The sequence below is a fragment of the Schistocerca americana genome, chromosome 1 (assembly GCF_021461395.2).
Source record: "Schistocerca americana isolate TAMUIC-IGC-003095 chromosome 1, iqSchAmer2.1, whole genome shotgun sequence".
NCBI lineage: Eukaryota > Metazoa > Arthropoda > Insecta > Orthoptera > Acrididae > Schistocerca > Schistocerca americana.
Genome location: NC_060119.1, coordinates 938,338,556 through 938,482,734, shown reverse-complemented (window position 1 = coordinate 938,482,734; position 144,179 = coordinate 938,338,556). Strand labels below are relative to the sequence as shown.

Genomic DNA, 144,179 nt, shown 5'->3' with positions numbered 1-144,179 from the left:
GTTTTTTTCCCTTTTGTATTCCCTCAGTGGCAAAATTGTGTTGGCGGGAAGAAAACATCTTGTCACTGGGGGATGGGCGGTGATGTAGGTCTTATGTCGCAGTTTATGAGAGGAAAACACGCTAAAGGAGTGAACTGGACGAGGCATTATTACGGAGCTGAAGCAAGGAGGAAGTGTATACAACTGGAAAATGCTGACGGCAAGGTGGGTGATTGGACATAAGTTGCAAGTAGAGCGAAAAGCTGGGAACAGAGCAGAAGGTGGACGCAGAAGACAAACAGTCCGGACTCGGAGTTTAGGGATTCGCGAATCTATTCGAGAGCTAGGATAGGCGCCGCCCGTGGACACGGGAATGAGCAGTAGCAGTATCACTGAAATGGAAAAAGCGAGTAGGTGAGAATAGCATTCGGACGGAAAGAATGCTAATAAGTAGAACATATACATGACGTCAGTGACGAAGATATACAACTCGACGGAAGAACGTAGCTCACGTAAGAACACAATGTGGCAACGTTATACAAGGGGTAGACAGGTGAAATAATGTTAGTTCGCAGCTAAGCGGCAGCTTCTCTAATGGTCGTTCTGCCTAGCAATAACATTATCTTCGCTCATCGTCAGTTCAACGCCGTGCAATCGCTACTCACCTACGATATAACTCTGTATATCTCTGGATGGTGGGTTCACAGCGCATCCTCCTTAATATGCCTTCTCGTCATCAAACGTTATCTACACGTTGTGGTTAGTACTTATGTGAACTTCTGACTAGTAATTGATATTCTAAAATTGCTAATCATAGCAAACTATAAAGTTATTAATGTAAGAAATTCTGTATAATGTCATTGATGAGTTTAACTTCATACCTGTTAGATCCTCTGTCATAATTATGAGTTAGAGAAGAGTTAAAGAGACCACACTCAAGACACACTGCTCAGCTCCGTTATCACTAGGTCGCGTTATGCAAAAATCTATTGTGTTTATGCATTAACGAGCGTTGCGACCTGAGGAGAGACCTGTTGTGGGTTCAAACCCTTCAGATTCGACTTTGGAAACACCTCTGAGGTAGAAGTTACTCTGTCGACAGGTCGGGTGACACCTACTGAAATAAACGCAAAACTGCTTTTGTTGCTTCGTCGTCACCAGTGAGCGGGGTGCTGCATTGTTTAGTTCAGTGGATTCGCGTTCTGAAAGATGATGTTTCAAATTACCGTCTGCTCATTCTGACTTCGGTTTTCCGTTATTTCCCTAAATCGTGCCATGAAAATGCTGAGAAGGTTCCATTGAAAAGACAATGGCCAATTTCCTTCCAGCTCCTCTCATAATAAGAGCTTGCGTTCCCTTTCTAATGACCACACTGTCCACAGGACGGTTCACTCAAATGATCCTTCCTTCCTTCTTTCGTTGTCGCCATCTCAACTCAGCGTCTGATGAGTAATGAAGTACTAGGTGAGTGAGTTGCCTGCACGAGAGAGACACGTACCAGCAACCACATGAAACGGCAACTTACGTCAAGGTTCAAATGGCTCTGAACACTATGGGACTTAACATCTGAGGTCATCAGTCCCCTAGAACTTAGAACTACTTAAACCTAACTAACCTAAGGACGTCACACACATCCATGCCCGAGGCAGGATTCCAAACTGCGGCCGTACGTCAAAGCTTTTAATTTAGAACCATAAGTCAAATCTACCACCAGTTTCTAACTTTATTCATATAGTGAATAAATGGATGAGTCTTTCTGAATTTCCCAGCACACTATTGACTTACCCCGACTTGAGAACCACATAATGCATTTAAGTAGAGAAGGGGCTACAGTTCAAGATACAGTCTGAATCACAGTGCTGGGTGGTTTTCTCCATTAATCAAAGAACATACAGGGTCAATTACCTAATAATACTGCCTCAAATACAATCTAAGATAAAAAACGACGCACCGCGCAGTAATTATCGGCAGATGTAAATTACATGCACAGACAAACAAACGTTTACAACTTCAAAAAAATTGGATGATTTCTTCAAGAGAAAGAGTTACTTCAGAATAAAAACAGTCTTGGTTGGAACCAAGATTGTTTTCTTTTTTTCTCAAGTAATTCAAAACCGTTCGCTGTACTACCCTGCCACAACGGAATGGAAAAAAGTTTTTACAAGAGAATGAGCTTTACAAATTGAGCAAGTCAATAAGGTGTTGTTCATTGGGGCTCAGTTCGAAGTGGGACTCATTACTGAAGACAATTCTACTCCACTCAATAAGATTCCAGGATGAAGACGTGTCTGGAGACGCTCTGGACAGCTGTGGAATTTTAACCTGTCTTCCGACCGCCATACAGCCTGACAGCTGGCAGTGATGATCTGAGGTGATGTTTCTTTTCATAGCAGCATCCCTTTGGCTGTCATCCACAGCACCCTTACAGCACAGCGATACGCCGACGGTATTTCATTCTTCGTTTTGTTGCCCATCTTGGTAAGCCACCCTAGGCTTAGATTTCTAGAAGAAAATGTTTGACTGGACGGGGCGAGAGTTTCTACTGCTTGTCTTGGTGCCTACCAAACCCTGCCTTGGCCGGCAAGGTCGCCGGATCTCTCCCAAATTGAGGACGTTTGGAGCAATATGGGCAGGGAACTCCAACCATAACGGCATTTTGACAATCTAAAGTGCCAGTTGGACAGAATTTGTAACGATATCCTTCAGGAGGACATCCAACAATTCCATAAATCAATGTCAAGTCGAACGACTACATGCATAAGGACCATAGGTGGACCAGTGCGTTATTGGTTCATATGGCTCTGAGCACTATGGGACCTAACTTCAGTGGTCATCAGTCCCCTAGAACTTAGAACTACTTAAACCTAACTAACCTAAGGACATCACACACATCCATGCCCGAGGTAGGATTCGAGCCTGCGACTATAGCGGTCGCGCGGTTCCACACTGTAGCGCCTTTAACCGCTTGGCCATCCCGGGCGGCAATGCGTTATTGACTTACTCTATTTGTGAAGCGTTTTCTCTTGAATCAATCATCCAATTTTCCTGAAATTGAAATCACTTGTTTGTCTGTATATGTACGTCACATCTACGTATATCCAACCCTTTCGGATAATTCCTTCATGGTGAGTTGATTTTTTGTCTTAGAGTGTAGTTCTGGAATGATATGTCCGCATGAAGAACGAAGTTAACACATCTAAATTTTCATCTGAACCCCACAGGTCACGTTAAAATGTGTGGCAGAGGGTAACTGTGGTATCACTATCATTTTTTACTATTATTTAGCGTATGATACATAAGAATCACAATAATACATAAAATACAGTACCACAGACACATTAAAATACAGTTTAGATCTTTATGTCTAAGCCATTCATCCAATCCACCACTTCGGAAGTAAGCATGTTCGAATCCACTAGATTTCCAGGGAAGGCACGGAGGGGGCTGTCCACTGCTATATGCTTCATTGTTTGTGGAACGTCAGCACAGTCACAGTGTGGGGTGTCCACTCAACCCCATTTATGAAGAATCGAAGTGCGAGTACTTCTTCCCACAATACATCTGAAACGGCTAAGCCTGCTCCAAGTGTATCTTTATAAGCTGAAACCATTGAGCCTTACTGTTGGATCTTCAACTTCCAAGATGCCCTGTGGAGTAGAAGATGTCCATTCATTCCGCCAGGTGTCTTTGGAGTTGAAATGGTTGCTTAACAATTCCATGGCGGTTTCACATGCCGGTTTACGGGACTTCAACCTAGATGCTTCTAGCTGTCTCACATCTTCGTGAATTGGGAGTGACGAGTTATTCAGTATTCTTGACCACAGATAACCAAGATATTTTGTCTTCTGATGTGAGGAGGTGGTATGTTATACAACACCTGCAGCCATTGGACTGGAGTAGCAAGTAATGTTCCAGATATGATACGCACTAATGTGACGAAGTTGAATGTCCACAAGGAGAGTATGGCAGCTATTAAGCCATACTGCAGAGCAGTACTCTGCTGAGGAATAGACGAGTGCTAGAGCAGATGTTCTCAATGTGTTAGTGTCAACTCCCCATGATGTACCAGGTAGACGCTGAACAAGGTTATTACGGCTCTTCAGTTTTGCAGCAGATTTACGTAATTGGGCTTTATATGTTAGGGTCCTTTCCACAGTCATACGCAGATATGCAGGCGTGCCATTGAACCGTAATGCTTATCCTCTAAAATTGGCTCTTGGTTGGTAATTTGAGAGCCTATTGTCTAGGTGAGAAGTAGATACCTGACTTTTGTGAGGGTTCGGTTTCAAACGCCATTTCTTGAAGTATTCATCCAGGAGTGCAAGGTCTTGATCGAGGACATTTTCTGCTTCTGCAAAATTTGTACGTTGAACAGTGAGGTTCATGTCATCCACATATATATGAATTTGCGGGAGAGGGAGAGTGTGTTAGGCAGATCATGAGTGTATAAATTAAAAAGTGCTGGAGAGAGGACCGAACCTTGTGGTAGCCCATTACTCAATTTGCGGAATCGGCTTCTGCTGTTTTCAGAGTAAACTTGAATTAGTCTGCTACTTAGCATATTTTCGATTAAAGTTGATATCTTCACACAGGGGACCACCTTGATCTACATCTACATCTACATTTATACTCCGCAAGCCACCCAACGGTGTGTGGCGGAGGGCACTTTACGTGCCACTGTCATTACCTCCCTTTCCTTGATCAGTGTTAATAAAAGATCTTCCTTCCAAATGGTGTCGTATGCTACCGTGAGATCAAGGAAGACAGAAACGCTCTTCAACTTCTTCTCAAAACCAACTTCCACAGAAGTGGTCAGTGAAAGGACTTGATCACTGCAATCACGACCGGGGCGGAATCCCGCTTGTTCAACTAGAATTAACTCTTCGATTGCCTGTGCTATTCTATTCAATATCAGCCTTTCCAAAAGCTTGTACATGACAGAAAGCAAGGCCACCGGTCGATAACTTTGAGTTAAGTTTGGATCTTTTCCTGGCTTAAAGATAGCAATGATTTTGGTCTTCTTGAATATTACGGGTAACTTCCCTGAATCTAATATGATACTAAAAACAATGCCAACCATTGTTTTGTAGCCGGGACGCAGTTCTTTAGTAGTTGCGGATAAATCCCGTCTAATCCTGATGCTTTTCCATTCTGAAGAGAGTGTAAACCTTGTTCAACTTCTTGTATGGAGAAAGGTCGTGAATATACGTCTGGAGGTTGAGTTCTCTGCTTGGCTTGCCTGAGTTTGGGTTTTACTTGTCTGCTGAACTTCTTATCGTTTGGAGTTCTAAAGGGATCAAAAAGGTGGTTAGTTACTGCATTGACATTGACAGGTGTGGTCTTCTTCGATGGTATGGAAGCAGAACCTAGTTTCCGTATCAGTGACCAGGCCTTCCTGCTGGAATGACTGAAGTTTAAATTTTCAGCAGTAGTTATCCACCAGTCTCTCCTAGCGTCGTCTAGAGATTTTAATAGTTCAGATTCTTTCTCTTTGCTGCTGTTTTCATGAAACTCTTCTCTTAAACTGTGTGTCTCCTCATTCAACCTGGTGTGTATTCCTTGCGGAAACCTCTTGGGATAGTCCATGCCACTATCATAGCATGATATCACTATTCTGATGTTACTGTCACAAAGTAGCATCACTGTCACATAGTATTAGGTGATATTATATTGTCTTCTATGGCTATTTAACGGTTATCTAGTGAATATACAGCAGCAGTGTGTTTGAGAGGGAACACCTGCGCTCGACATTATGGTTGGTGTGCCACCGGAAGCGTCTCTATGCCCTCCTTAGTCGGCAGAAAGACGGTCGCTGAATCTCATTAGATCGAGCGGGCGTAAGTAGCCTATTCACCGGCCGATCAGACAGCCAACACCCACCCTCCTACCGAGCGGGTCTCGCCGACGCGTTTACCTTTACGTGGGCGATTTAATAGCTGTCGGATCCGTGGTGCGAGTGTATCGGCTCCACCGGCACATTCCCACCTGCTACCCCTGACTACCTGCCCTCCCACACTCCGCTCTTTTCACTTCTCTTTTGGCATGGCGAAAACTGCCACGTGACTGGGCGCAGATACGGTGCACGAAGCTGTCGCAGTACGTCCACACACAGTCATATGGGTCAGTGACCTGCTCAGTGGAGGAAGGAGTGGGGAATGTTTAGATGTTTTAATTAGGCATGTTAAAAATACTCTGACTGTACATTGTGTACAGCTTATTTTCAGAAAATGGTAATTCAGAAAACAGTTTTACTACACAGGGATGAATATGGCTTGAAAGTTTCATGTCGTAAAAAAAGCTCTCATTATTCAAAATTAATTAACAGTGGTGGGTATTTCGCGAAATTTCAGATTATTACGAAAGTTTATTATCAGTTTTCAAGAACATTAATTACGTATCAACTTTTACATGAGAAACATTTTTTATATTTCAACGTTTTAAAGATAGTCTCTCTAAACCTAAAATGCCAAATTACTTTTTGGGGTGTGTTTTACCCCTTAAAAGTGGAATTGCGCACAAACAAAAAAATACGTATTGCACTATTTTTCCGTCTCTAGACACACCCGTCAAGTTTCATGGAGCGCGGTTACTGACGTCTGGATATGTTCCCTTGTCAGTGACATCGAACGTGAACTAGTCATTGGATGTCACCTTATTAAAAAATCCATCAGCGTCATTTCAACCTTTCCAAAGCTCCTCAGGACGACTGTTGGTGATATGATTGTTAACTGGTAACATGCAGGAAGAACCGCGGTTAAATAGAGACCAGGCAGGCCTTGTCTACTGACGGACACGTACTGGCAAGCATTGCGGAGGCTGGCTCTAAAGTATCGAGTGAAATCAGCAGAAGGAATCACTTGTGAGTTCCAGATTGCTATCAGTCTAGAATAATTACTGTGCGTAGGAACTTAAAAAGCATAGGATACAAACGCCTAGCAGCTCCTTATTAGTCACATATTTCTGTAGTCAACACTTGAGGTGATGTGATGAACGACGCCATTTCGCAGTGCATGACTGGAAAAAGAATGATTAGGAGTGATGACTCACGGTAAACGCGGAAGGAAGTAAACACAATTTACAGCTTTCTGTACACAGTGCAATGGAGGAGTATTTTGGAGTCATTATTGATTGTGTCAACATGGCAATGAACCGTATCATAAGCATCTATGAGCCAATGACTTGTAGGAAATAAACATTCCAGAAATGGCCTGGACTGACCTGAGTTTCGATATGAACCTAATGAACACCTTTAGGATGTGAAAGAAAGTAGACCTCACCCCGACAGTAGATGTTTCTGGTACTGCACAACCAATGCTTGCTGGCGCAGCATTCAGAGCACTGAATTCTCAGTTGAGAGCAATGGGGTCCAAATCACTGTCCAGCTGTCCGGATTTGGGTTTTCACTAGCTACATGTAATCAGCTAAGGCGAATGTCAGCTTGGCTCCATTAAAAAGAACGCACGAGATTTCCCCTTCATTTTCCGGTTCACGCTCGCAGTCTATCAGTAAATGATCTCATGGTTGACAGGGTCTTAAACCATAATCTACATGCAATGTAGACGTAACAGTTGACTCACAGTGTACAGCATTTGAGTCTAAATGCCTCTAGGTATAGATATTCAGCTCATAATCATGTTAAAAATCCTCACAGAGTGTAATGACGAAACCAGCTGTTCACCACTTCCAGTGGTGTTTCACCCGGGAACGGAAGTGGAACATTCAGTAATTCGTACTCAGTAGTAAGGCCTCCCATAGAGTTACCTATGGTAAGGACGTAAGAAGTTGGCGAGATACATTAACAGTGATAATCCTTGGCAGATTTCATTGCAATCTCAACTTAGACCTGAGCGATACTGAATTTTAAGTGGCGGGATTATCACGACAAGTTTTCTGGTCAATATCATCATTTAATGGTCAGGGAGTAGTAATGTCATACATTTGGCCGAGAGGGTTTCGGACTCAGACTCACCCTTCTGTCAGTATGTTTTGGGAGCAGCTCATGGATTCACATTTGTTCTTCGTAACCGTTGTTGTTTGTTTGTTGTGGTCTTCAGTCCTGAGACTGGTTTGATGCAGCTCTCCATGCTAATCTATCCTGTAAAAGCTCCTTCATCTCCCAGTACCTACTGCAACCTACATCCTTCTGAATCTGCTTTGTGTATTCATCTCTTGGTCTCCCTCTACGATTTTTACCCTCCACGCTGCCCTCCAATGCTAAATTTGTGATCCCTTGATGCCTCAGGACACGTCCTACCAACCGATCCTTTCTTCTAGTCAAGTTGTGCCACAAACTTCTCTTCTCCCCAATCCTATTCAATACCTCCTCATTAGTTACGTGATCTACCCACCTAATCTTCAACATTCTTCTGTAGCACCACATTTCGAAAGCTTCTATTCTCTTCTTGTCCAAACTATTTATTGTCCATGTTTCACTTACATACATGGCTACACTCCATACAAATACTTTCAGAAACGACTTCCTGACACTTAAATCTATATCCGATGTTAACAAATTTCTCTTCTTCAGAAACGCTTTCCTTGCCATTGCCAGTCTACATTTTATATCCTCACTACTTCGACCATCATCAGTTATTTTGCTCCCCAAATAGCAAAACTCCTTTACTACTTTAAGTGTCTCATTTCCTAATCTAATTCCCTCAGCATCAGCCGACTTAATTCGACTACATTCCATTATCCTCGTTTTACTTGTGTTGATGTTCATCTTATATCCCCCTTTCAAGACACTGTCCATTCCGTTTAACTGCTCTTCCAAGTCCTTTCCTGTCCCTGACAGAATTACAATGTCATCGGCGAACCTCAAAGTTTTTATTTCTTCTCCATGGATTTTAATACCTACTCCAAATTTTTCTTTTGTTCCCTTTACTGCTTGCTCAATATACAGATTGAATAACATCGGGGAGAGGCTACAACCCTGTCTCACTCCCTTCCCAACCACTGCTTCCCTTTCATGTCTCTCGGCTCTTATAACTACCATCTGGTTTCTGTACAAACTGTAAATAGCCTTTCGCTCCCTGTATTTTACACCTGCCACCTTTAGAATTTGAAAGAGAGTATTGCAGTCAACATTGTCAAAAGCTTTCTCTAAGTCTACAAATGCTAGAAACGTAGGTTTGCCTTTCCTTAATCTATTTTCTAAGATAAGTCGTAGGGTCAGTATTGCCTCACGTGTTCCAACATTTCTACGGAATCCAAACTGATCTTCTTCGTAACGGAACCGTCAAGAATGTTCCCGTTTGGGTACTGATAGCTGCAGGGCCTGATGCCTAGATTGATAATTGAAAACTACTGTGCTTGGTTCACTTAATTTGCACTTGACGTGCGTAATTAAGACTGTCGCTCTAGTTCATACTACAGTTGCCATTTGTAGTCTGAGTCGTCCAATACAATAAAGAGCACTGGGCTAAATTTCAATAATCCCATAAGACTGCATATTTCAGGATTCTATTACCTTTACTCCACTGAATCTCTTAACAGCAAACTACGGAATTTATCCCTACTACGTCTGGCAAGAGCGTTGTATATTTTTAATATTATATGACCATTATACAAAAATTCATACATTTTACTTCTGTGTCTTTAATGCCGTTGAAATTAAGATTGACGAGAAGTGTATCATAAATAGTAGGGATGTGCTACTGCTTCATCTCTCGACAGTTTTTACAGTGAAAGATAATACTTCGCAGTAATCACGTTGCTTTTATGTCCGCAGCTTTCGTTTCAAACTTGATGGATCTAAAAAATACTTTCGTTTCTTTGTAATATGCTGCTTTTGCCACAGAATAATTTCATGATTCACATTTACAATATTGTTCTTTTTATTCTTTTTAGACACAGACACAATAAAGTAACACTTTTGTCTTGACTACAGTCTTTTTTGACTTTGTTAGACGCAACTTGACTAGAAGAAGGGATCGGTTGGTAGGACATGTTTTGAGGCATCAAGGGATCACAAATTTAGCATTGGAGGGCAGCGTGGAGGGTAAAAATCGTAGAGGGAGACCAAGAGATGAATACACTAAGCAGATTCAGAAGGATGTAGGTTGCAGTAGGTACTGGGAGATGAAGAACCTTGCACAGGATAGAGTAGCATGGAGAGCTGCATCAAACCAGTCTCAGGACTGAAGACCACAACAACAACAATAGACGCAACGTGTTTCGGCGTTACGCTATTTTCAAAGGATCAAATTTATGACGCGCAATCTCTTATGGACCAACACATAATAAAAATGAACACGTCCAAAAAAGAGATACACTGTATCTCATCAGTCTGAATGTCGTTAGTTTTAACTGCAAACTCGAAAACAGAAACATGCTTTTAATCGTGACCCTACATTGGCCACCATCAGAAACTATAAATCTTAACCACCACAAGCAGAATAAAATGTAAATTACGTGAGTGACCACGCATACTGTTCACTACATATTGTGTCGGAAGGTGGCCGATGAAAGGTAAAACTTTTCAGAATTTAAATCGTGTCACAGTAAGTGTGCTAAAAGAAACAAAATTAATTTACATTTAATTCTCTGTCAGTCTGTCGCTCTGTAAATCACAGTAAAAAAGCAAAATCGCATTATTGTGGTTGTGGTAAAAGAAATAAAAATAACTGATTCTTAATTCTCTGTCGTTCTGTAGGTCGCAGTAATTACTTACTTCCTTCCAGCAATGGAAAGTTCTCCTTCTTCAATCGCAATAGAGGAGAGGTTCCTTCAGTGCGTTTAAAGAGTTAAGATATTAATTTTTATGATTCTACTGAAGAAAAATGAAACTTATTCATTTCTCAGCATAAATCCTCAGTAACTGTCTATTCCTTTACTGCAGTTCCATAACCCGTGTTTTAGAAATAGTATTAGTAGTGTGTTGGGGAGGGGGGGGGGGGGGGGGGGGGGAGGGTATTCCACGTACGCACACATCACATAAAAGTTGGTGCATAAGAATATACCTAGCAACAATATGTCTTTCATGAAAGGCAGACGGAAAAGCTATTTTTCTAAAAGTATACATTCCATTAACGATGCGTTTGTTGAAACTGATAATTATTACGAACTCTGCTCATTGGCAAAACTCTATTTTGATGATTTGCTGAATGGTAATAACTGTACGAGTGAAAAAAGTGAACAATAAAGTTACTTACAGGCTCGCTGGTTTGTTGTTTCCTCTGGACATCGAAGTCTGAAAAGTAGAAGAGCGTGGAGACAAGATGAGAAAAAAAATTATATGCAGTTTTCAAAAGTAGGCAGTGATCCAAGCAATCGGTATTAGAATACGCAAAGACTGGATGACAGAAACAGGAACATCCGTTGTAGTACAAATGGGTTCAAAGAAGGAAGAGTACTGGTGTCTGGCTATCTACCATAAAAGAGGAAAGTTTTTGCCGCGCGGGACTAGCCGAGCGGTCTTAGGCGGTGCAGTTATGGACTGTGCGGCTGGTTCCGGCGGAGGTTCGAGTCCTCTCTCGGGCATGGGCGTGTGTGTGTGTCCTTAGGATAATTTAGGCTAAGTAGTGTGTAAGCTTAGGGACTGATGACCTTAGCAGTTAAGTCTCATAAGATTTCACACACATTTGAACATTTTTGAACAAAAACTTCTAGTTTAATTAGTTTTAGCTCTCAATATGAAAGTGAATGTGTAACATGGATAAAACATGGAATAAATCTCCACTGTAAGTTATAAATTGTGAATTTACTGGACGTATTTAATACTTTTAGAGGACTGTGAGGTCATTGCAAAGTGCTCGAGACAATGCTACGACGGAGTTATCACTATTCTAGTAAGGGTAAACACTGCAACATCCAGTATGAGACTTGCACAACGCATATGAGTTTTGTGCAAATTCTATCGCTGTGTACTTAACGTACTTTTACAGCGTGCCCAAAAGAAAACTGGGTCGAAAAGAAGAACTTCGGGGAAACGTAAAGTAAACTGCAAACACATTTAGCACCGTCAAGAAAAGGTTTTATTTTCAGCACCGTATTTGAAGGCTAGTTCTTTTATTTATTAAATCTGTTAGCTTAATCAGTGCCAGACATACAATCGTTTTCCGGGCCAACTTAACTTTGATCACCCTACATATTATGTAAACAACAGATGTAACAAGAAAGTAGTGATACTAAAGTGAAATTAAGCGTCTGGAGATGAGTCCACGCAGCTCTAAATGCTGTGTTTGTCTTCAATTATCTCACGATTTATGAGTAGACGAGGGCGCATTTTGTCATTCTACGTCGTTAACAGACATTCTTCCATAGTTAAACATAGATCAGACGAAAACTTAATTGCAATCTGATACATGAAACGGTGGAAATCCATTACAATATTCTACTTTAATATTAAAATTAGAACTATGCAGTTGCACGTTTCCTATTTTGACGTTTTGGTGGTGTATATCTCTACAATAGTTCGATCAGCCCCGTATACACTCATATTAAACGTTACGATAGGAATGATTAAATTATTTATTCATATCTTTATGCACGGTATGTATGACAAGCCGAATATCTATGATAGCACAGAGGATCGAATAAGCGTAACAGACTGTGGCGTAACACGTAGTAAGTATACTCTTTGATCAAAGATTAAAATTGTTCGACAGAGGGAGTATCAACATGCGTGGTGCAGTTACTCTGTGCGATGGCGGGTGCTCGCCGTGGTTTGTGGGGGTGCCTCGTGCCTGAAGTACACCGTACGCGCGATGAATACGTCGCCGGAGTGTGTGGCTCAGGCACCGCAGACGGAGGAGACGCAGAAGGGAACTTCACCGCCCTCACAGTTTCACGTCAACATAGGTGCGTTTTTTATTTTGTGTTGTGAACGCTGTTGTTGATAATGGTTTAGTTTGTAGTGGACTGCTTTGACGTTTAAAGAGCACTATACAGACTTGGTACGGTCAGTGACAAGCGTTTATAACTAAACAGACAGTATCAATTTTGGCGATTTATGTCGAATTTTAAATACCTTTTTTTACTACGTCTTTTACACCCTCAGTAAGAGACAAAGCAATGGTTCTGCTACTCAGAAAAATCGTGATTGTGTGGTTGGTAGTTCACAACAACATTTATAAGCTATTGCACAATATTTTATGCACTATAAATCTAAAACCAGTTTATATGTGTCCATATTTTTCATTTGCTTCAGTGATTCCAATCCAAATAACACACATAGATTTTACCGTATGGAGGCCACTGCAACAGCATGTCCCCCCGTACATCTGGTTGCTAATCGTTGCTCAGGTACCTTCACTGCTGGGCGTTGATGTGTGCTAGCCATTAACGAAACCTGCAGTTAAGAAAAATCTCATTAGTCAATGAATGCATTACTCCACTCTCATGTATAATTTCGCTGTTTGTGGAAGAGATAAGAAAGATGGAAAGATGACAGTGTTGTGGTCTCCAGCATGGGTAAGTCAAGGGTGAATGATTGCTACATCAGAACTAGTAGCAGGGTCATACGAGGTGTATATTTTGAATGGATGTCTCCAGCTTCATTGACAGTACCACAATTCTTTCTCCTTGATATGGTTTACGAAAAATACATAAAACATGAAACAGGGTGATTAAGTATTATGCTTCCGAAAAATAATCTCCTAGATAGCGATCCGATTCAATTTTTGGTGAATCACATTGCTCTTCTCTCGTCCTACCGATATAAACTGTTTAGACTTTATTGAAAAGCAGTGTTTGTATGCAGCAATGTATCGTTGTGTTAGTTTTATTTCCTATAGTTTTTTAATTCCATGGATAGAAACTTCCCAGTGGTATGCCGGTAATGAAAAAGAATATCTATACATATTAAAGTGATTAATTAAATATTACATTATAACAACTGTATTGGCAGAACCTGACAATGAGTCGTGCTAAAGGCCTGCAACACAGTTTTGATGGTCTGGAAATAAACACGTAATGTCAACAATTTCATGTAAAAGCCAATTCACAGTTTACATGTAGCTTACTTTTCTTCAGAGCATTTGTTTCCAGAAAATGAGACTAGTAAGATTATTTTAAGGTTACCACTAAAATGTGAATGTTTGCAAATATCCTATAGCGCTGTAAGAATGAGTGATCTGCTCCTTGCGGAAATAATTATTGAAAGTGGTATTCCTGTACGTCTTTTTTCTGGGGTATGAGACACTAGTAATTACGGGTTTAAACAGTTTTTCCCATCTTTATACTTAAGTTCTGTCTGGTTGTAATCTCTGGCTCATTAACTCAGTATTGATACATATAACGGCGATAAGTATTAAACAAAATTTAGGCTATACCATTCCTATAGGCTGCGTACGCGTTTTTTAACCAACTTAGCAACCTGGCGAGACGGAATATAGACAAGATATTGTAAAAGGACTGAAAAATCTGAAATAATTCGAACCAATAAAGTTTTTTTCTTTTACTAATATTCTTAAATTTGTTGCGTTCACCTTATGCCAATTAAGGCAAGAAAATGAAACTTTCAAAACTGAACCATGTCAAGGTGCCAAATAGTGTATCGACATTGATTTGTAGTCTTATGCCCCTATCTAATATTAAGCTGTACTTAAATTCTGTATCTGAAGTTCCGTAATAAGTACTACAAAAATAAATTTTCTATATTTTGTTCGGCCATTCAAATGGATAGCAACTTTGTAGGCTAAAAACGAAGATTTAAGTTTCTCGTGGTTTCCCTAAATCAGATAAGGTGAATGCTGGAATAGTTCCTTTGAAAGCTACACCGCTGCTTCCATCTTTTCCCATTTCGAGCTTGTGCTCAATTTCTAAGCTCTTGTTGTTAACACGGTAAACCTTACCCTTATTTATTTCAAACGTACAATATTTTTCTCTTTTTCAAACTTGTGTGACTTTACTACCAATAACGAAAATCCTACTTTTCTAAGCTCTTGTTGTTAACACGGTAAACCTTACCCTTATTTATTTCAAACGTACAATATTTTTCTCTTTTTCAAGCTTGTGTGACTTTACTACCAATAACGAAAATCCTACTTTCCAACCGGAGGGAAGATTTTTAAGAAAGAAAACTTAATTCGTAAGTGATCTTCGCAAAGGAATCGCCATCATTTTCTAGATTGGCTGTTATTAGTCCGGTTGGCAAATTTGTAGCACTTTGCTCGGAAACGTTGTAGGGAGACAGCAGGCAACCAGCTGCAGCTTCTCTTGTAGCTGATGATCAACACCAGCAGCGTTGGTAGTGAGGATCCTTTCGATGCTGTGGCTGCAAATGATCCGGCTTGAGTGTGTCGATAGGGTTTATCCCGTTTATGATACCACGTAATATAATTCTGGAAAAAAACCTGTAAAGTTACGTACTGAACACGATCGTCGTCTGATTAAATTGTACAGTAGCTATCGCCCCATTACGTCAGAGTCTCCTTATTGGTTGAGTCCCAAACTTTCACGAGAGAATTCTGGTTTTTCTTAGAACTCGCTATTAGGAAACAAGAATTCTCTAAGTTTGTTCACAGAGACGATTTCGGTTCACCCTTACTTTCAGTATACAGAAGCCCTGAGACAAAGCTATTTCCCTAAGTGTACTGTTCGCTTTAACATTTTAGTACTCCAGTACTTCAACTTCCAAAGACCGTTAAACAAAATGGCATTTGGTCGTGGCACCAAGTGCTCCTACAGATACTGAAGTACAAAGTTATAATGCTTCTATCATAGCATTCTACAGGTGCCGATTGCCTTTGGTTTCTTTTGCATCAAATGTGTTAGGACAATGCCACTATCAGTGTCTAAACTGGCACATAGTCTTAGGAAGTTGAGGGTGGCAGTACACCGTAGGCAACTGTTTTCTTAGCAAGCATCCAAAGCCTTGATGACCCTCTAAAATGTGCCTGTCAAATGTAACTTTACTGTTTGCACCATCCTTATACAGCCTATCGTTCCCTGGTACACAAGCATCACTTCAACTTTGGCTCACGGAATTTAAACAGAATTATCCAAATAGCCAGAGATGTATTTTGTAATGTTCAAATGGTTAAAATGGCTCTGAGCACTATGGGACTTAACATCTGTGGTCATCAGTCTCCTAGAACTTAGAACTACTTAAACCTAACTAACTTATGGACATCACACACATCCATGCCCGAGGCAGGATTCGAACCTGCGACCGTAGCGGTCGCGCTGTTCTAGACTGAAGCGCCTAGAACCGCTCGGCCACCGCGGCCGGCCTATTTCGTAAGGCTTTCAGAAAAAGTGATCAAGAGAAAAGACGGAACACTAAGTGTAAAAACACTGTTTTCTGAATGGATTTTCTTGTACAACCTTTAATCAAATAATTACGAGGTACTTTTATACAGCAGAGTAAAAGATCAAGATTCAAAATGCTTTATGGACAATGATCAGAAGAAAAAGAACACCAAATCATTCCTTTAAGAATCCTACAAGATGAAATGCCTTTTTCCCCAGGTTTCTTTAAAGTCATAGTATCTAAAGCCAATTATCTGAAGTGAATGCCAGAAGACAGCATCCAGAAACACGCTGGAAAATAACGCGTTAATTTGTCTTGTGTAAATCAAAGAGATCTCACTGACATACTCCTACGACAAGTACATGACCTCCACTAACACTTAATAACAAAGAAAAGGTAGAAACAAGAAAATTACGACAGTAATGGAACGAAATCCGTTCCATAATCGATGAAGGAAACCTACTATCCTGCGGTTGTAATCGATGCGAAGATTAGATAGAGTTGTTCTATGGCATCCCCCCTCCCCCCCCCCCCTCTCGCCCCTCGTTACCTTTTACCTTTTCGTGCTCCACTTTTGATTTCATCGCTTGCTAAATATGAGTGTGCGATACCTTTACGGAATTGTGAAGTATCTTCTTTCATTTTCTGCAATAACGTACTATGGTTCAAAATTGGACGACATCTGCTAAAATATTGATGGGATAGTGTCTTTTCGTCAGCATTTTCTATTAAGAGTTACACTTAAGAGCAACAGAAGCCAGGAAATATTGTTGTATAACGATTCCCGTCCGTAGTTTACATAATGGCCTTCTGTAATTACACTCCTGGAAATGGAAAAAAGAACACATTGACACCGGTGTGTCAAACCCACCATACTTGCTCCGGACACTGCGAGAGGGCTGTACAAGCAATGATCACACGCACGGCACAGCGGACACACCAGGAACCGCGGTGTTGGCCGTCGAATGGCGCTAGCTGCGCAGCATTTGTGCACCGCCGCCGTCAGTGTCAGCCAGTTTGCCGTGGCATACGGAGCTCCATCGCAGTCTTTAACACTGGTAGCATGCCGCGACAGCGTGGACGTGAACCGTATGTGCAGTTGACGGACTTTGAGCGAGGGCGTGTAGTGGGCATGCGGGAGGCCGGGTGGACGTACCGCCGAATTGCTCAACACGTGGAGCGTGAGGTCTCCATAGTACATCGATGTTGTCGCCAGTGGTCGACCTGGGACCGGACCGCAGCGACGCACGGATGCACGCCAAGACCGTAGGATCCTAAGCAGTGCCGTAGGGGACCGCACCGCCACTTCCCAGCAAATTAGGGACACTGTTGCTCCTGGGGTATCGGCGAGGACCATTCGCAACCGTCTCCATGAAGCTGGGCTACGGTCCCGCACACCGTCAGGCCGTCTTCCGCTCACGCCCCAATATCGTGCAGCCCGCCTCCAGTGGTGTCGCGACAGGCGTGAATGGAGGGACGAATGGAGACGTGTCGTCTTCAGCGATGAGAGTCGCTTCTGCCTTGGTACCAATGATGGTCGTATGCGTGTTTGGCGCCGTGCAGGTGAGCGCCACAATCAGGACTGCATACGACCGAGGCACAGGGCCAACACCCGGCATCATGGTGTGGGGAGCGATCTCCTACACTGGCCGTACACCACTGGTGATCGTCGAGGGGACACTGAATAGTGCACAGTAAATCCAAACCGTCATCGAACCCATCGTTCTACCATTCCTAGACCGGCAAGGGAACTTGCTGTTCCAACAGGACAATGCACGTCCGCATGTATCCCGTGCCACCCAACGTGCTCTAGAAGGTGTAAGTCAACTATCCTGGCCAGCAAGATCTCCGGATCTGTCCCCCATTGAGCATGTTTGGGACTGGATGAAGCATCGTCTCACACGGTCTGCACGTCCAGCACGAACGCTGGTCCAACTGAGGTGCCAGGTGGAAATGGCATGGCAAGCCGTTCCACAGGACTACATCCAGCATCTCTACGATCGTCTCCATGGGAGAATAGCAGCCTGCATTGCTGCGAAAGGTGGATATACACTGTACTAGTGCCGACATTGTGCATGCTCTGTTGCCTGTGTCTATGTGCCTGTGGTTCTGTCAGTGTGATCATGTGATGTATCTGACCCCAGGAATGTGTCAATAAAGTTTCCCCTTCCTGGGACAATGAATTCACGGTGTTCTTATTTCAATTTCCAGGAGTGTATGTGATGTAAATGTCATGTTTTGAGGATGAAGACTTAGAAGCTTAATTAGTAGTGTTTGAGAACATTTCTCTTGGAGAACATCGGTCAAGCAAAAAGTAATTTAAGAATGGACACAGTCTCGACTGCAAAAACAGTTATTTTGATGGTAAGCGCTTTCTGTCGGTTTTTGACCATCCTCAGACTTTCATACCATGAAGGGAGGCCGTGGGAGAGAATGGTGCGGGCGTTATTAATCCACGAACGTCAGCCACCACGGCCTACCATCATGGTATGAAAGTCTGAGGATGGTAAAAATTGGTCGAAACTGATTAGCATCAAAATAACTTTTACACAACTCCAAGGGAATGTAGACAGTATATGACATTATCAGCTCCTGAGAAAGTGGGGTCTTGACAGACAGACGAACAGCCAAATGATCCTGTTCAGTATTTATCGATTGACGTACGGAACCCTAAAAACGAGAATAAACCAGAGGCATCTTACTTGAATTAGTGTAGGCATTGATGTTTATGAACCAAATGTTAGGTGCAAGACGTTAATTTAATTACTTTTCCTAGTCTTAAAATATTGTGTAACAGTATACTGAGTAGACAATCCAACATTTTTCTCTGAACTTAGAACATGTCTTCAGAGGATGAATATCTTTAAACATCTTATCGTTAATTGCCGGGAGTGAATGGAAGATCTTGTTAGCATCGTTCGGAGATGTCACTACTCAGAGGTTGACCTTGGCGATATTAGCGTGACGGGAATACACAGCTGGATGATACATCCTCACGTTTCTCGTTTCAGCTGTAGTCTTACAGTTACATATTATGTAAAGTCAAATATGGGAAGGGGGAGAAAGGAAAGGAAAGGTGATAACTGATATCAACTGCTTCAGGACTTTGTGCAGCATCGACGGCGATGAGTGAAAATGCATGTCTGACCGGAATTCGAACCCGGGATGTCCTGCTTAATCACTGCACCACTCGGACACAGTGTTTATCGTAACTGCGCGGACTATCTGGTACGCCTCTCGGCCGACCCACATTCCCATCCAGCGCCACCTATCTGCAGTTCTGTCCATGTCCTCCACACTCACTACTCAGAATTTCCTGCAGCAGGGCGGACGTAATCGTGCCTCCGCACCGAATGTGGCGGATTCATTGCCAGCCGACGCGTATCAATATACACTCCTGGAAATGGAAAAAAGAACACATTGACACCGGTGTGTCAGACCCACCATACTTGCTCCGGACACTGCGAGAGGGCTGTACAAGCAATGATCACACGCACGGCACAGCGGACACACCAGGAACCGCGGTGTTGGCCGTCGAATGGCGCTAGCTGCGCAGCATTTGTGCACCGCCGCCGTCAGTGTCAGCCAGTTTGCCGTGGCATACGGAGCTCCATCGCAGTCTTTAACACTGGTAGCATGCCGCGACAGCGTGGACGTGAACCGTATGTGCAGTTGACGGACTTTGAGCGAGGGCGTATAGTGGGCATGCGGGAGGCCGGGTGGACGTACCGCCGAATTGCTCAACACGTGGAGCGTGAGGTCTCCATAGTACATCGATGTTGTCGCCAGTGGTCGACCTGGGACCGGACCGCAGCGACGCACGGATGCACGCCAAGACCGTAGGATCCTAAGCAGTGCCGTAGGGGACCGCACCGCCACTTCCCAGCAAATTAGGGACACTGTTGCTCCTGGGGTATCGGCGAGGACCATTCGCAACCGTCTCCATGAAGCTGGGCTACGGTCCCGCACACCGTCAGGCCGTCTTCCGCTCACGCCCCAATATCGTGCAGCCCGCCTCCAGTGGTGTCGCGACAGGCGTGAATGGAGGGACGAATGGAGACGTGTCGTCTTCAGCGATGAGAGTCGCTTCTGCCTTGGTACCAATGATGGTCGTATGCGTGTTTGGCGCCGTGCAGGTGAGCGCCACAATCAGGACTGCATACGACCGAGGCACAGGGCCAACACCCGGCATCATGGTGTGGGGAGCGATCTCCTACACTGGCCGTACACCACTGGTGATCGTCGAGGGGACACTGAATAGTGCACAGTAAATCCAAACCGTCATCGAACCCATCGTTCTACCATTCCTAGACCGGCAAGGGAACTTGCTGTTCCAACAGGACAATGCACGTCCGCATGTATCCCGTGCCACCCAACGTGCTCTAGAAGGTGTAAGTCACCTACCCTGGCCAGCAAGATCTCCGGATCTGTCCCCCATTGAGCATGTTTGGGACTGGATGAAGCGTCGTCTCACGCGGTCTGCACGTCCAGCACGAACGCTGGTCCAACTGAGGCGCCAGGTGGAAATGGCATGGCAAGCCGTTCCACAGGACTACATCCAGCATCTCTACGATCGTCTCCATGGGAGAATATCAGCCTGCATTGCTGTGAAAGGTGGATATACACTGTACTAGTGCCGACATTGTGCATGCTCTGTTGCCTGTGTCTATGTGCCTGCGGTTCTGTCAGTGTGATCATGTGATGTATCTGACCCCAGGAATGTGTCAATAAAGTTTCCCCTTCCTGGGACAATGAATTCACGGTGTTCTTATTTCAATTTTCAGGAGTGTATATGAATGCGTGGTGTCTTACTTGGGATCCACAGCTATGATACATATTATGTAAACTGAAGGAGGAGGACATCTTGCGGTGTTTGAAAATCCCTTGACCGCTGTTTTGACTCTTGGAAATAGCAGAAAGTCGCATGTAGCGATATCTCGCGAATAAGGTGGCTGTGGTAGTACTGAAATTTGGTTGAGGTTAAAAATTGCTGTACTGACAGAGCAGTATGGGATGGCGCATTATCGTGATGCAGAAACCAATTATCAGTAATGTTGGCACGGACCCGCAGAACTCTTTTACGAAGTCTGTCTAAAATTTCTTTGTAGTAATATTGGTCAACTGTTTGTCCAGGAGGCACCCACTCTCTTTGAACAATTCCCTTGGAATCAAAACCGAGCGAGGTGGCGCAGTGGTTAGCACACTGGACTCGCATTCGGGAGGACGACGGTTCAATCCCGTCTCCGTCCATCCTGATTTAGGTTTTCCGTGATTTCCCTAAATCGTTTCAGGCAAATGCTGGGATGGTTCCTTTGAAAGGGCACGGCCGATTTCCTTCCCAATCCTTCCCTAACCCGAGCTTGCGCTCCGTCTCTAATGACCTCGTTGTCGACGGGACGTTAAACACTAACCACCACCACCTTGGAATCAAAGAAGCACAGAAGCATGTATTTCGCTTTTGATTTTGACATGCGAGATTTTTTTGTCTGGGTGATCCCTTTGAGCACCACTGCGAACTTTGGCGTTTTGTCTCTGGACCGTACTGGAAAAAAAACAACTTTTATCACCAGTGATAACACGTCTCAACAATTCTGGATTGATTTCCGTTTGCTCTAACAGATCGGCTGCCACATTTTTGCGTCTTTCTCGCTGTTGCGGTGTGAGATTTCTGGGGACCATTTTTGCACAAATCTTTCTCATAGCAAGATCTTCAGTTATTATTAGACGAACCGTTTCTCAATTGATATCCAGCTCTTCTGCAATCATTGTCACGGATCAGATCGTACGAGTTCACGCACCCTGGCCAAGCTGACATCTGTCCGTGAGGTTGATGGTCGTCCACTGCGGTCTTCATCTTCAGCATTCGTTCTGCCTCCGCTAAACATTTTATGCCAACGAAAAACTTGAGATTTTGACGTAACCTCCTCTCCAAAAGCCTTCTGAAGCTTACCGTAAGTTGTCGTCGCGTTTTCACCCAATTTATCGCATAAAGAAATAGCATACCGTTGTGCAATATTATGCGATTCCATTTCTGTGACAAGAGACACAAACACGTGTTAACTTATTACAGCACAACTCACGACTGAGCAGTTGCACCGACGTGTCACTTGGACAAGAAGAAGCTTATAGACCAAGGTCAAAGATATTGTGCCTATGCAAGCCTGCAGGGTTGCCACATCTTGCAAAGAAAATCAGTCTCATTACTTTATTGTTGCACCTCGTGTGAGGACAGGCATGCAGGTAATGACGCTAAGCTGTGTCCGTCGATTGCGGAAGTGACCAACTTGATAACTCCCTCAAAATCCCCTCATGTCGTACGTCTTACTTCCAGCTTCCACGATGGACCAACTCTGGGAAAGTTAAGCGTATACTCTTGAGGAAAAAGACTGTTCACAACAGAAGCAAGAAATTTTCAAAGCTAAAAATTTTAAGCTGACGAATAAAATGAAATTACGGAACATTCAACCAACTGGAATTTTCCTTACATCATTCTCAGATATCTTAACTATAGTTGGAAAAAGCCGACGGTTGCAGAACAGAACATCTTGTCAAGTTACGACGGATAGCGAAAGTACAATAAGAAATCCTACTAAGGCGAGGAGAGAAAGTAATTCATCCTTGTAGCTGATTTGCAATGACCTGTTTCATTGCTAGAAGAAGGCCTATTAATTTAAGCAAAGCAGGTCAAAACAGGTCAGTGGATTACTGGATGATTGGCAGTAGGTTGGAACAACTCGTGGCAATAATCTGGATGATGTTATCACTGTGACTTGCGACAATGTCTTACTGTACTGCGGATAGATAGAAATTGATACACGTCCACGTATTGTTCAGTATGCATAAGTTTCCATTTCGCTGTGTTTCAATCACTTTATTAAAATTCCATATTAGAACTTCGATGGGGAATAAGGAACATAACAGTATCTATTTTAGGAAATATGACTTTGCTTAAGTTAATATATATTGTTTGAAGTTAAGCTACTTGTCAAATAATGCCACATTCATCACTCCTCTGAATCTGACGGCCATAATTGTCTGTTACTCGGTATTGGTTTCTGAGTCGCTATTGATTTTGTAGTCTTTAGACCTGAATTTCTAAAATTACAGTACTTTATTTCTATGTTATATGCAATTCTGCGACGTTGTTTCTTCATATTGTTTCACAACTCACGGGGTACTCACGTTAGTAGGCATCCGTGCTCTCTTTTCTTCTGCTGAAGTTGTTACATGTCTATCACCATAGACACAGATAAGCACAGCACTCAAAATCCGTACTCCTTTTCCATCATAAATGGAAAAAAATAATTTGCACTTATTCAGTTGTACGCAGATGTAACTTCAAAATCGTTAGTACAGTATTTCGATAGAACTGAGAATCTCTAGGTCAACAGAATTAAAACATTAAATTTCAATGTAGACTGTACCAGAACCTGAAGTAACCTTGATGTGAGATACAAATTATTTGTAGGAAGTCCCCTGTTACGAGCATTCTCAATACATGGTATCGCGAGACAGGAGGGTAGCCGAAGATAGAAATGAAAAATGGGTTTTCGGCTATTTTACTCACAAAACGAGGCTTAAAACAACGAAAAAACACAGAAACAATACTGTTGTTTGGTGTGCGCATTTGTTGCAACACGTGGGAGTAAATGGTTACTATGTTAGTGGCAGGCTTCCTGTTCTCACCCAAGCTGCAATATTATATGCCTTCAACGTTGTCTCAGGGACGCCTCTCTCACATCCGTATTAGTGTCCCCTAAGAGTACAGTATTTAGTTGCTGTTTAATGACACAGCCCACTGAGTGTTATTTACAGAGGATTCTTTTGATCCGCTCTTGGATTAAAAGCTCGAGAAATCCTGGGATCTTGAGATTTGTATTTTAAAGACCATGCGGACAATATTAATAGTAATCTCAGACTTTTTGCAGATGATGCAGTTATCTGTACTGTATGAAAGAAGCTGCAGAAATATTCAGTCAGACCTTGCTGAGATTTGAAAGTGGTGCGAGGATTGGCAGCTGGCTTAATGTTCATAAATTTAAAATTGTGCGCTACACAAAACGAGAGCCGGCCCCTGTGGCCGAGCGTTTCTAGGCGCTTCAGTCCAGAACCACGCTGCTGCTACGGTCGCAGGTTCGAACCCTGCCTCGAGTATCGATGTGTGTGATGTCCTTAGGTTAGTTAGGTTTAAGTAGTTCTAAGTCTAGGGGACTGGTGACCTCAGAAGTTAAGTCCCATAGTGCTTGGAGACATTAGAACAAAACGAGTAAAGGTAGTATCCTGTCACAATAATATCAGGGAGTCAAAGTTGGAACCCGTTAGCTCATACAAATACCTCGGTGTAACATTTTGTATTGATAAGAAATGGAACAACGACACAGGCTCGATCTTTGGTAAAGTAAGTGGTGGACTTCAGCTTGTTGGTAGAATACTAGGGAAATGCAATCAGTCTGCAAAGGACATTGCTTACGAATGACTCGTGCGACCCATCCACGAACATTGCTCAACTGAGTTGTATCCACATCAAACAGGACCAACAAGGTATATTGATTATATACAGAGAAGGGCACCGCGAATGGTCACAGGTTTGTTTAATCCGTGTGAGAGTGTCACAGAGCTGAACTGACAGACTGTTGAAGACAGACGTAAACTATCCTGAGAAAGCCTTCTTACAGAGTTTTAAGAACCGGCTTTAAATTACGGCTTTAGGAATATACTACAACCCCCTACGTATCGCAGCCGTAGGAACTGTGAGGAAAAGATTAGATTAATTATAGCATGTGAGGTGATATTTAAACAATTATTCTTCTCGTGTTCCATTCATTGGGACTTACCCTGTGCCATCCTCTTCTTACGGTTTGCAGAGTATAGATGTAGATGGAGATGTAGATTTACTTAACTGAAAAACACACGGACACAAGTGGAAGGAAAAAAACTACAAAAATTACGATGAAATTAAGTAAACCAACATGAAATTTTATGATTTTCACCTCGATCGCTTCTGTGTTTCTTTTGAATCAAAATTATTCAGAGCTTAAGCTATAAATTTCTACTCCACTTTAATAAAGGAAATATTTTATTTTGGGAACTTAGAAGTTTGGAAACACCTAAAACAGATATTTAATGTACTCCTGTCCCCTTAGCTGTCAAAACACATGCCTTATTTCATCTTTAGACCTGCTAAAAATCAAGCTACCAGATTTTTCACACATATTCACAACGGCTGTGGACCAGTACACTTAGTCCATAATTTTTGTGGCTCGTAGATCCCATCACGGAAATGTTCAAATAGGCTGTCTGCAAAATACGAAACTATGATTAATACAACTTCCTCATTGGACTCGGAACGTCTTTAGGTTGACAGTATGGCTGTTCCAACAACTCGTATTCGATATCCCATGTTTACCCACTGCCAAAGCACGATTGCGGGGTAATTTCACTATAGTGTTCAAACATGATTTCGTTTCGCTTTTCAATAATGGCCTCTTTGTCCATAAAGCTTCGGTAAAACTCGCTAGTCACTATTTTACCCTTTAAAAGCTCACAAACAACAAGAATCATTTTTTCAACCCAGAAAATAGAATTCACCTGTTTTGCTTCATAGCCACTGGCCTTCACTCACTGTTTTCTTGTAATTTCGTTTCTGATGTTTGTTTCCACGTCTCTTCCACGGTAACAAATCGTGAGAAAAGCAGTTGGATTTTTTGTTGCGACCAAAATTTAATTAGAAATACTTTTTCTCAAGTGCTTTTAGTCAGTAGTATTAATAAGAAACCGCCACAGTTATACTGAGGTACATTTATTATGTCATGACTGGTTTGGTCCGACAGAGAATCATCAGGTTACTGCCCACAGTCTCCATAACAAATCCCCACAAAGTAGTGCCAATATCATAACTTAAGAAGTCTAATTACCCTAAGCAAAATTAAGGTCAAATTCTGGACAATGACGATTATATAAACAGTCTAGTGTACACAGTATGCCAAGCTGCTAGCACTTACTTTTCGCCTTGCTTGTGTCAGGTGTTCGTTGATTCTGATGTTCCAGAATTTGCCTTTGAGGTTACGTAAGATAACTAGACTTCTTGAGGGGAAACTCCACCCTAAAGCATCATTCTTTTAAAAATTCAGTGACTATTTCACATCTTTGGTGTGTTTATTCTTAGATCCGAAAACAATTTCGCTCTATTCGAATTAAAAGTACTTGTAAGACATGTGTGAAATAAGGACTATGCGAGAAACTGTGGCGCACTGACGGCTGCCATTGTAGTCAAGATATTTTCTGTCCATCAGAGACTTTCATTTGGTTCTCTACTGGCAAAATATATTGACAGCAAGACACAAAATGGAAATGAAACTTTGTATAGTGTCATTTGGTCTTTATCAAGAGATTAACGATGGATCAAACAGTCAACAAGATGCTGCCTGGAGCAGGAAAAATTCAAGAAAAAGGCTACCCTTGTCTTTAAATTAACAACGAGAAAAAGCAGCAGAGGAGTGGAAGGGAAAACTTGTAGTGATGGTGAATTTTAATAGTTGTATGTCTCGTACTAGCATTCATTTTGTAATAAAATTTTGAAGTCTGTTTTTCCATAAGTTTCTTTTTCTAAGTTCAGTGACAACTTTTTTTTGTTCGAAATACTAACCAATCTGAATGAAATTTTTGCAGGAAGTAATCTTGTGGTATGTGCGTACTTCTCTGCATTAACGTTATTGAAAATGTAGTTTATGTTATCACATTTGTGTACCGGTAGTTCAAGAAAAAGTAAGTATGAAATATGAAAAAAATACTGAAAGTAAATTAATACCATTTCTGTTAAAATAGATTCAATGGAACTCTTGAACAGTGTCTTGCGAATGTACCTAGTACCATAATTTCGTTTTCTAAAGTATCATTAAAATCATATAAAAAAATTCGAAACTCAGAAGCTAACAAGGCCTCAGCGTAAAAGCTTCGGTATTGCTACACCTTTTCGTGATAGATATGGCTTCCAAATTCCGCTGAAATCGGAAAAGTAGAACAAAAGTTAAATTTTGGGGTCTAGTCTCCCCGAAGTCCTGATACTGACACAGTATGATGAGACTCGAATGTTTCGAGGAAAATTTAATTATATCAGATTTATGGATGACCTATGCATGAGGTACAGGCAAGATTTCCCCATTACGTTCAACGCTGTGGACTGTTCCAGTACCGGAGAGCCTCGGCAATAGTGACGATCTAAGAAGGGGAAAATAAGCTGAAGATGTGAATTGAAATTTGTGTTATGGAGGGCATTGGACTAGGGTAGTCCGTGTAGCTATCTTAGCTATAATGCAGTGGTGGTGTAATGGCTAGCACTCCTGCCTAGTAAACAAGAAGACCTGGCTTCAAGGCCTGGCCATGTCACAGAATTTAATTCATAATTATTGTAGATGTTGACAAAACTTGTAGAGCTGGGTTATGAAGACTGTTGGCAGTGAGCTGATGATATTCTGTTCAACGAAAGCAGCAGTTACATAATAAATGTGTATCCTGGCTTCAAGGCCTGGCCATGTCACAGAATTTAATTCATAATTATTGTAGATGTTGACAAAACTTGTAGAGCTGGGTTATGAAGACTGTTGGCAGTGAGCTGATGATATTCTGTTCAACGAAAGCAGCAGTTACATAATAAATGTGCATCACTACAGCTGTGGTGGTTTGTTATCAATAGTAACAAGAATCTGCTTTTGAGCTGAAAATTGACAAAGATTATTTGATTATTGTCAGTATTCAACAAATCTTACACCCATTTCTCATAAACGTCTATCATGGTTCATTATTCATGTAAATTGTTCACGCAGAGTTTTTTCTGATATGCTTAATGCTTTCAGCTGTTTTATACGTCTTTATTCGTCGAGTTTCCATCGCTATATTCCATATCTTGATCATAAACGCGTTCATTTTTGGCTATAGTTTGGGTTGTCCTACACTTTTATCATCTTCAAGAGGAGTGTGACTACTACTGAATTAAACTGTGATTTCCTTACGTGCGGCTCTACGCAACCCCGAAGATTGATTTGAATACCGCAGTGCTGTACGGGAAATGCTCCTGTTGGTCGTGGTATACCTTAACGTCCCCTGACATTTGAACGACTAAACCTGCCAGTTATAGACAGACCTACATTTTAACGTGGACTCCATACGACTTTACCACTCGCCGTTTCTCTCATTACCGTATAATCCCGCAAAGGTAATGAAGCGATAAATGATCGACTGGGGATCAACCGAAGATCTTTGAATTTGTAGTCTGGATTTATTCACCAAGCTACCGACATACCTTTTAACTGCTCTCAGTGAGGGAGCAGACGTCTCATGAACCGTCACGAACTTTTGAGTAATTTCGTTGGCAACAGAGCGACCTAACTGAGAGTATGATGATGGAACGGTCTTCCAGAATGTCCATTTAGCTGATGTTTTATACAGGGTGTTCGGAAATTCGCGTTAAAAAAATTCTATGACTTGTAGAGGGGAGTGAGTACATATTATTTTAAATAGGATCCCAAGGGCCTCCACATCTGTTTGAGGAACTGAATTAGGCATGACGCAGTACAATTATTAGGTAACAGTTCGAAAGGAAACGTAACGAAACTTCCGTTTATCACTTAAGCACTTTTGTTTGTATTAACACTTAAACATTACATGTTTACGTTATTCCAAAACAGAAAAGAACCCAGCATACTGTACGTACAAAACAATACCGACGCTTTACAACTGCGGCTCATTGTGGCGAATACCAACGTTGTTACATACATTGTACGTACGCAGCATGTTCTGGTACACACTTTACATTCCACCCGGTGTCTCTTCAGTTTCTAGTGCAGCGGCCAGAAACTGTGCCAGCAGATCTTCCTCAGCCCCTATAGGAGTCTCGTAAACTGAACTTCGCATACGACGTGGTACACGTCATTCTTTATACCCTATTGTGTACCCGGACAAGCAACTCTGAGACTTTTCTCTTTCCCTCAACAGAATGGACGCGTTACACATCTAAACTGAAACCATCGTAGAACAGAAATGGAATGTTTACGGACATCGGTTCCTAGTCAAAATATTACATACTCAGTCCCCTCTAAAAATCCTAGGAGTTTGTAACAGGAATTTCCAAACATCATGTAGATCACCTGCTTTACTAGTATGTGCGCAACATAGCTACGCAATTTGCGCGAGGGATGGTGGCGACGAAAATACGCGATCGGCGCCTTGGACACGGATTACTGAGGGTGGAAGGAGGGGTGTGGGAGAAAAATTCCCGCTTCCTTACGGCAGGGCAACAAGCACGCTGGTGTCGACATTGCAGTGTTATTTGCTATGGTGCGCTTTATTGATTACAAGCTAAAGATGGGAACTAGCGAAAAAATTCTGCATCGTAGGAAATCATTCGACTTCCATCGACTTCTCTATTCTTGGAAAAGTGCCAAGTTGTATTGCACGTATAGTGTATAATTGCACGATATGTATGATTATAATAAAAAGAAATGAAACGATCGTACGGCATTGTTGACCGCGAGACCCCATGCGGGGTGTTCGGCCGCCGAAATTGCAAGTCCTTTTTAGCTGACGCCACTTCGGCGACTTGCGAGTCAATGATGACGAAATGATGATCAAAGACACACAACACCGAGTCATCACGAGGCAGAGAAAATCCCTGATCCCGCAGGGAATCGAACCCGAGACCCTATGCTCGGGAAGCCAGAACGCTACCGCAAGACTACGAGCTGCGGACTACAATGAAAAGAAAATGTAATTAATAAAGACAGCTCCTCTGTGCCACGCTGAGGGCTTTCCTAGTTGTCCTGCGACAAGTTGCTACTGCACCAGTATTAAATACTGCCTGTTTCTGCACTGACCGTCAGCTGCTTTGTAGACAAAGCTGTCTGTGCCTCATGACACACGGTCCGCGTAATGGCAGACTTGTCACCTCTGACACGTGCAGCACAAGTGGTGCCCGGCGTTGTTCCGATTTTAACGACTCCACCGCCTGTTCAACCACTAGACAGGAACTCGGGAGGGCCTGTCCCCTCCCCCTCTTGCCCCCCCTCCCCAGAAAGCCGTAACCCGATTTTGCGGCTCCGCTGGCAGTTACGGCCGAAAGAAAGGTCGCGCTATCGATCCACGGAGGCGCCCAAATTCCAACGAAGCTGGCGACTGCGTCTAGTCGTCGCTACTATTACTACAATTGTAAATCACAGGGCGCACGTCGATATTCCGCAGTCGATAGTTACGGAATACGGTATGCATTCAACATTTGGAGGCAAATCGTGTAAGTAGCTTTTTGCCCTCTCTGCTGCTCGTGCAGCATAGTAATTGTGATATATGGAGGACAGAGTGCTTGTTACGAAAACAGAGGCTAATGATCTGTGCAAGCATTGCTGAAGAAGTCACCTCAGTCCTACACTACTTTTAGCCGTTTGCTGCTGAGCATTTAAAGAGGAATTATTAGAAGACACCCGTAAGCCTATAGCATGCAGGTGACTGTTAAGTGTGAGGCAGCAGATACACTTCATTTTGATATAGGTGTAAGTGGCTGCTCGTTCCGAATTTGAGCGTGGTATTACAATAATACACTGCCTGAACGACAACGTCGATTTTGATCTAATGAGGTATATGCCCTCTGGGGGATAGTAGACGTACTGATAATGGTTTCAACATCGCCCGCCAACAGATAGCGTAGTGGCATTGATACCAGAGAGCCATCTGTGTCTACTCCTTAGCAGAGAAAACTCACGGTCAGAAAGCTCAGTGTGGTGCAAACGTATGAAGTTTGCAGGCAACCATGCCCCATTCGTACTAACTAAAGTGAACTGAGTGAGTTTGAAAGGGGTCAAATTGTGGCCTTCTAAGTGGTGGGATGGACCATCCAGAGAATTACCATACGAGCTAGACATGCTGCGTCAGTTGTGAAACGAAGCTGGTGTCAGTGGTCACGTGAATATTCTCACACTTGTAGACGAGATCCTAGACGTCCACGCAGCGAAGACGCCCGCCAGAGATTAGATTAGGATTAAATTTACTTTCATTCCGATTGATCCGTGGTGATCATCGTATTGGAAGGGCAGCAGTGGCAGATCTTACATCACAGGTAACAGGGCTTGTGAGCCCAGATGCGTCAACACGAACTGTTGTGAAGCGGTTGTTAGCAGTGGGACTACGAACAACCATACCCGTCTTCCACTAACGGCACAGCATCGACTGGTGCCGTCAGAGGATCACTTGGAAGGTGCAATGGCGCTCCATAGCCTTCAGCGATGAAAGCAGCGATGGTCGTTTGTGCGTAAGATGTAGAGCTGGCAAGAACTGTCTGGTAGAGTGTGTTCGTCCACCGCAGGCCTTGTGGTCTGGGGTGCGATAAGTCCTAAGTCTCGTTCACCATTAATCAACTCTCGGTAGATGCAGAATGTTGGAACAGTTCTTTTGCTGTTCCTGCAACACGCAGGTGAGTTCTTCAAATAGGATAAAGCTCGCCGACACACTAGCCATGAAACTCAATGTGCTTTGCAAGACGTGAAGCAACTTTGCTGGCCAGCACGATCTCCAGACTGGTCTCCAATCTAACACACGTTGGATATGGTGGGATGAGAAGTTACCCGTGGGACTCGTTAACCAATAATTTTTACAGCACTACGTGAACAGGTCGAGCAGGCGTGGCCTAACGTATGCGAGCACATTTCATCAACTGGATGCCAGATTTAGCCCCTGCATTGCCACCTGTGAAGGCTACACCACATACTACTATGGGTGTTTCGTCATGGGTCGATACCTGGTTCATCAGAAGCGCTTGTACTATTGGTCGGTAAACGTAGTCATTTCAAGTACTTAACATGCACTGTTGCAACAATAAATCCTGATTGAACTGGAAACCTCTATAACACACTGAGTAACTTGTTGTCTTCATTCGGATTCCAGGATTCATTTCCTTATTAATACTGGCCTTTATGCGCGAAACACTCAGTGGAAATGGCAATAATAAAGAATGATATTAATTCTTTAGGAATCATGTCCATATCGAAACTGCAATTATGCATCTGTCATGTCAAGGTCCATTTGATAAAGTTTCCATAACTGCTTGATACATCGTATGTATAAATATCTACCGTTATAAACTGGAATCGAAGAAGAAGTCCTTAATCATATCACTTCAACAATCCTGGATAAATGTAATGTGTGAGAGACACTGATGACTAATCATATTACTGTGACAAGCGTTTGAGAAAAATATAAAACTTCAGACCCGATATTTTCTCGCTCGCTTTTGGGACTCAGTCTGAGAGAGATACGTCACAGCAATAAATATAGGTCAAACATCATTCCAGGTCTTGTACTCTGCTTCCAGGACAATATAGCGACGATCTTTCACGTACCATCTTCTGTATACCACTCGCTTTAAATGCGAAGAATTTCCTGAATGCTGAATTTCTCGTCCGTACAACTGCAGTTTCTTAATTTATGAGTTTTATAAAGCAGCTTGCATCATTGTAAATATTGTAATTAACGTGAAAAATAATGAGAAATTGACAGTAGTTAAATTCCTATAAATCTAAAAAAAGATTAGAAAATTGTGAAGGTCGTGATTCTACTGACTAGTAACAATCATTCACTTGGGTAAGTAATGTACCTGAATTTCAGAATATTTACGTAAAGATCTTTCATATAACGGCGTGACGTTAGTGTCACAAATCGCTATGCAATGTTAATTCATTTTCTACAGTTAATTTGTGGTAATTTTAGCGATAATAATGGAGCTGTGTATATGGAGAGATAGCTTTACACCCTCCACGCTTGGATTGTCGCCGGAAATGTCTCTGTGGTCTCTTCGGTCGGCAAAAGGCAGCCTGTCAGTTTCCTTAGCTGAAGGGCATCTCCGTTCGGGGTACAGGAAATTTTCGTGGAAGTCGTTTAGCGATCCCCTCCGTGGCTCCTGATAGCCTGTCTGACACCAACAGCCCCTGTGTCTTGAATTGCGCAGCCGCCCTGCAGTTCCCAGAGAATAATTGATTACGACATTTTTACCTCACCGCGTGAACCATCAAAGATCAAGACACCGTGGCACCATTCGACCTGCATCGGAGACTCACAGGCTTCCTCTCTAAAAATTTGTTTTAGGCAACAGAATGGCGTCGCTCCAGACAATGCTGTAGGCATGTAAGGCTGACCAATCGCGAAGACTCTGCTTCGGACGAGTACCAACATCATTTTTATAAATGTACATCTTGTACGCTAAATGGGGAAGTCACATGTGCTTTCCCCTGATTTTTCATTAATTTAGTAGCAATTCTCATCTGCCAGATTGGCAACAGCATAGTGTCGTCCCATTCAGATAGATTTTTTTAAAATGGGGAGTTAGAGGCAAACAGCAGCAGGCTACCGTCTGAGAGGTATATACAAAGACTTGGCATGCTAACTCACGCCTATCCAAGTTTTATATTCGTGCACAAGCCTTCTTTTTATGGAGGGACTTCACATATCTTTTTATTCCATACAGTGGTACGGCCCCTAAACATGAAATAGTTACATTTGTCACAACGTATGTATCCATGTCATTACTGACATTTACGAGTAGCATACACATATTACCATAGAGCAATGTTTTTGAGGCACTTAGATTTTCTGCTAACGAATGATAAGAAATATATAGAAACTCTTTACACAGATGAAAATAATGTAAAATTTATCCAAGATACACACCATTAACAGACTATTTCATAAGGTATTATCTACAGAATGCTTTCATTATATAGAAATGTCACAAATTTAATCAGTTCATTTACTTTGCCTTATAGGAAGCATTTAATTTTTGTGTTTATCTGAATTTTAGAAAAGCTAATACAAGGTATTATTTCCTGTTTGAGACACATCTCAGTAAAATTTTTACTTTGCAGCTGGCAAGATTTTTGCCTAATAAAATTTTAAGCAGTCCACGGAAAATCAAACATTATGTTACACACTATTTACAATTAAAAGTACAAAAAACTTTGCTGCTCCATCCAATACAAGCAGTCCATAAGAAGCACTTTCTTTTGCAAGCCGTATTCACTTACTTGCTAGAAGAACAACTCCATACCTACTGTTAATTTTGGCAGTCCATTATTCAGTCTCTGTTTGTTTAGACGCTTCCGTAATTAGACTGCAGATTATTATTCATTGCAATGCTTATAGTAATCTGTTTCCTTTGTCACTGTTCCATTAAATTTTATAGAACTTCCTTTTGTTAACGTTCAGAGGTAATTTTTTGGTAATCTGATACTTATAGTTACTTATTAGCATAGTTATAACGGTAATTAATCATAAAAACAGAAAACTCAGTCAAAAGGATAATATTTACAAGAACAGACATTTTTAATATAGTACACGTCATTTTGTCCACATCCTTAAATAAGTCATCCGTATTGCGTATATATAAAGATTTTTTTGAATTTTGGATACGCTAGATAGGTATGCGTTTATGTGAGTAATTCCTTATACTTCAAACGGGCCATAGTATAACTGCTTACATTTCTAAGTAAACCTGTCCCACATCCTCTAATTAAAGTGGCTGTGTAACGTAACTTAATTTTTATTTTGCCATCTTCTTCATTGTTGACCTATTTTTCCACAAGTCTTAGAGGCCTTGGTTTTGGGATTTCACATTCTTTCTCGACCTAAATCCATTGTTGAAAGTATGTGCTATCGTCCAGAGGATATTTCGCTTTTGGTTCTGTATTTATTTCCGGCTTCTGTATTGAATTTTTTTCATTTTTGTTGTTTTACAGTATTCAGTCAAGAATTCATCTACTCCGACTGTCTCACTATATTCTCCATCAGACATGTATTCTAAATCGGACCACATATCACGGCAAAATTTTCATCAGAGCCTTCTTTTCCCTTAGCTCTAGTGATATCTTCTTTTACTTTGTACTTTATGCAATTATCATGTATTTTGAGAACTCATTGTCTGTATCAAACTCATTTTGCTTAAGTACAACAGTTTACTCTGTTGGATTTTCATTCCTCAGGAAAACAACGTCCACAATACTAATAAATGCAGCTTCTTCCATTATTCCTCTTTTTGCTACCTTACTCGTTTTTCTATAGCTAATTTTCTTTTCATTGGCAAATTCACGCTTTTTGCATGGCGAATTTCACGTTCTTACCTACCACTTTCTGATCATCAGCTACATGTGCACTCTGAGCGGCGCTATTTGTCGCTTTGACTTTCTCCTTGTTATTGGTAAAACCCTTCTTTTGACGCCCTCTTTCCTTCCTTCAGCTTTATTCATGATTCTGATCGTATAATCCATTTTTAAATCTTCCCATTCACGTTGCTATAATCCTTCATATAGATCATCGATCTGTTCACACCAATGAGTTATTCCTCAAAATACATTTTTACAGGAATACTTTACTTCTGGAAAGAAAGACATTTTGTCAGTGGAGTGAGTGAATGATTATTTTCTAAAATTTTTTTTGTTTATTTACAGACGTAATCACATTCTTATGACACAGTCATAACCGGTTTCGGCCATCCACTGACCATCTTCAGATCCTAAAGGCGGCATACACTGAACACAGGTTCATGCGTTGTCAAACTAGTACTTCACTTCGTTATCATCCGAACTATTGTTAGCATATCTTTCCTTGCCTATGAGCGTATTCACATTTTCATCTATTACGATATCGTTAGCTAATGGAGAGCGTGCAGTGCTGCTGTGACGCCGCTACTCGGTCTAGATGACGCGGCCATGTTGTTCACATGGTTAGCTGACCGTTCTGCCATATCTGTTGCTAACGGGAGCTCGTACCCCAAGCTCGTACTTGTCTTATCGCCGACTGCCGTGATTCATCTTCGTGCACAGCTGTAGCTACATTGGCCACGCCTCACAGCCCTTCGCAGTTGCTCTTTCGTGCTCTGGTTTTATAGCGTTTACTCCGATACTGCTTGCTATGTGTTTTCTGTGAAAACCATTCTGCCTTGGGTTGACCTGCTACATACAGGTCCTTAGTTTTACTCGTCTTTATTGTCATTGCCCGTCCGCGGTACAAAACCTCTATCATGTGTGATGAAACTAAATTATCCTCTACCTCTTCCTCTTCACATCAAATTGACGCGATATCTTCCATTATTATTCTGTGCATTATCGTTGGGATTGTTCCTGTTGCTATTAGCCTGACAGTAATCCTGACTTCCTTTCCAGTGGTCTTCATCTTCTATTCTTTCCAAGAATGATGGAAAACTTTTAAGGTCACTTTCGAAGTTCCTTTTTGAATACCTACTTTTGTAGATGCTACCTGTTCCTGGATTTTTAGATTTTAGAATCAAATCATTCTTTAATATCATTAAATTTTTCTTGCACATTGCAATATTGGTGTTCGGGTTGTCTATTTCTATCTTCGTATCCTCTATCTTAATATTCAAAACACCTACTTTTTTATCTGTAGTGTCCATAATTCGGCTAATTTTAACACCCTGTGCATTGATGACACCAGCTTTTGCCTTAAGTTGAGTATCAAAGTGATTAATAGTGATATTATGTAATTATTCATGCTTTCCCGGCGATCTGTTGACATCTTGGATATTCGGGAATCCAGCCGGATGTTCGCGTCGTTCAACAGCGTGCCTCGCTGTCTTCTTCAGGTAGCACCTGAAGAAGACAGCGAGGCACGCTGTTGAAATATCGTGCGAGAACGACGCGAACATCCGGCTGGATTCCCGAATATCCAAGATGTCAATAGTGATATTAGTTTGAGCTTCAAGCTGGCTATCAACATTGCTAGCTTATCCCTTAATCTGATTATAAAGGCTACTAATAATGCCATCAAATTGATTACTTTGCGCTTTACTTTGTATTTTCAACAGTTTTAATAGATCATTCTCATACAGTGATTTCTCGCTGAAGTGTTCTAACGCGCCCTCATGTTCTGATTTTACACCAGTTCCTTCTACCGTTCTCGTTTGATTTGTGATGGCACCAATATTTCAATACAATCATTTGCATACTTATTGCATTCCTCGTAAGGATCATCATTTACTCCTTTGTTGAATCTTGTTTTATTTGTGGTGTGCTCAACATCTGAATACGTTCGTTCACAAATGGTGGCATCATCTGTTTATTCATGTCGGTTACGAAAAGCAGCCTCCATTACATTCATTTTCAGCTATGTTCTGCTCGTTACGATCTGCTAATGCTCTCGCATCCATTATGTTATAAAAGATGGCCCGAAACTTAATTTCCAAAACTGCTATGATTTTTACTTAGAATCTCCTTTCCAATACTTTTGTACGTTCATGACAGTGGACACTCAGTACTTGTAAGAGATTATCCCACGGTGACAAGTCATGCGACGATACGTATAGAATTAAAGTAGAAGTTAAAGAACCTCCTGTCATGCAGAAACTTGCTATGTATAACACAATAGGGGAGTACTATTACTAATGGTACCCTAATACCAGGACATTAGATGAGTATAATCATGTACTAATGGAAAAGGTAACTGCCCTTCATCTTATTTGCTGCCTGAGCTGAGTGTTGGAAGGACGCAAAACTGTTTGGACGGGTATCAAACCAACGATCTGTTATCACGTAGTGCAAGTAGGTAGTCGTGCAAAATATAGCGCAAAGCATTGTAAGCCAAATTGGTAGAAAAAGAAAAAAAGTTAGGTTTCTGTACAAACTTAACTATGTATGTAGGTAGTTCATCCGTCCCAGTAATCGAGAATTTCAACGAGTTTTTGTTGGGTATTGCCCACTCGTCTCGTACCGTGTGCCTAAGGGATGTTGCATTCTCGGAATGCTATAGAAGTTCAAGCAAATAATTTTAGTAGTTTTATTTCTATAAAACAGATTTAACAATACTTAACTTGAATGTACAAAATGTTGTCGCTAACGATGGGCGACATGCAGTATAATTCAGAGTTCTTGGCTGTATGCATTGTTCCTGCAAGTTTGACACACTTCAATAATAAATGATCTTCGAGTGCTGGCCTGCAGCTGTGCCTGTACTGTTTTCTAATGTCCGCCCGAGGCTGGCAGGAGCGGCGCTTATATTCGCTTCTTGCAGGTGTCGCTGCTGTCGTGGCCCGGTCCTACTCAGCGCTCCATTCACCAACGTCGTTTCACAGCCTTCTCTGGTCTTTCGTTCTTCGTCTTCGTTCCGGCGCTTGTCATTACTCCAGAACATTTTACCTGTTATCGATATCGATACTTGACGGAGGGACAGGCACAGTCGGATAAAAAATGAGAAAAATATTTTTTTCGTGTGATATAATTACAAATTAACAAATTTAGCGTTTTTTCCCTATACTTTTACTGTGAAATCTTGCTTCCTGTCGAATTTCAGAATTCTATGTCAACTGGAAGTACCCTATAGGTTTCGATGAGTTAGTATCACAGCATGTAAATGGCGGCATCTTTTGAGTGCATTTATTTACAAGCTTAATTTTTTCACACCTCCGAGAGGCCATAGACCTTAGTACGCAGCATAAACTTCAACTTTATATCTCTACCGGTTCCTGAGAAAAAGGGGTCTTAATAGCCTGCCGGCCGCCGGCCCCCGGCCAGACAGACACAGGCAACAAAATGGACCGAAAATAGTTCCGTTTCTACCGACTGAGGTATGGAACCTGTGGTGTCACCGCCAGACACCACACTTGCTAGGTGGTAGTTTTAAATCGGCCGCGGTCCATTAGTACATGTCGGACCCGCGTGTCGCCACTGTCAGGGATCGCAGACCTAGCGCCACCACAAGGCAGGTCTCGAGATACGGACTAGCACTCGCCCCAGTTGTACGGACGACTTTGCTAGCGACTACATGGACGAAGCATTGCTCATTAGCCGAGCCAATAGTTAGAATAGCCTTCAGCTAAGTCAATGGCTACGACCTAGCAAGGCGCCATTAGTAACATTGCACGTATCTAAAAAGTCTCACTTGTATCGCCACAATCTCCAGATGTACCAAAAGGATGGATTAAAGTTAAGTATTCCCGAAGCTACGTACTTTTCTTTATAGCCTTCATTACGTATCCTGTTTCAGACCTCACGCATCCGGCTTTAGCTTAGCGCGTGCCTTTCGGCTTCCTCTCATTGTGTCTAGGCTGTCTTGCCTAGACACAACAGAACCCTAACTAAAAAAAAAAAAAAAAAAAAAAAAAAAAGAAAAAAAAAGAGCTGAATTAAACTTTACTTCAGTAAGAATTCTATTTGTTAATCAGAAACGAAAATTCTAGCATCCAATAGTTTAGTAACCAGTTTTGAAATAATCTGCTTTCTGTTTAAGTATAATGGCAATAACCTACATCAAACTAACGTACATTGATTACTTTAGAGTGTAATGGAAACGAATAACTGCACTATGCCGCTCAACTGGGAAAAGTACTAATCAGTTTCACATGTCCCTGAAACTGTCCTATGACAAACAGAGCGGTGTTTCAAGAGTCGTTACCAAACGATTATTCCAACTAAAACGAACACTAATTATTTCATTAACTGTTTAGGAGCCTCTGCATTGCAGGGGTCATGAATTGTGTAAAGGGCTACTGAATCTCTTATAACTTAAATCAGTTACTGAAATTCATGATTTAAAGAGCACAAATATACCAAGAGTAACTAATTAAGCTGTGACCATCCCTTTACTGTTATTTTACTCATAAACTGCAGCATGTGGGGACCCTAAAACTGTTCAGTCTTACTGCAAGCAATCTGACTAACATTCTGAATATTAAATTATAACAGCAAAGACATATAAGAATAAATACACCAATGCACTGTTACGAACCTGTTGTACAAGTAGAAATCATGTAGACTTTAATCTTTTATGACCTTGGACCTATTCTGTAAACACTGTTTTCACTAGAAATTTTACACTCTTTGAAATAGTTTGAATAATAATATTCTTGAAAGTTATCGGTTCGTATAGAAATACCTATTCAACGTTCTTTTACTATACTTTGAACTTTTGAATTTAACTACCACTTGGAACACACAGAAGACTACTTGCGAAATTAGATACTATAGCTCCACGCAACTTAACCCTTCTTCCAGTTAATACAAATGCCTAGCTAGATACTTATATTTTGTTTTCTTGCAACAGGAGTAGGATTCTACTAAGGCGAGTGGCTCAGTATAGATCAAGGTTCGAGACACACATTTAAGATGAAGCACTTATAATGCGATAACTTCGGCCAACACTGGTCTGTGCAAAACTAAACATTACTTTGTCAGATGATGGATGCGGAAACGATCTGCTGAACAATGCCGCATGAAGCAGTCATAGCTCGTGAAGTAATGTGCTCTGAATTTCACTTCTTGGCGTCGGATATGCAAATCCCACAGCAGTCCAATAACTGCCATGTTACAGTGGCTAGTAACAGTTCACACCCTAGGCTCATTTAATCCACTTTTCCAGAAAGCCTTGCCTCATTGAACACTCTAGACATATGCTCTTCAGAGGTAAAATACGGACTCTTCCCTCCACCATTTCTACTCATTGCAATACTATGGTCCCTAAGCATGAACCACTTAGTAATGTTACAATGCAGTACATGCATAACATAAAAGGACAGACCTTTGAAGAACGTACTTTCAGAATATTTCAAATTACATTACTTATATGGCGTATGGCAATACAAACTGAACGAAAACTTACATACACGAACTGCATAATTTTACAGAACAGACGGAACTAAACGATTAAAACTTTTTGTGTGTCATCAGTCTTCTGACTTGTTTGATGTGATCCGCCACAATTCCTTTCCTGTGCCAAACTTTTCTTCTCAGAGTGGCAGTTGAAATCTCCCGTCTTCAGTTAATCGTGGGAGGTACTCCAATCTCTGTCTTCCTCTACAGTTTTTACCCTCTGTAGCTCCCTCTATGAATGTTATACCATGATGTGTTATCAGATGTCCTATCATCCTGCCCCTTCATCTTGTCAGTGAATTCCATAAACTCCCTTCCTCACCGATTCTGCGGAGAACCTCCTCGTTCCTTACCTTGCCAATGAACTTAATATTCAACATTCTTGTACCACTGCCACTAATATATTTCGATTCTCTTCTGTTCTGGTTTTCAATAAGTCCATGTTTCGCTACCATACAATCCTGTACTCCAACGCACATTCCCAGAAATTTCCTCCTCAGATTAAGGCCTATTTTCGATGATATTAGCCTTCTCTTAACCAGGTTGCCTACGTAGCAGAATTCCTGAAATTCATCTGCTTCGCGATGTTAAGTTTCTCGCTGTTCTCATTTCTGATACTTCCAATGATTTTCGTCTTTATTCGATTTACTCTGAGTCCATATTCTGTACTCAATACACTGTTCATTCCATTCATTATATTCTGAAATTCTTCTTCTCTTTCACTGAGGATAGTCATGTTCAAAAATGGCTCTAAGCAATATGGGAGTTAAGATCTGACGTCATCAGTCCCCTAGACTTAGAACAAATTAAACCTAACTAACATAAGGACATCACACACATCCATTCCCGACGCAGGATTCGAACCTGCGACCGTGGCAGCCGAGTGGTACCGGACTGAAGCGCCTAGAACCTCTCGACCACAGGGACCGGCGATAGTAATATCATCAGATGATCTTATCATTGACACCCTTTCACTTTGAATTTTAATCAAACTCTTGAACGTTTCTTTTACTTCCGACATTGCTTCTGCGATGTACAGATTAAACAGTAGGGGCGAAAGACGACATCCTTGTCATACACCCTTTTTAATCTGAGCACTTCGGTTTTTGTCTTCCACTCTTATCGGTCCCTATTGGTTCTTGTACATATTGTATATTACTCGTCTTTCTCTATAGTTTATCCTACTTTTTTTATCATTTAGAACACCTTATGCTATTCTGCACGGTCGTACACTTTTCGCAAGTCAACGAAGCCTTCTAACATATTTTGATTTTTCTTCAATCTTGCTCCCATTATCGACTACAGTGTCAAAACACTTTAGCTTTCTTAAGGCCAAGTTGATCGTTGATTTGTTGTTGTTGTTGTGGTCTTCAGTCCTGAGACTGGTTTGATGCAGCTCTCCATGCTACTCTATCCTGTGCAAGCTTCTTCATCTCCCAGTACCTACTGCAACCTACATCCTTCTGAATCTGTTTAGTGTCTTCATCTCTTCGTCTCCCTCTACGATTTTTACCCTCCACGCTGCCCTCCAATACTAACTTGGTGATCCCTCGATGTCTCAGAACATGTCCTACCAACCGATCAAGTTGTGCCACAAACTCCTCTTCTCCGCAATTCTATTCAATACCTCCTCATTAGTTATGTGATCAACCCATCTAATCTTCAGCATTCTTCTGTAGCACCACATTTCGAAAGATTCTGTTCTCTTCTTATCTAAGCTATTTATCGTCCACGTTTCACTTCCATACATGGCTACACTCCATACAAATACTTTGAGAAACGACTTCCTGACACTTAAATCAATACTCGATGTTAACAAATTTTTCTTATTCAGAAACGCTTTCCTTGCCATTGCCAATCTACATTTTATATCCTCTCTACTTCGACCATCATCAGTTATTTTGCTCCCCAAATACCAAAACTCCTTTACTACTTTAAGTGTCTCATTTCCTAATCTAATTCCCTCAGCATCACCCGACTTAATTCAACTACATTCCATTATTCTCGTTTTGCTTTTGTTGATGTTCATCTTATACCCTCCTTTGCCTTATAGATCATAATTTTCTTTCATAGTCTTAGGTATATTATTCTTGTCAGCATCTTGGGTGCATGAACTTTAAGCTGATGATGTGATAACACTCGCATTTGTCAGCTCTTGCTTTTTTCGAAGTTTTATAGAAGATGTTTTTGCAAAAGTCTAATGATATAGCGCTAGTCTTACACAACCTACACACCAACGAGAATATCCTTTTGTTGCCACTTCCCGTAATGATTTTAAAAATTCCCATGGAATGTGATCTATCCCTTCTGTCTTATTTGATCCTAGTCTTTCAAAGTTCTTTGAACTTCGATTCTAACACTGGATCCGCTAACTGTTCTCTATCGACTCCTGTTTTTTCTTCTGTCACGTCGTTAGACAGGTCCTCCTCCTCACAGTGGCCTTCAGTGTACTCTTTCCACCCATCTGCTCTCTCCTCTGCATTTAACAGTGGAATTACCATTTCTCACTAAATGGTAAAGCCCTTGCTTTTAATTTCCCCGTAGTTTGTTTTGCCTTTCTAAGTGTTGTCTGAGTCATTTCGACAATTTTTATTTTTTGATTCCTTAACATGTTTCATACAACCATTTCCCATTAGTTTCCCTGAACTTCCTATTTATTTCATTCCTAAGTGATTTCATTTCTGAATTCCTGAATCTCCCTGAACCTTTTCTTTGTATTTATTTCCTTCATCAACCAACTGAAGTATGTCTTTTGCTACCAATGGTTTCTTCGTAGTTACCTTCTTTTTACCTACGTTTTTCTCTCCAACTTCGGTGATTGTCCTTTTAGATAACAGGTCCGTTCAAAAAATTCCGGAATTTTGTCCACAAAATTTTTCTACGCTGACCTTTTATTTACTGTGCGTGATCCTCTGCAATTGATCACCACTCCCAACGCCGTTTCCAATGCCGGAAGCAGTCTTGCTGGATCGCGCTGGGTGCCGCCTGCCAATTTTCTTTTATCTCGTATATCGTTGTAAATATTCGTCCTTTTAACGCGGTTTTCAATTTTGGAAATAAAAAGAAATCCCCGGGGGCCAGGTCTGAAGGGTACGGAAGACGAGACAGAGCAGTGATTTTGTTTTTTGTGCGGTAGTCACGCACCAACGGGGATGAATGTGCGGTGAGTTACTGCTATGTAAGAGCCATGAATTGTCTCACCACATTTCAGCCCGTTTTCTTCTCACATTTTCTCGCAGGCGTCGAAACACGTCCCGACAATACCATCGATTAACAGTTTGTCCCTATGACATGAATTCATGATGAACTAATCCTTCGAAGTCAAAGAAAACTATTAAGGTGGGTTTGACATTTGACATAGCCCGTTATTTTTGATCTTGGAGAACCCATTGTGAAGACTGAACCTTGGTCTCAACATCATAACCGTTGACCCACGTCTCATCACCAATTATGGTTCTCTTAAGAAACATCTCGTACTCATTTGCGGGATCCAAAAGCTGTTCAGAATGCGAGGCGTAGGTCTTTCTGGTCTTCACTCTCGAGCCGTGGAATCAATTTGACGGCAACACTATCCATTACAGAATGCTGTGTCAGGATTTCATGACATGATCCAACTGAAATGTTACATTCTTCTGCAATTTCTGGGACAGTCAGTCTTCGACTGGCATGCACAGTTTCGTCGACGTTCCTGACACAAGCGTCGTCGGTAGGCGCCGATGGGCGTCCCGAACGAGGGCCATCCTTAACTTGCGTCCGACCGTTTGTAAACCGTGTGAGCCATTCGTAACATCGAGTGCGTCTTAAGCACTCGTCACCGTGGACCTCTTGTCTCATTTGGTGTGTCTCTGTGAAGGTTTTCAAGAGTTTCATGCAATATTTAATGCAGACACATTGCTCCGCTAACTCTGGCATCTGGAAATTCGCAAACCGTACCGCACAACGTTCTACACAATACATCACTGGACAATAACTAAAAGACATACGCCAATGAAACTTCCAGCAGTTACGCATTAAACAAAGGCATGTGCAGGGATACCAACCGCATTCCACTCCAACACACCACTGGCGCGAAATTATGACTGTTCTGGAATTTTTGAACAGACCTCCTATATCCTCTCCCTCTTCAACTGAACTGCCTACTGAGCTGTTCATTACCGCAGTGTCTATAGCCTTAGAGAATTTCAAGACAAATTACAAGAAAAAAAACGACATAAATCGGTAGATGTGTTGTACATGTGTAGACGAACAAATGATTACAACTACAAAAATTGGTTCAAATGGCTCTAAGCACTGTGGGACTTAACATCTGAGGTCATCAGTCCCCTAGAACTTAGAACTACTTAAACCTAACTAGCCTAAGGACATCACACACATCCATGCTCGAGGAGGATTCGAACCTGCAACCATAGCAGCATCGCGGTCCCGGACTGAAGCGCCTAGAACCGCTCGGCCACCGCGGCCGGACGATTACAATTACAGAAAAATAGAATGATTTATTTCTGAGAAATTAAGCAAGTAAATAACACGTCGCTCTATCTGTGGCATTTATGCAAGAAGTTATTCGGCTTGACTTTGATTGACAGATTTTCTGGATATCCTCCTGAAGGTTATCGCACCAAACTGTGTCCAATTGGGGCGTTAGGTCGTCAAAGTCCCGAGATGGCTGAAGGCCCAGCTCCTAATGCTCCAAACGTTCTCAGTTGGGGAGAGATCCGGCGACCTTGATGGTCAAGGTAGGTTTTTAAATGCACCATGACAAGCAATATAAACTCTCGCCGTGTGCAGTCGGGCTTATCTTTCTGGAACGTAAACCCATCATGGCTCACCAAGAGGGGCAACCAAACGGGACGTAGAATATCATCGACGTACCGTTGTGCTGCAAGATGCTGCGAATGACAGCCAAAGGATTCCGGAATAAAATATTCACTCCACAGTGGAGTGTACGCTGATAATAAACTTCCTGGCAGATTACAACTGTTTGTCGGACCGGACCCCGAACTGTGTTAGAGCACTTTCCCGCGAAAAGCAAGGCCTCGAGTTCGAGTCTCGGTCCAGCATACAGTTTTATCCTGCCAGCAAGTTCAACCAAATGATTTCTGATACGAAATGAAATGTCACTCCATTCCTTCATTCTTGGTTGTTAGACCGTATAGAGAAAGTCAACTACGTTGGTATCTCATCACTGTCTGGTATGTCTTCAGACACGTCCTCGTCCTGCAGCGTCATTGAATAGGGTAATGTTGTCTTCATCTATGAGTGCCGCTAATCAGCGAAGTCCTTTTTGGAGACGTGCTGGACAGTGGCGAGATATAAATTTGATAGTCGTTCGCCGTAGAGTACGACAATCAGGACTGATGGCCTGGGGCACCATTTCTTTTCGTAGCATGACTCCTTTGGTTGTCATCCGTGGCTCCCTTATAACACAGCGGTACGTCGACAACATTATATGCCCCGTTCTTTTTCCTTCACGGAGAACTATCCTGGACTTACATTTCAGCAAGCTAATGTGCGACCGCACTTATCTTCATACTTACCAAACCATACCTCTGCCAGCAAGGTCACCAGATCGCCCCCAATTGAGAGCGTTTGGAGCATTATGGGCAGGGACCCCCAGTCATCACTGAATTTTGATGATTTAATGATCCAATTGGACAGATTTGGCACGATATCCTTCACGAGGACATCCAACAAGTCTGTCAATCAGTGCAAAGCCGATTCACTGCTTGCATAATGGCTAGAGGTGGACCTAGGCCTAATTAACTGGCTCAGTTTGTTAAACTCTTCCTCTTAAGTAAAGCTTACGATTTTCTGAAACTGTAATCGTTTGTTTGTATATTTACATCACATCTACCGATTTCCGTGCTATTCCAATAACTCCTACGTGGAGCGGCGCTTTTTTTGATTGAAGTTTGTTTCCGTATCCGACTTCTTTGCTCATTGTACCTGACTACCTGACTAACCTCTTCAAATTCATCCAATCTTCATCATTAGTGAATTGAGTCCTAAGTCTATTTTGATCCTGGATGTGCCTTACAATCCACTATCTGACTCGAAATCTCTTCCTGGCCATGACGTAATCTAACTGGGATCTTCCCGTATCTCCCGGCCTTTTCCAAGCATATCTCCTCCTCGTGTGACTCTTGAACAGATTGCTATTACTGGCTGAAACTTGTTGGATAACCCAGATTGTCTTTCTTATTTCTCATTTCTACTACCAAGCCCACATTCTCCCGTGACCCTTTCTTCTACTAGTTCCCTATAACCGCACTGCAATTCCTCATGACTATTAGATCTTCATCTCTCTTTACGTACTGAATTACTCTTCCATTATCCTAGACGCCTTCCCTAGACTGAAGCTACAAATTAACGTATAACTTTTCAATCTATCCAAGAGTTGCCTCTGCCACTTTAAAGAAATCTTCTAGATTTTTAGGTTACGTTCTGTTTGATGGTATTACGTTCATTGCCACGGTCACATTGAGAAGATGAAGCCTTTCCCCGTCGGTGGAGGCTCTCTGCACGTATGTCACAACTTCTACGAATCCTGTTAAGTGTTTTCAATGCACATCGTGGTAACTGAAAGCCGACAGCATAAATCTATAGTAGACATAAGTGTCAGGTCACAGCTGGTAGTGATTGAGGGAAGTCTGAGGGGACAACGGTACGTCACAGGCAGCCTGCGTCCTATACTCATCAGGCGACAGTATGGTGTTGTCATTTTTCAGTAGGTTAACGCTCGTCCACACCTAGCACGTGTCTCTGCGTGATGTTGTGGTACTCCCGAGTCCAGCAACATCAACAGATCTCTCCCCTGTAGAACTTGTGTGGGACTAGCTAGTGCGTCAGCTCCATCTCAGTGACAGTATCCAGGATATCAGCACCCAGTTACAACAGCTGTGGACCAACTTGTCTCATGACAGGATACAACGGCTTTATGAAACCCTTCCCAATCGAATCGGGGTTTTCATCCAGGGGAGAGGTAGTACAAAGTCGAACCGACAAGTGGGCTCACGCTGCCAAGTTTCTTGTAAATCTGTCTCCATATCATTACCACTGAAATAAAATCGCAAACTCCCTCAAATCAGTGAAGTTTTATTTCGTTTCCTTCTTCACTTCTAAGTGTTTCACTTTTTTGCCTGTCATTGTATGTTAACCGTAGAGCAGATAACAGATTTAAATCCAATCAACTGTGTCGGAAGAGTTGCGCCACTTAAACACTGTTCTAATATTCTTGAAGCAAGCAGGCTATTCTTCGATTAAAATAACTTTTTGATTGATGTTTCAGGCAGTTAGATGTAAGGTGCGAGTCACAACTAGCCATAGTGTCCTCCCTGTAAGGGAATTACGTAATGTGTGTACGAGCAGACATTGTGACACATGAACAATGACATATGGAAATTTGGGTCTGGCTGTGTGCCGTGCACGGATGGCCAAACCGTTAAGGCGAGCGCTCTCTTATAGCGGAAAATTTTCACTGTCGTCAGTCCCACATACAGTTGAGGATTGTTCGTATTTGTAACTGCCAATACATTTAAATGTGTTTCATAACAGCTATAATCGACGCAGTGCCTATTCCTTTGGATGTGCTTGTGCATTGCAGTATTATGGTTACAGCTGAAGTGTCACTACCCTCAGAGTACCAGTGCAGGCTTAAATTATCATGTGGCATATGTATACAGTATATTTTAATACGTTCCAATTTTGACCACCAGGTGCAAATCTGGCAGTGTACAGCGTCTATTCAACGTCTCCGACGCTGGTATTGAAAAAAATTGTGTAAGAGGCGATTAGCAATAACATCAACATTAAGCCTTTCTCCCTTCTTTGCCCTTTTCTGTCCATATTCTGTTCTGATCTGTTACATATGGAAACATTTCAGCGCGTCTTTCTTACAATCACAGCGCCAGGTTTGCACCCGGGCTCCAAAATTGGAATCACAGAGAGACTGCCAACAAACGACAGTGCTTGAATGAACGAGTGATTAACTATGAGGCTAATTGTCGTAAGTGTTGACTATTATATATACTGGGTAGTTATAATTAGAGTGTAATTACTGACAGAGGTCCAGTGTGAGCTGTAATTATCGTTTGGCGGTGAAACTTGTTAGATATTCTAAGCTGTTAAAGTGAAACCAATTTACGGTGAAAAACATTGGTTCCAATTTTTGCTACTAGGTGCATATATGGCGCTGTGAATGCAACAAACACATATAGAAGTGTTTCTGTATGTAATTGATTAGGAACAGGTCTTGAGCAGAAAAGGCCAAACAAATGAGAAAGGCATAATGTTGATTTTATTATTAACCGCCACTTACACAATTTGTTCAATATGAGCACCAGAGACACCCACTAGACGCTGTACAGTGCCAGAATTCCACCTCGTGGCCAGAACTAGAACTATGGTTTTCCAGTGCAGACTGGTTCCGCGTTAATGCTTAAGCATATCTACCAAGTTTCGCTGCAATACGATAATTACAGCCCACACTGGACCTCTGTAAATAGCACTCCATCTTCAGGCCACGAGTGGCCTACCGGGGCCGTCCGACCGCCGTGTCATCCTCAGTGGAGGATGCGAATAGGAGGGGCGTGGGGTCAGCACACCGCTCTCCCGGTCGTTAGATAGTATTCTTGACCGACGCCACTACTATTCGGGCGAGTAGCTCCTCAATTGGCATCACGAGGCTGAATGCACCCCGCAAAATGGCAACAGTGCTTGGCGGCCTGGATAGTCACCCATCCAAATGCCGACCACGCCCGACAACGCTTAACTTCAGTGATCTCACGGGAACCGATGTATCGACTGCGGCAAGGTCGTTGCGTCTGTAAATAGCTGCACTTTAATTATAACCACCCGCTACATGCAGAGTCTAGCCAAGGGACGGTATTTATAAGGGGTGGGAGGGAAAGGAAGTACCAAACACAGAGTGGTTTATATCGACAGAATGCCACGTCTAATCAGCAACACCGTGAACAGACACTAACGTCTGTCAATAGCAAGGTAATTTTCTTCGAGATACGTGTGTTAGTTCAGAGCAGTGGTTAAGAACAGATTACAAGCAGTAATAATAATGGCAGCTCTTCGTGAGCGAGATAAGAGCATTTGTTCTACGTACGCACGCGTAATGCGCGCCATCTGTTGCTGTCCAGTAGCGGGCGCGCCATTTCGCGAGACACCCAACTGGCGGCGAAAAGACGAGGGTCGTTTGTCTGCGCCAGGACAGGGCGGACCGGACGGCGACGACGAAGACGACGGCCTGGAGGAGCCGCTGTGCCGCATCTGCTACGAGGGCGAGAAGGCGGGCAAGCTGCTGTCTCTGTGCCACTGCAAGGGCTCCATGGGCTGCACGCACCTGCGCTGCCTCGAGCGGTGGCTCGACGCGGCGCAGAAGACGCGCTGCGAGCTCTGCGGCTTCAGCTACCGAGTGCAGCTCACCAGGCGCTACTCCGTGCTGCCCTCTGTCCGCGTCTGGATCCGTGAACAAGCTGACAAGAGGTAGGCCAATACTCGGCGCGCTTGCTTCACACGTGGTTGGTATGCACTGCCGGACCCATAGTCTAAGTGGCTCATCTCAGTACACATCATTTGTTGTCTAAGAGCTTCAAGAATAGTATAATAATTCCAATCCCAAAGAAAGCAGGTGTGAAAATTACCGAACTATCGGTTTATTACGTCACGGCTGCAGATTACTAACACGAATTCTTTACAGACGAATGGAAAAACTGGAACAAGCCGACCTCGGTGAAGATCAGTTTGGACTCCGTAGGAATATTGGAACACGTGAGGCAACACTGACCCTAAGACTTATCTTAGAAAATAGATTAAGGAAAGGCAAACCTACGTTTCTAGCATTTGTAGACTTAGAGAAAACTTTTGACAATGTTGACAGCAATACTCTCTTTCAAATTCTAAAGGTGGCAGGGGTAAAATACAGGGAGCGAAAGGCTATTTACAATGAGTACAGAAACCAGATGGCAGTTACAAGAGTCAAGGGACATGAAAAGGAAGCAGTGGTTGGGAAGGGAGTGAGACAGGGTTGTAGCCTCTCCCTGATGTTATTCAATCTGTATATTGAGCAAGCAGTAAAGGAAACAAAAGAAAAATCTGGAGTAGGTATTAAAATCCATGGAGAAGAAATAAAAACTTTGAGGTTCGCCAATGACATTGTAATTCTGTCACAGACGGCAAAGGACTTGGAACAGCAGTTGAAGGGAATGGACAGTGTCTTGAAAGAAGGATATAAGATGAACATCGACAAAAGCAAAATGAGGATAATGGAATGTAGTCGAATTAAGTCGGGTGATGCTGAGGGAATTAGATTAGGAAATGAGTCACTTAAAGTAGTAAAGGAGTCAAGGGATCACAAATTTAGTATTGGAGGGCAGCGTGGAGGGTAAAAATCGTAGAGGAAGACCAAGAGATCAATACACTAAGCAGATTCAGAAGGATGTAGGTTGCATTAGGTACTGGGAGATGAAGAAGCTTGCACAGGATAGAGTAGTATGGAGAGCTGCATCAAACCAGTCTCAGGAATGAAGACCCCAACAACAACAACAACAGCAAGAGTCTAGCTTCACGAAAGGAGTAACCACACAAACTGCAATTTATTGTTCTGTCTGTGAGTCACTAGCAGGGCTAAACGATAGGTCGAAGTAGTAAGTAATTCAATTTTGTACGCATTTGATTGTGTGAACCTTTGCGTAAGTTGGAACATTACAGGATTTGGGAGTAATCTCAACCATGGTGCATTTCATATCCCGAAAGCAGGAAGGAGAACATGGTCCTCCAGCGTCAACAAACAGTGGAAAGATTTTAATCCGAATGGTGTCATGTAATGTGGATTGTACCTCAGGGCCCTGTCCTGGGTCCACTGTTTTCATTGCTTTTCTTTATACACAGGGTATCCCATGAGGAATCTTCAGTATTTAGTGATGTGACAGGAACGAGCTTTCGTAGCACAAAAGTCTAGTAAATATGGTCTCTGAAATGAGCACTCTTTCATATTCGACGCTGTGAAACACATTTTTTTCTACTGAACAAGTGCTCATAGCTCTAAAGGTAAGTATTTCAGAGCCCATGTTTACTATACTTTTTTTCTTGTTTTGGGAAACAAAGAGGTTACAGCAGAAGAGATTTGTTTCATGATATCGAGGATGAAAAAGTGCTCATAACTCTTAAGATATGCATTTTAAAGCCTATGTTTAGTTGACCTTTTGCTTAGAACCAGCGCTCCGATCATAAACCTGAAAATTTAACATTCCTCCCGAGATACCCTGTAGATCAGTGAACTGGCACCACACACAGCAGACGATTCAATTTGTTTTTTCTTTTTGCGTAAGGGGCTATCAAAAAGGTTCCGTTCCACGGCCGTAAGGTCCGGAATGGGTTTTCCAATCAAGCAAAATCGCCGTGAGGATTGAGGCAATCATCCCACCGACGCGCCGGGTTGAAGTTAGCCGTCTGATAAAATAGCATGCCCTGCCTGCTGAAAATGTTCGTCCGACAGGACTCATGGACCTTTCAAGTCCTTTTAACGGGACGAAGGCGTGATAATCGCATGGGGAGAGATCAAGATTATAGGGAGGATGCTCGAGTGTCTTCTGTGTCATGACATTTGCGTTATGGGGACGTGCGTCGTGAAGCGCCAGCACGCCATGCCTTGCACCATTCCACAACAGTGGTTTTCGGCAGACCTGCTGCCTCGTACACATTCTTCCTTCTCTGATGAATGTCTAGCAGTGTTTCTCTTTCAGCAGCCAAGAAAATAATAACGACAAATTGCTCCTGTTTACTCGCTTTTGTTAATAACGTCGTAATAGTTCACGTTTCCACATTTATCGCAAACACGTCGTAAGAACGTGAATGCCACACTAATCCCTCGCTTACTCTGAGATGACTAAGCCACGGGATACCTCCTAATATCGTGTCGGGCCTGCTTTTGCTCGGCTTAGTCTAGGAGCTCGACGTGGCATCGGCTGAATTGGTAGTCCCCAGCAGAAATAGCCATGCTGTCTCTATAGCCGTCCATAATTGGAAAGTGCTGCTGGTGCAGTATTGTGCATTTGCGCACAAAGTAGCCTCTCGATTATGTCCAATAAATGTTCTATGGATTCGTCCAGAATGTTCTTCAAACCAATCGCGAAACAATTGTGGACCAGTGACATAGCACATCTTTATCCATAAAAGTGTCATAGTTATTTGGGAACATGAAGTCCACGAATGGCAACAAATAGTCTCCAAGTAGCCTAACATAACTATTTCCAGTCAATAATCTGTTCAATCTGACCGGAGGACCGAGTCCACACCATTATGGAGCCACCACCAACTTGCACAGTATCTTATTGACAGCTACTCTTACCAACTGAAATCGGGACTCATCTGACCTGGCGACGTTTTCCCAGTCGTATAAGGTCCAACCGTTATTAAAAAGAGCCCAATAGAGGCATTGCAGGCGCTGTCAGCAGAGGCACTTGGGTCGGTCGTCTGCTGCTACAGCAAATTCGGCAGCACTGTTTCTTCACATACGTTCGTCGTACAGTCAATAATGTGTTCTGCGGTTATATCATATAGTGTTGCTTGTCTGTTAGTACTGACAACTCTGCTCCCAGTCGTTAAATGGAGGCCGTCGGCAGCTGCGCTGTCCGTGGTGAGAGTTGATGCCTGAAATCTGGTATTCTCAGCACACTCCTGACACTGTGGATCATGGTATATTGAATTCCCTAACGATTCCATAAGTGAAATGTCCATGCTTCAAGTTCCAACCACCATCCAGCGTCCAAAGTCTGTTAATCCCCGTCGTGCGGCCATAATCACGTCGGAAACGTTTTAAATGAATCACCTGAGTAAAATGACGGTTCGGCCAATGCACTGCCCTCTTATACCTTGTTTAGGCGCTACTACCGAAATCTGTTCATGTGCATATCGCTATCCCATGTCTTGCGTCACCCCAGTGTACACGTCAGTGCTTTCATAGTCCGCCCCCGGTAGCTGAGTGGTTAGCCGACACGGTAGCTCAGCGTGTTCGGTCAGAGGGTTAGCAGCCCTCTGTAATTAATAAACTTAGTTAATCGATCAACAACGAACTTAAACGGATGTCTTACGACGTCCGCCCCGACCAGATGCAACGAACAAAAGCGAGCGAAATGAGATTAAAAAAAAAAAAAAAGTGGTCAGCGCGACGGACTGTCAATCCTAATGGCCCGGGTTCGATGCCCGGCTGCGTCGGAGATTTTCTCCGCTCAGGGACTGGGTGTTGTGTTGTCCTAATCATCACCATTTCATCCCCATCGACGCGCAAGTCGCCAAAGTGGCGTCAAATCGAAAGACTTGCACCAGGCGAACGGTCTATCCGACGCGATGCCCTCGTCATACGACATTATATTATAGTGCTTTCATACCAGCATCGGCGTCACGATGCGTTGCGTATCCGCCCTCAAACACAAACTTTTTGATCGCCCTTTATACATGTCACTAGCGTTGTTACGAAAAACGTGCACTATAATGTAAATGATCCAGGAAATAAGGCAGTTCGTATCATAAGCACATGGGTTTCAGAGAACAGATTAATGCTTGACTGCAACATAATTTAGTGCATACAGTTGGAGACGATTTTAATAATTAATTACATTTCTTAGCTTACGATATCCTTCGGCCAACAAATATTATCACTGTGTCTACGGTACTGGCCTTATTTGTTGTATTTAAAGTGCAGTCCGCTGGGGAGTTGCAGATGGTTCTTGACGCAAGATCACGAAGTTCGGTAGATTATGCTGATCTGGCTTTTTTAATCAAAGTAGTTGTCCTAGCGCAGTGAAAGGTAACGCTTTGGATGTGATGAGGCATCGTTGGATGAAATGGCTTGCTACTCTGGGTGACTCAGAGATTCGATCTTCGGCAGACTATTAAGTAACGTTCGATATTGCAGCGGCTGTGTTATTCTGATTACGACGCAAAGTTCCTTTGGAGAAAATACATTAAACGTATTCGCAATTGCGAATGAGGACAACCATCAGCTGTAGAATGGAATGATAATGAAAATTTGGGCCAGACCGGTACTCGAACCCGTATGTCTCGCTCATCGCGAGCAGTCGTCTTACCATTTGGCTGTCTTTACACGATTCACGACCACACGCGTGGACGACTACATGTGAAAGTTTGGGTGGGGCCGTAAATCGTGCACGGATAGCCGAATGGTAAGGCGACGGCTCGCGATAAGCAAGACATCCGGGTCGGAATCCCGGGCCGGCACAAATTTTCATTGCCGTCGTTCCATTCTACAGCTGATGTTTGTCCTTATTCGCCATTGCGAATACATTTAATGTACGAGTATTAAGTAACGTAGTCGAAATTTCACAGATAACGTAATTTATTTACGACGTTGGTTTTGGTCAAAAGAGCAAAACCAGACTTGTCGCAACGGCGTGTGCTCATATCAACAAACGATCTGCGATTCACATGCATAAGAATCGAATTACGTCAGAAATATTTCATTGATATATAAATGAACAATAATTAACTGTCCTACTATGTAATTGGACTGCATTGCTCGCAGACACACGTCAATACGTAACCCGTCTGGCTTCCGGCATGGCTCGCACTACACCACTGTCGCCACGTGGGTTACCTCTTTCGGGCATTGCTCGTGACAGCCCGACGATGCACAAAATGATTCGTCTTGTTAATATCGTTTCTTGTTTCTGAAATACATGATGAGATTTTATTTTTAAGCAGATCCTAAAGAATATGCCGATGAGAGACGTTTTACCCTTATGAAAATTGTTACTTTACATCCTGTGAAACTAATAAATAGTATAGAAATTATAAGTTTTTGCGCACGTACGGTATCCCCATAGCCAAGCGGGCCATAGCACTTCTCTGCAAGTTTCTCATCAGCTAAAACAAACAGGTCACTGAACTGTAGTGCCCTGCGATCCAGTATTTGGCGGCGATGTTTGTGGCGTACACCGACCAACAAATTCTTTTAGTGTTAGCTGACTGCTACAAGAAGTAAGATGCTTCGAATGACAATGAAATATGTATGTCTGCAAGAGCCAGTAATGTTAAGCGGAACTTCATAGTACCAACGTGGTCAAACGGCCAGTAAAATTTAGAATTCTTAGGACTGACGGCAAATGGAAAGCTTTCCTCTGAATATCATTATCAAGATCTTACGCAGAAACCACTGTCTCTGACACTGAAACTGCGATTGCTTAGACCGTATTATCTCCTATGGTATCATTTATGGGTCAAGTTTGGGTGCTTCCGAAGAATATTTTTGCCCAGAAAAAAGTAATCACCAAATTCGTGCTGTCAGTTCTCGAACTTTGTTTAGGCTATGGTTCAGACGTCTTTAAATTCTAACTCCGTTATCCCTGTACTTAAATGTCATTGTGGGATTTGTTCCTGACAGTTTGTATTCAGAAGGTACTGCAACGTTCATTGAGTGCAAACGAGACGAGAAATCGATGTGCATTTCGGTAATGCTTCCTTAAGCATAGTACAGAAAGCCTTGCGTTATTCAGAAAATTTCATTTTCAGTATGCTTATAACACAAATGAAAAGAATTGAGAAATCCCAAGTTTTCAAATCAGAGTTGACACACTTCTAGCGTTCTGTACAGGAATTTCCCACAGTAGTTGAGAACTTTGGTATCTAATGTTATTTATTCTTATACTCTTTCACATTTTTTCGTGTTTGACGTTCTTCCATTTATAAATTTTGTATTCAGAATTCCGTGAACTAAGTACTAACTAGTTCCATTACTAAGTAAATTTGGGGCATGGATGCGTGAGATGTCCTTAGGTTAGTTAGGTTTAAGTAGTTATAAGCTCTAGGGGACTGATGAGGGACTGATGACCACAGATGTTAAGTCCCATAGTGCTCAGAGCCATTGAACCATTTTCAACTAAGTAAATTTGGTTCGTATCGTGCCGCGCAACCCGACAAATGAAATAAATAAAATAAAACCGCGACCACTTGCTGCTATATCGAATTCTCACATTCGACATGAGCCAGGAATAACTCAGGTAGCTCCTGTTAGATCTCCAAGGTCATCTATATCCGTGCTCAATGTAATTTTTCGAACAGCTGCTGAAGGGAATGATGGTGGAAGATTCATACAGTGAACAGGTGAACGGAAAGAAGGAACGGAGTCAGGCTGTAGTTCAACGTATCGTTGGCAACGTGGTACGAGGCGACTTTTAAACTAAGTTACACATCATTACGGCACGCCAAGTATCATATATTAAATTGTTGAGTTCACTTCAAAGTGACACAGGTACATGAAATAAAGCCACAAAGTCTCTGTAAACAACATTCCGAACGTACTAACAATCGGTCAATTCCTCGACGATAGAAATTTGCTCCTCGCTCACTGAGCCATTCGAGATCCACATTGCGAATGTCTTTTTCGATGGGAAATCTTTCCTTCCCAAATTTTCTCTGTTCATTGTCTGGATATCGTCTTCTGTGGTCGCTGTCGATGGCTTTCTTTCCTGATCAGCATTACCCACTGCTGTGTAGCTTTTGTCAAATTGTTGGCACCATTTCACTACAACTGGACGCTACATTCCACTTTGTCCTTGTACCGTCACAATTACTTGGTGAATTTATGTGCAATTTAAACATTTTGTTCGCAAGGGACATTCTGTCCCGAATACTCGAACTTCATACATTATTTGGTCAAAAGTATCCGGACACCCCCAAAAACATACATTTCTCATATTAGGTGCTTTTTGCTGCCACCTACTGTCAGGTATCCATATCAGCGATCTCAGTAGTCATTAGACATCGTGAGAGAGCAGAATGGAGAGCTCCGCGGAACTCATGGACTTCGAACGTGGTCAGGTGTTTGGGTGTCACTTACGTCATATGTCTGTAAGCGAGATTTCCAGGCTACTAAACATCTATAGCTCCACTGTTTCCGATGTGATAGTGAAGAGGAAATGTGTAGGGACACGTACAGCACAAAAGCGTACGGGCCGACCTCGTCTGTTGACTGACAGAGACCAACGACAGTTGAAGAGGGTCGTAATGTGAAACAGATAGAAATCTGTCCAGATAATCACATAGGAATTCCAAACTGCATCCGGATCCATTGCAAGTACTGTGACAGTTATGTGGGAGGTAATAAAACTTGGATTTCAAGGTCGAGTGGCTACTCATAAGCCACACATCACGCGGGTAAATGTCAAACGACACCTGGCTTGGTGTAAGGAGTATAAACATTGGACGATTGAATACTGGAAGAACGTTGTGTGGAGTGATGAATCACGGTACATTATGCGGCGATCCGATGGCAGCGTGACTGTCTATATGGAACCTGTAACATTACTCTCCTTTCGTAACACAGCACTCATTTGCAGGTTGTGTCTGCAGAGAACCCAGAACATTATTCTCCTCTGATAACACATAACTCATATTGCAGGACTGTTTCTGCAGGGAATCTGGGACATTATTCTCCCTTCATAATGCACCAGTCATATTGCAGGACTGTGTCTACAGCGAACCCAGAACATTACTGTCCTCTGATAACGCGCCACTCATATTGCATAAAGAACTTACTTTTCTTACTCCCTACGTAAATGCAGAGGAAATGTCCTGATGTTCTCCTAAAGATCAGAGAAACTTAGGAAAACCTAAATGTAAATTACCGCAAACATCCATTTGAATCCTAATCCCTGGGAAAGTGCGTCCGGCACATAACCACTTCCAGACCTCAAAGGCGTCCCACAGAGATCCCCTTGGGGTAAAAGTACTGTAGCTCGGTTTGGGCGAGTATCTAAAAGTCTTTATGCTTTTCCGACACTCGTGAGGTCATTAGAAACTTGGAAACAAAGAGCATTATGTTACTGAAAGATCACATTGCCTCCAGGCGAACCAACCATCATTTGTTAATAAACGTGGACGGTAATTCTTTAATCAAGTCACTTTCGATTGCATCCCATATTGTGTACGTTCCTCGAGAATGTTAACGAAACCTACGTCCGATCGCAACTGCACTATATACCGTCACCCGAAACTGACTTTGATGTTTTTGTTCTCTGAGGGTTCTTTACGTACGAACTGTCGTACTGGAGTGAATCATAAACGTCGCTCATTTGGATAACTTACTTCTGGGGAATGAGCCGCGTGTATGTTCACTACTAACGAGCAAATTTCCTGTATTTTTCATGGACTCATTTCATTTAATAGGACCGCTGTCACAACCTCGTCTACGTACGTTGGAACTTAAATAGTGGCAACACTGCTGTGGAGACACACTGCAATGGAATCTACTAATGTCGCTGATAGCACACGTTGTTGACATACTACCTTACTTCCGAGCAAATGGATTCACCCGTCCCACGCCACCGGCGTGCGCACAATCGAGGGAAACAGTCACTTGTGAGCGAGCGTCTAACGTAACGGTGTCACTATGTTTTCGAAACAGGAACAACGGAGTTGGATCAAGATTGAATGAGCCAGAGGTCGTACAGCACGACAGTATCATCAAGGTCTTCAAGAGGCGTGCGGGGAATCGCCATTGCCGTACAGAAGAGTGGCACGTTGGGTAAAAGCCTTCAACGAAGGTCGGCAAACTGTGGTAGACATGCATTGGGCAAGTCATTCTAGCGTCTCTGAAGGAGAAATGCATTCTGTTGCCGTGTTAGTGGACAGTGATCTACGCCATACGATTCGTGAGCTCGCCCACGAAACCGGATTAGCGCATACGACTGTGCTTCTTATCCTGAAGGAACGCCTGGGCATGCGAAAAATTGCATCACGATGGGTTCCCCGTACCTTGACGGAAATGGAGAAATGGATGCGTTACGACGCTACTCAGACGTACTTGGAGCGCTATGAGCGCGAAGGAGAGTCTTTCTTACGCCGTATCGTAACACTGGATGAGACATGGGCCACATCGTACGAGCCAAAACTGAAACGCCAATCCAACGAATGGCGTCATAATGGGTCGCCGCGAAAGTCAAAAGTGCGTCAGAGTCCCAGTATGGTGATCCTCATGTACGACTGTGATGGTATTATCTTAACGCATTACGTACCAACACGGCAGACCGTCTATGCACAGTATTACTGTTCGTTTTTGGAGCATCATCTGCGACAAGCTTTGCGAAAGAAGCGGCGACTCTTTCTGCGCAACCCACCCATTATTTTGCACGACAATGCGCGGGCCTATACAGCGCAAGCTGTGGATGCTCTGTTCGGTCGATGAGACCAGGACGTACTGTATCATCCACCATACTCGCCGGACTTACGTCCTTGTGACTTTGATTTGACACAAATGGAATGGCCATGGAAGAGCGGTTGTTTTTCTCCAACACAGTTGGAGAATTGACGAACAGGAATTTGATGTGAATATGGTTTGGTTTATCGACGAAGCTCACTTTTATTTGGATGGGTTGGTCAATCATTATCGAAAGTGACCTTGATTTCGACAGATGTGGTTCATGCGAGATGGAGCTCGACTCTATCGGAGCAGGAGAGTGTTTGATGTCCTGGAGGAGCACTTTGGGAACCGCATTCTTGCTCTGGGGTATGCAGAGGCTACAGGCATGGGCCTCGAATGGCCGCCATATTCTCTGGATCTGAGCGCATGCGACCCCTTTTTGTGGAGCTATATTAAAGCCGACAGCATCGATGTTCCGACACTTCAGCGGGTCATGCAGAGTTTCACCATTCGTCCGCTGCACATCATCACCAAGATTGGTAGGCATATCGAACGTGTCATGACCTAAATCCGAGTATCTGAGGTGACGTTTACATATTGAATAAAGTGCGTGCACTAATTTAGGTGAGCCATAATTCGATTCCAAACAGACTTGATAGCTGCTCCACTACTTCCAAGATCCATTTCGAGTCCCGATCCAAAATCTTGGAATTACCTCTCGGAAATTGAAACAACGAAAAAAGTGTAATGTTTTGAAATACTCCTTTTCCATTATAGCTTTGAGCCTCTATCACATAACAGCGATTTCACTTCAACGAATAACTATGAATTCCTCGATCTAAGAAACTTTTTTTAGTGGATTAGAGCTATAATTGTAGTCCGTTTTTTTCAATAGGACAGTTTTATTTTGAACTAATTGGTGCGGCCGAGGTACTTAATCTATTTTCCGTAGTGTTATCGGTGGTAAGTATAAGTTACTTGTTCATCTTTTTCTGTGAGCTATAATTGTAGTCCGTTTTTTTCAATAGGACAGTTTTATTTTGAACTAATTGGTGCGGCCGAGGTACTTAATCTATTTTCCGTAGTGTTATCGGTGGTAAGTATAAGTTACTTGTTCATCTTTTTCTGTGAAACTAATTAGAAGTGAAAATTCGTCCTTGTATGCTGATTGGAAAGTAACTGCCCACTTACTGCTGATGCTCTGAGATATTGTACCATTATTTCTACTTTATCGATTGCAGACGTAACTTCAGTGTCTTAGCATTAGCATGTGTTTGTTGCGACGACAGCTGATTCGATAACTTCAGAAAGTTTCAGACTCTACAAGCTTATAAAATTTCACATGGTATCTTTAATGGATCTCAGTATTCCAACAAATTACGTGACTGACATTATATTGTAACTTTTCCAAAGATTTTCCGTGAAATTCTTTCTTGGTGATATGAGTGATCATTTACAGTCCAGTTCTGTTCGTATCTTAAACTGTCTGCATTCTTGGCTGTTAATGATCTCTTTGATTTACAGTTTTTTCTTGATATTCCTTTTCCCCATAAGATATTACCCTGTAGATACATTGGGTGCTAGTCTATGAACTGAACTGTGAACTGTGTTCTCCTACCGTGCTTCGTGGTAGTTTGCAAGCCATTTGGGAAGATCGTTCCAAATCACGCAACGGAATATTGTCTGCATATTTTGCCGGTTGTACTGTTCATATAATTGCCAAGCATTATGGGGGGCCTTCTTTTTATATCTGTCTGTGTCCCATGATACTTGCTCCTTTCACGGATGTCTCTTGGAAGACCTAATTTTACTCCACATCTCTTTAATCTTTACCAAAGGAGGTAGATAGGATAAACTTACTTCCTCATTTAAACTGAAATCCTTTTGAGAACTCTCTTTAGTAGTACGTTTTGGAATTTTATATGTTCTTCGTTATTAATAAAACTATTCACAATAACTTTTTGTATTATCGGGAAATAGGGGAGGTAGTGCCACAGACATAATAAGTGTATTGGACAGTCATTAAAACAAAGGCGTTTTTCGTTGCGACGGGATCTGCTCACGAAATTTCAATCACCAGTTTTCTCCTCCGATTGTGCAAACATTCTGTTGGCACCTATCTACGAATGGAGAAATTATTACCAAGATAAAATAAGAGAAATCAGGGCTCGCACAGATAAATTTAGGTGCTAGTTTTTCCCGCGCGCCGGTCGGGAGTGGAACAGTAGAGAGACAACTTGGAGGTGGTTCATTGAACCTTTTGCCTGCCACTTTATTGTGAATAGCAGAATAATCACGTAGATGTACTGTACTTAAGTAACTCATTCGTGAAGTATGTTATCTTTTTTTATCGATGTATTTTTCTGTTGCCCAATGGCCAATTACATGTAATTTTTATCTATGTCAGTAGTTCTACCTCTTATTTATTTGGAGATTTATTGTGTAATAACCAACGCCACAGATTCGTTTATCAGGACGAAGCACTATGTGGATTTAGGCTTATATCGTTTCCTTATTAGAATATTTCACATTGTTTGTAGTTTACATTAAACTAAATTATTCTTTGTTATATTTTCATTTGATGGCTTCTAATGCCAAACGGTGGTAGCAATATTAGATTATAACTACTGGTAGAGGATCTGTGTTTTATTCTTTACGACATGGTCTGACTATTGCTGCTGGGTGTATGTGCACTGTCGCTACAAGAAAGAGTGCGGTGACACTGATATGGAAGAGTTAACAGCAACACGTGCTTCTATAAGAAGGGACACGCATGAAACCGGCAATAGTTTTTACGGTCAAACCTTGGCAAAACGTTTTCCAGAAAATCCTAAAAAGTTGTGGTCAGTCCGCAGCTCGTGGTCGTGCGGTAGCGTTCTCGCTTCCCACGACCGGGTTCCCGGGTTCGATTCCCGGCGGGGTCAGGGATTTTCTCTGCCTCGTGATGACTGGGTGTTGTGTGATGTCTTTAGGTTAGTTAGGTTTAAGTAGTTCTAAGTTCTAGGGGACTGATGACCATAGATGTTAAGTCCCATAGTGCTCAGAGCCATTTGAACCATTTTTGAGTTCTGGTCATACATAAAGTCAGTGAATAGATCCAAATCTTCCATTAAGATCCATAGATCCATATGGCGTCGAAGATCCATATGGCGTCGAAACTAAAGACAGAATACATCACCATTTTCTGGGGACTTTGTCCCACTTCAACTCGGGGTCAGCTCTGTTACTAAGGATTTGGCAATGTTAGTGCCAGAGGGTGGCTGGGTGCCCTTCCTGTCGCCACCCTGTACCCCCCGGGATGGAAGTAGTGTATCCCAGCTGTCTGTGTCTAGTGTAAGCCATGAAACAGTGCGAACGTGTTCAACTGTCTGCGTGTCATGTAACTAAGGCGGGACATGGGGTTCGGCCCGGCATTCACTTAGCGGATCTGGAAAACGCCTAAAAACCACATCCAGGCTGACCGGCACACCGCCTCTCGTCGTTAATCATAAAATGGTTCAAATGGCTGTCAGCACTATAGGACTTAACTTCTGAGGTCATCAGTCCCCTAGAACTTAGAACGACTTAAACCTAACTAACCTAAGGACATCACACACATCCATGCCCGAGGCAGGATTCGAACCTGCGACCGTAGCAGCAGCGCGGTTCCAGATTGTAGCGTCTAGAACCGCTCGGCTACCCCGGCCGGCCGTCGTTAATCCGCCGGGCGGATTCGATCCGGGGCCGGCGCGCCTACCCGAGTCCAAGACGCAGCGCATTAGCGCTCTCGGCTGACCTGGTCGGATTAAAGACAGTATACAGAAAACAGGAACTATAAATTCTGCATTTAGAAATCTTGTCGTGAAAGAGGATACAACCGCAAAAATGTCTGACTGCCGCATTGACTCACAAACTGCTTAAATCGATTGAGGCATCAGTCTCTGAAGGAATTCCAGTTAGATGTTACGCTGAACACGCATCACAATTACCTAGCCAAGTACAGAAGTGTCGACAGTGTAACTTCGACTTTGAAACAAGGTGGAACCCTGCGTTTTTCACTTCAACAAACAATGCCAGAGCTGAAAGAAGTGGTTATGGGAGTTAAAAATCCGTGGACTAACCATTAAGCGATTTATAAGACTACTTCTCAACTGACATCGAAAGAACTCAGACACACACACACACTGCTAGGAACGCTGGAATGTTGTTCACTTACGATGTATTGTGTGCAGGAAAGTACCATCGCTTGGCGATCTTAAGGAACTGCGGAATGACTTGGAAAAAATTTACACTTTGTCTAATGAATGGCAGCTCTCGTTGTATGTGAGAACATGTAAGATAACGCCTACAGCACAGAAAAAGAGCGGTATAGTAGCTGACGACAAGACGAGTGATAAACATCTTGAGAACGTAACGTTTTATAAATGTTCAGGGTTAGTACGAAGAAGCGGTATGCGATGGGACGATGACATACAATCAATTTTAGGGACGCCGATACAAGACTTGGATACGTTGGACACGTTCTGGGAAAGCGCGGAGCAACTGTAAAGGAAATCACATACGAAACTTTAATGTGACAAATCCTAGGGTATTGTTCCAGTGTTCGGAGTCCGTAACACATAGGAAATACAAGAGACATCGAACGGATTGAGAGCGCATTTATAGGATCGTAAGAGATCGATATAGCCCTGCAAAAGTGTAACAGTGATGCTCGGAAAAGATAAAGGGGAACTGGAAGAAAGACGGCTTCGATCTCAAGGAACCCTCTTGGTTAAATTGAGAGAATCTGTATTCAAAGACAGCTGTGCGACCATTATGCTATCACCAATGTGCACTGCCGGTAAAGAAAGATTAGTATTCTGGGAGATACGGCGTCTATTTCGATCCGATGATGGCATATTCCACCTCTTGGATAGTACACTACTGGCCATTAAAATTGCTACACCACGAAGATGACATGCTGCAGACGCGAAATTTAACCGACAGGAAGAAGATGATGTGATATGCAAATCGTTAGCTTTTCAGAGCATTCTCACGAGGTTGGCGCCGGTCGCGACACCTACAACGTGCTGCCATGAGGAAAGTTTCCAACCGATTTTTCATACACAAACAGCAGTTGACCGTCGTTGCCTGGTGAAACGTTGTTGTGATGCCTCGTGTAAGGAGGAGAAATGCGTACCATCACGTTTCCGACTTCGATAAAGGTCGGATTGTAGCCTACCGCGATTGCTGTTTATCGTATCGCGACATTGCGCTCGCGTTGGTCGAGATTCAATGACTGTTAGCAGCATATGGAATCGGTGGGTTCAGGAAGGTAATACGGAACGCCGAGTTGGATCCCAACGGCCTCGTATCACTAGCAGTCAAGATGACAGGCATCTTATCCGCATGGCTGTAACGGATCGTGCAGCCACGTCTCGATCCTGAGTCAACAGATGGGGACGTTTGCAGGACAACGACCATCTGGACGAAGAGTTCGACGACATTTGCAGCAGCATGGACTATCAGCTCGGAGACCATGGCTGCGGTTACCCTTGACGCTGCGACACAGGCAGGAGCGCCTGTGATGGTATACTCAACGACGAACCTGGGTGCACAATGGCAAAACGTCATTTTTTGGGATGAATCCAGGTACTGTTTACAGCATCAAGATGGTCGCATCCGTGTTTGGCGACATCGCGGTGAACGCACATTGGAAGCGTGTTTTCGTCATCACCGTACTGGCGTATCACCCGGCGTGATGGTACGGGGTGCCATTGGTTACACTTCTCGGTCACCTCTTGTTCGCGTTGACGGCACTTTGAACAGTGGACGTTACATTTCAGATGTGTTACGACCCGTGGCTCTACCCTTCATTCGATCCCTGCGAAACCCTACATTTCAGCAGAATAATGCACGACCGTATGTTGCAGGTCCTGTACGGGCCTTTCTGGATACAGAAAATGTTCGACTGCTGCCCTGGCCAGCACATTCTCCAGAACTCTCACCAATTGAAAACGTCTGGTCAATGGTGGCCGAGCAACTGGCTCGTCACAATACGCCAGTGACTACTCTTGATGAACTGTGGTATCGTGTTGAAGCTGCATGGGCAGCTGTACCTATACACGCCATCCAAACTCTGTTTGACTCAATGCCCAGGCGTATCAAGGCCGTTATAACGGCCAGAGGTGGTTGTTCTGGGTACTTATTTCTCAGGATCTAGGCACCCAAATTGCGTGAAAATGTAATTACACGTCAGTTCTAGTATAATATATTTGTCCAATGAATACCTGTTTATCATCTGCATTTCTTCTTGGTGTACCAATTTTAATGGCCAGTAGTGTAGAAACAAGCCTGTCAGCTGCTTTGATACCTTCCTTTAAACCGACCTAGTGTTGATCCCAAATACTCGAGTGGTACTCAAGGGTCGCACAAATGTGTCGTTTACAGATGAGCTACACATTCCAAGCATTCTCTCAATAAAACGAAGTCGACCTTTCGGTTGCCTTCTATAGAGGATACACGACGAACTGTTTTACTAGGTCAAATCTATCGACTGGCTTTATCACAACCATAGGTGGAAACACAACCGCCCAATAACACTTCCAGTTAGGGAAAATAAACCACATGTGAGTAGCACCAACACACGCACATGACAAATGCTGGTGAACTCCTGCAGCACAACAAACCTAACTGGCAGTGCCGGTTGTAAACTAGGTGACCAATCGGCAACGCAGGGAAGCAGTGTTTCAAACTAAACGTATACAAACACTTACAAGGTGTAATCGATTTATTACCAATCGACCACTCATATAACGTTGTTGTTACAGGTACAGATACTGGTGTTCGCCAAGCAGTACCCCTCCACGATAGGACTCACACTCTTTATGACGATACCGAATTTCGCACGATACCCGAAAGTAACAACCACCTCACCCTTGAACGCTCTGTCGCAGATCGGGAGAAACCCGCTACTGCACTTATCACACGACCAGACTATCGCAGAATTTTTTTCCTTGGCGCTTGCCTTGGCAATTTTTTCCCCTCTGCCCATGAACCCGCTATCCTTCGTTCGCTTTTCGTACATTATCTATCTCCCCGATGCGACCGTATTAGTAGGTAATCGTACCCAGGCGTACGGATAACATCACGGCCCCACATCCGATAAAGTCCTCGATTAGTAACAAATAAATACGGAGGTGACCACTGCCTCCTTATCTGGTGGATCTACCTTGCCCGCCCTTTGTATTCGGTGTCTTAGTACCGCGCCACCTCGTTCGCTGACAGACAATGGGTATGGACTGACAGAGCTTCTCATCAGCACCCTTAAATGGCCTGCTGGTAATTTAGCAACTAGCACGCTGCTCGCCTTCATCAGTGTGTGGGCAACGCATGGACAGTTGTATGATAATGCGGTGATTAAAAGCCGCTGCTGCGTCTGCTAGTTTTGAGACTCAAGTCCGGCATGATCCATTACGCTGACCATCTCACGGAGCTCGTACAGTCTGGAACTAGTGGCAGTGTTTATACGTGTAGAAGCAGAGCGACGCCGAAGCATAGCAAACAGCCGCCCCCAACAACGCCCCCTCACACTGCCGCCTCCAGCGCCGCAGCCACCGCTGCCGCCGCCGCCGCCGCAGCCGCCACCTTAACTGCCAGAGGGGCTTAACGACCGCCCCCGCGATATTGCCGCCCACGTGCTGTCCAAACTGCCTCCCAAGCACCTCTGCAGCTTTCCGCACCGCGTCGGGGACAGTCAGCGGACGATTTCCCGCCACTTTCAAGAGCGCCGTCTGGGGCGCCCACAGGGAATAAGGACGAGGTTTCCTCTGCTGTCTAGCAGCGGATTTTCGCATCGTTAGCCACGCCTTACGGTTCCGGAAGGAGTGAGTTCCGAGTTGATAAGGATTTGTCTGAGCTTTATTCCCTCAGCTACTGAAGTTTCCACCGTAGAATGATGCCCCATATTTGCTTTTTCACGTAGACCTAAGTAACATTCGTTGTAAATTTTTTAGATTCTGCAGAAGGCGAAGTCTGAAAGCTTCGTAAGTAGCAACCTGTGTGTATAAGCTTGAGCACGGAGAGACGTATTGACAAGTGTCACTTAGCTTATGGTACACTGAGTTCAAAATGGAGGGGGAGGGGAAGGAATCCGGCTAAATCTCAACAAATCTCTTTTAAAGGGGGAGGGGCAATGAAAAGTTCCCGTCGACTTTTTTATCGGAGAATATACACTATGTGATCAAAAGCATCCGGATACCTGGCTGAAAATGACTTAAGTTCGTGGCGCCCTCCATCGGTAATAGTGGAATTTAATATAGTGTTGGCCCACGTTTAGCCTTGATGACAGCTTCCACTCTCCCAGTCATACGTTCAGTCAGGTGCTGGAAGATTTCTTAGGAAACAGCAGCCCATTCTTCACGGAGTGCTACACTGAGGAGAGATATCAATGTCGGTCAGAGAGGCCAGCCACGAACTCGGCGTTCCAAAACATCCCAAAGGTGTTCTATAGGATTCAGGTCAGGACTCTATACAGGCCAGTCCATTACAGGGATGTTATTGTCGTGTAACCACTCCGCATTATGAACTGGTACTCGAACGTGTTGAAAGATGGAATCGCCATTCCCGAATTGCTCTTCAACAGTGGGAAGCAAGAAGGTGCTTAAAACATCAATGTAGGCCTGTGCTGTGATAGTGCCACGCAGAAAAAGGGGTGGAAGCCTCCTCCATGAAAAACACGACCACATCATAACACCACCGCCTCCGAATTTTACTGTTGGCACTAGACACGCTGGCAGATGACGTTCACTGGACATTCGCCATACCCACACCTGCCATCGGATCGCCACATTGTGTACCGTGATTAGTCACTTCACACAACGTTCTTACACTGTTCAGTCGTGCAATGTTTACAATCCTTACACCAAGCGAGGCGTCGTTTGGCATTTACTGGCGTGATGTGTGGCTTATGGTCAGCCGCTCGACCATGAAATCCGAGTTTTCTCACTTCCCGCCTAACTGTCATAGTACTTGCAGTGGATCCTGATGCAGTTTGGAATTCCTGTGTGGTGGTCTGGACAGATGTCTGCCTATTACACATTACGACTCTCTTCAACTGTCGGCGGTCTCTGGCAGTCAGCAGATGACGCGGCCTGTACGCTTTCAAGCTGTATGTGTCCCTTCATGTTTCCACTTCACTATCACGTCGGAAACAGTGTACCTGGGGATGTTTAGGAGCACGGAAATCTCGCGTACAGACGTATGACACAAGTGACACCCAATCACCTGACTACGTTCGAAGTCCGCGAGTTCCCCGGAGTGCCCCATTCTGCTCTCTCACGACGCCTAATTACAACTGAGATCGTTGATATGGAGTACCTGGCAGCAGGTGGCAGCACAATGCACCTAATATGAAAAACGTATGTTTTTGGGGGTGTCCGGATGCTTTTGATTACATAGTGTGCTTAATATGGACGACATTTTATTTTATAAAATTAATGCTGAGAGTAGACAATATTAAAGTGCTCACTAATCTTTATGCCCAATCTGAACTGAACTGAATGCTTTTCATGTGTGCATGTCTGGGACGCACACATGCCCCTATTTGAAAGAAATCCGGCGTAAGTGTCAGATTTCGTTAGGGAAGTTCTCTGCCGCGCTGCTCGACATCACTGCATGTCACTCAGTGAGTCAGTCGTGAAATTCTGCGACGCATATAAAGCCGATGTTGTTATGTTCAACGTGAATTTGTATCAAAACTTTTAAAATATATCTGTCAAGCGGCATGCTGTCAAGTCAAAACACGTACACGAACAAGAAATTAATAATTTGTGGAAGGAATCTAAGCCGCAGTTCACGACAAGAATTCTCTTAGCGATCATATAAACAAAGAGATTGTAAAGTTGCATAATCTTACACTTCCCAAGGGAGGTACAAACAATGTTGATGCGAAGTAAGCGAAGGTTCAATGACATGTATATATTACATACCAATAAAGGATAGGTTTTTAGGGATACTTAAAAACGGTTAATACTAGTTTCTTGGAGCCTTTTCGTTCGTCTGTCTCTGCCCGTCCTAATACCACTCGGGAATGGTATATTTAAAGTATTAGGACACTTTTTAACACACTTTATAATTAAAATATTGTTTAATTAACGGGATTTAATCATTGTTTAAAACAAACAAACTCATTTTTACGTATTTTTATTCGACTACGGGATAAACATAACTTCAGGGGTGGGGGTCGCACTAAATCTCACCAAAGGAGAGGGAGGGTGGTCCCAATTTTAAAGAAAACCCCTCGCGTAACTAATGGACGTCCACTAAGCTGAATTAGATTGTGATACCGTGAGGCGAACGTAGTAAAATGCTTCAAATGGCTCTGAGCACTATGGGACTCAACGTCTGAGGTCATCAGTCCCCTGGAACTTATAAATACTTAAATATAAGTAACATAAGGACATCACAAACATCCATGCCCGAGGCAGAATTCGGACCTGCACCAACTTTAAGGTAGTGAGAAACGGCTGTGCAGCGTTGGCATAAATATTCGCAAACATAAGGTGGAACCAGAAAATGTCCTCATGATTACTTTGAACGTTTTTAGGACGGTAAGGAAATTATCAATGATGTTCCAGATTCGGACCATTCATAAATAAGCTCTCACAGAATTTCGGAGAGAGCTGTTAAGATATTATGAACGATATTGATTCTTAGTTCTAATTACTTGTATTTTGTCACCTGTTTAAGTGATGATTTGCATTGCTTACGTCATAAACTTAATGGAATAAAATCAACTGAACAGTCTAATTAAAACGGCATATATAGTTTTATAATCATAATATTGTGTGAACTACTGCATGTCGAGGCGGTGCGAACTAAACTGTGGCGGGACAATGCACAACACGTAAAATGAACTGCGCAAAAAAAGTTTTCCAGCTCATGCATATTTGCGCGTGTGTGTGGGCTTAGATCCAGAGGGGTTAGGGAATGACACAATGAGCCTGCACCAACTAATAATTGTTATTGTAAAATGAGAATACACTAACAAAAATGAAGACAGTCTGTTCAGAAGAGTTCATCTCCATACATTTGAGAAATCAAAATATGCTGCTGGGTAACATTCAGTGCCATGTTGCCCCGCCATCTGCATTGTAGCATCATTACGACTGGTGTGTCATGTTGCCTACAGTGAGTTAGAGACGATGATGCTCAAGTCTTGCCACTCAGCGACGGCGGCTCTACTCGGGTCATCCAGTGTGGGAAGAGGACTGTACGACGTCGCACTGCGTATGTCATCTGACCTCAAAGATACTAGGTGCGTTTCATGTCATCAATGCGACAGCCCATTTTGTTTGCTTGATTCATACCCTCTGGAGAGATATCCCGCATATGGGTTCCACACATATAACGCACATCTCCTCTACCTCATTGCTGTGTCCACTTCTTCCTCCCTCTGTCTCGCTGTCTACCTCATTTTTCCTTCTATATCTGTCTATCACCTTCTCCTCACTCTTCTCATGTCCTCTACCCTTTCCATTTGTTGGTCTCTCCCATCCTCTCTCCCCTCATACATTCCTGCCCCCAACCCTGTGGCTATATTCCTCCCCCTCTCCCTGTTCGTCTCCTCCTCCCCCTTCCTCCATTTCCACCTTTCTGCTATGCCACGATATTTTCAACCTGCCTCCTGCATCACTCTGTCCTCTCTCTCTCCCTATCCATTTCCTCCCCGTCCCTGTGTCTGTCCTCTCCTTCTCCCCACTTTCTGTTCATCTCCTGCTGTCCTCCTGTCTCTCTTCATAGTCTCTTGCTCCCTCTCTCCCTTTCTATCCACTCTTGCCCAGTCTTTCTATCCATCTCCTTCTCCATCTAATTACACCACCTCCCAGCCACGCCCACATACCCACCTGCACATGTAGCACCTGCAAAAACGATACTCCTCCTCCTCCCTCTCTCTGTTCATCTCCTTCTCTCGACACCCTAAATGTCCAACACTACCTTCCCTCTCTCTGACCAACTCCTCAGTTCACCTATCTCTGGCTATCCCCTCTTCTCCCCATCACAGTCCATCTCCATCTTCCCCTTCTCCTGGTCAATCTTCTCTTCCCCCTCTCTCAATTCCTTCCCCTCTCTCTGTCAGGCTTAAATGCAAAGCAGGGTGGTAAGACAGTCTGATACTATTCCCACATAATCTGTCTGCTGTGCAGGACAGTCCATACGCCAGAGGCTGGCGAAAACATCTTTTTGTTTGTATGTCCGCTCCTATTGGACCACACTGATACTTGTGAGGCATATACGAATCGATCCAGCGGTCTGAGGGGAGATCCCACATATACACACATACTTTCTGCTTCATCGTCATTTTTTTCTGTTTTCCGCCATTCTTTAGTTGCTTCAATTTGAGGAGGTATGTTCCCACTATGCAACTAATTGCAGGCAGTTTTGCTCGAACAGTCCACAGGTATACTGCTGGTCCATAGTGTCCAACGGGCACAGTATTTCGGCGATCAGACATGTCGCCATCGTCAGGTGCGTTGACGAACTGAGCTCGTGAGGGCGTTCTCACCATGGTCCGAGCCCGCACGTCAGCGGTCGCTGAGACGCTGGCGTCGGCGTCTGTGGTGGGGTCGGTGTAATTGCCTCTACGAATTTCGATAGCTTCTCTGGCGACGCTGTCCCAGTATTTAGATGTCTGTGCCAAGATCCTGGTATGTTGGTAGTCCATTTCGTGATTTTCGGACAAAAAGTACTCTGCGACCGCCGACTTGTTGGGGTACGCAAGTCGTGTGTGCCTCTGATGTTCTCGGCAACAATCTTCGATGGTGCACACTGTCTGTCCAATGTAAGTCTTCCCACATTGACACGGAATCTGGAAGGCCGGCATATGCCAGAAATCGGCCAGCGGGAGCCTGGAAACTAACGAATACAGCTCCAGTATCACATGCATGAGTTAACAGAGCCGGAAATCGTAACAAACACAGAACGATAAGTTCACATTACGAAATTTGTGCTACAAAAGTTGATTCTAATCTAAAAACAGAGCAAAATACGACATTATGTAACATAGCAGCACTGTATCTACCACATAATACGTTTATTGTATGTATAAAAAGAAACATATATTATGGACCACTGAAGATGTTTACCAAATAAAAGAAGCGAAACGCGTATGGCAATAAACAAACTGCCTTCAGTTAATTACACAGACGGAACGTACCTCCAAGAACTCTGCTTTATACTGTATATATAGAGAAAAGACGAACTCGTCATTAAATAATGACTGTAGGTTCACACAGTACCATCCAGCGTCGTCGTTTGTACACTGTGCGTATGAGATGAGTTAGTTTTTAAGCGCTTGTTGTACCATACTACTTGATTTGCATTAGCTGTTCAGGCAAAGCCGGGAAGATGGCTTCCTAGACATGACCACGAAGGATTGAATACTCAGTCTTAAATCAATAGGCCCTACTGTCAGTCATTAAAAATCGTTCGCTAGACAGAAAATGTAATTGTAACATCATTTCAGTATTCCAGTACTCATGAACTCACTGGCATGTGTTCCTGAGTTCACTTAGACGGTAATGCAAACAAGTGTTATAATATACACATAGAATAAAAAATGATATATCTATGTAAGTTCAGAAGTCAGGGATTTTCCTCAGCCGACCTTTTTCTAGTCTAAAAGAAAGTCATTAGTGTGAGATTTTTAAGGATGCAAAGTTGACACCCGAATTAGTTAAGTATTTTGTTTAAAGAATGTTGTGGCTCCAGTGTAGCTGCAAAAATTTTACACTCCCGTTCTTATGAACTGCGGTATGCCACCTACTGCTTTTCACACCGCCATCACGCCACACTAAGTAGATATTATATTATATTGCTCTCAGCATGCGGTAACAACATTACTGTGCCGGCGATGGTAACATACTTGTAACCATCTTTTTGGTGCAACGCTGACTGACTGAGAATGGCTTGACGAGGAAGTTCCCCAAAACTGACTCTTTTCTGAATATAGAGAGTAAAATTAAACTGACAAGTTAAATGTTACTTCAATAAATTTGGACTGCATAGAATATGATAGAGTATTTTCAGATACAAGTTTGGTTGAACGTTCTCATTTACATCAGGTTTATTAGTAAAAAAAAAAAAAATGGTTCAAATGGCTCTGAGCACTATGGGACTTAACATCTCAGGTCATCAGTCCCCTAGAACTTAGAACTACTTAAACCTAACTAACCTAAGGACATCACACACATCCATGCCCGAGGCAGGATTCGAACCTGCGACCGTAGCGGTCGCGCGGTTCCAGACTGAAGCGCCTAGAACCGCTCGGCCACCAGCGGCCGGCGGTTCATTAGTAACTTGACCTTATTATTATCAGCACAAATTATGGAAGAAAAAGCTTTTTATTTGGAGTGCCATCTATAAATAGCAGTAATATCCAAAGTGATAAAGACATCGACAAGTGACTGGAGAAATGTATCTACACGCAAAGTACGACGCGAGTAGGGCGTCTTTAGTATTCCAGACAGAGTGCAGATCTTCACAACTGCATACAAATAAACCCCGTTACAGTTTTCAGAGTGCTCGTCGTCGAAAATTCTCCTACAAGGAAAGTTGCAGTCGATGAAAACGCAGGAATATCAGTGGAGTCTATTACTTTGGTGCTGATGAAATTTATACCGATCTGCACACTTTTGTTGGTCATCGGATTAATGCCGTCACCACCAACAGACTCTGAAATGAGATACTGCAAATTTTCGGAGGTGCAATTGGCGCTGACTCGGTCTTTTAAAACCGCTACTCCTGTCCACATTGAACTAACCCTATGAGCGAATTTCTCGATGGCTGATTTTTGTTTTCAGTTATTTGCTGGCATTGACTTCTGACTCGTTGCCTATGAATTATAGCAGGTCACTTTACATCTGTTATTACACCTTTTTAAACGGTTTGTACTTTTATACTACGAACAGCAAGCTGAAGATACAGTGTTACGTTAATATGATAATATACTACAACCAAGTGTCGTATGATAACATGATAGTCTGTTTGTAGGTCATATTTAAGTTAGAATTGCGAGATAAGCTGTAACCTACATTTCTAAAATTAGATGGTCTATGTTGCGTTGTCTATATATATGACTCTGTTATGAACGTGTGACAGTTATTAGCTAATATCATCATATCAAATTACAGTGTTTATGGGACTACGCAATCCGTACCCGATGGCATGGAAATGTATACAGAGGTTTCAACATTTAGCACTCCATTTCAGATCCGACCCGCGTGACACGGAAACCGTGTGAACCACATGTTACCAATGCACATTCTTTTACCATTGCAATGAACTGTGAGGCGCTCAGAATGTGATGAGCACATCTGACACAGAACCAGGCGTCTTCATCCACACCTCCTCTCCTTACATGTCGCCGCTTCAGTACCATTTCACCCCAAGCTACCTCTCAAAGAACCATGTCCTCCATGTACATAGGCATCCTCTACATACTCCCAGGAGCCACCCTCCGGCAGATCTTCACGACTATCTCGGATTGACGCCTGAGATGCCCCAGAAGGCACACATTTCACTATTTGTCCCACTTACACTAGGGCCACATTGTCATTGTCTAGTGTGGGTTGTGAGCTACGATTGTATAGGGTACTTGTAATGGTAGCCATTCCAGCTTCTTGCCGCCGTTTTACGTTATTGTCTTTTTGCAGTGATATAGGCTTGCAGTTCTTTCTGCATGTACATGTCTGCACTGTAAAGCAGAGCTTTACATACCAATCTGGAATGCAGAGGTTTTTCATAACTGGAAATTGCTGGGACGACACATCCGTAGTATTCAGGATAGAGATCTGTGCCTCTGCAATGAAGACTGACGTGTTCTAGGGTTCACTGTGATAAGACACCAAGTTGTCACCTAATCTGTCAAGATAAAAATATCTATAGGTTGACCTGACGATCACCGTCTCCTGTCATGAATCCTATGAACTATGTGTCAAGAGTAGAGTGAATGCGAACTCAGTCAATGAAAAGTCACCAAGGACTTTTCCACACCAAAGCACAACTGTTTCTCAGAAAAGACATCGATTGCCTATAGAGTTCTTAAACAACACCAGAGAGGTCAAGCATCATTATCGCTATTCGTCATGTGGATTTGTAGCTCCTTGTGTTTACCGTGTTTGCAGTTAAACTTGTTGGATGTAAGGTCCACCAGTTATGCAAAACACCGTTTTTTCCAAGTTCCCAAACATGTTTCAGCACCTCTATTTTATCATCACTGTATTTCTGTTTTATTTAATCTATAATGTGAACATTTGTACTAAATGAATACAAAATTACGTCAATATTTAGTTTAAACAATAATTTGTTTCTTTTAGTTAATACCTTTACACTCGGTTTTCATGGTTTCTAAGGACCACTTGTATATTATTTATTACAGGTAGCTTGTCATCTGCAGCCAAACTATGTTGATGAGAAATTTCGTTGACGGTTAACATATCGTTTTATGCTTTAAATGTAATTTAGTTTGTAGCGATATTTCGCGCCTATATTCGTTTTTACTTATGTTTTTGTGTGGCAGGCCCTTTTTTTCTCTGCATCCTGATGAGGTGATGTGAAGCACACGTGAATATAACATATATTTTCACAAATATGGTCTTAAAAGCTCTTTGCACTTCATCAAAACGTACTGTAATATTGGTTGTTGTGTGTCCCAGCCCAGTCAGTTTTCATTTGTTCACCAGTGAGTTTGGCGCCAATTGTGAATTTTTTTTACATTTTCTCTCTCTCTCTCTCTCTCTCTCTCTCTCTCACACACACACACACGCACACACACACACACACGCACACACACACGCACACACACACAGACACACACATAAAAGTAAACAAAATTCACATTTGACGCCAAACTCACTGAACAAATGAACACTGACTGTGCTGGGACACACAACCACGATTACAGTACGTTTTGATGAAGTACAAAGTGCTTTTACGACCATATTTGTGAAATTATGTGTTATATTTACATGTGCTTCACAACACCTCATCAGGATGCAGAGGAAAAAGGGCTTGCCACACAAAAAACGTAAGTAAAAACATGCTATGGACAGACGTGAAGCTACCATCCTAACACTGCTTGACTTTAGCAAGGCTTTTGATACAGTTGACTTTGATATATTACTAATTAAAATGAAGCAGCTGAACTTCTCAAACAGAGCAATACACTGGTTCGACAGCTACTTCAAAAACAGAAGTCAACAAGTCATTTGTGAGTCGGAAAAGTCATCATGGAAAAACGTGCGCTCTTGAGTTCCCCAAGGCTCCGTCCTTGGTTCATTACTCTTCTCACTGTACATTAATGATATTTCTTCAGTGATTCACTCCTGCAACTACCATCTATATGCCGACGACATCCAACTGTACATAAGTGCAAGCCCCAAGAACATTGCTGACGCAGTAGCGAGTATGAACGCAGATCTTTGCTCTGTTTCTCGATGGGCACAGAACCTAGGTCTGAAACTAACCCCCAACAAATCCCAGGTCATACTTATCTCTCATCCAAAGTTAATCAGTCGGTACTTTCGCGAAACAGTCCCTCAAATACTCCTCAGTGGTACCCAACTACCATACCAAAAAACAGTAAAAGACCTTGGAATAATCTTGGATGAACACCTAAACTGGGAAGAACAAACAGTCACAGCTTGCCGGAAATCGCTCTCCTCCCTACATGCAATTCAAAAATTTAAAAAAATATTTCCAACCCATGTTAAACAAAAATTAGTCCAAACACTAGTCTTGCCTAATCTTTACTACTGTGATGTAGTTCAACACGGCACAAATAGTGAAAATTCGAGATGCCTCGAGCTAGTGATGAATGCTTGCGTTAGATACGTATGCAATATACGGTTGTATGATCATATCAGTCCTTCATACTCCCAGCTAGGTTGGATACGCCCACATAAGGCACGCGATCTCCACACGATGTGCTTACTTCATCGATTTCTTAGCCACTGGTGCCCCCAATACCTATCTTCTCACATTAAACACCTATCATCATTCCACAACCGCAATACCAGATCGGATAAGTCTAGCATCTTGGCAGTACCTTTACATAATACAAAATCTTTCTCCGTGTCATTCTGCATCTCAGCCATACGACTCTGGAACGCACTCCCCTGTGATCTGCGTCTTATCCAGAACCACTCAACATTCAAGAGGGAACTCAAGACTTACATATTAGGGACGGTATAGCCACCATTGTTGTGCCCCTCTCATCTTTTTCTTTCTCCTCTCCATCATAGCTTCGAATTTTACCGTTCTATTTCTCTTCCTCTAACCTATCTACCTCTTCTATATCTCTTTCACCCCATTCTATCGTCTTATGTCTCTGCTTGATGAGAATAACTCACAAGCTGCAAGAATATAACGAGAAAATTCCCAACTAGCAATAGGACTGACATTCATAAAAGAAAAATATGTTTACTTTCATATACATAGTCATTATTATTATTATTATTATTATTATTCTTGATTGTTATAATTATTTTTTGCTTGTTATACTTATCATTGTACTACTTTTATAATCTTTATTTTTTTTCTTTAACATTAATACTGTATAACATGTTATATGTCCTTAATGTTCTGTAGAAACTGAAATTTGTTGAATCTAAGTATACCTGGTTAGGTGTAAGAGAGGGCCTGAAGGCCCTAATCTTGCCAGGTAAAATAAATGCATAAATAAATAAAATAAATATAGGTGCGAAATATCGCTACAAACTAAATTACATTCAAAGCATAAAATGATATGTCAACTGCCAATGATATTTCTCATCAACATCATTTGGTTGCAGATGACAAGCTACCTGTAATAAATAATACAGAAGTGGTCCTGAGAAACCATGCAAACTGAGTGTAAAGGTATTAACTAAAAGAAACAAATTATTGTTTGAACTAACCATTGACGTAATTTTGTACTCATGTAGTAAAAATGTCCATATTATCTACTAAATAAAACAGAAACCCACTGATGATGGCACAGAGTTGCTGAAACACGTTTGGGAACTTGGAGAAAACGGTGTTTTGTATAACTGGCGGACCTTATACATCCAACAATAATTATCGCTGCAAGTGACTTTATCGGTTATTTATGTTTCATAACATTTTTGTTTGCGTGTTCTGGACACCTTCATTCGTAATGTATGGTGATCAAATTTTATCTTCTTCTGTAACTCTTGCGTAACACTGTTCAAGAAATATTCTCCGATTTCTTGATCATTCTTTTGTAATAGAGATACAGATTCGAAACAAATCTGAAACAATCTGAGAGTCTTGTAAGGTTGTAGCAGGCTAGGTTCTGCTCAAAAGTAATTGTTAAGAAAAATTTCAGTACGTTGCGTCCTTTCCGAGTTAATTAACATTGAAGTTAGCCAATCAGACCACTGCGCAAAACCTGAGCCACAGGCTGGGCAGTCTGGCGCGCTATCATCTACACTATGAAAAAAACTGACACTTTAATTGTTTCTGAATTTGCGCACGTGAAGGAGTGATTGGCTAACTCCAATGGTAATTAAGGAGGAAACGGCGCAACGTACCGAGTTATTTTTCTCAACAATTATTTCCCAGCACAACCTACCCTGCAACACCCTTACAAGGTTTTCTGACCACCTTGTATAATATTTCATACTGTTCCATCACTGTTGATCTAAATGTTGCATTCGGCTATCTCAGTAACAAATGTTGTTGTTTAGCGAAAATAAAGAGACGTTCTGCAGCTTTTGCAGAGCTGCACTAGAGGAGTACAGTCGACTAATTAAACCCGGCACATCTATTTGAAATTCTGGCGCCCCTCTTCTATTTTCTAGCCACGTGCGGAGCTAGGACTAGCGTTTATTCCAAACTGCCCTTCCAGTGTTGCATTATCTCTGGAACAAAAGCGCAACACAGTGCCAGATTGCAGGCCACACGTGTAGCGGGGCTACCAAACGCTGCGAAGTTCAGTGACTCGCATTTGCATTTTATAAGGCTGCCACCATATTTTCATGCACATGCGGGGGTAGGGCGAGAGGAAGGAAGGGAGAATGGAACTATGAGAATGAGGTTGGTGACCTTTGCACATTTTTTACCCGCTTCGCAAAAATAGACGAGAACATCGCTTATCAGCTCGCTCTGCAGCATAGTCATATATTGCAGGTATGTTAAAGAAAAAAGAGCAGCATCCTGCAGTCCATTTATTTCCAGATCGTTGATCATGCAGTCCTGTACTGAGAATGGGGAAGCGTTATATTCTGTAGCCCTCGATTCTGCTATAACCTTTTTCTGTCTACAATTGTCTCTGCGCCAGCATGTGCACTCCACGTGGTAACTGTCATCGTCCGATGTATAGTTCTCTCACTTTATACGCCTTCAGACTGAGATTAGGAATACTTAGTGACTTTTTTTATTTTACACATCTAGTCCCTTAGGATCAAATTGATGAGCAAATCACTATGATCATGAAACGTTTCAGTACATGAAATTAGAACAGAAAAATGATAACAGATAAAATAAAGTGTTTATGAATCCTAAAATGACAAGCTATAAGTATATATAAACGCATTCAACAATATAACACAGGAATCATCTTAATTTTTCAAGGAACTCGTCGACAGAATAGAATGAATGACCCATGAGGAAACTCTTCAGTTTCCGTTTGAAAGGGCGTCGTTTACTGTTAAGTTTTTTGAATTCCTGTGGGAGCTTTTTAAAAATGTATGCAGCAGAATACTGCACGCCTTTCTGCACAGGAGTCAAGAAAAGCACTCCGTCTTCAGGCCACAAGGGGCCCATCGGACCATCCAACCGCTGTGTCATCCTCAGGTGAGGATGCGGGTAAGAGGGGCGTGTGGTCAGCACACCTCTCTCCTGGTCGTTACGATGGTTTTCTGTGACCGAAGCCACTACTATTCGGTCGAGTAGCTCATCAATTGGCATCACGAGGCTGAGTGCACCCCGAAAAACGGCAACAGCGCATGGCGGCCCGGATGGTCACCCATCCAAGTGCCGGCCACACCCGACAGCTCTTAACTTGGGTGATATGACGAAAACCGGAGTACCCACTGCGGCAAGGCCGTTGCCTACAGGAGTCAAGAAGGTGCAATCCAAATGCAGACGGGATTTCGACCCAATATTAACTCAATGAAGCTGCTAATTCTTGGGAAAAACCTGATATTATTAACAAGAAACGACATTAATGAATACACATATTGAGAGGCCAATGTCGGAATACCCAGACTGAAGAACAGGGATCGAAAACAGGTTTTCAGTCTTGCACCACTTATTGCCCGAACTGACAGTTTCTGAGCCAAAAATAGCCTTTGGGGATTGGAAGTGAATATGAATAAGCAAAGTAGACTACTTTTCGTGTCGAACAACCACTTACTTCAGATATCCTTCTAACAGTAAAAGTGGCAGTATTAAGTCGTTGAACGAGATCCTGAACATTGGCTTTCCACGACAGTTTACTATGTGAACACCTAGAAATTTGTTTGTTCACTGTCGCTAATCATAAGCCCATTCTCTGTAATTAGAACGTCGGGTTTTGTTGAATTGCGTGTTACAAACTGTAAAAACTGAGTCACACTGTGATTTAACGTTAGTTTATTTCCTACGAGCCATGAACGTCTCTCTTGATTTACTCTGTTCAAAACAGTGCCATCGTTGCATGCAACATCGTTTACTACTAAGCTAGTTTGATTAGCAAACAGAAATATTCTAGAATCATCTCTAATACTGGAAGCACTTACCCATAAGGCACGCCTTATTTAACGGTGCCCCACTTGGACCCCCACGTCATAGCCATTCTCAATACTGTGGAGAATTACCTTTTGCTACCTTTTCTTAAAGTAAAAGGTGAACTAATTGTGAGCTATTCCCCGTATTCCATAATGGTCCAACTTCTAGAGCAATATTTTATGATCAACACAATCAAACGCCTTAGTTAAATAAAAAAAGATGTCTAGCGTTTGAAACCTTTTATTTAATCCATGCAGTATCTAACAGAAAAAAGAGACTACAGCATTTTCAGTTATTAAACCACTTCTAAAACCAAACTGTACATTTGACAGCATATTATGTAAATGAAATTATCAATTATTCTTACATGCACAGCCTTTTCAATAATTGTAGCAAACACTGATGGCATAGAAATACGTATAAATTATCTGTGTTATCCCTTTTTCCGTTTTTGTAAACCGGATTAACTACTGAGTGCTTTAATCGTTCAGAAAACTGACCATTCCTAAAGGAAAAGTTACAAAAATGGCTAAGCACAGGGATAACATGTGTAGCACAATACTTTAGTTTTCTGCTATACACTGCATCAAATCCATGATAGTCCTTACTCATCAATGACTTTATTATTGTCTCAATCTCCCCCTTTTCAGTATCACGGAGGAGTATTTCAGATATCAGTCTCGGAAAGCCATTTGTCAAGATAGTTATATGGTTTCCTGTAGAAACTAAATTTTTATTTGTTTAAACCAATCTCCCCCTTTTCAGTATCACGGAGGAGTATTTCAGATATCAGTCTCGGAAAGCCATTTTTCAAGATAGTTATATGGTTTCCTGTAGAAACTAAATTTTTATTTGTTTAACCAGCTACGTTCAGAAAGTGACTGTTAAAAACTGTACATATATCCGACTTATCAATAACAGAAGGAACATTTTTATCACGTACTGACTTAATATCCTAGACCTTGTGCTGTTGAGCAAACACTTCCTTCACGACTGATGACTTTAATTTTATCTTGTGAATTATCTATTTAATTTGCGTACGACATACTCCTTGTCTCCCTAGTAACATTTTGAAGCACCTTACAGTACGGTCTATAATGGGCTACTGTAGCTCGATTCAGACTACTTCTAAAATTTTGATATAAATCCCATTTTGTTCTACATGTTATCCTTATCCCACTAGTCAGCCACCCAGGCAAAGCAACTTTCAAACAACATGAGAAATATATTAAGTAAAGTATTATATTTGTCGTCAATCTTACCAGCACTATTGAAATCCTGCCAATCTTGTTCCTTAAAGAGGTTTAAAAAAACTCTCTGTTGCTGTTGGATTCATTTTTTTACATAGTTTGTACCCGTTTATAACATTTCTTTGAGTACAATAACATTTTAGTGTTAAAACTTGTGCGTCATAGTCTGAAAGGCCATTCACCCTTTTACTAGCAGAATCCCCATCTAGTAATGAAGAATGAATAAAGGTAGTGTCTACGGTTGTGTTACTGTTCCACTGCAGTCTGATTGCAAAAATACGGTCTGCAGCAGATCGTATGAATTTAGGAAATCTCCCGATGTCGTTTTTCTTGCTACTGTTTTTTATGTACATGGACACTCTACCATTCCTCAAAGAACTCCTTCAAAAACAGCCAGCTAATGTGTATTATGGTAAAAAAAGGCTCTGAATTTTCACGTTATTTAAGTGCTGCTCTGATATACCAGTAATTTCAGAATCAACATGTATAAGCAGTTCATTAACTTTATTCCAGTGGCCCTTATCTTTTGATGAAATACGATAATTCCTTCATTACTTGGATACCTGACCTTCTTTGAAAGTGATTTCTTTGTTAGAGAGGGATTCTTTGAGCAGGAATACCTATCAGCTGATTTCAGTCTAAAAAAGCTGCAGCTGTAATACCAACTACTTCAGGGACAAATTAATACGGGTTTACGAGATTGGAATTTGAAAAGAGACCTCTGCCTTTAAATACACGGTTCTTCCACATAGGCCATTCAGACACAAGACTGCAACACTTAAAGCTTCATTGTTTCCATCTTCTCTTCATTCCATCTAGCAAGAATAGAGACAACCTGGTGGGAACAGAAAGTTACGTGAGGTGGCAGTCTGCGAAGCATCAGTCCCTCAACGTTTTAATGATACAGTTGAAAGTTATGTTATTAATTGTCATCTAGTTATTCAGGTCATTCTTCAAAGTACACTTCCATTCAAGTTGTATTTGATACGCTATAATGTTCAGTGCTGTAGCGGATGCATGTAACACTGTGTGAACTGCGCAGACAATAGAAATTCCACATCGACAAGACGTATGTGCACGTGTACGCACATTTCGCACATAGGTACTGCTAAACTGATATGGTAGAGGCCACAGTAGTAATAGTTAGTCACTGTGGTAGCACATAATGTATTTTGTTTTAAACATTTCAGTAATCTGTGAAAGTAAAGTGGTATTATACTTTTATTACGTATTACGTGACGAAAAAATCGCAAATTTGTTAGTTTACATATGACTGGTGCCCAGCCTCTCAACTTGAGTAGAAGGTTTCTTTCAGGGTTGGAGTATAGTAACACGATGAAATGTGTTTGTTTACTGCGACCGTGAGAGCAGGAGCTTACAACATAGTTAAGAGCTTTGTTCGAAAAAATGTACGCACATACATTCGAATTCCTGTCTGGCATTGTTGTAATTTGTCGTTGATCTCCAAAGCACAGACGACTAAAGCGAACATCAAGACAGCTCTTCTTCTTCGCAAATATTTTCTGTTATTCCTTCAACTCCATGTCCTTATTCTTCGGACCAGGGAATCCGTGCAAAACTTTCGCCCTTTTATAGCTTTAAATAATGACAGTATTTGGAATACGTATAGTCGTTGTAATGTGGAAATGAAGAGAAAAAAATGAACCGAATGACTTGAAATAACAACCATGAAAAACATCCTAATATATATATTTCTTTGTGTCCAGAAATATATTTTGCATTTGAAATATATGTCCCGGCTTGTACCATGGACAGAGATCAGAGACTGTTAGTAACGACACATAACCTATAACTTCAACTCATTAAACATTTTCACTTACAGTATGTACCTTAGTCCGTAGTAGCAATGGGTAAATCACAGCTATAGGGGACAATGACAAATACGTTTGTCGTTTCGAAAACTATATTCATTGAGAAAAATCAGCTTCTACGACGGACAGAGAAAATGATCTACCACAGTGGTCACCGTTACTATCTATGACAATGCTGTATACAAATTATCCAGATAATAAATACTTTAAAACAAATAAAATAGTATTTGCAATAAGCAAATATGAAAAGTAAGGCTGACTAGCAAGTTACCTTCGGAAAATATAAGTTTTAAGCTAGGAATGCACGATGCCCGTTTGCCTATGACAGTTAAAAGTCTCTTTCTTGTTAAAATTTTCCACAAACAGTAAGTTTTAGAGAAAAATCTAAATGCAGTGTCAAAAGCCGGTTAGAAAACATTTATAACTATACCTCACTCATGCCTGTACGTTTAAAATGTGTTGAGAAAAAGGGCTGTTGAGTTGAAAAGTAGTATGCAGTATATGATAACTTATATACTGAGGATAATTGTTGTATTATTAAGTGAAAATTGTGGAGCATTTGTAAAAGCTATACTCTGGCACATCTATGCCCAAGGTAAAACGTAAATTGATTTAATTACAATATTCCTCAGCGAAGTCTAATAACAACTATTTCTATAGCGTCGATCCCCAAGAGAGTTTTGGGGCGCCCTAGCTAGTGTCTAACGCATATGAGTATAAGAATAATTGTTGAATAACGTAGAATCCACGGTGAAGTCTTCAGTTACTTACAGCGAATCGTTCCAAGTTTCCTACCCAACATCTACGAGATATAACATCAAGTAACTAACCCATTCGGCTGTTCTGATACATGTACATTTTTGTATCCTTTTGCGCTGTAAGACCTGATATGCTGTGCCGAAAGACATAAAATCGAGGAAATTTCGTACAATATAAGACATGACCTCAAATCGTTCTATCTGTGTGCAATACAGGACGAATTATTTTTTATTATTCATCTCACATTTTTTATTCAGAGATAGTGTCCGACTCGAATTATCTCACTATAACGATTACTTTTTGTCAACCTCTGTATTTCACAAATATGCACAAAAGAAAACCATTAGGTATCTTTATTTTTCAACAAGTCCTCAGATTTAAGAATGAGTCACAAGAGAGTTCACGTTTTCAGCTGAAGTCTCTTACTTTACTTCGAAACAATACGGTGTGTTTAGGCAGCACACTGCAATTTACAGGTTTCCATCTGTTGATACGTTATGCTGCGTGGTATATACTGAGTGACAATTTTTTGATAACTAGACCAATTATTGTATGCAGTGAACGATTGCTTTCCCTATTCTTAAAATATGATATAAGATAATAATACATAGCGGTCTGAATGTTGATTGTATAACGTACGATCAGAAAGCTTCCGTTCGAAGGCCCTTGAATAAATGTCGATGCTTACATACCCGTACCAAAGTCGCGCTGGGTTGCTCATAGACTGCAGCAAAGCCCTCAAACGGAAACTTTTTGATTTTCCCTTGTATTAAGAGGTATTCTTGTTCTATTTTACATTCAATGAGAGCGTAAATACCGTAACTGTCACACTGAAAATAAACACAAAATCAACACCAGAAGTATATCTACGCCGACTTTGGCACGAAGTTCAGGTTCCCATCTCTAGTCGACGCTGCTCTAGTAGCGCAGCAGTCTCTGGCAGTGATGAAACACTCAAAAATCAAGATTGGGACAGGTCACACCCCCTTATCTGTCGCATGACAAGCCATCTAATCTTTAGCTATGAATGCATCATTATCATCTTGTGACACATGACACCCCTCCCCTCTCACCCTTCCTCTTTTTCACTTACCCTGCCCCACATCAAAATGATACAGCCTATGACAGTGCAAGTCCAGAACAGCCATATTTGCTGTGCTCAAAAGCATCCATACAGGCTGAATCTTCTGCCAATTTTCAGAAGTAATGCATCAAGAATGTAAAGGTGTGAACTGAAGTATTTCCACATCTAAAATACATCAGCAAAACTATCTCTGCTCTCTCTGCTCTCTCTCTCTCTCTCTCTCTCTCTCTCTCTCTCTCTCTCTCTCTCTCTCATACACACACACACACACACACACACACACACATATACAAGCACATGCACACCTGTCAACTTGATGCCTAAAACATTACTGTGAACTCTCAAGTTACAGTATCCCTGTGCTACTTTCATACCTAAATAGTTACAAATATCAGAACAGCCAGTTCACATTTCATGTTAGGCCTAAATGAGGCTACGTAACTATTAAGGCATAAAAATAGCATTGGGGTTCTCGGAATGAGTGTTAACAATCATGTTTTAGGCAACAAAAGTTTGACAGATAACTCTGTGGGGTGTGTGTGTGTGTGTGTGTGTGTGTGTGTGTGTGTGTGTGTGTGTGTGTGCGCGTGTGTGTGCATCTGTGTGTGTAGAAAACAACATTCCAACACTTACTTTAAATATTGCACTGTCTATATTGCTGACGTGGTTTCTGCAGATATTTTAGACGTTGAATTAACATTGTAACACTTGCCAAGAATCATGTAACCATTTAGGCATGGTAAATATTTTAAATGTGTGTGTGTGTGTGTGTGTGTGTGTGTGTGTGTGTGTGTGTGTGTGTGTGTGTGTGTTTGTGTGTGTTTCTGACGAATTTAGATGTGGAAATACTGCAATTTAAACCCATTATGTAATTTTTTGAATAAATACTTGTGAAATTGGCACAAAAATATCTGATTTTTCGAATACTTTTGAGTACAACGATGATGTTTCTTCTGGTGCTACATTGTGAATTGTTGTTTCATTTTATTAACCGCTAAAATACTGCGCAGTGTTTGGTTGTTAAGTTTTAATACTACACTGATGTTGTAAGTGAAGTAGTGATTTTTTTGGGCGGGGGGGTTTGTAGATGAGGGTGTGACTTGTCACATGATTATGATGGTGGTGGTAGTGGTGGTGACATTATAAATAAGCAGGGCATGGCTTGTCCGATGATAGATAAGGGGGATGTAGCCAGTGGCCATCTTAGATTTTTTAATTTTCTCTCACCACCAAAGACTGCAGCACTGAAATGGCTTTACCGACTAGTGGCAGAAACCTGAACTGTACGCAGAAGTCGGCATATATATACTACTAACACCTCACACTTCTTCTTAATGTTGGTGTTCAAACTGAAATGGCTAGAAAACCAGTCACACATCACTAAATTTATAAGATGTTATCTTATGAGCACAAATATAGCTGTACACATATGTTTGTTATGTCAGACATTAATAATGAATACTGCGATTAATAAATCAAATATTTTAACAAAGAAAAAAAATTAGATTATTTCTCCATGTACTCACATAATGTGACTCAGTGGATTATGCTGTGATTCACGTACACCCATAAATGAATTTTAACCAAATTGAAGTAATGTTATCAAGCGATTGTACATGAATAGTTAGAAATTGTAACCAATAGCACAATAGCTGAGAATATGTCAAAAATTCTTCAAATACATACTTTTTGTGTCAGACATTATTACCAAATAATTTATAATAATGTCTGACGTAATATTAATACATCTATATATAAAAATATGTGCCCATGGATTATCATTTTGTAGTTTAATGATATTTAACTACATGCATCCGCTTCATTGATAACATCACAATAAGGAAGTCATGTGAAGTTGGAAACCGTCTTTCGATATATGCTTTTTTTTCTACCTGTCTTAAAAACAGAGGTGAATGTATTTCGCCACACAGCTACATTGGGACATAGATTAGAAAAAATTACCGAGTTTCGTACGAGCTTTTACCACCCAGCTCAATGTACTAACAACATACGGACTTTTGAAGACGTCAGTGTGCTCCCAAAATGGGTCATGACAAATACATTTTATGATAAACCTAACTGATGTATAAAACTTATTTTTTTCGTTGATCTATTTCCACTGGTGGATTTGAGGTACCGAGATTTACAGTGACATCGAATGTTAAGAAAGTTAAACTGTCCCTTCTGGGCTGCACTTGTACTATCTGTGGAAAAGTCTGAGCTACGGGTGCTCCAGCACGGGGCGAGTGTAGCGTGCGGCGTCGTCAGCGTGGGTCTGAATTAGCGGCGCTCCGCGAACTGCTGGGATGCTATCAGCACTCTTCCGTTTCCACGCGCCCGCTTATCTCGCTAACTTATTCTTGCCACTAACGTCCCTCTATTCTCGGTGGCAAAGTTTGCCAATGTTCCAAAAGAGTGTTTTGAAAAGCGAGGTGAGTTATCCGCTAATTTCCGTCCGAAGCCAGTGTTCTGTTCTCTGTGTTAAAAAGAAAAACTAAGTGAAGGGTGCTGTGTTTTCACGTGCCTATCATTGCGGCAAGTCATCTCAGATCGTTATTGCATGACTGTAATACATAGGAGAAATTTTTGATCCAACAAAGTATGTTTTTGTTGAGGTCCTCAGTCCGAAGACTGGTTTGATGCACCTCTCTGCGGTAGTATATCCTGAACAAACCTCTCAGTAGCTGCCTTAATGCAAATCCATTTGTACCTGCTTACTGTATTCAGTCCTTGGTCTCACTCTACCCTCGATTCTTCTTTCTGTTACCACACTGACTATTCCTTGATGCCTCAGGATGTGATGGATCAATCTATCCCTTCTTTTAATCGAGTTGTGCCATAAATCTCTTTTCTCCTCAATCGATTCAGTGCCTTTTGTTTCGTTATACAAGCTACACATCTAACCTCCAGCAGTCTGATGTAGCATCAGATTTCAAAATCATGTATCTTCTGTTCGTTTGAATTGCCTATTGTCCGCATTTCACTGTCATACAATGCTAACTCCAGACAAATACTTTCAGAACAGTTTTCTTAACTTTTGAATTTGTATTAGACGTCAACAAATCCCTTTTATTCAGAAACGCTTTTCTTGCTATTCCCAGTCTGCCTTTTATACCTTCCCGACTTCGGCTGTCATCAGCTAATTTACTGCAGAAATAAAAAAAGAAACAAAAAAAAAAAAAAGAAAACAACCCATCAACTGTTTTAGAGTCTCATTTCCTAACATAATCCATTCAGAACCGCCTAGTGTACTTCGATTTCATTCCATTAAGCTTGGTTTACTTTTGTTGACATTTGACTTACAATCTCTTTTCAACATATTTGCCGTTCCCTTCAGTTTCTCTTCCAAGTCCTTATCCGTCTCTGAGAGAATTAATTATCATCGGACCTCAAAGTTATCTCTTCTCCATGAATGTTAATTCCCTCGTTTTATCTCTACTTCGTCTCCATCACTGCTATTCAGTGTACAGATAGAGTATCGTCGGGAATAGTCTACAACGCTGCCTCACTTTCTTCGCAACTGTCCCTTCCCAACTGTCGGCCCCTGTGACTGCAGTCTGACTTCTGCACAAGTTGTAAATAGTCTTCGCTCCTTGTATTTTATCACCGATACCTCCAAAATATCGAAGGGTCGACTACAGTACCCACTGTCAAAACTTTCTCTAAGTTTACAAACGCTATAATCGTAGGTTTGCCCTTCATCTTATATTCTAAGATACGTCGTAGGGTCAGTATTGCCTCGCGTCTTCTTACATTCCTCTGGAATACAAATTGATTTTCCTTCCACAACTTTGAAATTGGAATAACTACATTCTTTTTGAAGTCGTAGGATATTTCTCCTGTCTCATATGTCTTGCGTGCCAGGTGGAATATCCTCGGGACAGCCAACCATGACAAAGCTGTCAGTAGTTCTGAGAGAATGTCGCCTCCTCCAGGGACCTGGTTTCGACTTAGTTCTTTCACTGATCTGTCAAATTCTTCTGGCAATGTATCTCCCACCGTATCCTCATCTGCCTTCTCTTCCTTTAATATTGTCTTGAAGTTCATTTCCTATAATGGTCCTTTTATTTTACTTCTTCTATCTGTCAACTTTTCCTTATTCGCTTAGTAATGGTTTTTCATCTGAGCTCCTGATATTCATACTGCTGCTTCTCTTTTCTTCAAAGGTCTTTTTAATTTTCCGGTATTTGGTGGTAACTGTCTTTCCCGTACTTATGGATACTTCAATAGACTTACATTTGTTCTCTAGCCACTCCTGCTTGGCCATATTGCACTATGTCAGTCTCATTCATTTGACGCTGTATTCCCATTCACCTGCGTTATTTGTTTTATTTTTATATTTTCTCTTGTTGTCACAAATTCAGCATCTCGTATTACCTCCAAGGATTTCTACTAATTCTTGTCTTTTTACTTCATTGATCCTCTGTTGCCTTCCCTATTGCATGTCTCAAAGCTACGCACTTGTTTTCTATTGTATTCCTTTCCCCTGTTACAGTCAATCGTTGCTTAGCGCTCCGTTTGAAACTCTGAAAAACGTCTGGATCTGTCAACTTATCCAAGTCCTTAATGTCCTACCCTTTTGCAAATTCTTCATTTTCACTTTATACCTCTTAACCAATAAATTATGGTCAGGGTCCACATCTGTCCCAGGAAAAGGCTTACAGTTTAAAATCTGCTTTCGAAGTCTCTGTCTTACCATTATACACACAATCTGAAACGTAGCAGTGTCCCCAGGGCTCTTCGACACTTAGAACCTTCTTTCAGGATTCTTAAACCAGGTGGTAGCTATGAATAAATTATGCAACGTAAAAAAATTTACCAGGCAACTTCCTCTTCCATTCCCTTCCACAATCCAAGATCTTCTGCTAGTCTTCCTTCTCTTCCTTTTCTTGGTACTGAATTACAACACCCGTCACAAATAACTTTTCATCTTCTTTAAGTATCTGAACAACTAAATTTACCTTGTCATACATTGTTTCGGTCTCGTCACATCTGCAAAGCTATTTGGCAAATATACTTTACTACTTGGTGAGCGTTGGAAACCAAGAATAAGGGGACTGAAAATGAAGAAAACTTATAGAGCAAACAAGTAGGGTCACTGGCAAATTTTTCCCATAGACAGGAACAGGCACAAGTGCAACAGAACAATGTGCTGAAATGTTCGTTATCAGACAATATAGCCAGATTGCATAATCTAGAGTTTGAAAACAGCTGACCACATGGTAATTATCCAGTTAATATTGTAAGAGTAATATTTTCACCTGCTTACTTACACAGAGTGTAACGTGTATAAGTGCAGATACTTTTTGCATGTCGTACCTCCATATGTGCACACACGAGTGTGTCAGTTATTTTTTCTCTGCATCTAACAGTATTGCCACAAACATGAGACATAATTTACTACCTGATATCTTCTGCATGGTGGTAATAGCACTAATAAATGCACTACACCTGTCACTATAGACGAACCGCTTTGCATCCAGTGTCCACACTTCAACATCTGACCTTCGGATCAGGGAAAAATAAGCACTAATGGTTTACTCTTGCCACATGTATCTGAAGGTATTACCCGACATTGTAAAATACGAACTGTAAGAGCTATGTTTATTAGTCTGCAACTGACGTAGTGTTAATATAATGTTGTTCAGTTCGCCGTCCTCGTTCTCCAATAGAAATATCTGCACTGATACCCGTTACACTCTGTGTATGGTGCCTCCTGCAGACTCGTGGGCCTCATTGTTAGCGATCGAACTATACGAAAAATAACACATAAAAATAATTAATCGGAAAACGAAGCGCATCTGCATGTAAAATGGCAGGAAAAAAACCAGAAATAAACTAAAATATAGTGATAAATATAGCCCAGGTTTCCCTACTGAATACTGTAATACATAAAATGAACATACAGCAAGAAATCACAAATTCGCATGATCCAAAATATTTAGCAGAGGAAACGATGTCGAAAGTCAGTATAGGACACTCATACAAAATTAATAAAGAAATATTATTTTCTTCATATGACACTTAATGCGCATCAGCATGGGACTGCCAGTAGTACACTTTTGGGGCTGGTGTATTTTCTTTTTGCAGAACGTTTTTGAGCAGACCCTCGTGGAACATAGTTATGTACTGTGTAGAGTTCTTGTGTGTTTTATATTCGGATTTTCCTACGCAGTGTGGTCTATGATACACCGTGTTGATATACTTCATTCTCTGAATAATATTACTGTTATTTATTTTCTGTTTAGCTTCATCGCTAACGCTCACGTACGAAAATCCAGAGTATCTCCTATTTAGAAGTAAAGGAATTGGCAAAATTAATTAGGAAAGAAATGACAATAACACAGTATTTACTTCCTTAGCTGCAGGTGAAGCATTGACACAGAAGTGTTCAGACTAAGCGAAAACTCAATTCTGCCACAGATTTTATAGGGAAATAGGCAGTATGGTAGTATTTAAGAAAGTATCTTGCATCGTAACTTGATCTACTTGGATATGAAGCCTAGTGCTCCACTGCCCGCTTGAAGAACTGTACCACCACTCCATATCGCTTGGTGAACCAAGACTGGCTGAGTAATCCTTCATGGCTTAACAGTCCTGTTGCTAAGGTTTAAGATTCTGATGTATCGAACATGTCACTCTCCTTTAAATGCGATACCAGTGCACAAATTATTGCTGAAAGTATGTCTATTGATCTATATGTATTTTGACGTAAATTCTCCAACTTCAGGGTTCACATATTTTGAGTCTCTGGCCTCACCTTTCCTCCTTAACCACTGGACCTATTTCAACCAAACATGGTACACATATCACTTACTGTCTGGAAATCTTTGTTGTAGGAGTAAGAACCACCTACCTATCATCAGCTGTGGGGCGTGAGGTAAAGTAGTGTAGCCCACGGCGCAAGAATATCCATACTTTATTAATCCAGTATTTGAGAATGAAAACACTTAGTGACTTGAAACAAACTTTACACATTATTTAGAATCTTTTCGAAATATTTTCTCGCTGAAAAATCCCACAAAATCGTGTAGGGAAAAAGTTCATCGATTAGTACATTTCCTTTGTCCATGCTGTAAAACTGTCGCATGAAACATGACGTTTTAATTTATTATTTTCTTGCTTCTAAGTGTAATCGCGACACATTTTTCGCACGGTATTCACATATACCGCTGAATGTACCGCCAAAATTATATCATTGTACGAGACATAGTTCCGGAGATGTAACATCATGAGTTAAAACGATACTGCAGGATGAAATTCACTAGAGATACTGGTGAAATATGTATACAAATATGTGCAGAATACGTTTAATACATGTGAAATATATGTTTCATGTGCGTACACAATAGAAACCACTGATAAAAAGCTCCTTGTAAGCCCCTCAATCGATTTCAACAGAACTCATTACGTAGTATCTGTAAATAAGTACTGTGGAGGTAAGGACTGGCCACCTCCTGTTTGGATGGATGTGATGACATAGAGAGAGAAGGGAGAGGGGAGGAGGAGGTGGACAGACAAAGGAAAGAAGACATGGAAGCAGATAGGAGGAGGAGGAGATGGCCAGAGCGGGAAGTGACGGATGAACAGAGGGAGTGGGTGGAAGATGATGTACAGTGAGAGCAGGAGAAGTAAATGGACAGAGCAAGGGAGGAGGAACAGAAGGAAAGAGAGAGGGAAGAGGAGGAGAGGGACAGAGAAAGGGGTGAGGAGTAGATGTAGAGAGAGAGAGAGAGAGAGAGAGAGAGAGAGAGAGAGGGAGGGAGGCAGGGGGGGTAAGGGCAGATGCACAGAGAGAGAGGGGGATCAGCAGATGGACAGAGGGGGAGGGGAGAGGGGAGGGGAGAAGTGGTGATGGTCAGCGAGAGGGTGTGGGAGGAGATGAACTAGTAGAAGATTGGAATATATATGTAAGTGGGCAATGCCAGGTGTCAGATAGTTGATAAATAACTGGTAAGATATATGACAGTATAATATTCATCTAATATGATTAATACACAAACTGACAAAGGAGAGATTCAGTTATCATCTGTCTCCCATGAACAAAGAGCTCTCGCTCTGGAGTAAAAACATTTAAGTTTTTGTGCTATCTGATCCGTCCGCCAAAACCCCAAATTGCCCCCCCCCCCCCCCCAACACAACAGTACCGCACGACTGTGATTGTTTAATATTTCCATTGTTATTACATGGGGAAGAAATTTGCACAGCCTACGATATGGAGAAAAATATCAGTTGTATCTAAAAATACACTCTCCTTCTTTTCGCCAGGCCTTATTTCGCATCTTCATGGCATGTTAATTTTAGGATTTGTCATTCTGAACAATAGAGGGTGGCCAAATGGCCATCCTGGCGCCGTCCCTTTCCCCGGTATGGAATTCCTGAACTCCAACTGCGTGCATCGAGTGCAATCCCGTATGAAAGTGTGCGAACGTTTTCTAAATGTTTGCGAATCGTATAACTGAAAAGTGACTTGAAGAACGGACAGGTATTCCCTTACTCGGATATGCGAAATTACCTAAAAACCTCACGCCAGGCTGGCCAGCACACCGGGCTTCGTCGCTGATCCGCCGAGCGTATTCTGTCCGTGGCCGGCGCGCTTCCCCGAATACCGGAAACGGCGTACTAACGCTAGTGACTATCACAGTGTATTACATGTTGTTGTTGTGGTCTTCAGTCCAGAGACTGGTTTGATGCAGCTCTCCAAGCTACTCTATCCTGTGCAAGCTTCTTCATCTTCCAGTACTTACTGCAACCTACATCCTTCTGAATTTGCTTAGTGTATTCATCTCTTGGTCTCCCACTACGATTTTTACCCTCCACGCTGCCCTCCAATGCTAAATTTGTGATCACCTGATGCTTCAGAACATGTCCTACCAACCAGTCACTTCTTCTTGTCAAGTTTTGCCACAAACGCCTCTTCTCCCCAATTCTATTCAATACCTCCTCATTAGTTATGTGATCTACCCATCTAATCTTCAGCATTCTTCTGTAACACCACATTATGAAAGCTTCTATTCTCTTCTTGTACAAACTATTTATCGTCCACGTTTCACTTCCATACATGGCTACACTCCATACAAATAGTTTCAGAAACGACTTCCTAACACTTAAATCTATACTCGATGTCAACAAATTTCTCTTCTTCAGAAACGCTTTCCTTGCCATTGTCAGTCTACATTTTATATCCTCTCTACTTCGACCATCATCAGTTATTTTGCTCCCCAAATGGCAAAACTCATTTACTACTTTAAGTGTCTCATTTCCTAATCTAATTCCCTCAGCATCACCCGACTTAATTCGACTACATCCCATTATCCTCATTTTGACTTTGTTGATGTTCATCTTATATCCTCCTTTCAAGACACTGTCCATTCCGTTCCACTGCTTTTCCAAGGCTTTTGCTGTCTCTGACATAGTTACAATGTCATCGGCGAACCTCAAAGTTTTTATTTCTTCTCCATGGGTTTTAATACCTTCTCCGACTTTTTCTTTTGTTTCCTTTACTGCTTGCTCAATATACAGATTGAATAACATCGGGGAGAGGCTACAACCCTGTCTCACTCCCTTCCCAACCACTGCTTCCCTTTCATGTCTATCGACTCTTATAACTGCCATCTGCTTTCTGTATAAATTGTAAATAGCCTTTCGCTCCCTGTATTTTACCCCTGCCACCTTTAGTATTTGAAAGAGAGTATTCCAGTCAACACTGTCAAAAGCTTTCTCTAAGTCTACAAATGCTAGAAACGTAGGTTTGCCTTTACTTAATCTTTCTCCTAAGATAAGTCGTAGGGTCAGTATTGCCCCACGTGCTCCAACATTTCTACGGAATCCAAACTGAGCTTCCTCGAGGTCGGCTTCTACCAGTTTTTCCATTCGTCTGTAAAGAATTTGCGTTAGTATTTTTCAGCTGTGACTTATTAAACTGATAGTTCGGTAATTTTCACATCTGTCAACACCTGCTTTCTTTGGGATTGGAGTTATTATATTCTTCTTGAAGTCTGAGGGTATTTCGCCTGTCTCGTACATCTTGCTCACCAGATGGTAGAGCTTTGTCAGGGCTGGCTCTCCCAAGGCCGTCAGTAGTTCTAATGGAATGTTGTCTACTCCCAGGGCCTTGTTTCGACTCAGATCTTTCAGTGCTCTGTCAAACTCTTAACGCAGTATCGTATCTCCCATTTCATCTTCAATTAAATCCTCTTCCATTTCCATAATATTGTCCTCGAGTACATCGCCCTTGTATAGACCCTCTATATACTCCTTCCACTTTTCTGCATTCCCTTCTTTGCTTAGAACTGGGTTTCCATCTGAGCTCTTGATATTCATACAAGTCGCTCTCTTTTCTCCAAAGGTCTCTTTAATTTTCCTGTAGGCAGTATCTATCTTTCCCCTAGTGAGATAAGCCTCTACATCCTTACATTTGTCCTCTAGCCATCCACGCTTAGCCATTTTGCACTTCCTGTCGATCTCATTTTTGAGACGTTTGTATTCCTTTTTGCCTGCTTCATTTACTGCATTTTTATATTTTCTCCTTTCATCAATGAAACTCAATATTTCTTCTGTTACCCAAGGATTTCTACTAGCTCTCGTCTTATTACCTACTTGATCCTCTGCTGCCTTCACTACTTCATCCCTCAGAGCTACCCATTATATGGCTTTACAATAAAATAAGGTATACTTAGTTGCTAACAAATCACTCCAATATTTAGTTTATGCGCGGAAATACTCACTATGAACAGGTAACTTGTCACTCCGAAACGTATTGTTGCTTTGACTGAAAAGCACTTGAGTGGCCTTGTTCTTTCATAGATCACGGTATAGAGCGCGACATGTATTCTCACTAGCGCTATAGTTTATGAACAGGTTTTGTCCGATATTTTGAAAACAAGAAAACCACTACATTCTGTACAACAAATACTCACACAAACAATTGATATAACACATCAGCAGGAGTCGGAAAGTACGCTAGAATGCTGCGCGGCCCCTCCCGCCGCAGGTTCGAGCCCTCCCTCGGGCATGTGTTTGTGTGCTGTTCTTAGCATAGGTTAGTTTAAGTTAGTTTAAGTAGTGTGTAAGTCTAGGGACCGATGACCTCAGCAGTTTGATCCCTTAGGAATTCACACAGATTTGAACATTTGAAGGCTAGAATGCTCCAAATTTTTCGGCTGTACATGTTGATGAAAACTTGAACTGTAGGAAGCATATTACTGAGCTTCTCAAACAATTAAGTTCAGCTACTTTTGCTCTTCGTATAACTTCTAACTTTGGGAAGAAATTATATGAACCTCCGGACACATTTAGCTTATTTCCACTTAATAATGTCGTACTGAATAATTATCTCGCGTTACTGACCAGTTAGAAAGGAAGTGCTGCTCGCACAAAAGCGAGCAGCAACAACAGTGTGCTGCACGCACCCACCGACGACATGTAGGTACAGGAACTAGACATTTCAACTGCACCGTCACAATACATATATTTGCTAATGACATTCGTCATAAATGATCAATCACAATTTGTAAAGAGCAATGATGCCCATACCCACAACAATAGAGGGGAAAAATGACCTTTATTACCCATTGATAAAGCTGTCAGTGGATCAAACGAGTTCAGTAAGCAGCAACAAAAATTTTTGATCATTTTCCCAATAACAGAGAATGTGTAACAGATAGCAAAACAAGTTTTAAATCCAATTTAAAATCACTTCTACTGGACAACTTCATCTGCTTAAAAACTAGTAGCCAGTTAAAAAAAAGTTCAGTTTCATGAGTAGGACTCAAGACAATAATGTATTCATTAATGTTAAGACCAATCAGGTAGAATGTTATGACCTCCTACCTAGTAGCCGGTGTTTCTACCTTTGGTACGGATAACTGCGGAGACGTGTAGTGACATAGAAGCAATGAGACCTTGGTACATCGCTGGGGAGAATTGGCACCACATCTGCACACACAAGTCTACATCTACGTCTGCATCTACGCGGTATGTCTGCTATTCACAATAAAGTGCCTGGAAGAAGGCTCAATGAACCACCTTCAAGCTGTGACCTAATTCCCGTAAGTTCTGGGGAGGGGAATGGGGCGCCAATGAGCTCTGAGGCCACCCTCAATCACATCCCAGATGTGCTCGATCGGGTTCAGATCTGACGAGTTGTTGGCCAGCACATCAATTGGAACTCGCCACTGTGTTCTTCGTACCACTAGCACTCCTGGCATTGAGACGTGGTACATTATCTTGTCGAAAAATGCCACTGCCGTTGGGATACATGATTGTCATGAAGGCGTGGTTTGCAACCAGTGCGCGATACTCCTTGGCTGTCATGGAGTCTTGCGCCCGCTCCTCTGGACCTATGGATAATCACCTGAATGTTCCCCAGAGAATAATGGAGCCGCCGCCAGCTTATCTTCGCCCCGCAGTACAGGTGTCAAGGAGCTGTTCCCCTCGTAGACGACGGATTCGCGCCCTCCCATCGGCATGATGAAGAAGGTATCGGTATTCATTAGCCCATGCAACGCTCTGCCACTGCGCCAGCGTCCAGTGCCAATGATCACATGCCCATTTCAGTCGCAGTTGCCGATATCGTGATGTTAACATTGGCACATGCATGGGTTGTCGGATGCGGAGGCCCATCGTTAGGAATGTTCGATGCACTGTGTGTTCAGGTGCAATTGTACTCGGCCCAGAGTTTAATTCTGATGTTAGTTCCGCCACAGTTCAGGGCATGTCCTGTTTTACCAGTCTGCCCCGCCGACGATGTCCACCATCTGTAATGAGGGATGGTCGCCCAACCCCACGACGTCTGGACTTGCTTTCACCTTGATTTCGGCACGTGTTGAAGACATCACAGCACCCCTAGAACACCCCACAAGTCGTGCTGTTTACGAAATACTCGTGCCGAGCCTCCGGGCGATCATTGTCTGCTCTCGTTTAAACACAGATAAATGGTGCTCCTTCCCAATTCTACTTGCTCACTGATACTACATCCACTGTGTATGTGATTGACTGGCAGTCGTTCCTCGCTAGGTTACCCTGTTATCGTCTGGACGTGTTTCTATACATAGTAAGTCGATGGTGGCGATGATCTGTTTGGTCCGTGTACATGTACTGTACACTGATCCCTTCCATATTATTTCGATAAAAAGACCGTTGAAATGATCTATGGAACAGGTAACTAACTAACTGACTAACTAACTAACTAACTAGCAAGTGATTGTCCATGATATAACACCACACGTTTCCAGGAAAGCGTTGTCTGAAAATGTATCTACGTAAATGCATGTATGTATCCTTCGGTCCACAGGTAAAAAGTTACGAATGTCATTGATACTATTACAAGTGAAAGCGGCTTCATTAGTAAGTAGTATTAGTAGGATTTCTCGGCGATTGACAGTTATCCAGCGACAAAAATTACAATCGTCTACATTCATCTCATTCTCGAAGATACATATGTAATGTCTGCCACATTCGCGTGTAAAATTTCTCCGTTTGCTCTTTGAAAGACTACACTTTACCAGCTGTACAATTTCTTGTACACAATCCACACACTGTTCACTTGCGCTTTCAGATGAATTATGACTCTGAGCACTGTATTAGGCTCATAGAAGTTAGTAAAGACGTGAGGATGCTAGATGAATTTGGTGGTCTGTAGTTAGGGAAACATCTATCATAAAAATCTCCTGCACAAATACCATATCGTCATACTCAGCGTTGGTAAACACATGTGGCACGCTTCAGCGATGCAGTAGCATTGCCCAAAAAAACCACACAACTGTAGCTGAAAAGTTCAAATAATTAAACTCAATCCCAACTTCACAACTTGAACATTAAAACAAAAATGACAATCGATCAGTAAATTCGTGTCAACTGGAGTACCGACTTACTTTACTTTACTTTACATGTGGCAAGGGCCTTATCGACCATACGCCTGCTCTATGAGCCTCTTCCACTTCTGCCTATCCAATGCCCTGTTTGTCCAGTTGCTGTTGCTGTTCATCCTAGTTGTGTCATACCGAATGTTATCCCGCCATCTAATTCTGGGTCTCCCTCTTCCTCGCCATCTATTGTTCTGCTGAATGCCATTCTAGGTAGTCTATTCTCTGTCATTCTTGCTATATGGCCTGCCCAATTCAACCTTGTCCTCTTGAGCGCTTCGACGATGTTACGGTGTTTGTACAGCCCTCTTAATTCTTCATTTCTTCTTATTCCCCATTCCATGTTATTTTCGTCGTATAGAGGTCCAAAAATTTTCCTTAGTACTTTTCTTTCAAATATTAAAAGTTTTCATCTTTCTTTCTAAATATTAATGTTTCACATCCATATAACATCACAGGTATAATGATCGATTCATATAAGCGGATTTTGAAGTTACTGCTAAGTGATCTTTTTCTTAGAATTTTGATGAAAATAAAAAGTGTCTTGTTTGCTGTTGATAAACGGGCATCTATTTCTGTATCTGTTCCGTTGTTATTATTAAAAAGACTTCCTAGGCACTTGAAGTGTTCAACAGTCTTGAAATTGAATTCATCTACAGTCAGAGGTGCATCTTTTCTGGTTTTCTTATTTACGGGCAGGTATTCTGTCTTTTCTTCATTAACATGTAATCCTGTTTTCTCAGTAATTTTGTAGTAATTTTGCATCATTCTGATTTATTCTCTTCTGGAACTACTTATTAGTGCTACATCATCTGCATAGGCAAGTCTTGTAATGTTTACATCCTGTAGCTGGATCCCTTGTGGACTGGTTTTAGAAAATTCTGTATCAATCTTCTCTAGGACAAGGTGAAATAAAATAGGTGAAATAGATTCCCCTTGTCTCAGTGCAGTGTACACCTTAAAATCTTCAGTTTCTCCTACAGGTGTGTTTATGCGACATAAAGTTTCATCTATACACATTTTAACTAATCTGATTAATTTTGATGATATTTTAAATTCTTTCATTAAATTTAAAAGTGTCTGTAGGTATGTGCTATCATAGGCCCTTTTAAAATCTACGAATAATATGTGGACGTCTAAATTGAATTCCCACGCCTTCTCAGTTACTTGTCTTAATGTGAATAAGTGATCTAATGTGGATCTGTTTCTGCAGAAACCGCATTGGTAGTCCCCAATCAGTTCTTCTGTTATTGTTATCAGCCTGTTTAATAGTACTGACACTTGAATTAAAAACTTGTCTCTGTTCTAACAACGCAACCACAACAAAGGTAAAAAATTAATTATGATTGTGGTGGTGCTCACGCTGCTAAACATTGCGTTTTCGGGCAACAACAAAGTTTTATTATGTGGCAGGTGTCATTAGAGCACAGTTAATAAAGTCATTTCATGAAATAATGGATAAACTAGGCACTCATCTTTTCGTGTTTCCCACGCTGGTCTCGTTGTAAAATCATGGCTCAATCGTCGAAAATCTAGGTGGTGATGATTCCAAGCTCGGATGCAAAGAGGCCTAGGTTTTATTCTGCGATATTCAAAAGTTTTATAGATGTGTTTCACAAACCATTCTTGAAGATTACACCTTTGAAAGTTAGCACAATGGTGATGTAAAAAAGTAATCAGCACTCCGAATTTAAGTTGCACTTATTTTTTATTACTTTTGTTGCAGTATCACGTAATACACAAAACATCACATTATAAAACATACTGGAAAACATCTTCCTCACAGTCACTGTTAAAGTTCACATTTTATAAACTGACTACAATTAGCGTCTTTCCAACATGACGATCAAGACTTGACTTTTTCTAGGTCCGACTCTCTAACTAACTAATAATCGCTTACGCGCCCAAAAATCAGAGTTACAAGTACGACAAAGATCATAGTGACAAAAGAAAGAATACACATAAGAATAATATCATTGCAACATAAACATATCGATGTATCAAAGTATCTCTACATTAATGAAATCAAATCTGAATGTTGTCTCAGAAATATGTTAACTACTATACAGAAACACAGTAGAATATTGCTAGTACCGAGAGGTTGAGGTGAGGTGCCGCAATGGTTACATAATTCAGGTACCATTACACTGTCCATGCATCTCTGTAACCAATTTCTTCTGAAACATCATATATATTATCCTATATCTAGTGCACTAAGTGAAACCATTGCTTAAAAAAAGCGTTGAGTGGTAAAATTCTATTCCTCCCTTGCCGAGGCGCCGAATTAGACTGAGTTGTAACATGTAACCTAGTAAGGCTAAGGTCTAAAGCAAACGTACTAGAGGAGCATTATGTTTCACGTTTTATGTTGTGCTGAAGCGTCCATGTATTACCCCAGCAGCTCGCTCATGTGCGCCATATCTGGTGCCCGGCGCGGCCGCCCTTCGCGTCTGCGGCAGCGGACTCTCCCACGTGACCTCGGTCCCAAATATGCTGCGGAATTGCGCTCTAATTGCGTTACAGCCCTCTCGTCCAGCGGCGGCTAACGAAGCCGTGCTGGGACACTGGAAGGACCCTGTCGCGGCTGTTCTTGTAGTTCACGCTGCCCTAGATAATTCCGCTGTAGTTAGCGCCAGAGCATCGGAGAGACCTACGCGGGAACTTGTTGTTTCAGCATGTGTAACAGTCAGACAAAACTTAGTCGAATCAACGCGGATGTACTGTGAGACGCACAAGCTACACTTGCTTAAACATCTATGTCTGTCATCAACAAAGCCAGTTTCTTTTTTTAAGTAGTAGTGGTTTCTACTTTCTCTTAAGAGGTTACTACATTCATTTCCTTTGCTCTGGGCTTTGTTGTGAGTTTTCCACGTAACAGGAAGTGGCAAAGTGGTTCACAGGTGAACGGCAGGACGGCAGTGTCCAGTGCGCCCAGCATTTCTATATGGGATTACGTGTCATTATCAGGTGCATTGATGAACTCACTGCTTAGCAGGTTGTGCGGCGACCTTATCTCTCCCCCCACTCCCACCCCTCCTTCCGCCTTGATACTTTCTCTGCAGTCCGCACATAGCTTCCATTTAAAAATGTTGAATTATCACAAAGAGACTGCCAACAAACGATAGCGCCTGATTGAACGAGTGATTAAATTGAGGCTAACTGGAATGAGATTTTCACTCTGCAGCGGAGTGTGCGTTGATATGAAATGTCCTGGTAGATTAAAACTGTGTGCCTGCGAACCAGGAGAGCTTCTGTAAAGTTTGGAAGATAGGAGACGAGGTACTGGTAGAAGTAAAGCTGTGAGGACGGGGCGTGAGTCGTGCTTGGGTAGCTCATTTGGTAAATCACTTGCCCGCGAAAGGCAAAGGTCCCGAGTTCGAGTCTCGGTCTTGCACACAGTTTTAATCTGCCTGGACGTTTCATATCACCGCACACTCCACTGCAGACTGAAAATCTCATTCTGGAAACATCCCCAAGGCTGTGGCTAAGCCATGTTTCCGCAATATCCTTTCTTCCAGGAGTGCTAGTTCTGCGTGGTTCGCAGGAGAGTTTCTGTAAAGTTTGGAAGGTAGGAGACGAGGTACTGGCAGAAGTAAAGCTGTGAGGACGAGGCGTGAGTCTTGCTTGGGTAGCTCAGTTGGTAGAGCACTCGCCCGCGAAAGGCAAAGGTCCCGATTTCGAGTCTCGGTCGGGCACACAGTTTTAATCTGCCAGGACGTTTCATTGAGACTAACTGTTTGTTGAAAATGTATATATACTGGGTGGCTATGATTAAAGTGTAATTACTCCCAGACGTTCAATATCAGCTGTAATTATCGTATGGCAGTGAAACTTGTTTGATATTCTAAGGCGTTAAAACGAAACCGATTTATGATGGAAAAGCATTAGTTCCAATTTTTGCTGCCAGGTGCACTGTGATTGCAACAAAGAGGTATAGAAATGTTTCCGTATGTAAAGGATCAGGAACAGGACATGGACACAAAAGGCCAAACAAGTGAAAAAGGCGTTATGTTGATTTTATTATTAACCACCACTTACAGGATCTGCTCAATATGAGCATCAGAGACATCTACGAGATGCTGTAGTGCAAGATTTCCACCTGGTGTCCAATACTGGAACTATATTTTTCCAATGCAGATTGCTTCCACATTAACGCATTAGCATATCTACCAAGTTTCGCTGTCATACGCTAATTACAGCCCACACTGGATCTCGTTGAGTAACTGCACCTTAATTACAACCACCTAGTACTAGAGTAACTCTCTCTGCCGTACTAAGATATTATCTGTACGAGGATAATCTCAAAAATGAGCTCTCCTATTTTGTTGTAAGTACAGAACTCTTTGTGTGGCAGTTGGTCTCACTGTTACGAAGAGTGCTTCACGCGCTGTGTGTAAACGTGCGCACGCCGCGCTGAGGCGCTCAGTCTTGCCTTGGCAGCCGTTGAGAATGGAGCTCCCGTTGGATGTTACCGCCAAGTGCGAATTGCGCGCAGTTATTCGGTTTTTGAGCACAAAGGGCACTGCGCCGATTGAAATCCATCGCCAATTGACGGAAGTGTATGGTCAGTCGTGCATGGATGTCAAAAATGTTCGTAAGTGGTGTAGAGAGTTTGCAGCTGGTCGGACCGAAATTCACGACGAACAAAGGAGCGGGAGACCGTCAATTTCTGAGCAGACAGTGTTGAAGGTTGAGCAAAGTATGCGTGAATTTCTGCGGATTACCCTGGATGATCTCTGCACGTTGGTTCCTGAGGTTTCCCGAAGCACCGCTCACAGAATTTTAACGGAAACATTGAATTACCGGAAAGTGTGCGCAAGATGGGTGCCACGCATGCTGACAGGACCACATGCAGCAATGAGTTGATGCTTCACGCGCATTTCTTCAGCGCTTTGCAGCCGAAAAGGACAACTTCCTGGACTTTACACCTGAGACCAGGCAACAACCACGCCAGTGGCGGTATCGTTTTTCGCCAAAGCCGCGGAGCTGGCGGCGAGCTGGTATGACATGGGCATACAAAAACTGCCACAGCGTCTACAAAAATGCATCGACAGAAATGGTGATTATGTCGAAAAATAGCTAAATGTTCAAGCTGCAAACTGATGTAAACCATTGTAGAAATAAACAGGTCTATATACTTATAAAAAATAAGAGACCTTACTTTTGGGACTACCCTCGTATATTCCTTTCATCCACCTGTTTGATTTCGCATCGGACAAGGCTACACTGTTGGGACCCATTAATGTTACCCTCACTTACCATAATTATTGGGGTAATGTTTCAGTTCATGGATATGTCACCCTACAGATTTAATATAAGCTGGCTGAACAAGATAATAATCACCCCCTTGAAGAGCTCTTTGAATGATCTGATGCGATGTATGTGGTATATAGGATAAAGAAAAACCGCCGCACTTGGCTCTCAGCATGCGGTTTCTCATCCCAGTTCAAGACAAAAGTGGATCTAGCAAAACCTAGTCCCGCCAATAGGTTTAACAGAATTTCAATAACAAAAAAAAAAAAGCAAGGCTGTGACAACGATGCACCGTGCAGCGTGACCAAGAACAGGCAACGAAGTTGTACCATTAGCTTGGTTCCACTGCTGAAATATTTTCCTGTCACAAAGTCTCTGACGATTGTCTGCATAAAGGGCTACACCTTGGCATGTCTATACGGAGATGCTCATCACTGACGCCTTGATTTTTGGAAGTACTCGCTGACTGCACATAAGGATGTTGTGCGCTGTTCTCATTATAGCCCGTGTTTTGCCACTTGTCTTAAAATCGTTTTTACCACGCCCTCACTAAGTTGGCGTGTTCCTGGCATGACAGGTGCCACCTACCCCTCCCCCCCCCCAACTCCCCACCCCCCTCCCACCTTGTTCGGAATGAAACATACCGCTCCTACATCTTAGATTCTGCCCGCTGACCATCCTTTGACACTTGTGGCGTTTTCATGATTCCAGATGGACTAGTTTTAATTTGGTTTTCCACAGTATAAATGTGCAATAAGTAAATAAATAAAATAAAATGAAATAAAATAAAAATGAGCCGCATGAGTGCAGCACAGCAATGGTAGGGGAGAGGCATCGTGGCCAGGCCTCGGGATCGGAATCCTCATATATATATTCATCTTCATACATACTCCGCAATCCACCATACGGTGCGTGGCGGAGGGTACCTCGTACCACAACTAGCATCTTCTCTCCCTGTTCCACTCCCAAACAGAACGAGGGATACTGCCTATATGCCTCTGTACGAGCCCTAATCTCTCTTATCTTATTTTTGTGGTCTTTCCGCGAAATATAGGTTGGCGGCAGTAAAATTGTGCTGCAGTCAGCCTCAAATGCTGGTTCTCTAAATTTCCTCAGTAGCGATTCACGAAAAGAACGCCTCCTTTCCTCCAGAAACTCCCACCCGAGTTGCTGAAGCATTTCCGTGACACTCGCGTGATGATCAAACCCACCAGTAACAAATCTAGCAGCTCGCCTCTGAATTGCTTCTATGTCCTCCCTCAATCCGACCTGATAGGGATCCCAAACGCTCGAGCTGTACTCAAGAGTAGGTCGTATTAGTGTTTTATAAGCGGTCCCCGTAACAGATTAACCACATCTTCCCAAAATTCTACCAATGAACCGAAGCACGTATTTCTACTAACTTTTGCCTGTCCTCATTCTCCCGATCTTTCTTGTACCGCGAGTGCAACTGTCTTTGCTTCCTGGGCATTCTCCGAATCGCACTGTGAAACCACGGTGGGTCTTTTCCGTCCGTAACCCACTTTTTCGGCACATAATTCTCCAATGCGTGATTTACAATGTGTTTAAAATTTTCCATAATTCTTCCACGTCCACCGTACCGGAAGTAAATGAAGTCGATTCATTTACTAAGTGGGATGCTAACAACTGTTTATCTGCTGTTTCTAGTAAGAATAATCTCTTAGCCTTCTTGACCGACTTTTTAATTCTCGTAACCATAGTCGTAATGACAACATCATGATCACTAATCCCTGTCTCAACACTGACACCGTCGATGAGGTCTGATCTGTTCGTGGCTACCACATCTAAAATGTTTCCATACGCGTTGGCTGTCGATTTAGCTGCTCAAGGCAGTTTTCGGATAATGTGTTCAAAAGTAATTCACACGATGGCTTGTCTGTACCAACTGTAATGAATCCACAGACATCACAGTCTATACTAGGTAGGTTGAAGTCGCCTCCGACTAATATAGCATCATCTGGGTACTCCTGCGATAAAGAGTGTAGACTTCCTTTGAATGATTCTAGGACTGTCACGGTGGCCGCTAATAACACCCAACAATTAACTTTATTTCTCCTAGCCCTGTTAAACGTCTCCAGATAACTTCACAATCACACTCTACTTCGACCCCCCCCCCAAAAAAAAAAAAAAAAAAAAAAAAAAAAAAAAAAAAAAAAAAAAAAAAAGGTTCAAGTGGCTCTGAGCGCTATGCGACGTAACTTCTGAGGTCATCAGTCTCCTAGAATTTAGAATTAATTAAACCTAACTAACCTAAGGACATCACACACATCCATGCCCCAGGCAGGATTCGAACCTGCTTCCGTAGCGGTCGCTCGGTTCCAGATTGTAGCACCTAGAACCGCACGGCCACTCCGTCCAGTCCTTTGACCTCAGTAGACACAATATTTTTGTCAGCTGCAATGAAGACACCACCTCCTACGGTGTCTAATCTGTCTTTCCTATACACGTTCCAACCCTCACTAAATGTTTCAGAACTTCCTATCTCAGGGTTCAGCTAGGTCTCAGTCCCGAGAATAATTTGCGCGCCACACGCTTCCTGGAGGGCAGTAAATTCAGGAACTTTATCCCGAACACTCTGAAAATTTACTGCTAGTATCAGATACCTGAACTGTCTCTGCCTGCACGCCGACTGGTGAGTGTTCATCAGGACACCTCGCACTACTGCCTAGCCTAAAAAAACCCCATGTGCACGCCACAAGTACTCTGCTACCCGAGTAGCCGCTTCCTTTGTGTAGTGCACCCCTGACCTATCTAGGGGAGTCCTACAATTCACCACCCAATAGCACAAGTCTAGAAATCTGCAGCCAAGACCGTCAGAGTCGACGAAGCCTCTGGTTGAGACCCTCGACTCGGCTCCAAACCAAAAGACCCTGATCCACTCTGGGAACGACGCTGCAAATAGAGAGATCTGCTTGCACCCCGCGTGCGAGGCCAGCGGTCATCACCAAATCCGAAACTCGATGAGGAATCGCATACCGGCCTCCAAGTTCGGAATTTTTCTCCGTCCTGTAAAACTGATGTCAGGCGATCATGTGACCCTCCATCAAGACAGGTAATTGGTAGATACATGACGGTTGGCTCTAAAAAATCAGTGCATTAAGATGGATCGATGTGGATACGTAAGCAGTGGAGAAAGGACCTATCGTGTTTGGACCTGTCAGTGACAATTCCCTCAACACACAATTCCCTCAACACTTGTAGCCCGCGTCTTAAATTATTTTGTTTGATGAATCCCAGTTTCTGTCTTGCCATTCAGTTTTTACACTCAGTAGCTCCCTCTCGTTAGGTGTCATCAGTCTGTTGCTGACCTGACACATCTCATTTTTATTCTGTAAATTCGATTTATCACAACTACAATCATGTTTCTACACTCGACTTATACTGGTTGTCAATTACAGTATTGATGTCAGAGATTGTAAATGCCAGGTCATCTTTTCCTATAGATTAACTTTCTGTATTCTGATTGAGAAATTTTGCATATGGAATAGTAAATGTTTAAATGCCACTTCTGCGCCTTGATCTGGGGAGTCTGTGATATGCGGCAGCAGGGTCTGCGTGCTGAGATCCCTATGGAGATACGTTCACAAGGATAGGGATAGGGGCTGAGTTGTAATATTCGTGCTGACAGGCTACCTCTGGTGTGTACATTCATCTACATCTACATCATACTCCGCAAGCCATCTAATGATGTGTGGCGGAGGGTACTTTCGGTACCACTATCTGATCCCTTCAACCCTGTTTCACTCGTGAATAGTGCGTGGGAAGAATGATTGTCGGTAAGCCTCCGTATAGGCTCTAATTTCTCGAATTTTCTCCTCGTGGTCAATACGCGAGATGTTGTAACCTCCCCACAAAATGAAAATAATATAATACGTATGAATAATATTGACATTTAGTGTAACCTCAAAACAGAAAAATTCCTAAACTTCTCAACAGTAAAAATTACAATTATGTCGTTCACGTTCAGGGTAACGTCCCAACAAAAAATAAATTCAGTAACCTGGTAATAATACAATGTAACTAACCTCTCAATTAAATTGTCACTCACTTATAATTTTTCAATAATTGACTGTGAATTTTACCTGGTAAATTTTGGACGTCAGCAGTGCAGCGACATGGCCCTGAAAGATCATTCTGAATAAAAAAGAAAAATTCTTACCTCAATGAAGTTGCCGGATAACGCATATATATGTGGAATGCTGGCCGATAGATACGTCATTTATGAAAGGAAACAACTGATTTTTCTTTTGCAATAATCGGGATGATCATGGATTGGAGAAATTAGTAAATTCTTTAAATTGAAATGAATGGTTGTTAAAAGTTATTTTTTACGAGAAAGATTATTATTAGGACATTTTTAAAACATTTACATGGGACTTGAGATAACAATACTACATATGCGCGAGGCTGCCTTTTACCTTATACAATAATGCTCAGGCTCCGGCATCGCTGCACCACGACCGGCCCAGCCAACACGGTACACCAGACCAGACTGCTCGCTAGCAACAACTTACTGCCACAGGCACACAGTTCCTACTGCAGTCAACACTGCTCTCTGGTCTGAGATTCTCTTATACCTTACATATCGCAGGCAGCGCGTGAGCAATACATCGAAATTACATCTGCTCGGACCTCTTACAATGTATGTGGGGGGAAGTATATGTTGTGTGACTCCTCCTGAAAAGTGCTGTCCGGGAATTTCAGTAGTAAATCTCTCCGTGATGTAAAACGCCTCTCTTGTAACGTCTGCTGGTGGGGTTCGTTTAGCATCTCCGTAGCGCTCTCTCGCCAACTAAACGATACCGTCACGAAACACGCCACTCTTCGTTGGATCTTCTCTCTCTATCAGTCCTACCTGATAGAGATCCCAGATAGATGAACAATACTCAATAATCCGGCGAACAAGCGCCTTATAAGCCACTCGTTTCGTGGATGAGTTACAATTCCTTAATATTCTTCCGATGAATCTGAGAATGGTGTCTGCTTTTCCCAGTACCAGTTTTATATGGTCATTCCACTTTAGGTCGCTCTGGATAATTACGCCTAGATATTTCACGGTAGTGCTGTCTCCAGCTATTTGTCATCAGTAGTGTAGCTGTACATTAATGGATTTCTTTTCCTGTGTATGCGCAATATGTTACATTTATTTACGTTCATGGTCAACTGCCAGAGTCTTCACTATTCATAGATTCTCTGCAGGTCGTTCTGCAAATTCTTACTATCTTCTGGCGTTGCTACTTCGGTATAAACAACTGCATCATCTGCGAATAGCCTTAAAGAGCGTCCGATGCTTTCTACTAGACCATTTATATATATTGTGAACAGCAACGGTCCTATCACACTTCCTTGTGGTACTCCGGGTATTAACTTTATATCTGTCGATTTATTTCCGTTAAGGCGAAGTGTTGAGGTCTGTCTGCAAGAAAGTCTTGAATTCACTCGCAGGTCTGCTCTGATATTCCGTAAGCTCGTATTCTTTTCATTAAACGGCAATGAGTGACGGTGCCAAATGCCTTACTGAAGTCAAGGAACACTGCCTGAGCGCCGTTGTCCCCTGCACTGTGGATCTCATGGAGAAACAGAGCGAGTTGAGTTTCGCATGATCTGTGTTTGCGGAATCCATGTTGATTTTTATAGTGGAGTTGTTCATTTTCCAAGAACGTCATAATTCTTGAACATAAAACATGTTCCATAATTCTACAACAGATTCACATCAACGATATAGGTCTATAATTGTGTGGATCTCATCTCTTACGCCATTTCTTGAAAACGGGAATGACCTGCGCTTTTTTTTTCCAGTCATTGGTACCTTTCGTTGCTCAAGCGCCCTACGATAAATTACTGCTAGAAGGGGAGCAAGTTCTTTCGAAAAATCTTTATAGAAGCTTATAGGCATCTCACCTGATCCTGAAGCCTTTGAAATACTAAAAGATTGTAGCTACTTTTCAATTCCGCGATCGGTTATCACAATATCTCCACATCGACGTTCGCACGACGATTGAAAAGAGGGACAGTGTTACGATTTTCCGCTGTGAAACAACTGCGGAAGACCGAATTCAGTATTTCGGTCTTCTCTGTGTTGTCTTTCGTTTCGGTGCCGGTGTGATTTTGACCCACTTACTGATTTTGCACACGACCAAAATCTCTTACGGTTTTTACTCAGGTCGGTTGACAACGTCTTACTTTCAAAATCATTGAACGCTTCTCTCATTGCTCTCCTTACACTCATTTTCGCGTCGGTCAGCTTCTGTTTGTCAGCTAGGTTTTTACTTCTCTTGAATATGAGATGAAGTGCTCTTTGTTTACGTAGCGCTTTTCAAATGGTTCAAATGGCTCTGAGCACTATGGGACTTAACATCTGAGGTCATCAGTCCCCTATAATTTAGAAATACTTAAACCTAACTAACATAAGGACATCACACACATCCATGGCCGAGGCGGGATTCGAACCTGCGACCGCAGCGGTCGCACTGTTCCAGACTGAAGCGCCGAGAACCGCTCGGCCACATCGGCCGGCAGCGCTTTTCTAACACGGCTAGTAAATCATAGTGGATCTTTCCCATCCCTTAAAACCTTACTCGGAACATACTTGTCTAGGGCATATTGAATGCCTTTGAATTTTTTCCATTTGTTCTCCACATCTTCGTCCTCATCACAGAATATTTGACGTTGACTGCTGAGATATTCTGAAATTTGTATCCTGTCACCCTTGCTGAGCAAATATATCTTCCTTCCTTTCTTAACATTCCTTCTAGGAACCGTGTCAAATGTGCTGTCACAGCCTTATGATCATTGATACCTTCCTCTACGTTAACTGAGTTGATAAGTTAAGGTCCGTTTGTTGCCAGGAGGTCTAAGACGTTGCGCTCACGAGTTGGTTCTCTATCTGCTCAAAGTAATTTTCGGACAAGACATCCAGAACATTGCCTCACGATTCCCTATCTCTGGCACCAGTTTTGATGACATAACACTCCCAATCTATACCTGGCAAGTTGAAGTCACCCCCTATTACAACGGCATATCAGGAAAATTACTATTGACATTCTGTAAGCTCTGTCTGAAGCGCTCTACAACTACAGATCCTGACCCAGGCGGTCTATAAAAGCATCCAATCACAATTTTTGACTGTTCTTTGATGCTCAATTTCACCCAGATTTATTCACATTCGGAATCCGTGATCCACTCGCTAGATTTTATCGAATTTTTTACTCCAATAAACTCGCCGTCACCATTGGCGACTAACCTATCCTTACGATAAGCATTACCGTCTGAATATAGGATTTCGTTGTCATTGACATCTGGCTTCAACTAGCTTTCTGTTCCCGATACTGTCTGTGCATTATAATCTTTAATAAGCGATACTAATTCTGGGACCTTTCCTTGGATGCTCCTGCAGCTTGCTAAAATTATATTAATCTTTTATATATATGGCCTGCCAGGAACCAGACCCTCTGACGTCACTGTGGCTGATTTAACAGGCAAATCCTGTTTGCTCCCAATGAAGGGGTCCTCTAACCTAAAAAAGCCCCATGTGCACGCCACACGTACTCCGCTACCCTAGCAGCCGCTTCCTGTGTGTAGTGCACGCCTGACCTGTTAAGGGGAACCCTACAATTCTGCACCCGATAGCGGAGGTCGAGAAATTCGCATCCTGTACCGTCGCAGAGCTGTCTGAGCCTCTCGTTTAGACCTTCCAGTCTGCTCAAAATCAGAGGACCGCGATCAACCTTGGGTACGATGCTACAAATAGACAGCTTAGCCTGCACTTCACGTGCGTTGCTAGTTGCCTTCATTAAATCAGCCAGCCGCCGAAAGGAGCCGAGGATGGCCTCAGAACTTAAGTGGCAGGCGGGCGTCATTCGTGCCGACATGTGCCACTACATGCAGCCGGTTGCACCCAGTGCGCTAGATAGCCGCCGGCAGGGTCTCTTCCACGTCACGGATGAGACCTCCCGGCAAACATACCGAATGCACACTGGAATTATTTCCCGCCTTGTCTATCTCCCTGAGGGGCGCCACACCCTCCTAACATTGGAGCTTCAAACGTCTAGTATACCCACCCTCTGTACCTGTCGGACTGGGCAGGAAAATCGACCACTGGCCCAACAGGAGAGGCATCCCGTGCTGGCTCAGAGTTTTAATCAACACTGGGAAGAATCTCGTGCCTGTTGCTAAGACGTAAGGAGCCAGCCGCACGGCCTGTTTCCACTTTCGCCTTCCGCCCAGTGACACGCGAACCCACCACTGTCTGCCACCCACTCTGGAGCGCAGACGGACCGGTCAGATGTTGCATATCGGTAGCCGCAGCGACGTCCGGGCCACCAGGGGATTGCAGTGGCACCAAAGGTCTCGCAGGTCTCGTCACTGGGGCCCCGACGTCACCGAAAATTCGAGTACTAGCTAGAAGCTTGTCGGCGGCAGCCAACGCAATTTCCAGCTGTTTACGCACAGCAGCCAACTCTCCTTGTGTCCGCTCACAACAAGCGCAGTCCCTAGTCATATCGTATTGTGTATAAAATAGATACATGGTCTCAAATCACGCTACTGAGTTTGAAAATATACCAAAGGAGAATAAAGTAAAAAAAAAAGAGTTGGTGTGCAGATTTCTCACTGAACTCTGAGTCCGCAAGGTATTAAACAGAAATAAAATTATCTACACGGAAAATTTATGCTAGGAAGCCGCCCTACACAAGGATATTTACAAGAGGTACACAAAAACAAAAACTACGATTAATTTTCTAACCAATAGTCTACACAGTAAAATACAAACGTACAGTTCACTTCCTCGCAGAAGCACGTGAACAAAAAACAAAGATTAAATTAATTTGCAGTTTATCACACAACTGCTGCTGCTGCTCTGCTGTGCGTCCTCTCGGCTCGACAGCTGCCGCTACATTTGGTGTCCCCAGAACATCATGAATTGCTCTTCTTGCAGATGATTTTGTTTTTGCTATATTGAGGAATTGTTTGAACTGCTTTTAGATGTAAATTAGAGAAATTAAAAGAACTGCAACAATTGCTACAGTGTTAACCATCGCTGTACAATAAATATAAAATTAGACATGTGATACAAATCATATCATTTTATTGACTTACATTTAAATAACTAATGATAGAATTAAAAAATTGCACTCTCGTATATAGTTTCAAAACATTCTGCATTTTAAGTCTGTCTCTTTGTAACTTAAAACGATTTTGTTATTAAAAGCGATTTGTTAAAACGATTGTGTTACTGACTTGAATGAATATTCTTAATCGTCATTTCCTTTTCTAACCCGTCTCGACAAACTACTATGGTAGAGGTAGAGGCTTTTCTCCTAGTTTAAGATTCTTCCTTCCTCCCACTGTATCGGTGTTATTCTTCCGTCTCCAACTTCTCCCTCCCCCCCCCCCCCCTTTCCACTTGAGTGCGTTAATTTTCCCACCTACATAGAATAAACTACCCTAGGTAGTCTCCATTTCCATCATACATTTTCTAGTACAATGATCACGCCCTTTGTCCAGATTGTTCTCTAGCAAAACAAATCACGCTTGGTATATAACAGCTGAAACAACCGGATAGTTTTTTGTTTGACCCCACAGAGACTTTCAAATGTTCAAATGTGTGTGAATTCCTAAGGGACCAAACTACTGAGGTCATCGATCCCTAGACTTACACACTACTTAAACTAACTTATGCGAAGAACAGTGCACACACCCATGCCCGAGGTAGGACTCGAACCTCCGGTGGGAGAGGCAGTCAGAGACTTTTACATACAAAACAATTAGCGAAATCCAAAATTTACTGAAACTTTCTTGCAGATTAGAACTGCATGCCAGTCCGGGACTGGAGCATGGGGCATTTGCCTTGCCTGGGCAAGTGCCGAGCCGACTAAGCTAACCAATCACAACTCACGACTCTCGCAACACCCTCCCCTCATCCGAGCTTTGATTGTACCAGCATCTCATCTCCCTACTTCCACGCTTTACAAAAGTTCTCGTGCATACCTGACGAGAGTATCCCCTGCCACATTTCCGCAATATCCTTTCTTTCAGGAGGAATGGTATCGCAAGTAATGGAGAAGAAAGTAAAGAAGGAAGATTAGTGTTTAACGTCTCATCGACGAGGTAACTAAAGATGGAGCACAAGCTCGGATGACGAAACGATGGGGAAGGAAATGGGCCCTGCCGTTTTCAAAGGAATCATCCCGGCGTTTGCCTGGAGTGAGTGACGGAAATCACAGAAAATCTAAATCTAGATAGTTAGACAGGGATTTGCACCGTCATCCTCCGGAATGCGAATGCATTATGATAATCCCTACCCCACCTCTCTCGGTAGGTATGTAGAAGAATTTATGTGAAATCTGAAAGATCGGAGATGAGGTACAGACGGAAGTAAAAGATTGAGGACATCTCCTGCTTGGATAGCTCAGTTAATAAATCACTTGTTCGCAAAAGGCAAAGGTTCCAGTTTCGATTCCCAATCTGTCTCGCGGTTTTAATCTCCCAGGAAGTCTTAAAACAGCACATATTCCGCTGCAGAATGAAAATTCTTTCCTAAATTTATTGATGATATAAAAATACACTCCTGGAAATGGAAAAAAGAACACATTGACACCGGTGTGTCAGACCCACCATACTTGCTCCGGACACTGCGAGAGGGCTGTACAAGCAATGATCACACGCACGGCACAGCGGACACACCAGGAACCGCGGTGTTGGCCGTCGAATGGCGCTAGCTGCGCAGCATTTGTGCACCGCCGCCGTCAGTGTCAGCCAGTTTGCCGTGGCATACGGAGCTCCATCGCAGTCTTTAACACTGGTAGCATGCCGCGACAGCGTGGACGTGAACCGTATGTGCAGTTGACGGACTTTGAGCGAGGGCGTATAGTGGGCATGCGGGAGGCCGGGTGGACGTACCACCGAATTGCTCAACACGTGGGGCGTGAGGTCTCCACAGTACATCGATGTTGTCGCCAGTGGTCGGCGGAAGGTGCACGTGCCCGTCGACCTGGGACCGGACCGCAGCGACGCACGGATGCACGCCAAGACCGTAGGATCCTACGCAGTGCCGTAGGGGACCGCACCGCCACTTCCCAGCAAATTAGGGACACTGTTGCTCCTGGGGTATCGGCGAGGACCATTCGCAACCGTCTCCATGAAGCTGGGCTACGGTCCCGCACACCGTTAGGCCGTCTTCCGCTCACGCCCCAACATCGTGCAGCCCGCCTCCAGTGGTGTCGCGACAGGCGTGAATGGAGGGACGAATGGAGACGTGTCGTCTTCAGCGATGAGAGTCGCTTCTGCCTTGGTGCCAATGATGGTCGTATGCGTGTTTGGCGCCGTGCAGGTGAGCACCACAATCAGGACTGCATACGACCGAGGCACACAGGGCCAACACCCGGCATCATGGTGTGGGGAGCGATCTCCTACACTGGCCGTACACCACTGGTGATCGTCGAGGGGACACTGAATAGTGCACGGTACATCCAAACCGTCATCGAACCCATCGTTCTACCATTCCTAGACCGGCAAGGGAACTTTCTGTTCCAACAGGACAATGCACGTCCGCATGTATCCCGTGCCACCCAACGTGCTCTAGAAGGTGTAAGTCAACTACCCTGGCCAGCAAGATCTCCGGATCTGTCCCCCATTGAGCATGTTTGGGACTGGATGAAGCGTCGTCTCACGCAGTCTGCACGTCCAGCACGAACGCTGGTCCAACTGAGGCGCCAGGTGGAAATGGCATGGCAAGCCGTTCTACAGGACTACATCCAGCATCTCTACGATCGTCTCCATGGGAGAATAGCAGCCTGCATTGCTGCGAAAGGTGGATATACACTGTACTAGTGCCGACATTGTGCATGCTCTGTTGCCTGTGTCTATGTGCCTGTGGTTCTGTCAGTGTGATCATGTGATGTATCTGACCCCAGGAATGTGTCAATAAAGTTTCCCCTTCCTGGGACAATGAATTCACGGTGTTCTTATTTCAATTTCCAGGAGTGTATATCAGATGAAAACTGAAACATCTTTTTACTTTAACTGTACGATTCGTGGTAGTCGTGCAGTCAAATACACTAACTCTACTTAATGTATTCGACTACTTGGCATAATTTATGTATGATTGTCATGGCTCATAATGTTGATAATTTAATCCCAAACAAGCGTCGCTGAGTACGTTGTTCGGACTCTCTAATTAAATGTTGCTGTATGGCCACGCCATATTCTTTGACTTCGAGCAACTGGTATGGTATTTGAAACTGAGATGTGAGCTCTCGAATCGTAAATACTTTTATGGTAGCTGCAGGTGGCTGGAAATTCAAAACATATTCCCATAATTAAACTGCCATGTGACTGTCTTCAAGTTATTGTTCATGATGCGTCAGGTGCTACAATGTATACTGTTGTACCATGACTGTTTAAATATGACTTTCTGTGACACATCTATTGACGGTTTCATTTCCAGATTACTGGTGATCGACCTGTTGACAGTGATATGCGTTATGCCGGTGATCGGAGCGTACGTGTATTTTAGCGTACGCGGTATTCTGGAGCTAGCGAAGGGTCCCGTGGGGATCGGACCAAACGAGACTACCACAGAGGCTCTGACGGCAATCGGACTCCTGGTGATGTGCGCTATCATTGTCATCTGCTTCTTCATCTGGCTCGGCATCGCCGTCAGTGGACATTTCAGCGAATGGTACTCATGGTGGAGCTCCTGTTACCGCATCAGGTTAGCCAAGTTGTAGAAAAGAACTTACAGTACTTGCATGGGCAGTCTTTCACAGAAGTATATTATTAGATGCTTATTTATATGTGAGAAATTGTCAACCTTTGTTAAATGCAGCTCGGGAGATAGTTGCTACAGGTGCTAAATTGTCCTTGCGCTTGAAATTCTGGTGAAAGTCGGACCTACTGCGGGTTTAGTGCAAGATGCACCAGTGGCTTGAAGGTATAGATGTTCTTCTTTCTCCTCTTACATTTATATCTGGGCTGCTTTTTACGTAGTCGAAGTATAGGACGCCACTCAAGGTGGTTTTCAGTGCACCATGAATGGAAGAGGTCTTGAACATTATGATGCAATAGCAGTTACAGCAGTTATCCTGTTATGCACAGTAGAGTTACATTAATGCGACCACCTGACAAAATGCAGATTAACCATCTTTTGCAGCGCTGACCGCTTCGAGACGTGCAGAAGATAGTCAGTGAGGTACTGGAACGAACCAGCAAGGACCTGCGGCAATGCGAACTCAGTTGCCATGGCCAGCTGCTCTAGGTTTCTCGGCCGAGGATCCACCGCGCGTACAGCCGGATCGACGTGGTCCTACAGATTCTCGATTGGATTTAAATAAGGGGTGTTGGTGGCCAGGGGAGTACGGTAAACTCACTTGGAGCTTTTCCAGCCACGCACGCACACTACGAGCTGGGTGACACATTGCATTGTTCTGCTGGTGGATGGCATCGTGCCCAGGAAATAGAAACTGCGTCTAGGGGTGGACATGGTCTCCAAAGATAGTTGCATACTTGTGCTGATACATTGTGTTGTCTGTCAGGATGAAGTTGCCCAGGTGATTGATTCCCTGCAGCCTTGACCCTTCCGACGAATGTTGCAGGGTGTTTGCTTTCAGATGTCTAACGCCGAACATGCCAACGGTCGTCTTTCCGATGGTGCATGAAACGTGATTCATCTGAAGAGGTCACGTGTTGTCACTCATTCGATGCCCACTTGGGGGCAATTTCGAGCCTTCATTGCCAATGAACGTCAGTCACCAAGGGTGCATAAACCAGTCACCTGCGGAGGCTCATACGCAACAACGTTCTCTGAACGGTCGTTGAGAAGAAACTGCTGGTAGCCACTTGGTTCATCTGGGTGGTCAGTAGCTCAACAATTGCACGTATTTTCCTAACCCTCCATCGCTAGGGCTCCCATCTGCCGTCTGAGAGTGGTTATTGCAGGAGGTGGTCACCTTAGCGTGACTAGACCCCTGTGAACTTCGGCCCGTGGTGCAGGGCAGTTGCCTCAGCGCCGGATTTGAGTAGCACCATTTTGCCATGAACAGCTTACAAACTTAATCGTTCTGGATATGGTTTCACTCTTGGTCCGAAAAGCAATGATCATATCGTTTTCAGCGTCAGGTAAATCGCTCCGTTTCTGCTTTACAACTACTGCAATTTTGTCCGTGTCCTTCCGGCAAGCTTTATATACCCTCCACAGAGAGCCTGTATACAGAGAGAGTGGCCATAGGTGAAGTTGCCCGTAATTGGTTGATTAGCTCTGGCGCCATTTTTCTGCCAAACGTCTCTCGCGCTTCCCATGTTCGCCGTGATTTTGAGTTGAATTGAAGTTCGGAAGACTTTTGGAAATGATTAAAAGGTATTTGAATTACTGAGTGACTTGTTATACGTTGTGCATGCATGTTCGATTTAGTTGTATATGGTTTTTTAAGCTCTTATTTCTTTAACAGTTCGTGCATACTGGTAGCATAACAAGCTTTTCTGAAGCCAATATCTGACAGTCTTTGCTGGAAACGGAAAGTTCCTATAGTTGTTGTGCCATGCTCATTCGACTTTACAGCGTCAAACTTTATTTCGTTCCGAATCAGAACACTAGGCATTCTTTTGGTTTCAGTATTATTGCCTGACTGTTGACCCAGGCAAGTTGTAAGCACTTTTTCCGCAGTTGTCGTGCTTGCTGAAACATTGTTCATAGTAAGTAATTGTAGGCACTCTTGAAGACAGTTTTTAATAGGCCTACTTACTGTGGGGGAGAAGGGATACGGTAGTTTTCTTGTTATATTTGGTCGTTATTACAGTAGCCTACATTCAACATTACTTGATTTTTGTAATCTTTTTCGTTTGTTATCTACGAGAGGTATTCAGTATTTATATGAAAGAAAGTCGTAAGCAGTTGTTTACTTGTGACATGCAAAAAGTTTGAAGACGTGACAAGAAGTGCTAATACGTCTCACACTTTTTGCATGTCTCTAGTAAACAACTGCTTACGACTTTCATTCATCTGACGTAATACAGGTACCTTAAATCTTTAGCGTTATGCACTTCCGCTACAAAGCAAATGGTATACACTATATTTTTTATTTACGTTACTTTCATTGCAATATGTCTAGTAAACAAACTTCAAAGGAGATAAATGCAAGTAACGAATAATTTTTACAGCCACTGTATCAAATTTTCCTGTGCTGTACGTAGTAGGCTACTACGAATATATTATAGCTGTAAAGAAAGGCATTTAACGAATGATTTCGCCATATTATCTTGTGCTTTTAATTCGGTGAGTGTGTACTCCACTACTGACCATTCAAAAGTCCCGCCTGCAGTTTGGCAGAAAAATGGCCGCTGTATCGTCCGGTTGGCCACTCTCTACCTATACAGGCTCTCTAACCCTCCATCGCTAGGGCTCCCATCTGCCGTCTGAGAGTGGTTATTGCACTTTGACTGGAGCATAGGAGGTGGTCACCTTAGTGTGACTAGACCGCAGTGAAGTGTCTTTGGATGTGGCGGCTCTGTGCACTCATCACTAAAATTCTTAGTCAATTGTTAGGTATAAGGCGTACCTAGTCTTTATGCCACAAAGTAGCCAACTTGTATTGTACAGAGTATGTGGAGTGTCGATAAGATCTTCTCATAGAGATGAATAAAAACTACGTACGTTAATTTTACGCAATATCAGTGGCTCTTACATCATTGGATTCTCGCTGGATGGAGTGGGATGATCTTTCTCAATCTGCAGCCACTAACGGCTGAAGTTACGCAACGGTTTTTCTACAAAGCTTGCGTACAGAGCTCCACCTCCTCCCATAAAAGTCCACCTTGGATAGCAAACGTCAAAATTCCACCCCAAGCAACCGCCTCCTTCGCACTAAGTCCCGCTTTTAGCCCTATTGTGCAGTCGAATCACTGTGTTTCTCCTTCCGCTCCACGTGCATCCTGACCAGCATGATAATAACTAATGTTGTCGGTGTACCTGTCGCCTCGTGCTCCCAAGCGTTTTCTGTTAGATCTCGCTAAAAGTACCTCACGTGAAAAGCAAGGTGGAAGGATTTTGTACGCAAACTCTAGCATCTGCTGTATGCTTATCTGGAGCAGATTACCAGCAGTTTCTCCATAACACACAGTAATGCTTGTTAGACTCGACTTCCTCTAATTCTAGCACGAAGGAACCTCACTACATTTCAGTGAATATGAGGGAAAACAGTTAAATATTGAGGCAATGGATAGATCTGAAACTTTGTGGCAGATTACAACTGTATGCCGGACTGAGACTCCCACCTAGAACCTTGGCATTTCACGAGCAAGTGCTCTACCGACTCAGCATTTTTTCTTATTTTTTTTATCATTTTTATTTTAAATTGAGCTATCTTTCATCCCTTCTGCACAGCCTTATGTTCGTCATAGTACCTATCGTCAGCGGCAATCGGAAATAAAATGAAAATTGTTATCCAGATTTCCATTTTTCTCCTTGAGTGATAAAACTTACAACTGAGGAATTTCTCTTGGCATCAGCATACAGGGTAGTTGTAATTAAACTATCACTTCTTCAGAGGGCCTCGTGAAAAACGAGTGGTTGTAGAACAACGAAATTTAGTGGAAGCATTTGTAAGGACTTGCGGAAGAGGAATAACGAATACACCACTGAAAAAAACACATGTTAATTTCCACATGAGAGGATAACATTAGTTAGTTGCGTACCATGTTTACGTGCCAGCTTACAAACGATGCTCGGTGTGACGACCATCTGCATCCACGACAGCCTGTTTCCACACTAGAGATACCATTTCACAATTTTTCGCACCGATCTTTCGAACGGTGGTCCATGGAATGTTCAGCTGTCGTGGCACAGCTCGTGCCTTACTAGAAGATCGCACATTGCACCCAGCAGTAACTTGATCAACAATCTGTGGCGCAATTGGCCGTCTGCAGCACCCAAGAACAATTCTCAAGTAGCCAGTTAATTTTAACTTCCAAATCATGTTTTTCAACTCCGATGTGGATACAGGACTTCTCCGTATTCCTCCAATGCGTCGATACTCGCGAAGTGCAGCTCGTTAAAAATATGTAAGTGTACCATTCACGAAAACATGACGTTTTTAATAAAGGCTTGGCAATGAATGATAGTTGTTGGACTTCCTCCTGAGGACGTTTTTAATAACGTCGTGTTTTCGTGAACGGGTTTTTAACGGGTCTTGAGGAGAGAAAATGGATTACCGGTATAAAAAACGACTCACACCGACGGAATTATCGTAATGTGACGGAAATTGATAAATGTGCTGTACATGTATAGACAGTCAAATTACTATAATTTCTGAAAAATTAGATTTATTCAAGTGAGAAAACTTCGCAAATTGAGCAAGTCAGTAACGTGTTGGTCCACACCTTTCCTTTACGCAAGCAGTTACTCGGCTTGGCAATCATTGATAGAATTGTAGGACGTCCTCCAGAGGAATATCGTGAAAAATGCTACCCAATTGGCGGGTAATATCATCAAAATCCCGAGCTCGTTGGAGGGCCCTGCCCATAATTCTCCAAACGTTTTAACTTCGGTAGACATTCGGCGACCTTGCTGGCCAAGGTAGGATTTGGCAAGCACGAAGACAAGCAGTAGAAATGCTCTTCGTGTGAGGGCGGGCATTATATTGTTGAAATGTAAGCCCAGGATGGCTTGCAATGAAGGGCGTCAAAACGGTTCGTAGAATATCATCGACGTATCACTGTGGTGTAAGGTGGCCGCGTATTACAACCAAAGGTGTCCTGCTATAAAAAGAAATGGCACCCCAGACCACTGGTACTGTCTCCCGGATGTCAAGCCGTACGGCTGGCGACAGTCAGGTTGGTATCCTACCACTGTCCAGGACATCTCCAGACACATTTTTGGTCTGGAATTTCATGGACTGGAGTAGAATTGCCATCACTGATAAGTCCTTATGCGAACTAAGCCGCGATGACAACCGAAGATGTGTCTGGAGACCCCTTGTTCGTCATCTGCCTCACCTTTACAGCATAGAAGTACGTCGACGATATTCTGCACCTCATTCTATCGCCCTTCATGGAAAGCCAACGTAGGCTTACATTTCAATAACTTAATACCCGGCCACACACGGAATTTGTGGTAAGATCTTATAGGACCAAACTGCTAAGGTCGTCGATCCCTAAGCTTTCACACTACTTAATCTAACTTACACTAACTTACGATAAAGGCAACACACACACACACCCATGCCCGATGGAGGACTCGAATCTCCGACGGGGGGAGCCACGCGGACCGTTACAAGGCGCTTGAGACCGCACGGCTACCCCGCGTGGTACTTGCCAAATCCTATCTTGGCCAGCAAGGTCGCTGAACTCTTTCCAGCTAAAAACGTTTGGAGCGTTATGGGAGGGGACCTCCAAATAGCTCGGGATTTTGACGATATAATGCTCCAACTGGACCAAATCTGGCACAACATCCCTCAGGAGGATGTCCAACAAACCTAGCAATCAGTTCCAAGCCGGATAACTGCTTGCATAAGGGCCAGCATTAGACCGCCGCGTTATTGACTTTCTAAATTTGTGAAGAATTTTCTCTTGAACAGTCATCCAACTTTTTTGAAATTATAACCATTCGTTTGTCTGTACGTGTACATCACCTCTACTGATTTCCGTCCGATTCCGTTAATTCCTTCCTTGTGTTCCCTTTTTGTCTTCGAGTACTGTGTAAGAAGATGTACTGATGATCATACCTTCACAAGGATCAAAGTCATGAAAATGGCAATCACGATGGCTGATGACCCACAGGTAGCCAAACAACATTTTGCTTGGTACAATTTTCTTTAACAAAAATTTATTTCGGGCGGCCAAAATAAATTGAGCACCCAGTACACTATCTGAACAAAAGTAGCCGGACACCTACTGGTGGACATTAATATGAGCTGTGTCCGCCATTCACCTTTATGATGGCTTGAAATCTGCTAGGGACACTTTCAGTAAGGCGTCTGAATGTCTGTGAAGGAATGGCAGTACATTCTTCCTCAGGAGTCAGATTTATTATTTTTTTGGTACTAGGATATTTTTTCGCTGGAGTTATCGTTATTCGAGTTATAAGAATATACGTCTGAAGGTCATTTTTGTACGTTTTTCTTGAATAACTCTAAAATTACAACCTATATCGAAAACGCATCCCACTACAAAATTTAACTGCATTCAATTTTTTACAAACAGGTCCTGTTCATTTTTTTAACGTAGAACTACTAGTTTGCACATAGTGCGCGAGAAAGTATTGAAATCTTTTTCATGGTATTTGAGGGTGCTGCCGGTTGCATAAAACTCATGGGTAGGGGCAGCTGAATCACCTTATATTATATTATATTGCATTACATTATTTATTCCTGGAACTTAATTAAAAAACTAGTACTACAAAAAATGCTAATACTACAACTACTTCAACTACCACGAAACTGTAATAGAAGCCTTAACCAACTACCAAATTATTAATACTACTGTTAACTCCACAAAATCTGTTCAAGTTTTGTTAATTTATTTTGGTGCATTTAAAATGCAGATGGTTGTTTCTGCTATTGGATCCGCCATCATACTACCCCAGTCAACAGCCACTATCTTCTGGAATCCTTCAGAGTAGGCTAGCACATCAGCAGCGTATCTACTATAACAAACAGTTCCACGATTCACTGTTACGTCGCAGACTCCACACTTCCGTTATCACTTGCACCAATGCAATGCAAACCACTTGACTCTGTGGCCGCCAATCTCAGTTAGCTTCTCTCCATCTTCAGAGACTGTTGTCTAGCGGGAATGGTAGCATGCTGGCTTGTAGCTGAATGCCTCGTGAAGTCTTCCTGGTCCTTCCTGGGTACTGCAGCTGTAGTATTGTGCAAAATGCACAAGGCTGACTCACTTCTCAATGCATTCCGCAGTCCCACAGTACGTACTCTTTAGTGCCCGCATGCTGCATGCGCAACTGTCTTCCATTTGTCTTTAGATTTTGTGTAGATCTGTAGCTTAAGGGCCATGAGCGGTCAGCTAATATGTCAGTTCACTCGACGGGTTAAGAAATCTCACTCATTTTTATTCTCTCCCTGATGTAAGGAAGAAATTTGTATGCTCTCCTGCCTGCGCCTGAGGTGTTCCATTCATTATGCGCAGTCCTAATATGCGATCTTTTGCTAACGTTTTCGTATTGGGCTCTGTTTCACCTATCCTTGGGTACTTCCACTTGATTACCTTTCATTGACCAATAAAGGGCTCCCGTTTTCATGATTTCCATGCCCAATGGGCATATTCCTGCTATTACTAACATTGCATCATTCGGCGTAGTGCAGCAGGCGCACATTAATCTTAGTAGCTCTGCTCGTTGAACTCACCTCACTAATGAGGTTGGCTCCACAAGCTGCTGTCTATGAGCTCTGTTTTCAAGGGAAAACGAAGTTGGCTATTTGCAATGGATACAGTTTTGTTCATCAAGTTTGTACCTTTCGCCCAGATATGTCGTTACTGCGCTGCTTCTAATCGTTACATCATCTAATTTCATGTTAGGCTTACTTGCTATATTCCCTTTCAGCAGGAGATACATAGTTTTGTGAGATATTAGTGACAGTTTGACACTTCAGAACCATTCCTCATGTCCAGGAAGCCCTGCATTTCACTTGTCTTCTACAAATCTTCTGATGTCATTACTTACAACGAACAGCACTTCGTCCGCAAATGCTACCAGTTCGCTTACGTTAGCAGTGTGGTGTAACTTCTATAATATGGGCTGTAATGCTACATGCCAAAACTCTGTATTACACACCGATCACTGTGGATATAGTTTTGTTATTGTCTTCGTTATTTTCGTTCCTGGGCATTCCATAAAAGCATCGCTCCCGCAGTAATAGTCTCTCAGGCAGTCGTGCAACGCCTCTGGACACTCCAACTCCCTAAAGTGCCAAAGAAAGACGGCCACAATAGGTTACTCAAAGCACCAGGAGAATCAGTAATCTCCCCTAGAGTGTACGTAGAATGAGCTACATCGCCTTATTAATTGCATCTTCACTTGACTTGCTCTTCTAAGCCCTTATGAGGACTCATCCCGTGTAACAGTCTACGATATTGTAATCGCTTGCATAATAGTTTTTTCAAATATTTCGCTGAGAATGCTCAACAGACAATTTGGTCTGTTGAAGTTGGGTACCATCAGATCCTTCTCTCACCCTTTATCAATTATCGCCATTTCAGCATTATTCCACTGTGCAAGGACACTTCGTTTCAGGAGAAATTCGTTGTACAGTTCACGCAAGTAAATATCTAATTATTATTTTTAACAATATCCGAAGAAACAGAAATAGGCGATGATGTTGCAGCTGTACTAAAGTTACAAAATTTATTCGCAATTTTTACCGTGTTGGGTCTCGATCCCGGATTTACCGTTTGATGCGAATGGTCGCCTTAAGCACTTTGGCTGTCCGAGCACGCTTTCAGCACCGACGCAAACTTCAATACGTCACACCGCCTACGACTCCATCGTTCGCAAGTTTACTGGCATTCCTGCCACAGGGCCTCAAGCAAACAAATATTTTCAACGTTAATGCTACGATCGACGTATTGCCCATCTAGGATTGTAATAGTTGTTTTTAACATTGTCTGAAGAAGTTTGTCACGATCTTGCAGCTGCACTAAATTTATGAAATTTATTCGAAATTGCGGGATCTCATTCAGTAGTTTGTGCAGTTTTCCGCTTATGTTGGAAGATTGTTCACTTTCACATGATTCTGTCTACGAAACCAGGTACAGGAAAAGTATTATACTCTCCTTTCGATTACATATTCCTTACCAGATATCTTAATGCTGTAGTAAGCGTCATCGGCTCTTCCAGCCATGGGAGCTGCATAACGTTCTCTGTGGTTTCATAAATTTGTTGCGGAGGATCTGTTCCGGTCTGTGTTTTGTTGCCTACTTCCATGGTGTAGGTGTTTGTTTCCTGTAGGAAGTGACTCACAGTTTCTATTTCTGTTGCAGATACATCCTTCATTGTCAAATCTTCTTTCACTTCTGTAGGCAGGGCAGTATTTTCCTCAGTTTGTGTGCTGTTGCTTGCTATATATAACTGCCGAGTTTGTCTGCAAATCTTGCACTCCTTCGGTCTGTGTCGCTTGTTGTTTTCTATGGCACTAAATGCTCACACTTTGCCAAAAATTCCTCGCTCTTTCGGCGCCCTCCTCCTCCTCATTGGTGATTTATGTTGTTGACATAGACGTCACTTGATGGTGTCATTATAGTCCATGTTATTTTCTAGTGTTATGAGACACATGTCAATAATCCGTTCTTAGAATCTATCTTGTTAGGAGGGTTTGATGCGTGTGACATTCATCTCTGTTCCCAGTACATTCTTTACCCCTATATTTCCCTGGCGTACACATTGTCGCTAGTTTGATTTTATTGCAGTCTTTTCTGATATGACATTCTTATCCGCAGTGTCCACAAATTACTACTTGTTTATAACAATGTTTTCCAAATGACCAAGGTCTTGACATTGAGCGCACCATTGAAACCGAACGGAATCCAAGATCGAGTTTTCGAGAGTACTGTCTAATATCAGGACTCACTTCGCTAACTTGAAGGAACACTCCTCCTCTCATTGTCACTGTCCTGAATTGTACTGTAAAGCCACTTTCGAGCTTCTCTTGGCCAGTTCATCTTTGTGGTTCTAGATGTATACTGTGTCCTTTAGTGTCTTCGCGTCTGTGTTCTGTGGGATGCCACAGTATTTCTTTCTTCGTCTGTTCGCGTATCAGTTTCTCTTTTTTCCGTTCATTACCCTTTCCGTGTTATTTTGTGTAGCGTTTTCCGGGATGACTACATTACTGATCTCCTTGACCTTCTTTATACAAATTTTCCCTCTGGGGGGACTTAAAAAGAGAGTCGTATTGGACGCCGCGGTTTGGAGCGAAGTCGTGCTTCCTCATCGCAAAGTGTTCCAGTGGTTTCAGGTCGTGACCTTGGGTACGCCAGTCCATCTCAGGAATGTTATTATCTCACTTATGCTGTCATATGACAGAGAGCATTTGTCATGCTGATATAAGCAGTCATCGTCTCCGAACCTTCCCTCTACTGTACGCAGTACACAGTTCTACAAAATGTATTCATATCCTTCTGTATGTAGCGTTTCCTTAAGAGCAAAAGAGAACGACACACTAACCATCAGAAACAGCCCCATGCCTTAAAACCACAGCCTCCCTGTTCCATTGTTTACACTACCCATGCTGGCCGGTAACATTCCCCAGAGTTTGCCAAACCCAAAACCTACCATCCGATTGCCACAGGGTATAGTGCGACCTGTTACTCCAACTCAATCGTTTGCAATCATTCATTGCCCAGTGGTGTCGCTCTTTACTCCTCCTCAAGCGTCGTTTAAAAATTGGTTCAAATGGCTCTGAGCACTATGGGAATTAACTTCTGAGGTCATCAGTCCCCTAGAACTTAGAACTGCTTAAACCTATATAACCTAAGGACATCACACACGTCCATTCCCGAGGCAGGATTCGAACCTGCGACCTTAGCAGCAGCGCGGTTCCGGACTGAAGCGTCTAGAACCGCTCGGCCACCACGGCCGGCCCAAGCGTCGTTTACCACTGACTATAGAAGTGCTTGGCTGATGAGGAACTGCTCGATCACCTTTTTGACTCCCCACAGCAACAGTCGACTTGGGAAGCTTTAGAAGGGTTGAAATGTCCCTGACCGATTTGTTACTCAGGGACACCCAACGATTAGTCCACATTCGAAGTCACTGAGACCTCCTGCTCACCCATTGCGCTATCACTGCTTCTCGACTGACGCCGCAATACTCTCTGGGTCCTTTCATACTGACGAGTTTGCTTCTCGTGACTTCTAGAGGTCAACTCTACATTACGTACGAGTGTCCGGATACTTTTGATCGGACAGCGTATACTGAATACCTGGGATACCTCCATTGGCCCGACGTAGTGCAGCAGCTCGACGTGGCATGGATTCAACTTGTCGCTGGAAGTTCCTTCCAGAACTATTGAGTCACGCTGCCTCTATAGCCGTCCGTAATTGCGAAAATGTTGCCGTGCAAGATTTTGTGCACGAAAGGATCTCTCAGTTGTGTCTCATAAATATTCGATGGGATTCACCTCGTTCTGATCTGCTTGGCCAGATCATTAGCTCGAATTGCCCAGAATGTTTTTCAAATTGGCTCTGAGCACTATGGGACTTAACATCTGAGGTCATCAGTACCCTAGCACTTAGAACTACATAAACCTAACTAACCGAAGGACATCACACACATCCATGCCCGAGGCAGGATTCGAACCTGCGACCATAGCAGCAGCGCGGATCCTGACTGAAGCGCCTAGAACCGCTCGGCCACACCGGCCAGCTTAGAATGTTTTTCATATTGTTATCCATCCTTACAAATTCCGTCGTTGTTCGGGAACATGAAGTCCATGAGTAGCTGTAAATGGTTTCCAGGCAGCCGAACATATCCAGAGGACCCAGTCCATTCCATGTAAACACAGCCCAGAGCATTATGGAATCATCACCAACACGCACAGTGACTCGTTGACAACTTGAGCCCATGACTTCGTGGGGTTTCCTCCTCACCCGAACCCTACCATCAGCTCTTTCCAACTTAAATCGGAATTCGTCTGACCAGGCCACGGTTTTGCAATCGTCTATAGTCCAATCAGTATGGTCACGAGTCCAGGAAAGGCGCTACATGCAATGTCGTACTGTTAGCAAAGCCACTCATTTCGGTCGCCTGCTGCCATAGCCCATTGAAGCAAAATTTCACCGCACTGTCCTAACGGATACGTTCGTCGTATGTTTCACATTGTTTCTGAGGTTATTTTGTGCAGTGTTGCTTGTCTGTTAGCACTGACAACTCTTCGTAAACCCGCTTCACTCAGTCGTTTAGTGAAGGCCAACGGCCTCTACGTTGTCTTTGGTAAGAGGTAGTGCCTGAAATTTGGTGTTCTCGGCACACTCTTGACACTGTGGATCTCGGAATATTGAATTCTTTAATGATTTTCAAAATGGAATGTCCCATGCATCTAGCTCCAACTATCATTCTGAGTTCAAAGTTTGTTAATTTCGATGATGCAGCCATCGTGTCGGAAACCTTTTCATATGAATGGCGTCAGTAAAAATGACAACTCCGCCAGTCAGCCTTCCTTTTATACCTTATGCACGCGATACTACCGCCATCTGTATATGTGTATAACGCTTTCCGAATATCTTTGTCGCCCCGGTATATGTGTGACAGTAGCCACGTTACAAGATGATGATAATAATTTTATGTAAGTACAATTCCTTCCATTTTATGATGTTAATTTCTGCCTGCAATAACTGTACGCCCGTAATGATACGATTCTTCATTTTCCGTCCTATTTTCATTGCGCCTCCTGGCTCTTTGCAGTGTGCTGCCGACACCGGTAGACGAGGGCCAGGTGACAGCGGTAGCGAGAGGCTCCTCTCTGGAGCAAATCTTTCCACGTGGAGCGCACATCCAGCAGCACGCAAGCGTCTGACCGCAGGTACAGGTGGTGAACCGAAGGCGGCCATCGGCGGCTAGTGGTCCAGCCGGTAGCGCAACGGCACTCTCTGAACACTGGACCAACTTCAGCGGAGCAACCCGTGGCACTAGACTGGAGTTGTGTGAGAATGAGTACGAGATAGGGCCTGTGTCATATTAGGCTGATTTGACTTACTTCTGTTGACAATGAATATTCGCGTATACGGGCGATAGCTCAACCACCAAACTGTTTCATGTTCTCTGTCCACGAAGCATTTAATGGATCTAAACGTAATTTTGTAATTTTAACATGATTAAGTTAATGTGTAGAATAAGAAATGACCTGTATTGCGGTTATAAACTATGAAAGGAGAGAGCGTCACAACTACTGTGTCGTACTGCATGTAGATACGAACTGGCTGATTATACAAGAAAACTTTCTGCTGCCGATTACGGTTTACAACAAATAAAGCGTAGTCGTTTTGAGTGAGCGCGCGCCCGGGTGTATGTGTATATGTGTGTGTGTGTGTGTGTGTGTGTGTGTGTGTGTGTATATGTGGGGGGGGGGGGGAGTTATGTGCACGCACACTTGTGTGTGTGTGTGTGTGTGTGTGTGTGTGTGTGTGTGTATATGTGGGGGGGGGGGGGGGGGAGTTATGTGCACGCACACTTGTGTGTGTGTGTGTGTGTGTGTGTGTGTGTGTGTGTGTATATGTGGGGGAGGGGGGGAGTTATGTGCACGCACACTTGTGTGTGTGTGTGTGTGTGTGTGTGTGTGTGTGTGTGTGTGTGTGTGTGTGTGCGTGCGCGCGTGCGTGCTCGCGCGCTGTAGAGAGAGAGAGAGAGAGAGAGAGAGAGAGAATTTGTGCGTAGTATGGTTGCTTTGTAAATCAGATGTCCTTGCTTGCATAGAAAATTTTCATGTACGGCTAATTGAGCGATCTCTCTTGTTAATTCACTATACATTAGTGTTTATTGACAAGAGTAAGTCGTTTTATTGTGGGAGCCTTGATGGAGACATTTACGTCATTAATACACACAGTATTTATTGACAAGAGTGTGTCTTTTTTTTGTGGGGGCCTTGATGGAGATATTTACGTCATTAATACACACGAGTAAACAATAAGAATGGTTACGTTTAGACTGCTTCTGTAACATACGGTATGTGCTGTTGACTGGAAAGCAAAACGAAGGATCAATAATAGCGTTTTTGTTGCATTGTTACATAAAACGAGGCAACTGTAAATAAGTAATTAAGTACAGTATATAACAACATTTTAGGGCTTACGACGCTAAAGGCACCGTCAAGATTCCTAGTGGAGGTGATATATGACACAAAACTCCATGGTTCAAAACCTTTCAGGAAACAACGTGTAAAGGACCATCGAAAATTGAATTTTCTCGTTTTGAGAAGACATAAGGAGGGATCTGTTTTACTTGCTAAAACCTTTCCAAAGCCAAGTTCACATAAATATTTCTTTATTTAAAGAGAACTGGATTCGACAGACTTTGCTGTCTTTTTCAGAGCTTAAAAAGAAACTCTTTTGTTATGAAACGTGTTCACTGTAAGCTGGATCTCATGCCAAGTTGTCGTGTGGATAACAACAGCGCATTATAAAAGGTCTGCCATTAGTAAAATACTTAAAGATATAAAGCACCGTCGGCAAATGACGATGTCCAAATACGTCCGTGAGCGCTATATATATATATATATATATATATATATATATATATATATATATATATATATATATATATGGACATGGCCATTTGCACAAGGTGCTCTACATTTTTAAATATCTTAGTTATGACAACCCTTTTATAACGTACTGTTTTTATCCACATGACAATTTGGCGTGTGGTCCTAATTAAAATAAACACGTTTCAATAAAAAAGATTTTTTGATACCTTAAGATGACAGAAAAGTCTGTCCAAATGGGTTGTTTTAAATAAAGAAATATTTATGCGATCTTGGGTTTAGAAAGTTTTTAATCATCAAAAGTATTACTACATCATCGAAAGTATTAGTACATTGAACAATGGTTAATTATATACCAGAGGTAAAATTAATCTCATTCTTCCTTCACCTCTTGAATGTCCGCAACTGGGGAATTTGCTTTTATCATGCGCTCCTTTGAACCTATAATTTTTGAGAACATGCATGTTCTTCAGTTCAGTGAACAGTATCACCAACACAAAAACGACTGACTGTATTTCTATGGAAAGAACACACAATGAAGGAAATGTTATCTGCAAATCTCATGAGTGAAACGTGACATACGTCTAAAACTTTGCATCCTCCTGTAAAGTGACGCCATATGTGAAAGAGAGTATAAGTTCTTAAGCACAATTTATCTTGAACATAATTTGTGTTATGAAACTTAACGTACAAATATTGAAGGTTATTCCAAAAGATACGTTAAAACTTACAACACAAAAACCTCACTACACAGTAAATGTATTACAATAAAATGCGGAATTAGGTTTTGCATGTGTTGTACATAACAACAAATGAGTATAACTGCAGCATTACGTGGAAATCATATCTCTCTGTCTGTCTGTCTGTCTGTCTCTCCCCCCCCTCTCTCTCTCTCTCTCTCTCTCTCTCTCTCTCTCCCTCCCTCCCTCTCTCCCCCCTCCCACCCTCTCCATCTGTCTCTCTCCCTCTCTCTCGCTTTCTCTCTATGATACGCACAGGAAGAGAGATACAGAGAAGCTTCAGCAAACGTCAGCCAGAAGTGAGAAACTGATGTGATTAAGTCTGGATACAATTAGACTAACACATCAACTACAAAGGATGCATCTAAAATGTCTTGCATCGCATGCTTTCCTAATCTAATTACGATGGACAAGGAAACTAGGTTTCCGGCCAAAATGTGTGGAATTTTCTGAGAAAAGTCTGCAGTTTGTGCAGAATAGTGAATATCGCGGACAGATGGTGCCATTTTCATATGAACAGATCTAGCATGTTGTGGGATAGTCGATAAACATAGCGCTTACATGTAGCGGTCAGTAAACGCTTACTTGTTCTGCAACTGTTACATGTTATAACTAGCGCAGAAAGAGTAAAAATAACATAAAATGTCACATACTCCACAAGGAAGAGCACATACAGGGTGTTCAAAAATTTCCTTTACAGACGTCTAGAAAGTGTAGAAGGGAGTGAGTACATAATAGGATCCATGTCCGGAAACGTACCGCTTCCGTCCTACAGCTGTTTGAAAACATGTTTGCTAGGTAGGTATGCAACAAGGTAGTCATGGTGGGAGATGGTTATGTCTGTCCTACCTCTCTGACCTGGTTCGAGGCTTATTCAGATGTCTGTGAGTGTTAGAGCAACAAGTTTGTGTACACGTTTGCAGAATACACCGACAGATTCTGAATGGCGAAGCTCACAGCAGTGAAAGAGCTACTCGTCGCCTTTATCAGGATCTTTCTCCACAAGTCCGATGCCACCGCATACCCTTTCCGCCACAGTTACACAACGGCTTCAGGAAATGCTACCTCTACCGTCAGCAAGTGTGACTGTTATGCTCCAAGGAGACGCCACACATCCGAATTGGAGCAGGACGTACTGCATCACGTTAAAGAGAACTCATCAGCGTGTACTCGAGCAATTTATTTGGCTATTAATGAGTGGAACTGTGTAACAACTTATCTACTGGGTCACTCCTGAAAATTACTTATAACATTGGTCGCGTTACGATCATGTTTACAAGCAGAACGTTTCTGGATATGGGTTACAGTTCAACATATTATCTATTCGCTCCCCTCTACAAGTCCTAGAATTTTCGAACATCCTATATACAGGGTGAACCAGAATTCCACAGACAAAATTTCAGAGGACGTTCAGGGACACTCTGAGTATTTTGATATGTGACTCTGGTTTCCGACAGCTCGTTACAGACTTACAGCACTCTTTTGCCCCAATTAGCTGTGTATCTGTATTGCACAGAAAATTGTACGAAACAGTGCAAATGGCGACGGTATGCGCTCTGTTCATGTTACTATTTTCGCTAACATTATCTGTGATTGACAAAAGTAGTGACCATCTTACCTTGTTTTCCTCAGATTTTGCGTTCTCCACTGCTCGGTTCTGTCTAGGGTTTTGTTTTCCGACAGTGCTAGTTGTGCGTTAAGTGATGCAGCAGTGCTATGGGTTGATTTACCGATGAAGAGCTGGCTGATGCACTTCATGCGTTGATTCACTGAATGCAATGGAAGAGTGGCGCAGTGTGATGATATGCTAAGCTGTTCCCGTTCAGACGGCAACCACATCACGGCACTTTTGCCCTTGTACTTGCGCTCGTGCGAGAAACTGCATCCTTCTCACTTAGGATGGAAGATATTAGCTGGATGAGGTGTGCGAGAACTCTCGATATGGAAAAGAATGTCTCACATGTGATTGGTTACAATCTTGCCTCTAGCAGTCGACGCGTTCCACGAGCACAGAACACAAGTCAATCAACTGCTGCGCCTCAGAAAAGTTCGGCACGCGAATTGTTAATTTTTAAAATTTACCTTCAGCCACGGCCAGGCTGTAGCGTTCAGCTAGAGCGAAGTGCTAATCAAGTAATCCAATGGGCAGTATTGTTGATATTACGTCAAAACATTCCCGCTAGATGGGGCTGCTACACCAGACACGCCCGAGGTGCGTAACACCGCGAAGGCTGCAACGCAAAGTGACCACAAATGAAGTAACATTTTGTAACTTAGAGCATCTGCGTGCCACAGAGAAACTCAAACACCGGGAATTTAACAAGGGCCTGGCGACCAGTACTCGGGTCGGAGCGAGCTTGGAAAAGCTGGCAGGACAAGCATATGAAAAACCTACACATCACCCTCCAGCAGAATTACGTCAGAAGCTTAGCTTAGGTTATAACTAATGGAGCGTCGAGGCTCAAAGCACGCAGTTGTTCCACAATTCTGTCATCTTGAACCGGAGAGAATGATAGGCTTTTAAGTTTCAAGGAAACCACTGCTATCCCTGGGTGATGAAGATCAGCTGCTACTTGTCCGCTGATTAGCACATCATATTCCGGCACGCGGCGCGCCATCCTTGTGACGTTGTGATCGTGGGATTTGGGTTCATCACCGATGAGGGGAGCAGGTGTCCAGCTAACGTCCACCCTCTGATAGACTTTGGCCGATGTATCGCAAGCTCTCCATGATCCGGCTGAGGGAGGCGCGGCCTGCTACCAACATAGATGTCATCGGCCACTGTCCTGGTCTACCCCCAACGTTGACAAGGGCATTGCCGCTCGTCATCAGGACGTCTAGTGGCGACCCAGCGGAGGGCCTGGGGCGGTGGCCAACAAGGCACCGTGGCAGCTGCTGCACACGATCCAGAACAACGACCGCCACTGGCGTGATCGGGACGTATTCCGCGGTCGGCTGCGCTTGTAAGCAAACACTGCCGTCCTGGGGTGGGTCGGTGTGCTTTATCAGGTGCTGTATCAGGCCGCTTGAACAAGCACCTGTCAATACTACCACTGCACGCTTTGGCGAGAATCTGTCCTCTCCCTCACCATTTCTATCGACCATCCTGATGCTTAGCAGCCCTTAATAGACCGGGTCGTTGCACAACTATTGAGTCATACAATAACAACAGCTGTACACTTATCATCTAGATAAGATATAATCTTTGCAGCTGGGGGACCTCCCATGGCGAGTGCCGGTTGCAAATTAGTTTCTACAGCAGTGTACAGAAAACCACAGTTTTTCTGTTTTCGTGTTGTTTACAGACGAGGCCATGTTTACAAGCGAGGACATGTCCAACAGTGGGAATAAGCTTTTATGGGATGACGGAAATCCAAACGCACTGATGGGATAAAGATGTTTACGTTTGCTTGGTGGGGCACTCAACTGCGCGATTATCGGCGTCCATTTAAGTTCCCAATCTTTAAACAGTCCAGTCTCGCCACGATCCGTTTCCCGAAAGATGATGGAATTTTCAGAACAACACAGACACCCAGTCCTTGGGCAGAGAAAATCCCCGACCCAGCCTGATATCGAACCCGGGACACCCCCGTTATAGTTCCTAGAATATGTGCCCCTGAGAGTTTGTCTGCTTACGTGATTTCAACACGACATTAGGAACCACTTTGAAGTACAGTATCTACGACAATGAATTGGATGCGGTGATGGTATTCCATGGGCAATTCGGGCACCAGACATGACACCAACAGACTCCCTTTTCTGAGCAAATGTGAAGAGCCAATTTTACCAAACCCCGGTAGATACTCTCATGGACCTAGTCACTAGGATTATCACAACCACGGAAGTAGTACTCCAATCTCCTGGCATTATTGAGCGTGTAAATTACAAGTTGATGCGTCGCTGTACTCTCTGCTGTGATCGTAGGGGTCGAAACGTTTCGAGAAACACTTGTATGAGAGTAATTCTGCATTTGTTCCACTCTGTGCTGTACACTCACAGAAAGCATTTAACATAATGTGATCAGAGTGCACGTGTTTCGTCTGAAGGTTGTTGCAATACACTGTGTCGGGAGTTGTACATTTCCATTATTGCATATTATAGGCTTCTTTACTGTAGTGAAGATATTTTCACAGGAACATGGATGATTTCGGTAACAAACGGAATATATCACACAATTAACTAACAGTTACATTACTGCTCTGTAACGAGCGACTGGAAACCGTTGGTCGCTTGTAGATCCGATTCACTCTGTAAAACTGGATCACAGAAGCTCACTTTTATAACAGGAAACAGAATAACTTACAATGCTCCAGACCGTTCAGTTAGGTTGGTTGGTAATCGTTTATAAACTCATTTTTTAAGTATGCGGCATAGTAGTACACTACCTAAAAGGATTAAAAGGTTACTTTTTTGAAACCAAGTGGTTTTACCCCGTTGCAACACAGACATGTGAAAGTTAGCTCAAAGGTGCCTACAACCTTCCTCTATAATGGAGCAAAATCGTCCTGCTCTGAGACATCACTCTACGCTACGCCGATACTTCAAACAGCAAGGTGTCGACACATGAAGAAAAAGTCAAAACTCAGATGTTCATGTGTGGTGTAAGGTTGTTTACTGAGACCACATTGCCATCGGACTTCACCAAAATTCTCTCCAATGTCACCGCGGATGTGTGACATGATGGAGTGGTCGTCAAATATGACCCTTCCTCCATGACCACATCTCACTCCCTTTTCGTGGCGCCTCTGCGATGGAGGTCGGAACCACGATGGCCAGCGTTGAAATTACATAATTTTGTTATGGGGTGGATGCCGAAAACATTCCAGACAAACCGCTGCTCAAAACCGACACAAAAGGCCTCAAGAGGTGGCATAAAGGGCGTTAGTGAAACCATCGCTTCCCTAGGTGTGAACTGTCCCCTTTGGAGTGTAGCGCGACCGCAATTGTTGCTCTGTTATGTAGGGTGGAACCACTAAGGTCCGTTCAAAACCATGTACTGAAATTTGAAAGTGATCTGAAGCAGTAAAGAGTGTTTATGCTTTCTCAGTTCTCCTTTTTTGCACCTTCTGTGGTGTGATTTGATTACAGGGGATGCGACTCTGCCATGTTGTAATGTAATAAAATAAAGTAGAAGCCGTGACTTATATAAAAAAGAAACACGCATTAATGCAATGGCTCAGCATAAAATAGAGATAACTAACGTAGGAATATTATTAACAGTGTCATATGTTGTTTAATTTAACCCGACGTGTATAAGCACCCAGTTAACTAGCTCAGTTCTCAGGTTGGTTCCGTAATCGTCGATAATTAATTGTCCTTTTCTTATTTATTCAACAGTAGAGAATATTTGCCAAGTCTGTTCGATGTACACTACTGTAATACGTAACTTAATGTCGTAGTTTCGTCTCGATTCCCCAATATAAGATAACAAGAGTAGCATCTACAAATGAAATCCTATAATGGAACTGGAATCCTGTGACCAGACTTTTTCTGCCTGGGATGTTATCTCGTTATATAAAGAAAATCTGTAAGTAAAATTCTTAAATTATTAGTAGCTGCCTCCGGTCTCCTGGGATCTGAAATGAAGTTAATTGTCCTAACCGACGGCACGTCTCGTAGATGAGCTAAAAGAAAAATGTTTAAGATTTTTCTAAGATGGCGTCTAACAATGAAAATTCTTTGTTAAGGCCCATATCTACTTAAGACAATAAAGGTAGCAAATTTACAATAGATTGACCACATACACAAATTCTTTTGTCAAAATAACCATTATATTTTTCGGGATTTAAGTACAACTTACATTATCAGCTGGTACAGCAAGATGAGCTTTACACAAGAACGTCCTCTTAGGTCCGAATCCGAGCAGATAAGCGAATGACAAAGGAAAGATATTTCATGCATAGAAGCGCAAGAGTCCATGGAATAACATGTCCATTGTAGTTCTAGCTCTTCTTCTTTGGCGTACTTGTCGATTATTTATAAAATTTGCCGTAATATTTAGTTTACATTTTTTTTAAACCCAAGTCCACCCAGGAAAAACAGTACAATGTGTGGGAATAAAACAACAAAGGGTCGCTCTTAGTTCGGCAACACCGTTGGTGCCATCCACATATCTTCGTCGATAACTTCAAAAATTTACCAGTACAGAGAGAACACTTGACCGATACACAAGCGCCTGTGGGTAGACAACCCCTTTGGCACCTCTAAGATTTCGCGTGCTTGAAAGCACGCACTAGAGCAGCAATGCAGCACCACTCAGCTGTAGGGCGAGACTTATGGTATCAGCTCATTTGATTGGGAGTGTATAGTCACTTCCTAGTGCATAGGAAACGTCATGTCCTTGGTTTTGTAGATTCTGTGATTTTGCCTTTGGTGCTATGTCAATAGTGTCCCATAAGGATCGCTGATAAATCTGTACATTTTTGTGAGGGGCATGGCAGTGTGCAGGGTTTATTGACAGGGCTAGATTAGTTCCCACACGTAAATGAATACAAAGCCAGCAGTGGACCTAATGGGTGTAGACTTTCACAAAGAGTGGTCTGAAAAGGATCCCATCAAAGACCATAATCACAAGGCAAGTTGGCCAATAGCAAGCAGGTAAGCAGGCTGATCCATAACACAACACTCGTACGCCGTCGCAACACTCCAGGGTGTTAGTAGCGCTCTAGTCGAAGTTATCAAAGTTTGTAATCCAACCGAAAATTTTTACTTTATTGCTGTTTCAACGTGCTCTTTGGCCAAACTGTTCACATATTTAACGAATGTTTTTATAGCTATAAACAGACGGAAATAAATTATGCTTTTTAAAAACATGTGTTGCTGATTAAATTTGATTATTTTTAAAACATATTAGACAGTGTTACACAACAGTTAAAATATAATTTGTAAAGATGATGTAGACGCTGATCTGCTATAATGGTGGTGTAGGTGGTGTATGGAATTCATCAAGTTCATGTTCAAAGGCGTCGGTAGAAATTTATCAAGGGGGAGGGTTGGGATAACGCTCTAAAATTGCGAAAGAATCAATTGGTATACAGCGATTGCTAAGTCCATGGTATTGTCTCACTCTGATCAGCCGCGTAATGCTACAACTCACTAAACGAGAGGTGTAGTGTGCCTGTGGGAAGTTACTTCTAGAAGTGTACGAGACTCCTGTAATGAATATTCCTGCGACTCAGATTCCAGGGCAGGGGGACAAGTAACCGAATCCCCTCCCCACACACACACACTCCAGCGTCTTCGTCCCTTTCGCCTCTTTGTGGACCCCTATGATCTCGATGTAGGTCTAATTATCTGTGTTACGATAATGTCCTGTTGAACAACAGAAAGGAACTAAGTTTTAATGAGGGGTAAAGAGAATATAGGGGAGTTAGGAAACGGGGAAACGAAAGGATAGGGTGAGCGTTGTTAGCTAGTGTTGAAAGGAAGCGTATGTCTCTGGCCAGATTTCATTGTTGGGTAGTTGGAATTGGTTGACATACGATATACAGAACATATACGCGGCACATATACAGCTAGTTTTTATGATGGAAGAGTCCTCAGCGTATAACTGTTATTATAATTGAATAAATGCATAGCTGACAGGATTTTTGGACCTGATGATGGTCTGATCCTAGACTGAAATCAATTGTCTTTAATGAAAAGATTGGTATAGTTTTGTGTTGTATTATATAATTTTTATACTTACATTATCTAGAGCATAGAACAGATTTAAAAGGAGAAAAGGTACTACGACGTATTCCAATCTGAATAAAAGTACTGCGGCGAGGTAGGCCATTAACGCTCAACGTTCACAGCTGGTCCCTCTCAGGGTCGCGAAGTCAGACATGATGGCAGCAGTGTCATGGGGTGACTCTCAAGCTATAATTCTGACTGATGGAATCCTTGCAGTATCGGCGCCTGGCCCAGGAAATTCACTCAGAGCGAAATGGTCTGGGTCTGTCCCGAGGGCTGCCCTAAATACCTTTCGGCGTTAGATACAGCAGGGCCTATTTTTGATCACGTGTCTCGCGGAAGAGAATAGGTCTGTACGGCCCACTGCCACTGCTTTAGGCGCCTCCTGGTGGACAGTCAGAGCATTGCTTTGTTTCTTCCGGAAAATTGTGCACTGTGTGTTAGGCATCTTTGAAGCATTGATGTGATGTTGGTTGCTGACACCGCAGCTGTTAAGCCTTGGTATAGCAATAACAGCAATATAATCATAAACCAATAACTTTAAAAATATGCTGAATCGTGTATTGTGAAGACTGATAAAGGCTTGGTAACTTGATTTAGGCCCTGTATCACTACATTCTGCACATCAATAAATGTCTTGTAGCGTTCTTTTACTCCTTCCCAAGTTGCGCTGCTTCAGAAAGCATGGCCAGAGACGTTAGGAAAATATGAGCCTGACAGTAACATAAATTTCGATACTGGCTTGTGACACGTAGTTTGATTAGGTCAATGTAACTATTTCGGAAACTGCCTAAGCATCGACTCATATTTCTCGAATGGAAACAAACGCACATAAGAAGTTTTGCATACAACGTATTAATCTACTGTATCCAAGGAACATATAAATTTATATTAACTTAGGCTGAGTACTGTTTTTTCTAAAAAAAGTAAAGCAGTAGCAATGATCCACAATTAGACCCCAGCACTAGCCGATGATCAGTTATTGAAACTGATTCTTTCTTTACGCTAATAGAAAATATCATAAGAAGTACGTCAGTATATGGCGGATATGGCTACAACGTTCTCTGGTGAAATTATTCAGTGTTATCCACATCTGGTGCCCGGGACTAACTGAAGATCAAAACTATGGATGTGAATGTAAATGAACACACAAGATGGTTCCAAACACAGAAATGGAAATTACAACGTCTAAACAGTATTGTTGGAGCAATAGTGTTCAATTTTAGGAAGTCGTCTGTTCTAAGTTAGTCCTATTCCTATTCCATTTTCACATGTGAAATATTTTGGCTGATCACTCTTTGCCAAATTCTGACATGTTTGGTGATAACATACTTCAGTCTTATTGCAACCATCTCCACTGCAGTCATCTCTATATGCTCTAGTACATACTCCACATGCAGTGTCGTAGACTTCGTCACTCTGTAAACTTTCGGATGACATTTCATGCCTCCTTTTTCGAGATGTTTTTCCACCTCGATTCTTTTCTTCCATCTCTTTTAAGAACTCAAATGACGTTACATACCCTGTATTGGTGAGTCTTCTTGAGCGCCTTGTCGTGTCCTCCTCCGGTGTCATTATTTCTTTAAATAGCTGAAACACCGGAGACACGGAGGTCTTTCCTCTTTCGTTGGATGAACATCCGGGTCTGAGGATCATCTTCTTACACAGTAAGTGCAGATGTAGGGCTATTATCTTTCATCAGTCGATGACTATGGCCAGCAGAAGGATCCAATGGCCACACACTGCTGCTTCGAAATCCACTCTGTATATCTCCGAGAACCATTGCTTTTTCCCACGCTGGAGTTAGAATCTTGCAGAAGTCGTATCTGTTTATGTACTTCCATTTGTTTCTCCTCATTAGTTTGGTACATACTTTTGAGAAACCTTTCGTTAGGGGTCTAAAAACCCTAACATTCGGTTGATAGAATATGTGATTAGTGTGAGGAGGAACGTCACGAAATGAATGTTATTTTCTCTAACCAGAAGCAAAGTTTCTCTATACAGATGGGATGCATGAACGTCTAGAAACAAAGTACTAGTCGTTTGGGAGCTATTTTCGCAGTGAATTTCACGAACCATCTGTATGATATTTACGAATCTGTGCATCACATTGGCGAAGTGGCAGTAATGGTATCTTCTGGTGCTCCGTTCATGGGGGTCTTCATTTAAAAAACATCTCTTGTAAATGATCACTGGTGGTTGAAATACAGTTCCTGTTGCATTTATAGCGATCACAAGCCATAGGTTTTCACTTATTTCACCACTTTTTCTCGTCGTCACTGTTTTACAACCGTTTGGAGCAATAATTATTGGCCGTCGTTAACCCAGTTTCTTCAACGTTGAAGGTGTCGCAAACCACGAATACGAAGTTCCTGAATTATACTCCTCAGCTTTAATATTCCTCTTCAGTTTTTTTTTTCTTTTGCTACGCCGGAGCGGGTGGCGGAACGATTTTCTAGTTGCCGAAGTTTTAAACTGTGCCGCATCATGAAGCTCTTGTACCATCGTTTGAATGACAACTCATTTTCGAAAACTTTGACCGCTCTTTTAGTGTATACTACTTTCTTACCTTAATTATCTTCTCTAAATTCTGCTGAACCTGGGAGAAACAATTTCTGTGTAGAACACGTTGGCTTCTCCGACTCATTACTGCTTGCAACGCCAACCTGTAGTGGCTACCAAACATGGTGGAGGAGCCATCTGTCGTTCACTCGGAAAATTAGCGGTCCAGGAACGTTGATCCTCAACTAGTTACCGATCCACAACTTGTGACGTTACCCTACACTTCGACACTGTTGAAATGCATGTAACAA

The 144,179-nt window shown here is 42.6% G+C and overlaps 1 protein-coding gene across 1 annotated transcript; it reads left to right on the top strand.

Moving 5' to 3' along the window:
* Window positions 1-49,921: 49,921 nt before the first annotated feature.
* Window positions 49,922-131,313, top strand: LOC124595260 (E3 ubiquitin-protein ligase MARCHF3-like). Its single transcript, XM_047133930.1, has 3 exons — window positions 49,922-50,292; window positions 118,201-118,411; window positions 131,158-131,313. Exons 1-3 carry the CDS (start codon window positions 49,922-49,924, stop codon window positions 131,311-131,313), a joined length of 738 nt encoding a protein of 245 aa, XP_046989886.1.
* Window positions 131,314-144,179: the final 12,866 nt, after the last annotated feature.

Coding starts and splice junctions, on each gene's coding strand:
- LOC124595260 (XM_047133930.1), top strand. CDS start 49,922: ATGCGCGCCATCTGTTGCTGTCCAGTAGCGGGCGCGCCATTTCGCGAG. Junction 50,293..118,200: donor CGTGAACAAGCTGACAAGAG/GTAGGCCAATAC, acceptor TTTCATTTCCAG/ATTACTGGTGATCGACCTGT. Junction 118,412..131,157: donor TCATCTGGCTCGGCATCGCC/GTCAGTGGACAT, acceptor GGCTCTTTGCAG/TGTGCTGCCGACACCGGTAG.